We start from the raw sequence: 144,179 nt of genomic DNA on the forward strand, positions 1-144,179 counted from the left end.
TAGATTCAAAGATACAAGGAAAAAAAAAAAGGAAATTCCAAAAATGTATTTAAGGAATCAGTAAAATGGGCTTGAGCCCATAGCTCAAGGTAGACAGGGTGAGTTTCAACGGAGGTAACGGGTTCAAGCCTAGATTACCTATCAAAAAAAGGTATGTAAAACAAGCTGCTCATATTTTCTCCTGGTAAATTGGCTACAACCATCAATGACGTTCCCAAACCCGACAAGGACCACTACTTCCCAAGGATGCTAGAGATTTTCCATCAGAACCGCATGAGAAAGTCTAAGAAGTCTGATAAACAATCAAGATATTCAATATAACGAATAAAATTAGAACAAAGGGATCTGAATTAATATGTGTATATATATATATAGAACTTGGGTTTCTAGCACTCTCAAGCAAACTGACATAGTTTGTAAATGATAACTACCATGCTATTTAACTATAGTACAAAGTCCAAGCTGTTGTAATAGATGTCTTAAATCGAGTCTGTTACTGGGTCTATCGATGTAATCGACAGTCTGTTCGATGTCACATTCGAAGGCATCGAACAGTCCTCGATCCCATTGATGTTTTCTGGATTTTCTTCAGTTGGGTAAAGGACTAACCGGGCACTTTTTCGATGTCATCGATAAGTGTTTGATGCCATCGAGAATTTCTGAAAAATCATGTTTTGTATATGGACAGTTGAGGTGTTAGTTCGTTATGTATTTATTATATCCACAACGTTCATCAATATTTTGAGATCGTTTTGGAGCATTATCCAAAAAAAAAAAAAAATCATATCCAAAGATCAACTGGACCACACCACAAAGAGCAGCAGAAAATTGATTTTCACGATTGAAACTTTTGTAGGGCCCACCGTAACATTTATTTTCCATCCAATCTATTCATAAGGTTACGGAGACCTGGATGAAGAGGAAAAATAAATTTCGTAATGATCCAAAACTTCCGTGACCCCTAAAAGGGTTCCAACAGTATACGTTAAATTCCCCACTACCTTTTATAGTGTGGTCCACTTGATGGTTAGATCTATCTTATTTTTCGTCTCAAGCCTTAATATGAGCTCGCCAAATAGATGGACAATTTGGATATAACACAGAACTCATAATGGGACCCACAAAAACAATACAGGGAAGAAAAATGCTGCCCTAGTATGGAAGATTTTTTTTTTTTCTTTTCACAGGGAAAACTTTTTCTCCCTTACATTTTTCTCAAATACATAAATATGTATATATGTATATATAAGTATATAAAAATATTTTTCTATCTCTTAATTCATTTCTTTGCCTATTTATTTAACAAGCATATCTCCTAAACTAGAATGAGTTACTTAACCTATCATATATGATTTTAGGGTAGGAAAAGCTAATTTAGCCAACCAACATAGTAATTTTTCAAATGAGTTACTTAACGTATCATATATGATTTTAGGGTAGGAGAAGCTAATTTAGCCAACCAACATAGTAATTTTCCAAATGAGTTACTTAACGTACCATATATGATTTTGGAGTAGGAGAAGCTAATTTAGCCAACCAACATAGTAATTCTCCAAGATTCCATCGGGTCGATGGTTAAAAATCCACTTCACGGTCAATTCGCTTCACTTCACGGTCATTTCCACGCACTTCGCGGTCATTTCACTTCACTTCACCATCATTTCCATGCATTTGACGGTCATTCCTAGCGATTCCGTGTTGATTCACGGCCAATTCACTTCACTTCATGGCCATTTCCACGCACTTCGCGGTCAATTCACTTCACTTCACCGTCATTTCCATGCATTTCACGGTCATTCTCGGCGATTCCATGTTGATTCACGATCAATTCGACGAACTTCATGGTCAATTCACTTCACTTCACGGCCATTTCCACGCACTTCGCGGCCGATTCACTTAACAGAAAATATTAGCACGCATACAATGACCATGAAATGCATGGAAATGACCGTGAAGTGAAGGGAATTGACCGTGAAATGCATGGAAATGACCGTGAATCAACACGAAATCGCCGGAAATGACCACGAAATGCATGGAAATAACCGTGAAGTGAAGCGAATTGACTGTGAAATGCGTGGAAATGACCGTGAAGTGAAGGAAATTGACCGTGAAATGCGTGAAAATGACCGTGAATCAACACAGAATCGCCGGAAATGACCGTAAAATGCATGAAAATGACCATGAAGTGAAGCGAATTGACTGTGAAGTGAAGGGAATTGACCGTGAAATGCATGGAAATGACCGTGAAGTGAAGAGAATTAACCGTGAAGTGAAGGGAAATGACCGTGAAATGCATGGAAATGACCGTGAATCAACACGGAATCGTTGGGAATGGCCATGAAATGCATGGAAATGACTGTGAAGTGAAGCGAATTGATCGTGAAATGCGTGGAAATGACCGTGAAATGCATGAAAATGACCGTGAATCAACACGGAATCGCCAGGAATGACGATGAAATGCATGGAAATGACCATGAAGTGAAGCGAATTGACCATGAAATGCGTGGAAATGACTATGAATCAACACGGAATCACCGGGAATGACCGTGAAATGCATGGAAATGACCATGAAGTGAAGGGAATTGACCGTGAATCAACACGGAATCGCCAGGAATGACCGTGAAAGGCATGAAAATAACCGTGAAGTGAAGGGAATTGACCATGAAATGCATGGAAATGACCGTGAATCAATACGGAATCGCCGGGAATGACCGTGAAATGCATGGAAATGACCGTGGAGTGAAGCGAATTGACCGTGAAGTGAAGGGAATTGACCGTAAATTGCATGGAATTGACCATAAAGTGAAGCGAATTGACTGCGAAATGAATGGAATTGATCGTGAAGTGAAGCGAATTGGCCCTGAAAGTAAAGGGAATTGACCGTGAAATGAAATGAATGAAATTGACCACGAACTGATTTAAATTGGCTACGAAGTGAATGAAATGAATTTTCGACCATCGATCTAATGGAATCTTGGAAAATAAGTACGTTGGTTAGCTAAAGTAGTATCTCCTACCCCTAAATCCTATATGGTACGTCAAGTAACTCATTTTGGTTTAAGAGATATGTTTATTAAATGAATAAAGAACGAAATGAATAAAAAGAGAGAAATTTTTTTTTATATGCTTATATATACATATTTATATAAATATCTATTACAGAAAAATGTAGGAGAGAAAAAGTTCTTTTTGTAAATAAAAATAAAATAAAATAAAATAAAATAAAGTACAAAGGTGGAATGGCAAGATGATACGGCTATAGCTACGGTTATAATCCGTAGCTAAAGGTACCCCCCGCTATTCCATAAAAGCAGGGGCATTTTCGACCTGGGAAATGGAGCCGTACAGCTGGGGCTTATTCTTGGGAGGTAAAAAGCGAGTGGGTTTCAAAAGGTTGATGAACCGTATATGGGTCGTAAAATTGGAAATTTCTCTAGATCCATGACCGGACCCGTACAATTCCCAGCCTTTTCTGGAAACGGATTGGCTACTCCCCCTGACACCAGCCCCGTGGCTGGTGGTGGGTGCTCGGTGGGCCCCACAATGATGTATGTGTTTCATCCATTCCGTTCATCAATTTTCACAGGTCATTTTAGTGCTTGATACCAAAAATGAGAGATATATAAATCCCATGTGTATCACACCACATGATAACAATAGTGATTGGATATCCACCATTAAAATCCTCCTAAGGCCTACTGTACTGTTTATTTGACATCCAATTTGTTGATTAGGTCATACAGGCCAAGATAAAGGGAAAAAAATCAGCATGATCCAAAACTTTTATGGCCCCCAAAATGTTTTTAATGGTCGGAACTCATTAAAAACTGTTTCCTGCAATGTGGTCGACTTGAGATTGGTATATACCTCACTTTTGGTCTCATGTCGTAAAATGGTCTTTAAAAATAGATGAACGGCATAGATGAAACACTTACATCATATTGGGGCCCACATAGCACCGACCATCAGCCATTGGCTGGTGTCAGGGGAGTAGCCAATCCGTTTCCGCCTTTTCTCTTTCCAGTCTGGCTCCTTCGATATTACCAAAAACGCCCCTCGTTCCCCACATGTCCAACATCTTTTAAACCGCGAATTTCTTGCAACAGTTGTAATGAACCCAGTGCAACAAAAACATTTTGGGGCTACCATGATGTATGGATGAAATCAAATCCGTCCATCATTTTCTACAGATAACTTTTCAACTATATTCCAAAATGCATACTAATCCAATACTCAAAAAGGCCACACCATATGGAAAAGTTGAAATGAGAATCCTACCATAGAGAACTTCCTGGAGCCCACTATTATGTCTACATTCCATCCAATCCTTTCATAAGGTGGGTCCCACTGTGATGAAGGAAAAAATACAAATATCATCTTTATCCAAAAGTTCTGTGGGCCGCAAAAAGTTTTCTGTGGTAGACGCCCTCATCCGCACTTTTTCCTTTGGTATGGTGCGATTGAATTTTAGATCGGGAAACGGATTGGCTACTCCCCCTGACACCAGCTCCGTGGCTGGTGGTCGGTGCTCTGTGGGCCCCACCATAACGTATGTGTTTCATCCCTTCTGTTCATCCATTTTTACATATCATTTTATTTCTTGATACCAAAAATGAGGGGGATATAAATCTCAGGTGGACCACACCACATGAAAACAATAGCGATTGGATATCAACCATTAAAATACTCCTAAGGCCCACTATATTGTTTATTTGACATCCAATCTGTTGATTAGGTCATACAGGCCGAGATGAAGAGAAAAAACAAATATAAGCTTGATCCAAAACTTTTATGGCCCCAAAATTTTTTTAATGGTCAACCCTAATTCAACACTGTTTCCTGTCATGTGGTCCACTTGAGATTTGAATATATCTCATTTTTGGACTCACACCGTAAAATGATCTGTAAAAATAGATGGATGGCATGGATGAAACACGTACATGATGGTGGGGCCCACATAGTACCGACCACCAGCCATTGGCTGGTGTCAGGGGGAGTAGCCAATCCGTCCCCGATCTTTTGGGCTCAGGTTCTAACATGAGTGGCTGAAATGATGGTAGGGATTGGATTCCACACAAATATCAAGGTGGGGTCTACAGAGCTTTCTGTTCCACGGGCTCCCCACGAAATTAGGGCCACTTTCTCTCTCTGACGTAGACAAAAGGACAAAGTAGACACGAAAGCTAACTCGCTCATCGAGATAAAGAAATTCTGCTCTGCACGTGCAAGGTATCCGGTACGCTCATCAGGTAAGCCACACCATTTACGTACTCTAGGCTAAAAATGAGGCTGGCCCATTTCACCTTTTCGCTCACACTCGTACGTTAAATCTGGACCACTGATCAGTTTTCCATCATCCAATTCTTTCGTCCACGTGCAGCCCACCGGATGATTGAACGCGGATTAGTGAGTGAGACGCTGACCGTGGAGCCCAACAAGGTGTATATGTTGTATATCCATGCCGTCCATCTGTTTTTCCAGCTCATTTTCGGACATTCTTACAAAAATGAGGCACATCAAAATCTCAGGTCGACCACACATTAGGGAATGAATTCTCACCATTAAAAACTTCTGCTATTTGTGTTTTCCCTTTAATGGTGGGCGTTCAATCACCACTGTTTTCCTGTGGTGTGGTCCACCTGACATTTCGCTTTACCTCGTTTTCACAACCATGCCCTAAAATGAGCCGGCAAAACGGATGGACGGCATGGATATACAACACATACATCCAAATGGCCCCACGGTCAGGGCATCATCCACTAAGCTGTTACACTGCCTCACCCAATTCGCGGTCCAGATGATCCCATCAGCTGGGCCAATCTAATGAACGTCCTGGATTCCATTCACATGTGCTGATCTGTCATGCATTCCTACACGCGCGAGTACGCTTGAAAAAAAACAATCCAATCTTCCTACTTTCTGATAAGAGGATACGAAATAATGGACGTGTGCCCCGTTCTGTATAGAGCGTACACAGTGCATCGCTGTAATGCATGTGATGGCGTTGTGGCTCCATTATCTCTCATCCATCCCTATTCTCTCTCCATGATAGTTCACCACTGCCTTTTAAGTTATGTTGTCTGCATGTGGGGTATCTGAACCGTCCAAAATTGTTGGGCCCACCATAGGTAGTGCATATATAGTGGCCTGAACTTGGATTATATACTGACGGTCTCGTTTTATTTGTTGAGTTATTGACCATTTTGTTTTTGTTTTTTGGCCATCCATTTCGGAGCTAGTTATTGGATGCTTAGGATGGTCTGGATTTATGTGCAATCATGCCATGCGTACGGTTGATAAGACACCATGATTTTAAACAGTGAACGTGAACGGCCTCCGGTGTCTTGTCTCTTTAATAAGGGACATAAAGAGGAGGTGTGGTTTGCCGTACGGTAAGGAGCAATCACACCACAACAGCGAGCTGATTGGGTGGTGACCCACGCCACCAGCCATTGGGTGTTGTGGGGCCCACCACTGTATGTGTTTTCTATTTACAGCGTCCATCCATTTCCCAATTCATCTTTGGCCTCATGCCCTGCATATTTGAGTTGTAATTTTTTATGTAATGCAAAGTAAGTTATTTTTATCATTATTATTTTGATGTGTTTGTTTAAATAAATACGCACAGATGTAAAGAAAATATGCAAAAAAAAATTTGTAAGTATTATATTTTTATATTATAAAATTATATTTTTACTATTGTAATTTTTTATATTATAATATTTTTTAAGTGAAACAAATAATGTAACAAAATTATCATTATAATTAAATGTTAGTGATGTCGTTGTATATTTATAAAAATAATTATTACCTACTTATATTTATTTACTATAGTAATTAAAAAAACCAAACACTATGGTAAATATGTAATTTAACAATCAATTGAAAATAGGTAAAAAAAATTGTCATCATTAAAATTTTACATCATAGTGAAAATTTTCTATTCAAACATGTATAACGATGGTATAGCACATGTACAGTAGCATGATTTGATGGATAAATTATTTATTTTCAGGAGACAAGTACTAAAATTTATAATCATTGCGCTTTATAACAAATTAACCTTTTTGTAATCATTGTATTTTAATAACAAATTATTAATATAATTGGCAATCTAAATAGATAATCCTACTACTGGGGTTAGGGGTTAACGGGTACCTCGAAGCGTTGTATCCATAAGACATGACCAAATTTTTACTGCCTGACTCCAATTTTGCATAATCATTAGATATCAGGTTAATTATGGGCTGTCATTTTGGATCCAATTTAAATGTCATCTAGTTAGCCGAGTCCAGTTTCTTGGAGCTGGTTGAAATCAAGCAAGCATTCAAATATTTTCATTGGTCACATGGGGTGTTTGGCGTGATGACATTTATAAAAATAAGAGTTTATTGGCTTATTTTTAAAAACAATAACCTTTAAAATTATTTAGTAAAAAGTATAATTAAGGTGATTGTTTGTTTAAAAAGTAATAAATAAGTTCTAATTTTATAAATTAGAGAGGGTTACTTTTTGAAACGGAGCTTATTTAGCTTAAGTGGGCACACATTTTAAACTAACTTTTAGACAATTTTATCCTTAAACTTTTTAAATAATTCTAACCTTACTTTCTTTTCTTATCTTCAAGGTAGGCCCACATGATGAATGACCCATATTGAAGGTGGGCCCCACATGATGAATGGTACACTTCAAAGGTGGGCCCACATAATGCACGATCACAACAAAGATGGCCTGCATCAAAGTGTGGCCCCATATGATGGACGATATACATCAAACGGGCCCTACTTGATGGATGGTCCACAACAAAGGTGGGATCCACATGATGGATGGTGGGCATTGAACGTGGGACCACATGAATGAAGGTTGACATTAAAGGTGGCCCACATGATGAATGACCTATATTGAAGGTTAGGCCCCACATGATGGACGGTCCACAGTAAAGGTAGGACTTACATGATGGATGGTGGACATTAAAGGTGGTCCCACATGATGGACTATCTAGATCAAGTGAGCTTCACATGATAGATGGTCCACAACAAAGGTAGGACCCACATAATGGATGGTGCATATCAAAGGTAGGCTTCTCATGATGAACAACTCATATTGAATGTGGGGCCCACATTAAGGTGGGCTCAAGTAATAAACGGTTCACACCAATGGTCAGCCCCATATAATAGGCAACCCACATCAATGTGTGGCCCATCAAGACGAAAGATGCACATCAAGTGTGTCCCATTTGATGGGAAGTCCACATCAAAGGTGGGACCCACATGATGGATGACGGTCGTTGAAGGTAGGCTCACATGATGGTTGGTTGAAATCAACAGTGGGCCACATGATGAATGACCCATATTGAAGGTGGGGCCCACAAAATGAATGGTCCACATCAAGGTGGGCCCATGTAATGGACGGAGTGGGCTTCACATGATGGATGTCCCACATCAAAGTGTGGCATCTCATAATGGATGAAGTGGGCTTCACATGATGGATGACCACATCAAAGTGTGGCCCCTCATAATGAACGATCCACACAAGTGGGCCCCACTTAATGGACGGTCCACATCCAAGGTCTGGCATAATGGATGACCCATATCCAAAGTGGGCCACATGATAAATGATCATATAAAAGGTGCGACCCACACGATGAATGGTAGATATCAAAAGTAAGCTCCACATGATAGACAATTCACTTCGAAGGTAGAGCCCACACTATGGACACATCAAATGTGGACTCCACGTGATGGATGATGGGTAGTGGATATTAAAGGGGCCCACATTAAGGACAATTAGCATTGATAGTGGGCCCCACATGACGGATGACCTACATCAATGTGGGCCCCTAATGATGATTGGTCCACATTCAAGATGGGCCTTGTATGATGGATGACCCACTTTGAAGGTTTGGATCACACAATGGATGGTCCACATCAAAGGTGGGCTCTATATGATGGTTGATCCACATCTAATACAAGACATAACAGATAACTCAAATGCCTTAAAATATGAAGATTGTAGTTATCAATTCTTGTTACTTTAAGCATAACTCATCCATAATGAGATCCACCAAAACAATCATTTAAATTGCTCTTATAATAAAGTTATTGTAACCTTTAAAAATGATGTCAAATATCCTTTAAACATTCTTATTTGAAAGTTTTACCAAACTTGTTTATTTCAAATAAAAGAAATTTTCAAACTTGTACAAGGGATTTGACTAACCAAGCTTATCTAAAACAATAGCAGGAAAAAAGAAAAAAAAAAACATATTAGAATAGATTTCATTGAAAAAGCTATTATTTAATTAAAGTAGAGACGCCAAACAAGTCCTAAATATATTAAATATATTACTTAATCTAGCAATGGAACGGTGTGTTTGATAAGCATCCATGTAAGAGATCTCATTTATATCATTTGTCAGAGAGGCCCACGTGTGCAATCTAATCAATACATTGGGTGGTTCCAACCGAATAAATTCCTCAGGTGACCAGCTCGAACGCAAGGTCCAAAGACCCGATGGGCACCCAGGGGATACACAGACCCAATTAGACCCGGGTCTGAGTCCTAGAGAACACCCCACCGCGCAAGAACCTAAACTAATCCGGACGGGTACGGGTACTAAAGGACGAACCCGAACCCGACCCATTAGCAGCCCTACCTAATACATTCACCACCAAGTACTACGAATGGGTTGCACGACTCAGTAAATTGTGGCAAACGCACACTCTAGTCTGATCCCTCGAACAACCAACGCCGAACACAACTGGCATTTTGATACACATGCGCTGAGGAAAATAAGGTGAAGGAGGATAAACGAGTAAGGACAGAAGGAGTGTGGGATTTGGGTAGGATTCTATTCTGTTTTTTTCTTTCCCATTCAACCCTCTTTCTTTCAGGAAAAAAGAAAAAGAAAAAGAAAAAAGAAAAAAAGGCCAATTCAAGAAGGCAGCTGAAAAAAGCTCAAGACCCATTTCAAATCTCATAGTCTACAATGCAGAGGATGGAAGAACAAGGTCTATCTCCTCTGGAATGCAGTAGTGGCTGTGAATCAGGTTGGACCATGTACTTAGACCAGTCCTCTGAAAAACCCACTTCTCTTTTTGAAAAAGAAGCTGTTCTTTCATGGAAGAATGACAGATTTTTAGTTGGGGAAGAGGGAGAGGATGAGATGGATCCATCCATGGTTTCTGATGCTTCGTCTGGCCCACCACATTTCCTTCAAGATGATGATGATGAAGATCATGAGTTCTGTTTTGATGGGGATGGGTGCTTTTGTTCACCTGCATTGATTTGTAAGAGTGGCAAAAGGAGGAGGGCTGAAAGAAGAGTGGAGGAAGAAGACCCATCTTCCTTTCTTGATGACACAGCTAGCTCTCATGTGTTCAGCTTCTCCAATGTAAGTGGACCCCACAAGGCCGGGCCTTTTTTTCCATTTACTATCTCTTTTTTCATTGCTTTTGGGAGTCATTCTCTACTGGTTTTTATTGCATTTTTACAGAACTGTTTCAACATCAATACCAACCAGATATCATCAATGGAGGATGTTTTGGATTTCTCAATGGGATTCTCCACAACCCATTTCAATGTAGCTCTCTCTCTCTCTCTCTCTCTCTCTCTCTCTCTCTCTCTCACCTCCTTTTCTACTGATATGAAAATGATAGTTTTTTCATTCTTTTCTTTTTCAGGGAAAAACAGCATTGCAGAAGCATTGTGGTTTTTTGGAGACATCTCTGCCTTTGAAACCAACTTCAAAAGCACAACCAGTTGAGTCATCTCAGCCTTTGATTTGCTATATATATATATATATATATATATATATATATATATATATATATAAGGTTTTATTAAGTGAATTGATATCCACACCCACCAAAAAACACCTTCTTTAATTACAATGGTACAACTTTGTACTACTATATTCCCAAAAGTTGAAACTTAGGATGTAAAATATAAATCTGTGACTTCTATGTATATACTTATATATGTTTCCTTATTGTGATTTTTCTGGTTATAGGTTTTCAGGGAAGAAAGCAAGAACAAGATATGGTGATGCTGAGATGAAAGAAAGCATTTGTGAGAGAGTCTAGATCTCCAAGGGATCTTGGTTTCTCTTTCCTTTTTCTTTTTCTTTTTTTTCTTTTTTTTTTCCTTTTTTTGGGGGGCGGCGAAGTCAGGATTTGTACGTTTGTTTTTTCCACCATTTCTTAAATGATGGTGACTCATTCAATCCAGACCGTCCAAGTCATTGGTCCAACTGTGGGTAGAGTAATCTGAGAATCACACCCATCTACATCCTAACCATCCATCCTGAGGCATTAAATGGACAGTTAAAAAGACAAAATTCAATGGATGATGGCAGATGGTTAAGACTGTCAGATAAGTGTGATTTTCTGTCCATGCTCAATTAACCATGGGGCCCACGATTTGAACGATCTGGATTGGCATGCACATCCATGCTAAGCGTATAGTAATTGAATCACCACCATTTAAGAAATAGTGAGAAAAACACATAGTAGCCCTTCCTTTCCTCTCTCTCTTTCATGTCAATGGTGTGGAAGCAAATAGATAGGGTTTTGAAGAGTCCTCCTTGTACCAGCCTCTCCTAAATATTATTAGTACATACACATAAGCATGGTGTATGAACTACTTTCTACTTCACTCCTGCTCAAGTTATAGTTTCTATGATAATATAGCGAGATATTGGTGTAACAGCCTGTCCTCTACCATCATGATGGAAACATTGCCACAGAGAAATGGAAGGAAACCCAAATCATACATGATTCTTTTCCATGAGGGGTGCTGATTCACTGCATCTGGAGGCATGAAGGGTGCAGATACTCCATGCCATTCCAGCACACGTGGCATAACTAGATAAGATCTGAACCATTAATTGAGTATATCCAAGAGTTAATTTGTACGATCCTGATTTCTTCATCGGTTACATACAAATCAGATACTAAAGATAAAAGTAAGAAATGGGTCGAATTCAGGAGAAGAAGTTCATTTATTACATGGTTAGGATCGTCTGATCAAGGCAATGGTTTGGTTAGTAGCCAATCAAAAGGGAACTGACAGGATGCATGGTCAGGATCACCGTACAAATGAGCCACTTGTCCAGTACATGATAATAGTCGCATGAAAATTCCGTGCACTCTGATCCATTGACTATTTTTTACTTCGCCTGTCAATTTGACAGTTGCCATGTGTAAGCTAGGATCATTCCTTCAGCGTAGATTTCGGGTCTCTGACCAATCTGCAGTAGTGCCCATGATTTGGACGGTTTAGATTGATATTGATTTATGCCACATGTACAGTAGAAATACGCATGCACATATACTGTCATAATCTGCCAGAGCATATACTTTTATAGTTGGGTTTGCCAGATATACAAGATCATGGTAATTACCATACGTTGGAGCTCTTTTGGGGCCACTGTGACGCTTGAGTTCCATCTAACCCGTTCATTAGATGGGGCCTCTAATGTTAGATCAAATCCTAGCCGGACACATAACTTGAGTAGGCCAAGCCAAAGGGATCGATGCATGTGGTATATTTGGGAGTGTGACACCTACCGTAGAAACTTCCAGATGGAATGCTGGGCTCCATCGTATTGTTTGTATGCCATCCAACCGATTCATCAAGTGACAGTCACCAGGATGAAGTGAGAGACAGACGCAGATCATTCCAAATCCCAGGTGGGCCAATCCAAGTAAATATAGAGGTTTTGAGGCGTGATTGTACGTTGCTCCTCGTGATGTGCCCCACCTGAGTTTTGAATCAGAATGATTCTTGGGATGTACGTTGAAGATGGACGGATACAAAGGCATCACCGGTGGAGCCCACGCAACTTCAAGGCATGGTGAATGGTGATTACACAGGGGGAATTATTTGATACTCTGACTAAGGGTGGTGGTTGATAAGCATGCACTAAAAATTGGATAAGTGAGAAGTCAAATTGAACCGTTCAAATTGCGGACCCAATTTAAATAAATTATCCTTCCAACATAAGATCGTTTGAATAATCCTAATGTCTGATTACTGGTTGTTTGTTTGCTGAATAAGGACCGTTGGATTTTATTTTTCTTAATTTTTTTCAACCGTCAACTAAATTTCCAACAATCGGCTACTTAGATCGTAGAAACGGTATAATCCTTTTGGTTTACCGTCCATTTAAATTGGGGCCCACAAGATTTTGATGTGACCGAATATTAGTACTTTTTCCCCTTGAATAAGAGGTCAATACCCCCTCATTTTTCCTAAACAATGCACTTTAGTCGTGCAAAAGGTGGGCCACACCATGAAGATTACTTAGAGCTAAAATCAGGCTGTTCAACTCATCATGCAAGGACACTGCCGAAATCAACGACAGCTGATGGTCTGATTAACGTATAGGTGTGGCCCACTTAATGAGTGGACTGTCATGATTTTCATATACATCTACCCAGACCATCCAATGGAACACATTGTGGACAGCTTCAAAATTACGATGGTGAAACGATCCTAACCATCCAATTGGTGACTATCTAATGGACGGTTAAGATCAAAGTAGTGAGTGGTCAAAACTCCATTTGCAAATTTTTTTATTTTTATTTTTAAAGGCCACTTTCATTGGTAATTTGAACGGTCTGGATTGCCGTAGTACAACTATTCCATGTGCAGAACAGTCACTATTTCTTCTAAAATACAGCCGAACTGTCACATGAGTCTGGCCCTGTGGTCCATGTTGCCACACCCACGTCTGTATGGGGTATAAACGAGGTCTCAGGTCCAACCAGTTGGACCACAAGTTAGAATCCATGCGGTAAATATTTTCCAACCTTTCATATTTGTTGAAATCCAACCCGTCCAATACATTGTACCCATCACATGGATCACTTCACACAAAAATCAGCAACATCCACTCAACAGGTGGACCACACTTGTACTTGTAACTTATCAACAGCAAGACATTATTCTCTATCGTGCGGCCCATTTACTGAGTGAGTGGGGTTGATATTTGCATAAGGCGACCCTCATGGTGGGTCCAACCTATTGGAATGGTTGCATGTCGGACATATATGATGGATTGGAAGTTATCCACTGGATGGTCGGTAACTAATGGTACAACCGGTTGGATTTGAGATTTCTCGGTATAAACAGGCCTCTTAATGATACTGGATTTTGTCGTCAATGAACTTATACTTAATATTAGCTTAGGTTATTAATTATTAGTGGGAAATACGATTATTTGAAACTTGAAAGGTGTGGTGGACAGTCAGAACAAGTAGCAGAGGAGGGAATGCTACACTAGTGGAATATCTGATGGGATTTTAAGGCCTCAGATCCTGCCACAGATCCTTCTGGCCCACTACAACATGCCCCATTAATACTTTTTACGAGAGTTGTTTTGATACTCGGGTAGAGTGTCATGGCTGATACAGATGCATTTGTAAATTGTATGGGTAGCGTATATCAACTCAAATTAAACCGTCCCAATGGTGGGACCCAATGCAGATAGGCCACCATCCGAAATTCAAATTGATTCAACGGTACTAACCTCTGATTAACTAATTGGTATTCGCTTGTTCGATTCAGACCATTGACTAACTCTTGTTGTGATGGTCCATTAAATGTTGATAGATCAAATCAGTGATTTTTTATTCTTTATTTTTTTTAAGTTTTTGAGCCACCTTAATTGGGACCCACCACTATTTGGACCGTTTAATTTAAGTAACCAACATAACAAGTGCTTTGATTCCGAGTGCCTGTGTGATGTGTATCAAACAGTTTATACTTACAGATAACCCAGTGCTCTCAGAGCACTTAGAAGTTATAGTGCTCCTAGTTGCATCTTTTCACTTGATGATCCAAATAATCTATCTGAACCGTCCATTAAGTTTAAAACACAATTCCTAAGTTAGCTTGCGAAAATCAAACTGATCGGATGGTCCAATACATCTTTGATTTGGACTTATTTTCTTTAGCCATCCTTTTACCAAGCCATGGATGAGATGGTTATGATTTCCTCACGGAGGCTTTTCTTTAGAATCATATGCAATCTAGGATAGTCCCTAATAAATAGATGAATCAAATTCTTGCTTAGACCTATTTTTAAGTAAGTGATCCTGACCGTCTAGATTTAGGGCCGTTGATCAAATGGTTATTATATGTTACACTATGTGATGCTTTCATAGTAGCCCATGAAATGTGTGCTGGGACTAATGAACAGTCTAGATCAATGGATTGGACCACCTAAGTGTCCCAATGTGACTAGTAGCACAATAACTAATTGTGCTCTGAGAGTACTGGAGCATTTTTCTTTATATTTATTTATATATTTTTATTTTGTTCTTTTTGGCCATTTCAAGACTGTCTGCTTTGTGGTGCACATAGGGTTTGGTGTCCTCCCTATATATTTTTATTTATTGCTGGTCACTTGCTTGTCTATTGAATTGGGTCTTACAATGAAAAAGTAAGACAAAAGCATTTGGAATTTGGGATTTATATAACTATATTATATCCTTTTCTTGTTGTTGCTGGAAATGGATACAGAGGCCTCATGTGCACACATGTCTTTCTTGTACACGTGGCACATGTATATGATGATCCAAACCATTCATTATGTGGTCTCAACTTCTGATTGGGATTCTAACAAAAAATTGCCTTGATTAGCAAATCCAAGCCGTAGAACCCATTTGCAGATTTTTCTGTCTGTGAAACAGTTAGTATAGACAAATAAGTGTGATTTTGGTCAGTGGCCCATTTTCAATCAGACCCAACTGGACCTTCCTGACAGGTGGCATGTGCAAGCCCATGGGAGACAGTATCTTTTCCCATACACAAACAGTGATTGGAGAGAGAACCCTTGAATTCCTTGTAACAAGTTCTAAAAGGGGTTGGACTCTTTCTATTCTTTATCTTCTCCCATTCTTCTATGTACTCTTGACTTGGTTTTGTTCCCACATGCCATGAGGCCCATGACATCATAGTCTCCTCTTATATATGGGAAGGAGAGTTATTTTATTTAGATGGGATACTCTAATATTTCATACACATGCACTCTATAAATATATATTTTCCACATGTTTACTCCAATCCAATCCGTTCAAATCATTGGTCCTAATTGTATTCCCATATTCAGATTGATTGGACAATCCTCACCCAACAGAAATGGTCACTTTTTGTTGAATTTGGATTGTTGGTGTTTTTTCTTCTTCCAACCGTTTATGTAATGGCCTTCAATTGGGCAGTTGTGTTTAATGTAGGACCCATCTATACTGAGTTCTACTATTTGAATGGTTTGGATTGGTGAGCATATATGCCATATGTGCAGTGCCTATCTGCGTGTATATGTACGTCTGCCAGATACTTGATTTTTTCTTCAAAATTGGATTTTTTGGCCCTTCTTCCGTTCCTTCTTTTTGACTAATGTGGTATTTTTATTAAGAGTCTGTCGCTTGCATGTGCTAGAACTTGCATACACGCACGCGGACACATGCGTATGCACGTGCGCGTGCACGTCGTAGCTTTTAAGTGTGAATCTTTGAATGGTTTAAGATATTTCCATGGTATTTTTCAAAGGGGAGTATTTTTATACTCTGGAGCACTCGCTAGTCATACACGTGGGCAAATGTAACTTAAAGAAATAGGAAATCCTGGGACCCAATTCAGATAGGTCATGGTCCAAAAATCAGATTAATGATCTTAACCTCTGATTAATAGGAAATAGATTTGGACAATAAAAATTTTCATCTCGGTCGACCATCCGTTGCATGTCTAGCTGTGCTCAGTTAGGACATCAGCTCAGTCTAATTTTGATTGGGCCCCAATAACTAAGGTGGGGCCACAACTTGGGCAGTTCAATTCGGGGACGGATTGGCTACTCCCACTGACACCAGCCAATGGCTGGTGGTCGGTGCTCTGTGGGGCCCTCCATGATGTATGTGTTTCATCCATTCCGTCCATCTATTTTTATAGATAATTTTACAGTATGAGACCAAAAATGAGATATATCCCAATGTCAATTGGACCACATTAAAGGAAACAGTGTTGAATGAGTGCTGACCGTTAAAAACATTTTGGGGGCCATAAAAGTTTTGGATCAAGCTGATTTTTTGTTTTTTCCATTCATCTGGGCCTGTATGACCTAATCAACAGATTGGATGTCAAATAAACAGTACAGTGGACCTTAGGATGATTTTAATGGTGGATATCCAATATCTATTGTTTTCATGTGGTGTGGTCCACCTGAGATGTATATACCTCTCATTTTTGGGATAAAGCCCTAAAATGATCTTTAAAAATGAAAGAACAGAATAGATGAAACACATACATCATAGTGGGGCCCACAGCACACCGACCATCAGCCCCAGGGCTGGTGTCAGGGGGAGTAGCAAATCCGTTCTCGTTCAATTCAAGTTAGTTACGTGCCACGTGTAATTACAGTGCACAGTGCACAAGATTATTAGCCATTATCTTTTTTCTTCTATAATTGAAAGTATAGTCCATATATATATAGCACCCACACTCCGCACACCCAAGCACTCACACCCACTGGGTCATCATTGGCAATGAGTACGGTAACCCATGACCTTGTGTTGAAACTCTTGTTAGTTTACGACCATGTATGAATAAGGACCCATGGACCATGGATATCATGAGCCAATTTCAAGAGAGTCCGCAACAATGTTTGACGAGGCTGGATCGACTATAAAGCTTTGTATGTTAAGTGATGCATGGGGCTCACTGCTATGTATGCATGACATCCAATTCTTCCATCATGTGAACCCTCTTATGTTCTCCTAGAGGGTGTTTGCCGGACCAATTCCATGGGATTAGGTGGGATGGAATGGATTTTAAGGTAATGATGGTGGTGTCAATGTTTGTCCCTTGATCTCATGGGTTTGGGATAGCCCATGGGATATACAGCAGCCTGTTTGGACCGTCCCAAATGAATGGGTTTGCATCTACACTGCTTCTTGTGGTGTGCCCTACTCACTATTTTATATTTGCCTTAAAATAGATTTATTGCTAAATGTAGGCCCGTGAAAATGGACGGAATGGATATCTCATTGATATCTTGGTGGGCCCCACATAGAGGTGAAAAATCACATCCTGGGATTGGCAGAATCCATGTTAGCTAAAGGGCGGTGTTTACGAGACGAGGTACATCCCGCCATCCCAAATGGGGGATGGGATGAGATCTAGCAGGATAACCCTCCTAATCCCAAGATAGCCCACATCCAGCGCTCGGCCAAACACGTCCTTAGTCTCCTTAAAGATGAGGCCAATTCAAAACTCAGGTGACTCACATTGTTTTAAAAAATTAAGCCTAAAACATCTAAAATCATGTGATTTCCTACTTAGTTTTGGAATGATTGGGTCCTATCTTTTGAATGGATTGGATGGCATATAAAAAGCTCAGTACTACATGTACATGTAGACACCCCACCTCAAGTCAATAAGCTGATTGAGTTCGGCAAGGAGCATCCACACAAGCAAGGGAGGTGGCTTGCTGAAGAAAGAGTTCCAAATGTGGACTAGCAACAACGTGGTTACAACCGGTCACATGGCATTCCTCTTCGAGCTAGCATCTCTAGAGGATGTGGAGCCTCTCTTTTTCAGAATTTAAGTGTGTGGCTGATATGTATTTACTCGTATGTCCATTTCCTTAATCAAATTTACCATTTTACCACTTCATCTAACTTATGAGATATGTCATATGACAATCCTCAATTCTAGCCCTTCAATCACCTTTTACCCTTTGGACTTTGCAAAAACTACAATAATACTAAATTTGGAGACTATAAATAACCTCATCCCTTTCCCATTTCAAGCATCATAAATTATTTAGGAAGCATCCCAGAAGTCATCAAAGAATCATCAAGTAGTATAAGAAGGTATCATCAAAGAATCATCAAGTAGTATAGGAAGGTATCCAGTCCCATTTCAAATCAACCTCATCTCATAGGAATTTAGCCATTTAGTCATCACATCCCCCCCACCAAGAAGAGTGAGAGTGAGAGAAAGAGAGTCCAACCCTAGTTTAACCTAATCCATCTAGAACGTGAGTCTCCTAAGCAACTTAAGTTATAATCCGAGCCACTTGCCTTGGTGACATTATCATTCATCCAATCTAACCATTCAAGTTTTAATCAATTGCATCTAAGTTACATCATTAGCATTGTACAAAACTCATTCCTTTCTTAACCCCATACTCGTCAAATATATCATCACTGCATTACATTTCATTGTTTTCTCGTATCTAATTAGCAGGCGTATGCTTTGTGACCACTTAGCCGCCATTTTGACATAAGCATCAACATAACATCGAACATCCCACATATCACATTTCTACATACTTTGTACCTTATACTACATCGATTCGAACGTATGCTCTATGACTTGTCGATATAATCAGATATTGCCCATCAGAAATTTGAACTGATTAGTCATCATCATCATTGCATTGTATTTCAATCTTTTATGTATGAGAATCAATCATATTCCTCGAAAATTAGTCATATCTTATGAAGTAAAGATTGTACATTTATACGGGCAGAATGGGTGCCTAACACATTCTTTCTTTGTAATTATGGTCCCTTACTCAGAATCTTTAGAATGCAAACTCAAGAGTTATTTTAAGGTTAAGAATTTTCAGACTCTCAATCCTAAATATTTCTACAAGTTCTAACCGACTGTAAATTCGAAGTAATTGGTTAATTGCGACTCTAATCAAACGTAATATTCTTTTAATCCCAAAAAGTCCTTAAGAGAAACAACTCATGGAAAGCGAGTCGATCCCCCACCCGGAATCCACCGTCCATACTAACACAACATTTAGGAAGTTGTAATGGTGGTCCATCCCGATCCAACGTTCCTATGACGTTTCCTATGACGTAACTGAGTGTTGATTGGCCTAATTTTCATATCCGTACAATAACATTTTGGGAAGGCTGGATCACAGTGGGCCCCACACAAAGCATTATAAGTTGGGCTCAGGAAGCATCATGAAGTATTCAGGAAGCATCCCAGAAGTCATCAAGGAATCATCAAGTAGTGTAAGTAGGTATCCAATCTCATTTCAAATCCTCCTCATCCCTTAGGGATTTAGCCATTTAGTCATCACATCCCCCTCACCGAGAAGAGTGAGAGTGAGAGAAAGAGAATCCAACCCTAGTTTAACCTAGTCTATCTAGAACTTGAGTCTCCTAAGCGACTTAAGTCATAATCTGAGCCACTTGATCTTGCCTCGGCGACATTAGCATTCATCCGATCTAACCATTCAAGTTTCAATCAATTGCATTTAAGTTAGAGCATTACCATTGTACAACACTCATTCATTTCTTAACCCCATACTCCTCAAATACATCATCATTGTATTGCATTTCATTGTTTTCTCGTATCTAATTTGCAGTCTGTGCTTTGTGACTACTTAGCCGCCATTTTGACGCAAGCATTAACATAACATCGAACATCTCACACATCACATTTCTACATACTTTGCACCCTACACTTCATCAAATCAAACGTATGCTCTGTGACTTGCCGATATAATCGGATACTACCTATCAGAAATTCGAACTGATTAGCCATCATCATCATTGCATTGTATTTCAATCTTTTATATGTGAAAATCAATCATATTCCTCGAAAATTAGTCAGATCTTATGAAGTAAAGATCGTACATCTGTACGAGCGAAATGAGTGTCTAACACATTCTCTCTCTATAAGCATGGTCCCTTACTCAGAATCTTTAGAATACAAACTCAAGAGTCATTTTAAAGTTAAGAATTTTCAGACTCTCAATCCTAAGCATTTCTATAAGTTCTAACCGACTGTAAATTCGAAGTAAATGGTTAATTACGTCTCTAATCAAACATAATATTTTCTTAATCCCAAAAAGCCCTTAAGAGAAACAACTCATGGAAAGCGAGTCGATCCCCCACCCGGAATCCACCGTCCATACTAACACAACATTTAGGATGTTGTAATGGTGGTCCATCCTGATCCAACGGTTCCGACTGAGTGTTGATTGGCCTGATTTTCATATTCGTACAATAACATTCTGGGAGGGGTGCATCACAGTGGGCCCCACACAAAGCATTGTAGGTTGGGCTCAACCTACAAAGCTTTGTAGTGGAAATCCCAGTCTGTCATTATAGACGTGAACAGGAGCATCTCATTCGTACATCATTTTAGTGGGCCCCACAGTGCACAAAGGACATTGCTATAAGGCAATTGAATATTGACCATTGACCCTTTTTTTCTTTTTTTGAACTGTCGATTTCGGGTCCTTAAGAAGAGACGGTTAGAGTCAAAAGAAGTAGAAAAGCAGAGAAGAATAATGGCAAAGGGGCATGCGATGCTTGATAGGTAGGCCCACATAAATCGCAAACGTGGAGTACTAATTTCAAATGAAGCCGCCTAAATAGTGGAACCCACTCTAAAATAAGTCCAATCCCAAAATCAGATTGGTTGAGCAGACCTACCCTCTGATTCGTGGACATTTGTTTGCTGATCTAGAACCGTTGATATGTTTCTTTTCAAGCATTTTGAAGACCGTTGAATAAATGTCCTCCAATCTGATAGTTCAATAATCAAACATCTGTAATTTTTTGTTTCTAATACGCCTAAATTGGAACCCATAATTTGGACGGTTCAATTTAGTGGTACGCCATTTGTACAATTTCTCAGTGCCTGCGTATCATCCATCACACTACCAGAGTATCAAAGTTCTCCTCCATGAAGAATGATGCGGTGCTCTCAGAGATCTAAAGTTACGGTGCTCCTAATTACAGTTTAACATATACGACTGTGTCAAGAACATGATCTGAAGTGTCCAATCACAAGTTCGATAGGATACCATGCAAAAATCACACTGAAATGGATGATCAAAATTCATCCCTGAGTAGGACCTTATTTATTTTTTATAGCCGTCCAATGTCCAAGCCATGAATAGGATGGTTAAGCTTGGCTGATAAATATGGTTCATCAGGACTCCGAGCCTCAACAAATGAATACTTCAAAATTGATCGGATAAATTATCTTGACCATCCATTTGATAGGATATTGGATGGTTAAAATCATCCGATGAGTGTCATTTTTTATGGCCGTTATGAAATAGGGTAATTTTTTACTCTAAACTAGGCCTACCACCCATCGTTTTTTATTCGACTTGAACAAAATCTATTTTACCAAACTAGACCTCTATCCTACAGAGGAACCAATAAAGACAAAAATACCCTACTTTTTCCCGCTGAGGGAAGAGTCTACATTGCTAATTTTTTTTCCATGAAATTGACCATCCAAGTGTCCCGATGCAACCAGGAGTACCATATGACTTGCAATTGTCCTATAGCATCATTCTCAGAGTGATATGAAATCATGAATGCAGGAAAGGTGGTCTGATAGTCCGCGGCCTACAAAGCGAATTAGTACTACCTCTAGCTCGCCCATGGATAAGAACAATGGGAGAGGTAGATCCCACCGTGCTTTTATCACAGAGGAGAAAAGATGGTCATTACAAGGTATTCTAGCAACTCGATCTCTAAATAGATTAAAAAGTGGAATAGTCAAAGTCTTACGGTTGAGATCATCAGAAAGGAGATTCAATGGCCTATATCCATTACGGAGCTTGCTTCCTCAAGTGCCCGCATTCATCCACATGGCGCAACTGGCAGACCAAGAAATATGAATAGTCCACCGACTACCTGCTTTTGGAGTTCGTTTTGTCTTCAAGGATCCAGCCTGTCGCCTCCCCAAGGGCCCACATGCCGAGATGGTACAATGATTTCAACCGTCCATATTCTCGTTATCATCAAGCTACATTGATGAGCTTATAACCTTTCTTCTGAGTGAGAGCAATTGAAAGTTTCGTTTTTTCTAATTCATTTAGAGACTGTGACGGTCACAATCATCCACGGCTCAAGTTTCTTATGATGGCCCTTATTGCATACTGTCCATAAAATGGACGGTTCAAATCAACTGGGCACAGCATGTTGGTCCCAATGGGGGCAACACACTCCAGATCCTGAACACACGCACATGCCAGATCAGAGACCCTGGTTAGATGGGCCTACCACCGGTTTAAAATGAACGGTTAAAAATCGCACGTGCTCGTTTTTGTTTTTTTTTTTTTTCATGGTTAGCTTGTTAGTACACCGTCAGTTCACACATCACTGTTAGCCACCCCAGTAGGGAATCGATACCAAGACCTCAGTGTTGAAACGAGGTATCTTTCACTCAGTCTACTACTTGAGCTATGGATCTGGGTGTATATGGTCAAATTGATGGTGGGCCCAACCTGATGAGCGGCTCGGATGATGCACACTCTCACCTTGGCCCCACATGTACAAAGAGCAAACAGTAAGATGGTGAGAGTGCGAGTCACAAACCTCTTGTATTGTTCGATCAATGGGAAATGAGGAAATCCAATACATAGGTCAGCTTATCAAAGTGACACAAATATAGAAACAGTGGAGAGCGATCACATATTAATTACCATAGGCTGGAGTTGTGTGGGTCTAACCGCTCATATGTATATCTTAGCGACACTGCATCTGGTGCATCCCAATCATCCAGATCGAAAACTCAGGTGGGACACCACAGGGAGCAATGTACAGTCACACCCAAAACCTATATATTCAGTTCTTGCGGCCCACCTAAATTTTGGAATGCCCTGAGCTTCGGTGTCCCTACATCCTGATGGGCCGAACCTGACAACTAGTGCAGTCAACAGGCTGGCCTAGGGTTGGCTTCAGCCCTAATTTTGAACTGTTTGGGCCAGGCAATATCAAAATCTTGACTAGGCCTGGCCCAAGCCAGACCCATAGACAGACCTACTGACTGGAGCTGTACATGAGTCGAACCGGGTTGAGCTGTGCCGCACAGCTCGACTCAGCTCGGCCACTAGCCGACCCCAGCTCAAACTCAGCTCACCTCGGTCCTCGAGCCTAACTGGCCAGCTCGACTCGGTTCGGTCAGCAGCTCAGGCTAGTTCGAGCCTGTGCAGCATTTTCTCAAACATATGGAGTGCACCTTCAATTTCTCACAATATACAAAACAGCAGCAGCAGTTTACAGGTATTTCATCAAACACTCAGTAGGCAGCATCAAAATCAAGATACAAGGGTAGCTTTATCATATAATGTTTTTTTTTTTGTAGTGATTTATTTCATATCTATACCGTCCTCGCCACCAGCCGATCCCGCAGAGAATGTACGCACCCGAAACAACACTTCGTCGAGTCATTTCATCAAACACTTGGTGAGCAACATCAATATCGAAATAACCGAGTCACCGAACTGGTTCGATCCGAGTTTGATTCGAGCTTGGACAAGCTCGAACTTGGCTCAAAAAAAAAATCGAGCTCCAAAAATCAGCTCGACTTGGCTCAAACTCGGTTTTGAACCGAGTCGAATCAAACTTTTTCGAGTCGAGTCGAGTGAGTTAACCGAGCTAACTCGGTTCGTGTACAGCTCTATTACTGACCACTGGTTTGGATGACATACACATAACAAACTGGACCCCACATTCCATCTGGAAGTTTCTAAGGTAAGAATCCTTTCACCAATGTCCTCCATTGTTCCCTTTGGTACGGCCCACCGGGAGATATGGTTCAGGCTGGATTTGGGGATAGCCTATCATATGAGGAGCATCAAATGGATGGGTTGGATGGCACTCACACCATGGAAGACCCCACAGCTCCAACGTATGGTAAGTGATCATTCCCCTGAAACAGTTTCCTTACAAATCGAATCTGCGTATGAAGTCGTGCATCAATTGGCCAACAAAAGAAATCCAATACTATAAAAACTGTAAAAAAAAATGATGAGATACGTTACTGCAACTATCAATTAATATTTTACACAACATGCTTTCGGCCTCCAGTGACAAGACAAAAATAATGGGACCCATGGCCAGGGCTGGGACCCCCTCATTTGGACAACCAACCATCAATTTAGGTCCCATAGATATGTCTGTGGACCGGAGCATCGAAAGTCTTAACTACTTCCAACCATGGCTTCTCTATGACCAACAGAGAATTTTCGCATAGATGTCCCACAAATAGAACAGGATTGTCAAAAGAACTAAAATGGAAATTCTTATTACCATTGAGTTTGGGCTCTTGATCCAAATCCTTCCGCTTTCGCTTTGATATTGCCTTCTTGGGGAACCTGATGCGCTTCTTTGATTGTGAATCCAAACCATTGGGCAAGTCTTCATCTTTATCTACTGGCATCCCAAAGTTGATCAAGCACATTGCCCTACATGCACAAATCAAATCATGGACTGAACTAACATAACTCGAGCTACAGAGATATTAGGTTTTCGGACAAGTCAAGCTCATGGTTCAGCAAACCAGACCATTGATTTGATGGTCCCAACAGGATGGGGCCCTCCCCAAAAACCTCGGTAAAACCATCATACACAACTCACTTAAGACAAGGATGTCCTTGTCCAATTCACTTAGAACCATCATAAACGGCTCACTTAAGACATGGACCTCATTTGGGCAAGCCATGGTGCAAAAAATGACACCAACTGGATGATCCTAACCCTTTGAAATTACACACATACAAATAATATCATACTAAAATTTTAATATTTTAACCCACACAGGGTTTGGGCAAATGGCTAGCATTGTGGGTCTGCTCCCCGCAAACGCTAGTTCGATTCCCATCTACAAGATTACCCGATGCACGTGGTTTGCGGATGATTGCGTGCATCCGCAAGGACTAGTCTCACCTTAAAATGGGGCAGGGACAGCCCGACGTCATCAAATATATATATATATATATATATATATATAAAATATGTAATTTACTAATAAATGCAAGTTATATTTTAATAAAAATTAATAAACCAAGTAATTTGATATAGCAAAATAAGAGCCGTAATGGACCAAATAAATGTTGTTATAATAACATTATACAGTATGTTATTGACCATAACAGTGGTTATATTGCAGGCCTTATTGCAACCACTTGACATCAAAATGGGTGCCCTGGCCATTATTATGCCACCATAATGCCATTACAGCAACCATGCCTTGAGCCGACGATATGCGCCATATAGTTGGTTTTTCAGTTTGCACAAATCATCCATGGTTTGTTGATCTAGACCATTGGTCTGTCAGCACCCACTGTGGATGGACCATGCCAAAAAGATCTCCCCAATAGGTCAATTTTAAGTCCGGAACTTTTTGAAATTTTGTAACCAGCATATAGCCATTCAATATTAGAAATGCAGAAACAGTCTGCACTCAACTAAGAAAAGCCCAGGGTTTGTGGTTAGGATATTACAATCTGGGAGTTTTTTGGGAAAACAAACCATCACACAATGACGCCCAACAGACCAATGCTCAGGATCATGAAACCATGGAACTGTGCATACCTTCAACTTAAAGATCATATAATTCCTCAGCGACAAATCCCCACATCTTGCAGCACAGTTCACAAACTTCCAAAATAACTGAATGATAAACTCATTGAAGGAAAGCATGCAATACCTGGCACTATAGACAATAACAGAAGTCGAACTTTGAGATGGTGGAAAGGAGAGACCGATAACCTCCCCAGGGAATTCCTGAAATCTTCTAGGCAAAACAAAGGTGTGTTGCCTTGACCATTCACCTAATTCTTTGGCCTCCACATCAAACACATAGACCTGGTTTGAAGATGTTGTGATGACAAGCACATTGCTATTTCTGGGAGGAAAACCCCCGGCCGTAACTGAAGCCCCATCCAATCTAGATATAAACCAGTGCTGCCTGCAAATCAGAAACCTTAACCATGTTAAAAAAATGTGTAAACTATCCAGTAATGCTTAATAACAGAAAGATGAAATGCGACTCAATGTGTGTGTGTGTGTGTGTGGGTGGGTGGGTGGGGGGTTAAAAAAAAGAAAAAGGAAAAAAGCAAGACAATATATAAAGGTGTGTTTGGATGTGCCCCAACACAAAGCAGAATGGATGGATCAACTGTTGGGCTAAACATTTGAAGCAAGGCATGTGATTTTTCCTTCTTTTCCACCGCAAGCCATTATCCACTTGTGTTTCAGATCCTGCCTGAAACAGATTCATTTGGTGGAAAGTATCCCACTTGCCTCGCCTTTTCTAGGGCCTCGTCCAAACATCTCCTAAATATGAAGAAATTACACATAAAAGCAACAAACTTGTGCAAGAATAGATCTCTATGTACAGATCTCTGTAGCAAGAAAGAGAGAAATCGAATGGCTAAACGTAATTATGTTCTTTGATATAATCACATACCATGAAAATCAGTAATTATAACATTGGTATAACTTAGGGCCTGATAATGTGCTTCTAGCAAAGGAAAAAATGATTCATCATAAACATCTCTGGAATTTTTTGCTGATAATTCCTTATACAAAAGTGATTCCCAATAAAAATGTTTGGTGGGTAGTGACTTACACAAGTGATTAGTGGTACAATATCACAGCTATCCAAAATGTTCATTGTACAGACCGATCCAAATCTCAGGGTTAACATAATGGGGAATAACGTAAAATCATGCCTACCATCTCTAAGTTCACATGCTGTGGCCCACACGAGTTTTGGATCAGGTTGATTTCTGGAGTTTCACGCCTCACACTTCTTACAAGTTGTGTTATGTGCAAGGTATTCAAATAACGGTAACAGCCAGCCTTATGGCCATTATGGACAGGCTGTAACGGCCCATTTACAGGCCGCTTTTCAGAATGGGTGTTACGACCCCACATCGCGTAACCGTTATGCAACAGTCATAACGTAACCATTTTTTAATACCATGGTTGTACGGCTATCCATCGTGGACCGAAATCCTCTATTAAATCTGTTGTAGACAGTAAGGGAAAACACCATGGGGCCCACCGTATTTTATGCATGGCATACTACTGAATTTAATTAAACTGGTCAAATTATGCATTCCATTTTAGATGTATCGTGAACCAAAAATTACATTTATTTGATTATTGGTTACTGGATTGGCAGACATTTATTGGATGGTTTAAAGTGAAAAATATCCCGCAGTCCTATTTCAACAAACAAGTGTCTGTGAATTAGATGCTGGGATTGATTAAACAATCTGATTTTGGGATTGTTATCTAGTGACAATGTGTTCCCCAATTTTGCCAATTTACTTTTGAGTTCATGTAAGCCACATGTACCATTTCAGAGTGGCGGTGTATCAAGCGTCATATGCTACCAGAGTATCAAATAAACCTGAAGTTTTGGCCAATCAAATTCAAGAAATCCAAATAACAATACACATGCATTATTTTTGTGTGGGAATTGAACACGTGTCAAAGACCAAGAGAACAACAGGTGCCAGAGATTCGCTCCATTCATGAGGCAAGAGTACAACATGAACATGCTATGGAACAAAAATAATGTTGATCTGCTGATCAGCCAGATTAAGACTTGTATAACAAAAATGGGCCGCTAGAAGAAGAAGAAGAAAAAAAAAAAAGGTCCAACAATCTAGATTCAACGCACACATGTAGCTCACTTGATGAGTGTCCTACATGTTGAATGGCACGGATATCTGACATGCTTGCTATACACACAGATCCGACACACATCTGCCCCTTTTAAATGATGTCTACCCATTAGCGCAACAATGCTCCTGGAAACATGGGTTGGGGTTGGGGTTGGGTTTGTCTTTTTATAGCACTGTTGCACCTCCTTGTTAGTGGTTTTCCTGCTCCCCCTCTTTCTTAATAAAAGAAATATTTATCAACCATAAATAAATAAATAAATATCCCCAAGTCATTTCCATAAATAGCACTCTTTCCATAATTGATTTTTAATAAGTGATTAATTAGTTACCCTAACCAAACACATTTAACTCATGTAAAATCGATTTTGGTAACTAGAGGCACCCAAAAAATGTTCAGGAAAAAAACACATAGGGCCTTTGATGCAGGGAGATGTGATGACCTAACCATAGATGCATGTATAATCGGGTTGAGGAGATTCAAATGATAAAATTAATCAACTAACTATTATCAATCACGTCTATTAAGCAAATCTCAACACAGATGAAATCGTTTTGTCCAGATCATGCCCATTAGCATAAAATCACGTAAACATTTTTTTAAAAAAAAGGGGTGGACATAGTGATATGAGGTTATTCCTGATCTAGCATAAGTCGGTCCACAGTTAAGTTTAGATCTGATTCTCCGAACTAGTCATCCCTCTTTTCCATTCAAACCAAAAGGGAATATCCAGAAAGGAACGAAAGAGATGAAGAAGAGATGGGTTCAAGATGAAAGAGAGTACGAATTCTAGCGCATCAAAGAAAAGAAGATGGTTGATTCTTACATTTTCCTGCACCTCGAAAATATAGAAAAAATGAAAATCTGAAACCATGGTGAAATCCTTAACACCTAAGAGTCAATCCTAAAACCCTAATCTCTTTGGTAAAAGAGGAAAAAAAAAACATACGAATTCTCATTCATTCATTAAATAAATTTGGGTTTCTCACAGTGTATACATAAGCCACGAAAAAATAAAAAGTGCATTAAAGCCCCTGAAAACAAGAAAAAGAATTAAAAAAAAACACAGAAAGTAAATTAACGGTCCTGAAAACAAGAAAAAGAACAAAAAAGACGCCTGAAATTAAAACACCCACGCAACAAGGTGTGAAATCCGCCCCATGGGCCTGCGGTCAGGCTGCAGTCATGTCACTCCTGCACTCATAACGCGTTAGAAAATGGGTCCGATGGACCCGGCGTCCATCCACATCAACTCCTCCGCTCTGGCACTTTGTCGGCGACACCTCCTCCTCTGGTATACTCTAAAAGGTGTACCACTGATGTCCGCATCACCCTTAGGGTATATTCCGACAAAATCAAAATCTTGCAAGAAGTCTCCCTTCTACCAAATATAACAAGGAGAAACTTTTGGTTCAATGCTAAGAAGTTACCTGATGTAAGACAACTAACCACTTGCTTTAAAAGCTCGAATTGATAAAACATGGCGAATCAAACTCTTTATCTCATAGCGCAGGCCCCACATCCCATGGGTTAGGACCTCGGCCGAACCCCCCTCGTGGGCCCCATTTCACATGGGTTCCACTTCACATGAGCCACACGCCTCATACAAGTGAGGCCCACCTCATACAAGCCACCTGCCTCACACGGGCTGCCCACCCCAAGTGTGCCCCTGCGTCCCACGGGCCACCCCACTCAAGCCCGGTGTGAAAATACAAATACATTAATCACCCCAGGTGAGGAGTCTCGAACACGAGACATCCCGCTCTGAAACCAATTTGATGCAGGACAATTAACCACTTGCTCTAAAAGCTCAAACTGATGGAGCATGGCGAATCAATCCATTTATCTCATAGCCCAACCCAACATCCCATGGGTTAAGACCTCGGCCGAACCCCGTAGTGGGCCCCACATCACATGGGTACCGCTTCACACAAGCCGTGCACCCCGAGTGTGCCCCTGCATCCGACAGGCCACCCCGCTCAAGACCGGTATGAAAATGCCACTGCATTATTACCACCTTGCCATATTTAGCAGAAATGAGATTTCATCCCAACCATTCATTGCCAACACGTCATGACAAGTAGTCTCATAATCTGAAAATACATTATGGAACCTACTGTAACTTAATATAATTTATACACAATAGCATATTGTCTGCATTAATTCAATGACAGTTAACAAAACATAGGGGCAGTCAAAATGACAATTTATGAAAATAACTATGACTCAGCTCACATAAAGATTTGTTGGGATTGTAGATGAACATAGAGAAAGGCTCAGTTTGGTCGCTACTTACAAATGAGTTCCATCTCATTTTAGTTTACAGTAATTATGCATTGGAGAATTTTTTAAGGATTAAAAATAATCTTGATAACATAAGTTAGATAAACTATGAACCAAACGGGGCTTAAAGTGTTACCAAGGACCAAATCAAGGTTGGCAAACACGGGACTTGGACTTGACGCAGTCCACCCGTAAAATTTGATTCGGGTGAGTAAACACAGTGACTCGAGTGAGTCATGTTTTGCAATTGTTTTGTAAAATTGTGTGCCATTGTTCCACTAAAAAGAGTAGTAAGTAAAGTTCCCATTTTGGGGAGTTGGCTGCTCCAATGATAATTCACCACCAATTTAAAATGGTGGGGGGACTCTTCCACCAACATATGGCAAAATTGTATGACAGACAAAAAGATCCAAATTAATGACCTATTTGTAGATGGAGCACAATCCAAACATCGCATAGAACAGATGACAACAACCATCTGATTTTTTTTTCCCTTGCAATTTGGACCACTCACTGTTTTACATATAACCATCCACTTGATACTCATCAATAGGATGGTTAAGAATGTTTGATTACTATGATTTTCAGGATGTGCTCTATCCAAAATGCACCCTACTATTTTGATGGTCTGGATGGCCTACATGAGTGCCATGTGTGATGCAAGTCACCACCATTTTCAAAATCGTAGTAAACTGTCATAGCAGTCTATCCATCGGAGAAGGGATTTGAACCAGGAAGAGTGCAATGTTGATATGATGCAGGTACTGAGAATTTGTATACATGGCACACATTAAATTAAATTAAACTGTCCAACATGTGGACCCAACATAGATAGTTTATCGACTGATGATCAGATTGAGTGATTGCTCATAACCTTTTGATTGATGACATGTTTTCTTGAATTCAGACCATCAAATCTTCATTGAAGCTATTCCACCAATCAGCAAATTAGGAATTTAAATCAGCGTAAATTCTTGTATCCAGTCCATCTAAATTGGACCCCAGAATTTGAACGGTTAAGTTTGGGCTTCTTATGTGCCAGGCATACAATTTCAGTTTGTATATCTACTATCATACCCTACTAGATTATCAACATTTCTCTCTTTTCTAGGGTTGAATGTGAACCATAGAAGCAGCAAAATGGCAATCTGTAGCATCACAGCCGACCTCAACAGAAGAAGCGAGGAGAAGAAGATGGAAGGAAGGAGAAGGAAGTAAGAAGAAGATGGGTACATGATTCACCCAAGTTAATGGACTCGTCCAAGCCACAAGAAATTTGGGCATACCACATCCCCCCAAATTCGGAAGTTACCCCTTAGTAGGTTTCCATATAGCATGGGTTAGAAGGAAGGAGGAGAAGGAAGAAGATGGGTACATGATTCACCCGAGTTAATGAACTCATCCAGGCCACAAGAAATTTGGGTCATTGAGTTGACCCCCCCTCCCCCCCCCCCCCAAGGATTCCATACTAAGGCTCAATCCAAAGTCATAGTGACTACCAATTTCGCCATATTCCCCTTATGAGGCTGAAATCTCATTGTGACCCCCCCAGTCTGCCTCATTCACACAGATGAGTCCCAAGTTGACTCACCGAGTTGCCATCCTTGGACCAAATTGTCCAAGATCAATGGATACTTTTGAAATTGTTTCTATATAATTCATCACCATTTTTTTTCCGAATGATATATAATCCATTATCATTACTAGAAGAATAAAAGGAATGCGCCTCTTTTGTGGACCAAATAGTAAATAACTGGATATTAGAGTAAGAAATTTTTATTATTATTATTTTTTTAAAAGGTAATGTCAATAAAGAACAATGAAGCAGAGCTGAATTTCATACCATAATCCATTACCATTACTAGAAGCATAAAAGGTATGCACCTCTTTTGTGGACCAAATGTTAAATAACTGGATATTAGAATTAGAAATAATTTTATATATATATATATATATATATATATATATATATATATATATATATATAAAGGTAACATCAGTAAAGGACAAAGAAGCAGCGCTGAATTTCATACCTCCGTATTTCCAGATTGAAAATATAGATGTCTCCAAAGCAGTTTATAGCTGCTAACCACTGCCCATCTGAACTAGTAAACATTCTTGTTATGGGAGGCTCGCTAGGTGGTGAATCCATGTCATCATCCTTCCGGCAAGGTATGAAAGTGTGCAAAAGTTCTGCAGTTTCCACATCTACAACCTGTTACACCAGAGAAGTTAAAAAAATAGAAAATGCACATGAGCCCTCCAACTACACAGGTAGAGAAAATTTCTCAGGTCAATCAAAATGGATTAGAATCCAGTTTGCTTCTAGTGCCATCTAGTTACGGTGTCATCCCTTCAATACCATTGACTGGTCCACTATGTTGAATAATCTGGAGTGCCCAACTAGCGGACCACTTGGTTAATCCAGAGACTGAACATCACACTCAGTTGAAGTTCATAACCATTTGATCCATCATCAACTTGTGCATGGTCATGGAAAGTTTAGAACAAAGGCCCATGAATTAGTGCACAAAATTCATTGAAATGGTTAGATATAAAATAATATCATCCCCTTCATATGATCCCACTATGTATATCTAAATACATATAGATACATTGACTTTCTATATCAGATATTCACTTATCTATTTTAAAACAAAAACAACTATACGATATACATGCATTTATCCATATATCATGTATCTGCCTGCATAACAATAACAGCTTTTTTATTTGTGCTCGAAGGAAGCCACATGCCGTACCACACCCTATTCCACTAAAAGATATCTGTATTATAATCCAAGTCCAAGTGTTAAAGAAAAATGATGAGATTTGATCCCATCGGATCAAAACAGTTCATCCTCCGGAACCATATCACATCCCAGATCTGATGAAAAAAGGATGAATTGAGACAGAGAATGGATCAAATCCTTAACCCATTTATGGAACCAATTCTGATCCTAATATCCTAAAATTCTGATATTATATATTAAGACAACTCCATAAGTTGCAGAATTGTGTTTCCTGGAATGTTTTACCAATCTGTCAACAACAAAAAAAAAAAAAGGAACGTTTTACCATTTTCTTTCCATTTGATTTGAATCTGTCTCAAATTTGAATTTTGAGTAGAAAATTCTCTTTATTACGCTATTCATACAGCCAAAAAAGCCGACCCATTCAAATTTTATAATCGGCCTATCTATGAGGTTGGTTGGTCAAGATTGATAGCCTGACCCATTCAAATTCTCTTTATCTCTCTTTTCTTGTCCCAAATCAGTGATAACCCGCCTCGATAAACTGAGAAGAGATTTCTTGTGGCAAGGGGGTGCCCTTTCCATGAAGTTTCCTCTTCTGAATTGGAAAGAAGTGTGTGCCCCCACTCTGAGGATGGGGCTAGCATTAGACATCAGGACCTGGTCAATGAGGCCTTCCTTGGTAAATGGATTTGGAGGTTTGCCCTTGAAATTTATACCCTTTAGAGATCCGTCATTGCAGCTAAATATGGGATTAACTATGGAGGCTGGAAACCTAAGTCCTCTTCTTTGTATAGAGCATCTTTCCTTTGGAGAGGGATTGCAAAGCTTGCCCCGAAAGTCTTCTCTGAGCTTTCGTTTGCTTTGGACAAAGGAAATCGTATAAGATTTTGGGAAGATCCTTGGTGTAGCCCTACCCCCCTTAATTCCTTATTCCTTTCCTTAGCTCGTTTAAGCTTTGTTAAAGATATTTCAGTGGAGGTTTTCTTCTCTGGGGATGCTAGAACTGATGTTTGGGCTCCCCCCTCTGTAGGAATCTCTCTGATGAAGAACTTTCAGAATTTACTTCTCTCCTCTCTTGGTTGCAGGGTCTTTCCCCTTCTCATGCCGAGGACTCCCTATCCTGAAATCTCTCGAGATCTGGCAGTTTCTTAGTGAAATCCTTTTGTCTCCAGCTCGCTTCTCTCAAACCAGCAGGAGCGGACAGTCACACAGGGATGGTTTGGTCCTACGGTGCGACCCCCCCCCCCCCCCCCCCCCCCTCCTCAAGGTGGCAGCCTTTGCCTGGCTTCTTGGCAAGAACCATATCCTCACTGTAGACAATTTGAAGAAGAGGGGTATGATCTTGCCAAACATGTGTAGCCTCTGCCTCCAGGATGAAGAATCTGTCAATCATCTTTTCATCCATTGCTGCTTTTCTGCGAAGATTTAGCTGGCACCACGTGCTGTAAAAGGCTGGGATGTCTTGGGTGATGCCGAAAGATATTGAAGGCCTCTTTCGATCCTAGGACGTTGCTGACGGTGGTCTTCTGGGCAGGAAGAAATGGTGTATCCTTTTCTTCGCTTCTCTGTGGTCAATCTGGCTTGAAAGGAATGGTCGTTGCTTCCGGAACCTTGGCGTCTCTTCCTCCGGAGTTTTCAGCAAGGGTCTTATGCCTCTTCAGGGATTGTGCTTCTTAAGTCTTAGGTTTCTTTTGGGGTAGCCAGCTTTGGGGTAAACAGTTGTGGAGTTGGGGCTTGTAATTTAGCTTCTCTGTTGTTCCTTTTCTCTTCTCTTGCCCTTTCGTTCTCTCATTTTCCTAGCTGTTTCTTTTGTTCCTTTGTTTCCCTTTCCCTGTTCTGTTTTATCCTGATTTAATAAACTTTCAAAACTAAGATCGTTAGCACAATTACCAATAATAAGTGAAAGGGGTGGTCCAACACCAGCCTAATCAAAATAAACCAAAAGACAAGTAACAAGGGCACTGGATTTTTAAGGTTCCATGCCATGTCAAATAGTTAATAGAAAGGGATGTCCAACACTCTTGACAATTATTTTTTTTCTTTGGGGATTTTGTATGCATCTGTTGGTGAGCCAGCCCTAATTAATTGGGATAAGGTTTAGATGATGATCTGTTCATGAATCAAGCCCCTAGAAGTAACCGTTTCTGACCTCATATCCGCATCCAGCATGGACTTGTTGGTGTCCAGCTTATGTAGATCTAAAATGCTAGTGATGATCCCAAGTCGAGCATGTTGTACAAATCTGGGGCCTAAGCACAAACACACAGTAAAACTCAAACCAGGCCTGCGGAACTCCAGTCATGCATAGAAAATTTTCAAACTTGCCTGGATGGGTGCATATTGGAGTTTCAGCTGGCGAATCCAACAAAGGTACTGAAAATCAGTTTTGGAGTGGGACTAGCCAGAGACCAAAGCATACAACTTGCAAATTGCCTGATTTTTTAGCCAAAACCAATTACTCACACAATGACTTGTCCCTGTAAAACTTCACCCATGGTGTGGGTTGGGGTGGGGATGTTTTAGTGACTTCTAATTCATTGAACCCAGCAACACTCGCACAAAAAACCTAAGCAAATGCAAAATAGATTGAGAAGCTTACATATATCTTTCTGTCATGGCCAGCTATCATCAAGCAAGAGGAATCAGAACTGAAAACCATAGCATGGGCAAATGGTAGCCTCCGAGGGAGTTCCCTTTTGGTGACAGCCCAACTGCTCTTTCCAGCTTCACATCTCAACTCAAACAGACTGGGTTTGACATGATCTGAGTAAGCAAACAACACCCCAGTACTAGAAATGGTGCTGCAAATGATCTTTCGAGATGCCTTACTCTTAACTCTAGCAAGCAATCTTGTTGTTGCTGTCCTCTTAGAATCTATATCAAGAGCAGCATCATACTGTAAACGAACTGGAAAGACATCTAACGAGCTGGAGCACTGAACTAGAATCAAAGAAGACCCATCTACGGCTGTATTACACACCAACTGTGTAGGTGGTCTCTGAGGTGCAGGGCAGATATCATGTGGAGCAAATTTGGTGAATTCTTTGGCAGAATAAGCAAAGAGCTTCGTGTCATCACCAGCTGAAATAAGCATGGGCACTCCCAGATGGGCCCACTTATGATAACTGAAATCGATGGGTTTCTGGCGTTGACGTGGTCTTGACTTTGTATTAGGTAATGGGTCTGTCAAAAAGAGAATAAAATTGAGAAACACAAATTATTTTAAGACAACTCTGCAAATGATTAAGGCCAATTAACATGGAGGTCCTGAATTGTAAAATCACAGTTCGTCCAGACAAACCTTCTCTGCTGATAGGTACTGCCACTGTCAAGGCCCTGACATCATGGGTGTGAGCTCTTACATAGCCAACGTAGACCCATGTTTTTGTTATTTCTGCAGAAGACATGTCCACGCCAGATTCAAGCGCATCATTAGAGAGCTTATAGAGGACAATCTGCAAACAAGAACAAGATGCCAAAATGAGTGATTGCAAATATGTAATGTGATCATCAGATTACAAGTACCTACTATTCGCCAAAAAAAAAAAAAAACGGCAGCCCATAACAGCATGTTGAATGGTTTAAGCTAATTTTGCATCAAGTGGAATGATGATTGACTGAAAAGGCCATTGTTCTTAATTTGACTGTCAGCTGCACTCTAATCTGCCTGCAGCCATTTCGAGCCAGTTAGGCAGTCTTTCTCCATTGTGTGAGCTACAACATGGGACGTCTACACTTTCTAAACAAATGCCAGATTGAAAAGGCAAGTTGGTGCTGTTTAAGTACCACCGGGTGTGCATTTGAACACTTTCCTGACTAGGCCTTAGAGGTGCAACTTTAAATTGTTGAAAAAAATATTAGAACTTTTTTTTTTCTGAAAGGCAACACAGATTATTCAAAGAACAAAGGATCACAAGAGGGACTTCGATTGGTTGATAGTGGGTGATCCTTTCATACTCCATCACAAGGTACTCTAACAGCCCAATCATTAGTGCCGTTACGAATTAAAGATCTACTCGCTCCTAAACCGACAATAAGCCTTTTAATCTCCCAAAAGCAAGAATCAAATATCTGCAGCTCCCATTGATGTCCCTGATATCCAGGCATGGACTCTGCATGTGTTTCCTTCAATGATAATTTTTCCATAGGGACCCGGATTGACTGAAGACTTCAATAATTTCACAACTCTTTTCTGTCTCTCCTGTCATTGAATGACAAGAGATACAGGTGCAGGAGCGGGAAGCATCTGTTTCAAGAAGGTTGGCAATTATAAACAGCTAGGGAGCGGGCAGGAGCTCAACGCGCAATTTGAAGCAGAAGCGCCACCTGGTTAGGAGGATCATGCAACTACTCATTCATTCAGCCAGAAGACTATTTACCCATATAATTTTTTGTCCATAGATTTCGTCTGAACTGATTTTTCCTGTCTGCACTGTAATCGCTTGCCCCATTTAGACTTGGTCTGGGCACACCTGACCTGACAAAGTTCAGTAGTCTCTTCCTATCTTTTCAGAGTCGTGGAAAGTAGTTAGTACCAGAAACTCTGACTTCACAAAAAGTAAGCTTTCATAGTTGGAAAATGACTAAGGAGAAAAAATAGAACTACGACTGCCCCCAAAAACTGAAAAAAAAAATCCAAATGTTAAATTTGCTTTCACGTAAAAGGTATGCATAAAAAAGTGTCCACTCAATTTTTTACATAATACATGCTCCTCATTCTGCCAAGGGGCAGAAAGATTACTTTATACAGAAAATATCCATTGTCATTGTCCAATCCATCAAAGGTCTTACATCAAATATTTTGTATGTAGATTTAATGGTGTATGCTCTTCCCTTGACAATATAGATAATTCTTGGTGATTAAAAAAAAGCTAATAAATAAACTGGTTTGATTTGCTAACAGTCCTAACATACAAATTCATCTTCATGTGCTACGACACTCTAAATCATGCTGAATGCATCAATTGATTAGGCTAAGGTGTTTCAAGGCAGTTTCGGGTCTTAAAAGTTAATCTTGGTAAAAGTTTCATGATGAGTGTAGAGGCAAGTGGGGGAAGTGATTAAGAGACCGGCAGAGTGGATGAGGTGCAAAGTGATTAATCTCCTACCCTCTTATTTAGGCCTTCCTTTGGGAGGCAATCCAAAAACAGCAGCTTTCTAGGATCCAGTCATATAGAGGACCCAAAAGAAGTTAACTTGCTGGAAAAGGAAATGCCTATCCCTTAGGGGTATGGTTATGCCTGCAAACTGGTACAGTTAAACCTTCCACTCTACTTTCTCTCTTCAGTATGCCGTCTAAGGTGAGGAAGAAAGTAAAGTAGCTGTGGAGAAGAAAATGGACATTGCTTATTAGCTGTTGGGGGAGATATGGGGAGGAGCCAAACGCTTTGTAATCAAATACTATCAAAAGCAGATATGGCTTGTGAGAGGGGCTTCATTCCAGTGGTGGTCCCAAGAGGGAAGGACCAGAGGTGTGAAAAGCAATTACTTTCACTAGACCAAGATGGGGAACGCAATAATGTTGCTGGCAGGATTGCGGACATTATGTTCAAAGGTACAGCATTCAGTTGGTATGGGCAACAAAGTTTTTTTTTTTTTTTTAAAAAAAGAAGAATGGGCAACAAAGTTCATTTTTGGGAGGACCAATGGGTGAGGGTCCTCTAATGATGTAATTCCCTTCGTTATTCTTAAGCTCCCGTTTGAAAGGGGCCTGGAGAGAGAGATTCCTATGAGTTCATTAGGGGTCCAAGTGGTGTGGAATATTTCATTAGCTCGGAATCTCAAGGATAGTAATATGTTGCTTCAACGAATTGTTAAGTTTCCGACAATTGGAACCATGCATCCAATGATTTTTTTATTTTTTATTTTGGTTCAAAGCCCATTTCCCAGTATTTCGTTAGGGGAGATGGGAGTCCCCTCATGGACCAGAGTTTGGGGGAACTCAACTGCTGTCGTGGAAGCTTTTTGCTTGGTTGGACATGGCTAACAAAATTCTTACAATGGATAATTTTAATAAGAGCATTTCTACCTTGCTGCATCTTATGCTGGGAGGACGCAAAATCAATCAACCATTTTTTCTTTTTTTGACAATGCTTGTCAATGTGGTGTGGAATCTCTTCTTTCAACTTTTTGGCCTTCATTGGTAGAGCTAGGCATCGAGTCGAGTTGGACCGAGTTAGAGCTGACCCGACTCGATCCGGCTTTGAAATAGGCCTAACCTGAACTCGACTCGGTACCGAGTCCAGCATGTCTGAACCGATTCGAGTCTAGGTCTAGCCTAAACTAATCCGGACCGGGTCCGACCCGGTCAAAAGTACCGAGTCAGTTTGAGTTGGCACTGATTCGGATCGAGCGATAAGGGAAGGAGGAAGAGGAGAAGAGAGATAGATAGGAAGGTGATGGTGGTGGGGGTGGCTGCTGGGTTTGGAAAAGGAGGGAGGGAGGGAGTGGAGGGGAGAGAGAGGAGGAGGGTGGTGATGGTTGTAGGTGGTTGTTGGGCTTGGAAGAGGAGGAGGATGAAGGAGGGAAAGAGAGAGAGTTTGGGATCGGCTCTAGGCTAGGGTCGGGTGTGGCATATAGGATTAAAGATACTTAAAAACTAGGGTTTATACACACACACACACACACACACCCCCGAATTAGAGTCGAGTTGGTTTCGAATCGAGTCGAGTTTGACCGAATCGGGTTTCGGGTTGAGTTGGGTCGAGTTACTGAGTAACTCGAACTCGACTCGGTTTGAGTTCAGATAGGGCGAATCCTACTCGGTTCAGCCGGACTTACCCATTTGGTTCAGTTCAAGTCGGGTCTAAACGAGTTGGACGAGTCGAGTCAGGTGAGTCGAGTCAATCCGTGCCCAGCTCTATTCATTGGGTGACTCTCAGGATGATGATGGGTCTCATTAAAGGGGGGTGGGCCATTTTCGACTAAAGGGAATATCCTTTTGGAAAAGGCCGCCATCCATCATCATGTGGGAAATTTGGAAAGAATGAAATGGGAGAATTTTCGAGGGCAAAATCACTACCATGGACTTGATAAAGAGAAGTATGCCGCATCTATGGTCGATTGGGCAATGTGAGGCCTGATTTTCATGGGAAGTGGATTGTGTCCTACCCTTGCCCCTCTCTAGCCATGAACAGGTTGATCCGTGTTTATCCACGCTGCCCATCCCTTTTCTCATATCATTTTAAGGAATGAGCCCAAAAATGAGGCAGATCCAATGCTCAAGTGGACCACACCACAGATGACTCTTACATTTAATGCAACATGCATTTAATGCAACCTAAGCTTACTATTTGGTGCAGTCCACTTGAGCGTTGGATCTGCCTCAATTTTGGACTCATACCTTAAAATGGTCTGAGAGAAGGGGTGGACGGCGTGGATATACATATACATCATGGTGGGCCCCCACACAGATCTTCCCGTTCATGGCTAGAGATGGGCGGGGCTAGGACGCAATCCACCTCCATTTTCACAGGGTGTCAGGGCACAAAATTACTAATGATTGGTCAAGATTTTTTGGGTAGTATTCTAGGAGTGTTGCTCCTCTATGTAGCATTTTTTTATTTTGTTGGGTTGTGGGGCTCATGTATCTTTGATCTTGTTTTGGGGCAAATTTTGGTGCTTCTCACTCCTTAGGTGATGAGTGTCACTCACTCCACAAGAGTCATTCTTCATGCCCTTATTTCTCTTTAATAAATTTGTGGTTATCTTTCAAGAAAAAAAGTTCCATCGTAAATGACTAATCACAATTATTTCAATTGACTAGGGAAGCACCACAACATTAGCTAGTATCGACCCTTTTTTTTTTGCCCAAAAAACTAAAAATTATAAAGAAAATAGAAAAAGTGTAAAGCATCATAATCTATCGCTTTTTAATGTGTGGTGCTTCCAGTGATTGGAAGAGGGCTTTTTGCTTCTGACAATTTCGTCTTCGACTTCCAGTGATTGGAAGAGGCCGTGAGGCCCAGAATCTGTAGATCTAGAAGCCAAATCTTGTTTCTTTCGAACATGAGTGTCTCCGTCCAGCGATGAGCGCTTCAGATCGGCATGAGGGATACGAAAATGACTGGGCAGAGATAACAGATTGACGCGGTAAAGGCTAAGAAGAGGGAGCAATTACGGCGAAAAACCCCACTGAAGAAGGAGAGATAGAAGGGGATGGGGTAGAAGCAAAGGATCTCAGCTGGGTACAGGTGAGCAACAGAAAAAAGCGCCCATCAGCACTCCCCCAGAAGAAGAAGGATGTTGCTAGCTTCCCCACCCTTTACGTAAAGGGGTTCCCAGAAAGGTGGCGACCCATTAACTTCGAGGGTTTCTTCGGAAGAGCTGGCGAAGTGATGGACGTTGTGATTCCCAAGATCAAAAACATAGGAGATATACGCGGGTTCGCCTTCATAAGAATGGGATCCATGAAAGAACTACATAGGGCGATTGATACTCTAGATGGCCAAAGCTTTGGTGGAAACAAAATACGAGTCCAGAAAGCGAGATATGGCCCGGAGCTCAACCGTAGACAAGTACAGCAGGGGACTCTTCCGTCCCAAGACCTGCAGCGGGGAATGCAGCATCGTCAGCTTCATACCAAAGCTGTCTATAGCAAGGTGGTGAGTGCCATCTCCTTTAAGGAGGCCCTCCAAAACTCTATGCAAACCAACGACTGTAACAAGGAGAGGGTCGGCCGAGCTAAAGACAATATCAATACAGAAGAAGATCCTAAGGGGATAAACAAGGGAGAGTGGAAGAAGGGGAGATTATCCATATCAGCCAAGACTTGTCAGACAAATACAGGACGGGGCTGAAGGACACAGTAGTGGTGATATCCAAAGCCCATTCCTCCATTTCAAAGGTCATAACCTGGCTGTGGGAAGTCGGAGGGCTTTCAGAAGGATCCTACGACATCAAACCGATAGGATTCTATGAACTATGGGTCACACTGCCACCGGGATTTAATTCTGATTCTCTCCTGATGGCCGCTGCCCTTCATGCGGAAGACTCAGTGCAGGGTATCATGAGGTGGGATCAGTTCTTAGCATTTAGTTTCGAAGAGGTGTGGTTTTTGGTGTAGTCGGTCCCCCTAGAGCTTTGGAACAAAGATGTTTTCCTGCAAATAGCGTCCTGCTTAGGTGATCTGATAGAGATAGATCCCAAAACTAGATCGGGAGAAGAGATGGGTGTCATTAGATTTCGCATCAGAAGGAAGAAAGGTCTGTCGGTGCCTTCCTCCATCAAGATGGTCGCCAACGAGAGAACTCTGCTGCTGTCGGTTCAACAAGAATCTCCCAACTCCCCCATAGCCAATGGGGGGACATTTGGAGCAGAAAAGAAAGTATACCTAGCCAACCTCATGAAAGAATGGAGGTTAGATGGGAAGGAGTACACTCACGCAACTCCGTCGGAGCACCGAAAGGTCGCGAGACACCCTTCTCGATGGCTGGCAGACCATCCCCGCCCTATGGTCTCGATCTTGCTGTCTTGCCAGAGTATGTATCCTACTCGCGGCAGCACGATATGGTAGCTACCAGGCTTTTTGCTGACAAGTGTACTCAACCGTCAGCTCGTCAGATTAGAGACGTTGTAGACCAGCAGGCTATGATCGACCCGCAATCGCATAATAGGGAGACACGCGTCCGAACTGCCGGCTACCTCCTTCTCGAACCCGATCGGCCATGAAACGTGCCACCTTGAGATGGATCCGTGAAGTCGGGATGGAGACACGTGTCCCACATCAGGCGAAGCCTTGCATAGTAAAGCCAAGGACCCTCTTCTTCTGCGGCCAGTGATATGCAGCGACGCGCATGATATGTTTTCTTCAGATTGTAGTCATCTCGCACGCAGCAAGATCGTGGTGGGCTCCAGGCCCGATCCTTCTCCCGTCCCTGCTTTCCTTACCGCAAAGGGAGGTAGGCTTAACCTCTACATTCCCCCGCTAGTAAGAGATGGTTTCCCTACCACCAGTCAAGCTTCAGCAGCCCCCTCAGATCAGGCCGATGGCAACTCTGCATTGTCTTCCCCAGCCTCAGAGAGATCCGAAGATATGAAAGACATCAACTCAGCGAGCACCACTCCCCGTATTTCCTCTCTACCGGACTCGGATCAGGCCTTACCTCTTCTCTTCCAGGAAGGCCACGGTGAAGAGATTATCGACACGGAACCTTTGCAGATGCGGGTAGGTGAATCCACGATGGCCATGGCAGAAGACAGGACCGCCCCCCACGTCTCGCCAAGTGAGAGGATCAAGATCGCTAATGAGATTCAGAAGAAGAGATGGCTCCGAGATGCGTTGGGCCGCATAGGAAGGATCATCGGGCTCTCTTTTGGTGATAACCTGGAGGAATTTGTTGCCCTTTTTCACTGTATAGAGGTGCGGGGCCACCCTATTTCTCCTTCCAATTCCCCAAGATTAAATCGCCTCAAGAATAACTCTAATAGAGAGTTACGGGCCCTCAGGATGGATTCAAGCTCTAGCTTTGGTCTTAATCTCGGTACGGTCATCACAGGTCGTAGGGGTAAGTCGGTTTCATAGATGTCAATGCTCTCTTGGAACGTTCGAGGGGTGGGGTCTACGTGTAAACGTAGCATGATCAAAGACATCTGTTTCAGAAGCAAAGCCAACATAGTCTGCTTGCAGGAAACCAAGGTTCCCAACTTCAGTGACGCTCTCATGCAATCTCTTTGGAAGGGGAAGGATGTCACGTGGGTGGCCCCGAATGCATCTGGCAGTTCGGGTGGGATTGTTTTGGCTTGGAATGCAGCAGTTTGGGATCTTCAGCTTAGCTGGGTGGGCGTCTTTTCTATTTCTGTCCTTCTTAAAGATATTTCTACTAATATCTCCTATCTTTTTACTTCTGTGTATGGGCCTAACTTAGCAACTAAAAGAGATGAGTTCTGGAACGAGCTCAATCAAGCCAGGATGCTTTTCAGTAGGCCGCGGTGCATCGAAAGGGACTTCAATGTCATTCGTTATGCGGAGGAGAAATCGAGTGGGGGTATAGTTACGCCGGCTATGAGAAAATTCTCGGAGTGGATTAATGCAGGCTTTGATCGACCTCCCTCTCAGTGGTGCCAGATATACTTGGTCGAATGAAAGGGCGACCCCTATCCGTGCTAGGCTAGACAGATTTCTAGTCTCCTCTGATTGGCTAGAAGCGTTCCCCATGATCTGTCAGTCTTTACTGCCTAGGCCTACGTCCGATCACAGTCCTATCCTCCTTAGCGTGAAGGAGGATAACTGGGGCCCGAAGCCTTTCAAGTTTGACATTTCTTAGCTTAAGCTGGAGGGTTTTCATCAAATGATTTCGGAATGGTGGAAGGATATCTCAGTTGAAGGTTACGCCGGTTTCAGTCTGTTTAAGAAACTAAAGATCCTGAAGAGAAAGATTAAAGACTGGAAGAAAGATATCCTAAGAAAAAGACAATCAGATACCTCTGCTATTTTGGAAGAGATATTGGCAGCAGATTTAGCAGCTAAAAATGCTCCGATGACAGCTGAAGACTGGATTCAGAGATCCAACCTTATTCATAGCTACTCCTCCAGAACTCTTGAAGATGAAATCTCCTGGAAGCAGAAATCGCGGTCCTCTTGGGTCGCGGAAGGTGACAAAAATACGAAGTACTTCCATTACATAGCAAATGTTTGAGCAAGAATTAATAAGATCAGAGTGTTAAAAGTTGATGGGGTGAAGAATCGAAAATCAGAAGCTCATTTCTGAAGAAGCAGTCGAATATTTCAGAAATCTCCTCTCCAAAGACGATTGGGTCAAGCGAAAGCTCGACAATCTTCAGTTCAGTCAAATTCCTGTCGAGGAAGCCAGCGGGCTAGAATCTCCGATCTCAGTTGCAGAAGTTAAGGAGGCTAATAAAGCCTCAGGGCCAGACGGTTTTCCTATGCTCTTTTTTCAATCCTTTTGGGAATTCCTTCAGGGGGACATTATGGCCTTCATCCAGGAATTTCAAGACAGAAGCTGTCTATCCAAAGAAATGGGAGCTACCTTCATCGCTCTGATCCCAAAGATCCCGGGTGTTGTGGCTTTGAAGGACTTCAGGCCGATCAGTTTAATAGGCGGTCCGTATAAGATCCTGGCAAAAATTCTCGCGTCTCGTCTAAGAAGGGTGATGGGGCATATCATTTCAGAAAATCAAAGTGCATTCCTGCCAGGCAGACAGATTATTGATAGTGCTTTGATCTTGTCAGAGTGTCTTCATTCTATCAACAAAGCGAAATCCAAGAGTATCCTTTGCAAGCTAGACATCGAGAAGGCATATGACCACGTCGATTGGGATTTCTTGCTCTATATGCTCCAGCGCATGGGCTTCGGAGAGAAATGGTGCGGGTGGATCAAAGCATGTGTGGGTTCCGCCTTTTCCTCAGTTCTTATCAACGGGTCCCCCAAAGGTTTTTTGGTCAATTCGAGAGGTCTTCGCTAGGGAGATCCCCTATCTCCTTTTCTTTTCTTAGTAGTGGGAGAAGCTGTCCAAGATGCTGCTGAAAGGAATTGAGGGTGATATCATCGATGGTTGTCATATAAGCGGGATGGCACCAATATCCCACATGCAATACGCGGACGATACTCTGTTATTCTGCGAAGCTAACCAGGAGAAGGTCAGCAACGCTTGGACCATAATCCACTGTTTTGAGGCGGTTTCAGGCCTCAAAATCAACCTGGCCAAGTCCACGATCTTTGGCGTTCATTTGAGTGAGGAGGAGCTTTAGGATTTTGCAGCCATCTTCAACTGTGCAACGGCTTCCCTTCCGACAACGTTTGTAGGTCTCCCTCTGACCGTGGGTAAGCCCCCTAAATTCATGTGGGACAAAGTTATAGACAGATTTGAGAAGCACCTTGCTTCTTGGAAATGCATGTAACTCTCCATAAGGGGCCGTCTCACTTTGATCAAAGCAATATTATCCAGCTTGCCTCTTTATCATATGTCATTATTTAAATGCCCGCAAAACATCATAGACAGGCTCGAAAGAATTAAACGGGACTTTTTGTGGTTTGGCAAGGGAAACAAGAAGAACTTCCATCTGGTGGATTGGAGCATCGCATGCTCTCATACTAGAGATGGAGGGGCAGGCGTCAGAAATTTGAAGTTAATGAACCGGGCTCTTTTAAGAAAATGGACATGGAGACTTGCGACAGAGCATGACTCCCTGTGGAATGGCTGGTTAAATGCAAATACGGTAAGGCAGTTGGAGGGTGGTGGACTAGAAAGTCCTCCGCGTATAGAGCCTCAGCGATCTGGAAGGGCATCCTTGATATGAAGCAGGAAGTGGTGAAAGGGATTTGGTTCTCAGTTGGAAACAGAGCAAAATTCTCGTTTTGGCATCATGTTTGGATTGGAAGTATTCCCCTTAAAGATTCTTTCCCGTCCATCTTCAGGTTGGCTCCTGATTAGAACATATCAGTGGCAGACTCCATCGTCGTCTCCGGCTCCAATGCAGCGTGGAACATTTGTTGCTACAGAAACCTTCACGACTGCGAGATAGAACAGCTAGCGAGCCTCCTCTCCCTTCTTGGTTACCCTGCTATAAATCAGCAGGCCCAGGACAGTCCTCTCTGGTCTCTTGACAAGAAAGGTTTGTTCACGGTAAAGTCTCTGTACAATATTTTATACAGAAACTCAGTCACTCCATCAGGTCCTAGGTTGGATTATCCTTGGAAGATCAAAATCCCACCCAAGTTTGTGGTTTTTAGCTGGCTGCTTAGCGTCAGAAAGGTGTTGACAGTTGACAATCCGAGGAAAAGAGGTATGTGCATTCCCAACATATGTCTATGTTGTATGGAAGATGCAGAATCTGTCGATCACCTTTTCATTCATTGCCCGCTGACCCAACAGACTTGGCCTGTTGTTCTATCCTGGTTTAAATCTACATAGGTCCATCCTTTCTCTTCGGATGCTCTGCTCTATGCTTGGCAAGGAACAGATTTTGGCAAACAAGTTAACGTCATTTGGTGAATGGTCCTAGTTGCCGTATGGTGGACGATTTGGGAAGAAAGGAATGGGAGGTGCTTCAAAGGGGAATCTCATGAGGTGGGGGCACCTGATCAAAAGGATCCACTTTCTTGTAGTCGAATGAGCCACCGTAGTTCTGCCTAGTAGCTTTTGTAATACTATGTTCTTCTCGGGTATTTCGGTGGCCTGTTCGCTTGCTTAGCGGGCTGCGCCCCTTTTTTTGTATTCCCTTCGTTTTTATATAATAAATTGTCATCTTTCAAAACAAAACAAAAACAAAAAACAAAAAAAAAAAAAAAAATGTGTGGTGCTTCCCCAGTCAATTGAACTCTCGCCGATACTCTCTGGGACTGCCCCCTTGTTGATTTGACTTGTTGAAATAATTATGATTAATCATTTACAATGGAACTTTTTTTTGAAAGATAACCACGAATTTATTAAAGAGAAATAAGGACATGAAGAATGGCTCTCGTGGAGTGAGTGACACTCTCATCACCTCATTTTTGGGCTCATACCTCAAAATGAACTGAGAAAAGGGGTGGACGACGTGGATAAACAAATACATCACAGTGGGCCCCCACACAGATTCGCCCGTTCGTGGCTAGAGACGGGCGGGGGACGGGAGTACATGATGAGAGTGTCACTCACTGCACGAGAGCCATTCTTCACGCCCTTATTTATCTTTTATAAATTTGTGGTTATCTTTCAAAAAAAAAAGGTTCCATTGTAAATGACTAATCACAATTATTTCAACAAGTCAAATCAACAAGGGGGCAGCCCCAAAGAGTATGGGTGAGAGTTCAATTGACTGGGGAAGCACCACAGCATTCACCAGTATCGACCTCTTCTTCTTGTTTTGCCTAAAAAACTAAAAATTATAAAGAAAATAGAAAAAAAATGTAAAACATTATAATCTATAGCTTTTTAATGCTTTTAACATGTATTCAGTGGTGTATCAGACTATTCTTTGATAAGAATGTTGTTTGTTGGCTTGACCTACCAAAAGTCAACCAAACATGCCCTAAGGGATTGTTTGTTACATGGGATTAGGTGGTACGGAATTTCATTTGGTCTCATATAAATTTCATCCAGTGTTTGGAAACGACAAGAAGGATTGGATTAATCCAGGTATCATATCATCCACTCCCAATAATAGATACTGAAGGATTTCAGGTGAATTTCGAAATCCAGCCCCACATTAATGCATGTGTTTTATCCACACCATCTACCATACATGCCCTTTATGCCAACATTCGAGTTGCATATGCATACAAGTGACCGACATCAGTTGTGAATCTGGTCTGTTGATTACAATTCCATGGTCCACCAAACGCGGGTTTCACTTAATACAGTGTTTTCCAAAAGGATGAATTTGATCCCAAAAGTTGGATTGGACAGTCAAAATACCATGGTATTTCCCAACATGCAATCATTGTGCAATAATGATGTCAATTCCATCTAATGCAATTCCATACCATTTAATCCCGCAAAACAAACAGGCCCTTAGCCAATTTTCATAACCATGCTTCTACTAGGAGCAACCAGACAGGCCATTTTTGCTTCCCTTGCAAAATTATGCAAGTAGAATCAATTTAAATTCTCTGATCTGTTCTTGCATAATTCTGCCACTAAGCACAACAAGCTTCTTCTTTTTTTTCCATTATTGAACAAGGTGACAGAAATTTCATTAAACTAAGAGAGGAATAGAGTTCCCTGAGCAAAAAAAGGGGCAGAACATCCCTTCCCTAGCAAGATCACACACAACCATGTTGGGGACCCTAGCTGCGTGGGTAAATGATATGTTCAGCCCAGCAGCCAGAGACCTCACTACTTGAACAATATAAGAAAAGACAGAAGGGAACCAGGCCTCCCCTAAGACTCGATGCAAAAGATCACAGCTGCAAAATTCAATCTTGATTTGAGCTTGCAGGTACTGAACATTGACTATCCTCAACAACTCCCTAAGGCCTAGCACCTGAGCATGGTCACGGAAGTTGTGTCACTGAGCCCCGAGAAAGCAAGGATCATATTCCAATCCTCATCAACTAACTTCCCACCTATACCCCCCTTGGCATTAGGGCCACTGAAATGCCATAGGCAAGAGGTAGCAGTCCCACGAGAAATCACGTCTTTGCCTTGAATAACGTTATTCCAGTTGTTATATACATCTTCCATGGCAGTCCCCAAAAAGCTTTATGTTGAGGGACCATAATCACATAAGAGTCGAGGATAAGCACATAGATACGAGGATTATATCAGCTAAATTCAACAATGAGCTACTCACCATGGAAGATTCTCCCATTGCATTCAGGCTAAATTTTCCAACACAGTGATAGTGGCAGGATTTTCTACAGAATCTTTCTCCCAGCCTTGAAAGGATAACTGCCTCACCTATCAAGCATTTCCAGCATTGCCCTTCGCATGGACCAGCAAATTGCAAATGCATTGAAAAACCCATACAATAGAGAGAAAGAGAGCGTACAGATGATGCACAAGCAGATGATCTGCCTCTTTCTTACACATAACGCATCTGTTGGGGATCTGCACCTCTCTACTTGAGCTGATCGACTATAAGGATTTTCCTTTTAGCAGCTAGCCACAAAAAAGATGACACCTAGGTGCGAGCAGGCATGCGCCAAATGCAAGAAGGAAAATGGATATAGGGGGCCCTATGGATTACCTGGAAGAATGACTAGACAAATGAACTTTCCTGATTGAATCCACCTCCAAATTTTGGAATGGAAATTGGTTAGATGAATGATTTCCTCACCCTTGAGATTCCTCCTGAAAGCAAGGTTCCGAAACAATGCTACCACCCATTGTCCTCCCCCCCCAACAAAAAAAAAAAAAACAACTAAATCCAATCAAAACCACACCCCATTTCTTATTTATATCCCCCATCTTGCAAATAAGTGAGAGGCTAACCAGAACTCGGAAGGTCCACGAGTTCATTTTGGCTAACAAACCTCGTGAAACCATGCCTCCTGGCAGCTCTTCTAGAACCACCTTGTTTCTCTTCAGAGAACCTAACAGTGTTGAAGTCGCCTCCCTATGCACCAGGGGTTGTTCCATCTCTATCCAACCGCCCTTAGCTCGTCCTAGAACTCGTGCTTACGACCTCTATCCTTTGGGCCATAGATGGCCGAGATGGTCCAGGCACAGTGATTGGAATTGTCCCTCAAATTCATGGTCACTTAGAATTTGCCTGTGTTAACACCAATGAGGATAAAATGATCATGTGGTCTCAAACCGTTAGAATACCCTCTACCGAGATTGTCGCTGGAAGTGCCTCCCAACTAGCATTACCATGACCCTACATATCACAAACGAGAGTAACATCAACCATCTCTTTCTTGGACTCTTGAATCAAGATCATATTAGCCCTATGAACTCTAACCATGTTTCTAACAATTACAAGTCTTTTGGCCGAAATAAGCCCCTAACATAACAAGAAATAATCTTCATTGACGCTTGTTTTTGGTCTCCACTCTTGTTGACCTCCTGGCTTTATTGATGCTAAAACTGCTTCCAACTCCTCCTGCGCTTGCTTCTTCCCTATATTGCATGAGCCCTTTCTTCTTGTCAAACCCTCCTTTCCATCGGTTTGAAATAGATAGCCCAATCTTCTCTTGAGTCTCGTCCCTTCATAAGATACCCCGATCTGATCAGCCACCTCCACAGCTTTGTAAGCCTAAAATGTACACGGAGACACATTCCCCTCTTCCCCCAATGAGCCTGAACAGTATCCTTTCCATTCAATTGAATCCTCTCGTTTGAAGATCAGCTTCCTTCAGCTGACTTTTTGGCTTTACTCCACAGCACGGATCTTATGGGCGTGTAGTTCCGCCCAGTGTTCGAGTTGTCGGTATCGCTACAAGTTTCGCTGGCTAGAGATAAAGATATAATATCGTTATCGCCGATAATATCGCCGATAACCAGAAATGCGGGGAAAAAGAGGGAAACATGGGGAAAACGATGGAATTTTTCAGTGAAACTTCAAGACATGCCTAAATCCACATATTTACATATTTAGAAATAAAAAATTGCGAAAAGAATACATTACATAATAAGTTTTCATTTAATGGGACCCAAAAAGCATGCAATGCCATAAAAAATCACTTCAATAGCAACCAAAATGAGTTTATATATTACAAATGCAACTGGCATATAGTAATTAAGACACGTAAAAGTAAAAGAACTCAAAGATGCCAAATCAAGGATGGATTGGATTATCCAATCAGTGTGGTTTTTGCATGATAGAGATGTACATGTGGCAAAATCTAACATAATCTAAACCGTGTTTTCGCTTCATCAAGATCTGTGTGACCTGATCAAGAGGTTGGATGGAAAAAAAAAAAAAAAAAAAACAAAGACATTACAATGGCCTAATGAAGTTTTTAATAGTGGCCATTTAATCACCACTGTTTCCCTTAGTATGGTTCACCTAAGATGCAGATCTGTCTCATTTTGGACTCATGCCTCAAAATTATCTATCAAAATAAATGGACAACATTGATAAAATATTTATCATTATGATGGCCCCACAAAACATGGACCCATCAATCCACGGATCCAAACAAGTCACACGTGCGCACCATATAAATCAGTACGCTTATCGTACTGAGTCAACTGTGTGGGGCCCATAAGTTTTGGAGCAAGCTAATATTTATGTTTTCCCTTCATCCAGGTCTATTAGACCTTATGAAGAAATTGGATGGAAAATAAACATCATGATGGGCCCCAGGAAAGCTTCAATGGTGGATATCATTCCCACCACAACTTCCTGTGGTGTGGACCACTTGAGCCTCATATCTGGCTACATTTTGGGCTCATTCCCTAGAATAACATATCAAAATGGATGGATGGTGTAGATAAAACAAACATACCATGGTGGGCCTTACAGAGCCCTGACAGGACCATCCATCTCTAGGCTCCTAATTTGCGCCAACACCGATTTTCCCAGAAGCAAAGTTATCGTGAGAACTTTTTGAGAACTCATCATATGTGATGTGAGTCCAAAAATTGAACGGTCTAAGTGGTGCAACACTCCATGAAACCTTTATGGTTCAACTTTTGCTTTCATCTAAGACTTCAGTGGGCCATTATAAAAGAAAACATTTTTCTCCCTTGATTTGCATCTTTCTTTGCTATGGCCCACCAGAGTTTTAGATCAAGGTAAAATTTGGTCCCTGGGAGTTTCATGGGATGTCGCATCACATGAACTGTTCAGATTGGAGGCCCATTACATGTGTGAAAAGATGCCTACGTGCCTCGTGTAGCCATGCTCGATAAAAAAGGACGTGGATTAGCTGTGACAGGTTGAGTAGCGAGACTCGCTACTGAAGTGACGTCACCAAGTTATGTGGGTCCTATCATGATGTATGTGTTGTATCCACACCGTCCATCCATTTGGAGAGAACACTTTAGGGCATGATCCAAAGAATTAGGCAGATCCAAAACTATAATGGAACCCACCACCAAAAACAGTGGAGTGAGTTACACCCACCGTTGAAACCTTCCTAAGGTCCACCGTGATGTTTATTAGAGATCCAATCTGTTCATAAGTCAACACAAACATTAAATAAGGTAAAACACAAATATCAGCTTCATTGAAAACTTTTGTGGCCATTAGAAATTTTTAATGGTGAGCGTCACTCTCCACTTTTTTCTGTGGTGGGGTCCACTCGAGCTTTGGATCTGAATCATTCTTTGGCTCATGGCCTAAAATGGTCTCTCAAAATGGATGGACGGTGTGGATACAAAACATACATCATGGTGGGACCCACAGAACTTGGTGACGTCACTTCAGTAGCGAGTCTGGCTACTCAACCCGTTAGTAGCGCATCCGCGCCCGATAAAAAGGGCTTCGAACCCATTGTTTATCCAAGAGACCCTAAAACCCTTGAATTCTTCCCCAAATCTCCGGATTTCTCTGGATTTTCTTTTTTTCGCATTTCCGTTTTCAAGTACCAATCTAATAGAAGAAGAAAAAAAGGGAATCGAGATTTTCTTTACAGTAACCTACGAATGGCGAGCTTCGATTCAAATGGCCCACTAAATGCAGCTTCCAATCGGGGCAATCTATTCTACAGGTGCGGAAATCCACCCTATTGAAAGTTTCCCTCTCTTTTTTTTTCTGATTTTTTGGAATATTTCTTCCGACGTGTTTCATATCGTTGGACTGCAACGATATTGCGAACACTGCTGACAACTGGACCTTTCGCAAAAAATCGATAAAATTGCCGAAAAATCGGCGATATTAGGAAGAGAAACGAAAAAAGGGAGTTTCAGTGTCGCAACTCTAGCGATACCGAAATTATCGGCGATAATTCGATAATATCGCCGATAATTTAAACACTGGTTGCGCCAAAGGGGGAACCTGGATCATGACTTCATGGGGGATTGGACTACTATGACAATCTTAGTATCCCCAACATTACCCAAAGCTATATCACCTAAGGATGCATCTAATCACTTCAACAGTTATTGTGCCATGGAGACAAGAATGTTCTCATGGTTCTTAATATCGACATCGGCGGTCGTACGGGCCCGGCCAAAAACCGATACAATAGGGCGTCACATTTCGGCATCAGCCCCATATCGACCCGTATCAAACCATATCAGACAGATATTTTTAGCCCCAAAAAATTATTAGGAAAATTACAAAAATATGAGATATCCATGAATCTATCATTTTTTATGTTTCGAAGATGTATTCAATAGTGTACCAGACCATTCTTTAGCAAAAGTGTTGTATGTCGAGGTTACCTACTATAAGTTGTGATGTTGATATATGTCATAAATTTATGTGATATATTATTAATATGATTATCTATCAACTATTGGACTATCAAATTCAAATGATTCAAAATAAAGACATCCAACTAATCGCGCGAACTCACAAAACAACTAACATTCAATTTAAAAATAAATAAATACAATAATAAAATCCAACTTTAATATAAAAAAAATTAAAAACAACAAAAAAGTACAAGAAATGGTTAAAAAACAAAAAGAGATGAAAATGAATGTATTCATCTACCAGGTCATCCATATATCCATTTCCTCAAATTGATTTTTGAAAAAAAAAAAAGTACAAAAAACTATGAAATTGGCAACAATAAATAAATAAAACAAAATTACAGCTCATTTTTTAGGAGTAACGGAATTTTATTAAAGGCCCGTTGGCAGAAACCAGTGGGGAAAGAACATAAATCTATGTTTAAACAAAAATCATTTTTCATTTCCCCAATTTGACTTTTGAAAAAAAAAAATTTGAAAATAGCCAAAAACGGCCGAAAATATGTTAAAAATAAAATTACAACATAAAATGTAAAGAGATGTTCAAAGAACTTAGATCTATGTTTAAACATCAGAAATATATCATTCCCTCAAAGACATTTTGGAAAAAGAAAAAGAAAGATTTTTTTAAAATGCCTAAAAAGACCAAAATTTGCCCTAAAATACAAAAATAAGTTAAAATCCAGCAGCAATGGTAGATCTATGTTAACATAAAAATAAATAAATAAATAAATAAAACCATAGATTTACCTAGATCATGGTGTACCAAATAGTCACGTAATGGCTGCACATAATGATAACCGTGTTAAGTGTTACTCATTACAGGGCCAAACGGTTGTAACAGCCTTTATGGAAAATTAGCTTGTAATGGCTCTGAAACGACTCGTAACGAGGCCGAAATAGATTTTTGTTCAAAAATAAAAAAGACGGTAACACCGTTACACCCATAGCATAACAATAACGATTGTGGTCGTAACAACCACCGTTATTGTCATGGAAGATCCTTACTTATTTTAAAAAAATAAAAATTTTGGAAGTGCCCAAAAATTGGCTTGAAAATATTAATAAAAATGTTGTATTTTTTTAAAGGTTGAGAATTTATTGAAGGGAGCCAAGGGCAACCCGGAAAAACAAAAAAACAAAAAACAAAAAAAAAAAACCAAACAAACAAACACAAAAAAGCCAAAAGGAACCTTCAAAGCAGCCAAAACAAACCAAAAACAAGAAAATCAAAAAAACAAAAAAACAAAAGAAAATCAAAACGAAAAAACTAAGCCACCATACAACTCAAGGTAGGCAAAAACCCGTAGCACTAGGGACTGTCAGCCCATTACAAGCCGAAAATGGAATGGAGAGCGCTACAATCCACCAAGCTAGAACTCAATCGAAAGCATCCTGATGCAGGGGCATGAGATGGCCTGACCATAGATGCATGTATAATCAGGTTGAAGATATTCAAATAATAAAATTAATCAACTAACTGTTATCAATCACGTCAATTAAACAAATCTCAACACAGAGATAAAATCATTCTGTCAGGATCATGCCCCTTAGCATAAAATCACGTAAACGGTAAAAATGGAGAACCTAAGGATATAAGGATATCCCTGATCTAACATAAGTCAATCTATAGTCAAGTTTGGATCCGATTTTCCTAACTAGCCATCTCTCTTTTCCGTTCAAACAAAAAATGAATATCCAATAAAGAACGAAAGAGATGAAGAAGAGATGGGTTCAAAATGAAAAAGAGTACGAATTCTAGGGCATCAAAGAAAAGAAGACGGTTGATTCTTACCTTTTCATGCACCTTGAAGATCTAGAAAGAATGAAAATTTAAAACCGAGTTGGAATCCTCAACTCCCAAGGGTCAATCCTAAAACCCTAATCTCTTTGCTAAAAGAGGAAAAAAAAAAAAATACAAATTCTCATTTATTCACTAAATAAAATAGGGTTTCTCACAGTGTATGTATAAGCCATGAAAAAACAAAGAGTGCACTAAAGCCCCTAAAAACAAGGAAAAGAACAAAAAGACGAAAAGAAAAAAAAAAAAACAGAAAGTACACTAAAGCCCCTGAAAACAAGGAATAGAACAAAAGAATGTCTAAAACTAAAACACACGCGCAACAAGGTGTGAAATCCGCCCCATGGGCCTGCAGCCGGGATGCGATCATGGCGCTCATGCACTCGTAGCGCGTTAGAAAATGGGTCTGATGGACCTGGCGTCCATCCACATCAACTCCTTCGATCCGGTACTCAGTCAGCGACGCCTCCTCCTCTGGTACACTCTAAAGGGTGCACCATTGATGTCTGCATCACATCCCGCAAAGCAGCAATCAGCACCCTAAAGGAAGAGGACGATTGATTATGAAAACAAAGATGATTTGATTTTGATCTCTCCAGATGGCCCAAAGTGTCACCAAACCGACAAGACGCCAAAGGAGCTCGAGCGAGTCACCACTATTCATGATGTGCCAAGCAAAAAACAGACCAAAGATCTCGTTAGGCATGACCCAAGAGATCCCAAACTTGGCCAAAATGGAAGACCAAAAATCTGAGGCAAAGGAATAATGGGGGAAGAGGTAAAATCTGAGGCAAGGGAATAATGGGGGAAGAGGTGATTGATGGTCTCAGCTTCACTCCAAAAAAGGAGGCAAATATTGGGAAGGACCATGCCCCTCTTTTGCAGATTGTCAATCATTATAATTCTCCCTCTCGCTAGGAGCCAAGCAAAAGCAACAATTTTTGGCAGGCCTCTGTAAGACCAATCGAACAAAGGAAAGGGTGTAGTTTAAGAGAATGAGAGAGTAAGTCACGCAGCTATGAAATTTGTAGATCTGTAGTACTAAAAAATTCTTCATGCATCATTACAATAATTAGTTTTAAAAAGTTTTTATAATTTATAATATTTATAATAATAAAAAAAAAAAAAAAAAACTCCATAATTTTCAAAAAATACCGACATAAATCCCAAAAAAAAAATGCAAAAATCCCCAAATCAAATACAAATCAATCATGATTTTGATCGATTTGGGATTAAGGCTCTAATTTGACAAGATTATAGCAGGAATTTTTTATTTTATAAAAAAAAAAAAACAGTTTTTTCGCTTTTCTTATTTTCCTAAAATCAAGCACTCGGCCTTCAATCATTTGATTTGATGCAAACTAACCTATTTTGATCTTCAAAACAACTGCAGTCAGAAATGGGCTTAACAATCCTTGACATAAAGAAATTCAAAAGGAGAAGCAAGAAAGGGGGAAATGTGAAAAATGGGAAACGGCTGGGTCTTTTTTTAAGCTCGTATTAGTCTGACTGAAGTATTGTTGCCGATACAGGCCATATAGGACCAATATGGTATCTTGTTTTTTTTAAAGATGGGCTCATATAAACCAGTATTGCATATTGTACCATGCTTATATGGAGACGATACAGCCGTATCGGCCGATACTTTACCGATATTCAAATCAATGAGTGCTCTATGCCCTCCAGGCAAGTTCGACCTCCATGACCCAGTAATAAGCTTTAGCCCTCACACAATAATCCCCCAAACAGGCTTAGAATCAACTGGAAAACCCTCCTAATGGGAGGATTTATCTCGACAGTAGATGGACTTTTGAGAAAAAATGAACCACCTACTTAACAGCCTCCATCTAGCTCGTTGAACATCAAGGTGTCCCATATCGGTATCGGTTGGCGTAACGGTGCCCTCCAAAACCGATACGGATATGGGGCATAATGGCGATACGGAGGCGTAACGGCCCGTAACGGCGCAATTTTTTTTTTTTTGCCAAAAAAATATGAAAAAATATTGATTAAATCCGGAATATTCTAAGCATTCCAAATATGCATTCATTTATAAATTGGAACATGTTTATGGTGGTGTAATGGTCCACTCTTTGGTGAGAAGTTGCATCGGACTGTCTGATTAATTTTTTAACTAGGTAACTTGAATTTGACTACAAAATTCATATATTTAATTTTTTTAAATATGTAATTTATATACTTAACAACTTGATATCATTTCTTCCAATAGTTCTTTTTAAAAAAAATGAAATTAAATTCAGGTAGATGGCATTACCAATTTAGGGCTGACTTGGAGGACCAATCTATTCTCCAAATCAGCCTCAAATTCATGTCATTTATTGTCATTATCCCACTTATAAATTGGTGGACATTTATTGGATAGTGAATCATAAAAATAAAATAAAATCAAAAGGCCCTATTTTAAAAAATAAAAGCTTACAAATTAACAATTAAAACTATTCAAATAATTTGATTTTGGCATTGTGAGTTAGCAATTGCAGTCCATAATTTAATTGTCAAATTTTACGTTAATATATGTCTCGTGTACAATTTTTTAAGGCTTAAATTAGGAGGGACTCAAATGTAAAGTGCAGCACACGTGTCAAAGTTTTTTGGGCCCCACCTGTGATGAATGTGTTATATCCACAACTTCCATTCATTTTGCCAAATAAATTTAGGGCATGAGCCCAAAAATGAGGCACATCCAAAGCTCAGGTGGATTGCACCATAAAAAACAACAATAATTAAATGTTCACCGTTAAAAATTTATTGGGGGCTAAAAAAGTTTTAGATCAAGCTGACATGTGTGTTTTCCCTTCATCCACGTCAATGTGACCCAATTAATAGGTTAGATTGAAAATAAACATTACAGCGGACTTTAAGAAAATTTTAATGGTGAGCATTCTATAACCACTTTTTCCTACGGTGTGGTCTACCTAAGATTTGGATATTACTAATTTTTTGAAACCTGATCTAAAATGACGTGGCAAAATGGATGGACGATATGGATAAAAAATATACATCATAGTGGGGCCCACTCGGGTCTGATCAGATTGGATGGAGAATAAACGTTACCGTGCGCCCTACGAATAACCGTGAAAATCATTATCTCTGTTGCTATTTTTGGTGTGGTCCAGATAATCTTTGGATATAATTCATTTTTTGAGTGGTGCTCTAAAATGATCTCTGAAAATAGATGAACGGTGTAGATGTAATAAATACATCACTGTGGAGCCCATATAACTTTGATCTCCTTTGAACCGTTCGTACAACTCGGAGCTCGAGGAGTGTCAGCGCTCGTCTTTGCGTGACATGTACCTAAGCAGCTAGCTGCTGCAAATTAAAAAAAAAAATGGGGAGGGAAACGAAAAGAAAAAAAGAGGGAAACAAGAGAAAAGAAAAAAAGAGGGAAAGGGGGAAAGAAGAGATTGAGAGAGAGAGAGAGTGAGAGAGAGAGAGAGAGGAAGAAGAAGAAGAAGAACAGGAAGAAGCAGCCGCAGCCGCAGCTGCTCGAGAAGAAGAAGAAGAAGAAGAAGAAGAAAGAGAAGAAGAAGAAAAGAAAGGAAAAAAATGTACGTTTTTTTTTTTTAAAAAAGGGCAGCCGGATCCGTAACGGCCGTTATGGCCCGTAACGCCCCATAACGGCCGTTACAGTTTGAACGGCCGTTTCGACCCCGTATCGCGTAACGGGTCCCACCGTTACCGTTACGTATCGGCCGTTACGGCCGATACATAACCGATTTGGGATACCCTGTTGAACGTACACACTAGCATTTGACAGATTGTCTTCTGCACAAGCTGTTCTGTAACGGTGGCCGTAACGGCCACCACCATTACCTTCACGATACGGGTTGTAACGGCCGCTACGGTCTCTTTTTTTATTGAAAAAAAAATCCTGAAAAACCTGTATTTGCCATGTAATGTTGATTAAAAAGTATGGAAAACATGTATCTACCCCATAACAGACAATTACGGGGCTGTTATGGCCTTTATAGGGGACGTAACGTGCCGTTAACAGCAATTACGGGTCATTTTTTTCCATAACAGCTGTTATGGCTTTTTCTTTTTTTTTTTAAGATTACTGAATATATTAAAGGAAGAAAATGGGGGGAAAGAACAAGAGGAAACATAGACAGGGGCGAATGAGGGTTGCCGAACAGGCAAAACTAGCCATTACACCCCAAGAAAGAGAAAATCTACTTGATTAAAGCTTATAACATAGACCATCCATTCAATCAGCAGACGTGCTTGGCTTTACTAGCGATAGCCGCGGCGGGATGAGAGACATCCCTAAAGCACCTGTTGTTTCTTTCTTCCCAGACCGACCACCAGATCGCTATGATCGCCATGCGCCAGATCCTCGTCCTCTTCTTACCCAAACTGACCCCATGCTAGGCTTTGATAAGGAGGGTGACCAAGCAAGGGAAACACGACTTCAAATTGAAGCACTTGAGAAAATCTGTCCAAATTTCAGAAATGAACGGGCAGGAGAGTAAGAGGTGATCGATGTTTTCTTCGTTCTTCATACAACACAGGCAGATGTTGACGATATTCATGCCCCTTTTTCTCAAATTGTCCACCGTGAGGATTCTTTTGGACCCCACTAGCCAGGCGAAGGCAGCATACTTGGGCGGGATGGAGTATTTCCAAAACTTGAACGGAGGTTGTGCCTGAAAGGATACCGAGCCTTGGTCCAATTGATAATAAAAGGATTTGACAGAGAAAGTGCAAGATTTATCCGCCTTCCAAATTAACTTGTCCAGGCTCAAGGAATCTGGCTTGCTCAAATTAATGCGCTGAAGAAGCAAGCTCATATATCTCCCAGTCTTGAAGGTTCCTCCTGCAATCGATGATCCAGTCGATCTTGTTGTCCTGAATTGAGTAGCAGTCAGCTACAAAGGAGTTGGGGTTGGAGGAAAAGCGATGAATATTCGGGAAATCAACTTTTAAGGGGGCTTCGCCCACCTAAATGTCTTCCCAAAATTGAATTTTGACCCCGTTTCCAAGGCTGAAGCCGATGCCTGGGAGGACTGCCTTCTTAACGGAAATAATCCCCTTCCAAAGGGGAGAGGCCCTATATCAAGAAGAGTCGTTTGACCACCAACCTCCGATCGATCTTCCGTATTTTCCTTTGATGAGCATGTTCCACAAGCTGTCATCCTACAAACCGAGCCTCCAAATCCACTTACCAAGGAGGGCCATGTTCATCCTCTTCGGATCTTTAATGCCTACACCACCACAATCTGTCCGCTGGCATACTTGAGACCATTTAACCAGATGGAATTTGTTGGAGTCTTCCTTTCCGTTCCAAAGAAAATTACGCCTGAGTTCATCAAGCCTAGATAGAACCACTGCTGGGCATTTTAGGAGAGACATGAAATATGTCGGAAGATTGGAGAGGGCTACCTTGATGAGAGTGATGCGGCCTCCCAACGACAGGTATCTGCGCTTCCATCTAGCCAGATATTTTTCGAATTTGTTGATGACCTTATACCAGATGGATATAGGAGGCGAACCCAGACATAACGGAAGCCCAACGAAAGAGGCTGGCAGGGAAACGGGGGAACACCCAAACGAGAGAGCGAAAGAACTGACCTCTTCGTCCTTTAGATTAACACCAAACATTCTGGATTTGGACAAAATAATTTTTAGACCTGAGACTGCCTCAAAACATCTGATCATGGTGCGAATATTAGCAACTTTAACCGGATCCGCGTCGCTGAAGATGAGAGTGTCATCTGCGAATTGAATATGGGAGACTGGGGTTGCCAGGCCTCTCATTTTGATGCCACTAAAACTGCCAGCTGATTGACCTGCCTGGATCATGCTAGAGAGAGCTTCTCCAACGATAAGAAATAGAAATGGAGACAGAGGGTCTCCCTGTCGGATGCCTCTGAAACTCTTGAAGTAACCTTTAGGGGTGCCGTTAAGGAGGATAGAGAAATGGGCCGACCCTAAACACTCACCAATCCATCTATACCATTTGTCAGGGAATCCCAAACGCTTCATCATGTATTAGAGGAATTTCCAGCCGACATGGTCGTATGCCTTTTCGATATTGAGCTTGTAGCAAATAGATTTACAGTCATTTTTAAAAGTGGAATGCAGACATTTGTTCGCTATCAGCGCAAAGTCTATGATCTATCTGCCCAGAATGAAAGCATGTTGATAGCTGTTATGGCTGTTACGACCCCGTAACACGTAATGGTTGCCACCGTTACCTTTACGTAACGGCCTTTACGGCCCCGTAACGGCCTTTACGACACACCATGCTGCATGACTACCGATCAACACCTATTGGCTTTAAATCCCTCCAAATCCTCTACCAAGCTGTCTTTAAGATCTTCTTGGCAATGTGGCAAAAAGTAGCTACATCTATCCTCAGTAGCAGTGTTCCCTTTTGGATGATACTTGTCTTGCAACATGCTTGACCTGCCTACAATAATAGTCAACAGAAAGTTGGCCCGAGCATTAGCTTCCCGACAACAGCTTCAGCAATCAGTTCGAACTCATTTTTGAAATTCACAAAATCTTGCCTCTGCTTTGAGCTTGACTAAAATATCCCCTGCTGATGTGTGTTTGCAAACCTATCGTTCATCCTTTGCACCACTAACTTGACCCTGAGACTAAGAGATCCTCTTTTTGGCAAGATGTAAACCCGTCTACGTCATCATTTTCCTCTCCTCTCTACGCACATGGTTGGTGCCAATGTTTGAGAGAATAGGGAAAGCCTTCTCATCTATCTTCAAAATACAGGATTCAGATTCATCTTCCAGTTGGAATAGACCTTGACTCTGGCATAGTCCACCCTCTCCGCCCATACTGCCACCAACACCGTTTTCATTGGGGTTTTTTGTTGGTGGCATTGCTTCAAAATCAACAAAAACAATATCTCCTACTACGTTTCCACGGTTCTACCCCTGAAAGGCTCCCTGCCAACAGCAAGAATAGCACCCTTATAGCTCCCTGGCACCTGCACACCTGCTCGATGTCAGATTCCCTAAGAAGATGCTTTAAGCTTTTTGGAATCAATGATTACTACCTCCATAATGGCGCAAAAAAATTTTTTTTTTTGCCAAAAAAATATAAAAAAATATGGATTAAATCCGGAATATTCTAAGCATTCCAAATATGCATTTATTTATAAATTGGAACATGTTTATGGTGGTGTAACGGTCCACTCTTTAGTGAGAAGTTGTATCGGACTGTCTGATGAATTTATGAACCAGATAACCTGAATTTGACTACAAAATTCATATATTTAATTTTCTAACTATCTACTATCAATGATAGATATATTAGAATGAATGTAATATGAAAATATCTTACATTTAGGTGTTTGCAATTATTTTTGAGGGCCAAAATTCATGCGTAAATAGAAAAAAAATATAAAATGGCACCCCAAATATGTAAAATGCACATTAACATGTTCTACTATGATTAACACATCATATGGCATCATTAAAACAGCAAAAGAATCATTAAAAAATGATTTTTCGAATTTTCAAAAAAAGGGCCGAAATAAATGCGTAAATAGAAAAAAATATAAAAATATATAAAATGGCACCCCAAATCTGTAAAATGCATATTAACATGTTCTACTATGATTAACACATCATATGGCATCATTAAAACAGCAAAAGAATCATTAAAAAATGATTTTTCGAATTTTCAAAAAAAGGGCCAAAATAAATGCGTAAATAGAAAAAAATATAAAAAATATATAAAATGGAACCCCAAATCTGTAAAATACACATTAACATGTTCTACTACGATTAACACATCATATGACATCATTAAAACAGCAAAAGAATCATTTAAAAATGGTTTTTCGAATTTTCAAAAAAAGGGCCAAAATAAATGCGTAAATAAAAAAAAATATTAAAAAAATATAAAATGGCACCCCAAATCTGTAAAATGCACATTAACATGTTCTACTATGATTAATACATCAAATGGCATGATTAAAACAGCAAAACAACCATTAAAAACTGATTTTTCGAATTTTAAAAAAAGGGGCCAAAATTCATGCGTAAATAGAAAAAAATATTAAAAAATTATTAAATGGCACCCCAAATCTGTAAAATGCACATTAACATGTTCTACTATGATTAACACATCATATGACATGATTAAAACAGCAAAATATATTAAAAAAAGTATAAATACCTATTTTTGACGAATTTCTGAAAAATGGCCCACCGAGCTTTGATTCAAAAAAATCTATAATATAATGTGTTTTTCTATCAAATACCTAGCTAAGGTTGGTCGAAATTAGTAGTAGAAGGAGTTAGAAACAGTTTGGAAGTAAGAGGTTTCAAAAAAACAGCAAAAACTGAGCTAAAAAACAAAAGTTACCGTTTCGGGCCCGTAACGGCCTGTTACGCCCGTAACGGGCCGTTACGCCCGTATCGGTCCCGTATCGGCCGATACGGGTACAAAAAATCGTATCGGCCGATACGGCCCCGAAACGGGTAACGGTTCGCACCGTTACCGTTACGTATCGGCCGATACGGCCGATACGTAACCGATTTGGCATACCCTGCCTGGCACCTGCACACCTGCTCGATGTCAAATTCCCTAAGAAGATGCTTTAAGCTTTTTGGAATCAATGATTACTACCTCCATGACTTTAAAGCCTCCCAGTTGGTCCTCGAGCGGGAGAGGCTAGATTGGGGTTTCCAAGTGGCTGTGCATATTGTGAGCCAAATCAACCCGAATATTCCTCACCCAAATTCACTCCATTGAGGTAAAAAGGAGCTATTGATTTTGGTGTCGGAATCTTTTGGTATAAAAGCATCCAACACCTTAACATATTCTTGAAATTTCAAGAGAACATCTCCCTCCATTTTGAAAGGAACATTACACAGAAAAGGGTTTTTAACCCTCTCTTTCATCCCTACTTCATTCTTTTTTCCTGTGGACTTCCAGAGTACATCTCTCTGCGGCATTCCTTCTAAACTCACGCAACCAGCTGGTTTGATTTAGTATTTTACAGCAATTTTAAGCTTGGAAAATCACTCAGCTATCTAAACTCAGTTTCTATGCATCAAAACTATGCCCTACTTCAATCGGTGTTCCACATCAAACTACCAACAGCCCAATTAATCCAACCCTTTCCCATCACCTTATCCAACCCTCAGTCAACTCAATAGCACCTTAAACCTAAATTCAACAGCCATTCCAACCAGTCTATTCATCTGCACTCAACCAGTAACTCCCATCTTAAATCTTCATCAATCCCCTATCTAGGTTACTCCCTATATAGATTTGATGTCAACAAACACTATGGATTCATGATGGAATCTATTTAGAACATGTATGGTACACAGAAGGATGCTTGAGATGACATCAATGAAAAAGATAGTAATAAAAGTTTCATCTCCAAGAAGGTGATACTGAAATAGTCAAAATTGGGCTATTTCCAGTGAAGAATATCGAAACCCACTGTTTCCTTTTTGACATGTTCCTTTGGAGAAATGAACCGGGATAGTGTGGGGGATGGTCATTCCCATGGAAGTACCATAAAATCCCTTGTAGAGGTATCATGATGCCGAGAGTGGTAATCTCACAATCATAACATGCCCAAAGGCAGGAAAGAAATAGGTTTGTTAACCAATCCTACAGGCAACTCTGTACATGCACACATACATGCAGGCACCCATGCCAACAACGTTGGGCCATCAAAGCAAGCTGCTCACCAGGTGGCCCATCCGTGCAAAAGTCCTGGCCCAGAAAAGAGGGTGGTACACTTGTCATATAAGCCCCACGTGTACAAAAAAGTGGACGGCAATAGAAAAGGTGACAACAGTCCATATTCATCAAAGACATGGGGACTACTGATGAGTGACCGTCGTGACTTTCTGGCCAGATCATCTAGTCAGTGGGCCCACCTGATGAATTGCACATGTTTGCACTAGCACCTGAGGATTCACCTCTGAAACTCGAAAGAGGGTCCTACCCTACGCCCGACAACAAGAATTGCCTGAGCCAATTAGTTGTTGCCGACCGTGCTTCACTCCACCTCGCTTCCTTCCCCAGATGATTTTGCCTACTCATTGACCAGTGACTTCGGCATCGAGACACTGACTCCCAGATCAGCTAACCACTCTTTGTAAGGCAGAGCAACTTTCTGATCCCCAATGACAATATCGTCACCAGTGGGATTGGGGGCTATGAGTTGAACTGAACTAGACCTGTAATCAAAACTGTGGACATGGGTTAACTCCTATCCTGTAGGGACTATCCCACATTGAATCGACAACAAGTATCTTTCCTTTCAAAGATTGCTGCTTGAAACGAAGTCTGACTCTTCCAGATACGCAACGCCCCCTTCTGGAGGCCTTACGACGGCTACTTTTATTGAAGAATTCGGCGTAATGACTGCTTTCAATGGCAATCCTTGATTGATTTCGGAAGGGGTGCGAAAGAGTTCAACACTACGCTCATTTCGTAGATCTACGATTTCAGGGTAAAGGATTTTTGCTTAGCTGCTTAGCGAATCCCATTGCTTTTATGAAACTTTTCACATTATCTTTGTTTTTCTCGATGCTTTGAATAGCTATCCGGATAGCAGAAGTGCAATCATTTGCGAAAGCTCTTTCTTCGCGCTCTTTTGAATCTAAGTTCTATTCGTCCTCGGGCACTCTTCCAACTTCAAGACAACAGTCCATATTCATCAAAGACATGGGGACTACTGATGAGTGACTGTCGTGACTTTCTGGCCAGATCATCTAGTCAGTGGGCCCACCTGATGAATTGCACATGTTTGCACTAGCACCTGCATGTGGGTGTGCATGTGGAATAAGAAAAACCACTTTCCTAAAGGCATATAAGATGTTATTGACATTGGTAACAAACATCACTTTAAACCTAATCTGTAGTCAAACTATTGAGTGTAGATTTGTATGCTAATGTGACACCAGCCAAACAGTCAACTATTTTATTTGTGTGCACTAATTATTGTATCAAATGAAGCTTAATAACAAATGAGGTGACTTGTACTCCAAAACTAACCAAATCCAAATACCTGTCCATCAGAACCAGCTGAAAACACCCTATTATTGCTAGGAACTGTTGCCAAAGAATTGACATCACCCTTGTGGTAAGAATGCGCCTGGAGAAGCGTTCCATGGTGACTGTCCCAGAACTGAACGCTGCCAGTGCTATCTCCACTAACCAGCGTCCCACACCTGAAAAAGTTAGAAATTAAAGATTCAACAAGTGCTATGGAAAGTTATAACAAGGATAACCCTAAATAAATCCATCATTATCATCATCATCTAAGCCTTATCCCAACTATCTGGGGTCGGCTACATGAATCTTGTTCTGCCATCAGCTATATTATACAGGGAACGCCCTAGCATAAGCTCGAAATGTCATATTGTCAAGATTCATTTAGAGAGAGAGAGAGAGAGAGAGAGAGAGAGCAGATCCACGTGCCAATTATTATAGTAAGAATGCAATTCCTTTATTACCTTAGAACAAGTAACGACCAAACACAAACTTCTGGCCCACTACCCAAGCCTCCAAGCCCAACTGTGATCCTGTAAACCTCATGAGCCAATTGAGCATCCCAGCATCTTATAAATCTGCAGAAGTCCAAATGGCAAAGATAAGGCCATGAAGTTAGTGAAACTACTTCACACATGAATACAACAATCAAATCTAATGCACAATGGGTCGCATGTCATACAATGATGTGTAGCTTCTCTCCAATGTTAACATGACTATGCATGGTATGACCCAGACACAACCAATTTGATTCTTTGGTTATGAACTATCTACAGCATGGCCAGCAATGTGGAATATTTGGATTAGCGTGTATGACTGTACTTGTGTATGGATCTACATACTCATCCAGATAGTATCAAACGGTCCAAAAAAATATATGATATGATTATATCTCACCGCTGACTCTCGGCAACGATCTACTATAACTCAGTCCATCCGAATCAGAAACAGCATATATACGTATACATCCATCATCACAACCAAGCGCCATACGCCGACTCTCGCCATGATGTGCTAAAGCATTAAGTTCAACTCCATCATCGCCATCGTCATCGTCATCATCATCGTCATCATCAACACCATCATTATCATCATCAGCTTTATCATTCGCAAACCCATTACTGACGACCTTTGAATCGTCAAAAGGCTCAATCGCCATCTGCCAGATAGACACCCCAATCGAATCCAATACCACCTGCAAAAATAAAAACAAAACAAAATTGCAAACACTGCTACTGCGAAAAGTGCAAAATCAAAAGAAATAAAATGCAGATACCTTCTGCTTCAGCAAGAAAAGATCCCATTCCGAAACTGACCCGTCGATGCTGGAAGAAAACAAACGGCCAGTCGGAGCCGTGGATTTCGAGTTCGGGCGGCACCAGACGAGAGAAGATACTCTGGAGTCGGGGTTTCCTTGGATAGTCTGCGGGACATGAATTCGCATAGTAACGCCTCAATGGAAAAAAATAACAGAAAATGAGAAATATACAGAATTTATTTATTTTTTTAATTACCAGCTGGCAGTGCCAGCCGACGGAGCCGGGAGAGACGAGCCAGATCTCCAGCGAGCCGTCTTCTCGTGCCGCGGCGACCTGGGAGGCGTCGATGCTGGTGGCGAGGGCTACGACCGGAGAGGGTTTCCATTCCACAGTGGCGTTTCTGTAAATTTGGAGGGTTTCCATGGGCGAAGTGTTATTTTGGCGGGGAGAGAGGGAGAGAGGGAGAGGTGGGGTTTTAGGGCGCCGACGGTTGGGAGGGTTTGGGTTTTAGGGCGAATGAGAAAGAGAGAGCGGTGACGATGGAGAGTTGAAAATGAGGCGGGAATCGAGATGGACGTCGTGGCATCGATTCGCTAAGGCTCCAGCTTCTTTAACACTGAGGCCCACTTGCTGAGACGGTCCACTGATTAGTTGTGTCAATGGGCCGGTTTCTGTATTTTATCCACTTCGTCCATTCATTTTATCATGTAATTTTACGGCTTCATCGAGGATAGCTCCTTGCTGGCCTTAATCAAGCAGGGAGCGAGTTCGAAAAGCACCCTTGCTGCATGGCTGACGGTTTGCGATGACGGAGCGTTGTAGAGCCTCACGAACTCTCTTTCGCCCCCGTGAGTTAAGGCCCAGGGAACCATCCCCGATACCACCTGCTGCAGGACAGACGGCCCTTCCTGGTTCGTCTCCTCCCCTCTGGAGGATGCGGTCCTCGTCTCACCTTCCCCTCTGGAAGACGCGGCCCTGGTCTCTTCCTCCTGTCTCGGAACATCCGTCTCAACGTGTACCGAGTCGGGTGCCGCCTGAGGTTCCGAGGCAGCGACCGCCGTCTCTTCCGCCCTTTCTTCCGGGTCGGGAATTACGACGACGGAAGGGGCAGAAGAACTCGCTGGCTCTTTCTCCTTCCGCACCACCCTTTGCCTCTTCGGCGGCCGAGGCTCCGACAGAAGAACTGACCGCGGAGGAGCCTTCAACTTCGTGACTGCCCTAAGGGGAGGACGAGCTCCAGTCATTTCTGAGGGAGCCGGTTCGTGAACAATCCTGAGATTGGGACGGGCTTCGGGCAGATCTGTTAAAAAAAAAAAATCTAAGTAATGGCGAAGTAAATCATGGAAAATTCGAAAAATTCAGAAGATACATTTTCAATTGCCTGTAACTTCCGAATCTAGACCTGCAAGATGAAGGCGTTTCGGCTGTAGAAGCACCTTCCAAGACCTATCTGCCGGATCCAACGTCCTCAACTCTTTAATCCGAACCGAGGCACTGGAGCCGAGCTTCGGCCGCTTCTTCGGAATATCTGCCAGACACAAGCCCGTCAGACTCAGAATATTACAAAAAATGAAAAAGGGCGAGAGAGAGAAGACCCAAGTCACCTGCTCTCTGGAATGTCCGAGGAACACGAGCCTCGCAAGACCCGGACTCATCCATCTCCCAGCGACCACATGCCCAAAACCAACGCTCTCTCCAATGTTTGTTGGAAGTGGGAGGGTCAGTGATCAGGGAACCGCCTCCGCCTCGCCAAGCAGCGAAGACGTAGAAGCCAGGGTAGTTCGGATTCACTCGCACTTGGTACAGGTGGAGAAATTCGTCGACTGTAAGCGGTGGCTGTTCCATCTCGGCCCACAACACCGCACACCCGAATAAGTTCCTCCACCCATTCGGGACTATCTGCCCCGGGGCAATCTGAATGCGAGACAAAACTCCCCGGACGATGGCCTGAAGGGGCAGACGCAAGCCGCATTGCATTGACACTTGGTAAATCGCGACCGCCCCAGCAGGAGGGTGATCCGGCAAGTCATGCGGACGGGGGAGATAGGTGATGACCGACTCGGGGATGTGATACCCGATTCGGATTCTGTCTAAGTCCGCCTCAGTTAAAACTGAGGGAACCGGACCGCTTAAATCTTCCCCCGATCCTTCTCCTTCAGACTCGGCGTGCGCCGATTCATCGACAGGAACTGGATCAGAGGTTCCCTCGGCAATCAACATTTCATCTTCTTCCTCCTCATCTTCCTCCATGCCCCTTGGAAAGTTAGGCCTTCCCGGGCGGGTTAATAAAGACGACCCACCACGAGAAGGAACAACGGAAGCAGGGCGCTCCGCCGGAGCTTCAGTGACTCTCTCAGATAGAAAAGCAGCGTTGGCATCCACTGCTATCTCCGTCAGTAAGGAAGGCGATTCCGCAACATTCCAGAAACGTTGCGCTTCGCCTTCGTCTCCGGAAGCTCCCCCCTAGGGACTTCGAGAACCCTTATCCGCCATTATTACCTAATAAAGAGGAAGGAGAAACTCACCGGAGGGAGAAAGGAAAACGGAAATGGCGGAAGGAAGCGCTGACGGTTAAGAGAGAGGAAAGGAATAAGATGAAAGACTGAGAAGGCTCCAAAGGGAATGAAAAGTAGGAATGGCAATAGAAGTTCAAAATGTGGGACCCCCACCAATTTATAAGATTGCCATACGGCGGAAGTAATTAATGGGGAAATGATTCGACGCCTGCATCGATTCCCCCACTCGACACGTGGCACTCGTCGACTGACGACAATAATGCCATTGCTACGTGTCCAACCCTCATTGGCGGGATGAACGATTTGACGGCTGACGGCGCATGCGATGTCAGGAACCGAACCGCCTCCCGTCAAAGGCGACACGGAACGCATTAAATGACTACCTACTGTCTCGGACTAGGTTGTGAACCGACTCAAAACTCGCTACTCCTAAGTGTCATATGAAACACACGGAGTAGGGGGGGCTTACTGTTGGGGACAAAAACTACAAGTCCGCAGACTCGGACTTAATGCCTCAGGTCACCAAAGGATGTGTCAAATCCGATGCATGATTCGCTAAACCGAGACAAAGGTTGAGTCGGTTCGGACGACTCATCAATGCCTCGGGTCACCAAAGGATGTGTCAAATCCGAGGCATGATTCGCTAAACCGAGACAAAGGTTGAGTCGGTTCGGACGACTCATCAATGCCTCGGGTCACCAAAGGATGTGTCAAATCCGAGGCCTGATTCGCTAAACCGAGACAAAGGTTGAGTCGGTTCGGACGACTCATCAGCATTCCGGGCATGCGTCGGGTGGGCCACCTTACCAGATCGACCATCGCAAGATCAAGCCTCATCCCGGATATCTTGGGATAAGATCTCCGACCCCGAAGCTCACGGGATCGGATGAAGGCTCGAGATGGGCACGATCCTATCTCCGTGATACCAGGAGAAGATCCCGCGCACAATATCAGGAAGAGAATCCTCGTGCGATTAAATGCCCCAGCCAGCTATAAAAGAGGGACCCCTGTCACCTTGAGAGGTACGAAAAGAATTCTCTCTAAAAACTCCTCAATACACTTAGACCCAGAATCCAGGCCTGACTTTGGCATCGGAGGGTCCCCTGCTCAAGCCAGGGTCTCCTTTGTCCTCTCTCTGTGCAGGTATACGAAGGTCTGAGAGAACGAACCGGATATTTTCATCAACATCCAAAGTTCTAAGTACGCCACATTATAAGAAAGAGCGTGAATTGAATGTCTATCAATTGAAAAAATCTCCATGGCCACAAACTTTAGGATCAAGCTGATATTTATTTTTTTCCATCATCCAAGTCTATGTGATTTCATGGACAGGTTACAAATAAACATCACTGTGAGCCGCATGAAGGTTTAAAAAGTGAAAATCATTATTCTCATTGTTTCCTGTAATGAGGTCCACTTGATGTGCTATATCCACACACAGTCTATCAAAGTTTTCATATCATTCTAGCGCATGAACCTAAAAATGAAGCTCATTCAAGTTACAATTTGAACACACCACTAAAAACAGTGGGGATTGAATGAACCACTGTTAAAATGTTCTTAGGTCAACTGTAGAGTTTATTTGCCATCTAACATATTCACAGGATAACCGAAGACACAAATATCAGCTTGATGAGAGCATTCCGTGGCCATAATAAATTTTCCAGTGGTCATTCAATTCCTACCTTTTCCTATGGTGTGGTCCACTTGAGCTATGGATCTGCCTTCTTTTTGGGCTCATATACTACAATGATCTATAAAATGGACGGAGAGAGTGGAGTTGAGAAATACATCATGGTGGGGCCACGTAAATTTCACACATGAATATTCCATTGCTTGACTGGAGCGTTGACATATAGAACTTCCTTGGGCCCACCATGATCTAGACATTCAATCCATTCCTACGTAGTCATTTACCAATTTTCTCTTGGCATGGCACAACTAAATTATGTATGAGTATGTGGATAGGATATTGCTAGCCCTGCGGACCGTTTCCCTTTGTGTGGCCCACCTAAATCATAGATGGCCATAAAATTTGGGCCTTGTGAATAAATTTTGGTGTAATATCTCATGGTTAGAGTGGATTTTATAGTGGATTTTATATAATCATGATGGTGGTCCTTATGGAAATAAAGGGTAGTTCTCTATTGCATATGTTTTCTTTAATGTGGCCCACTTAAATCATAGGTTAGCATAATATTTTTGTTACTGGTTTAAAGTGAGATTTCACATCAAATGATCGCGAGTAGATCTTACATATACATCACGATGGCCCCATAAAAATCAAAGGCTGGTCTTGGGTGTGTTTTTTTTTTAGAAAAGCTTTTAACATTGTGAGAGGGATGCCCACCATAACATGGTAGGTAAAATCAACTCCAATCATTAGATGTGTGATTTTACATTATAGCTATGGTAAAGTGGGCCACACCAAAGAAAAAAGTTGGGAGAGAGATGCCAACCCTAGATATTTACAATGGCCATAATGATGATTATATAAAAACCACTTCAGCCATTAAATATTGCACCAAAACATAGGCCCGGTGCCCAAACATTAAGCCCATCAATTATTTAGGTAGGTCACATGAAGGGAAATAGTTTGGAAGATGAGTATTGTCCAATACATGTTTACTAATCGTGTGGTCCACCTGAAACACAAATGGGATTGATTTTTGGACCCTAGGCCTGACATGGGGTGACACACCTGGCCTTCGGGGTGGATTTCACATGAACCCATGGTGCGGCCACCCACAGCTGCCAATCCCAAGCGATGCAATTTTATGTTAAAATATTTAGTGCTTCTTCTCACATTTTTACGTCTTGCTCAACTAAGGTTCCATGTCTCTAGGTCACTTTCTCACATCTAACTCACTCCTTGTCTCTCTCCTTACGCGCCAACCGACTATACCCAGACCGTCCTTGCAATGGTTTGGTCTTTCTCTCAACTGCAAGGCCCTACAAATGAATGGATCCAAGATCACAAGCAAAACATGTTGGAGGTAGTGTGGGCCCACCAAAACATGTCTTTATTCCAGCTCAGGCTCAGGCCGGATTCAGCTTAGCCTTTCGTAAACAATGCGGGCTGGGCTCAGACTAAACTATTTTAGCCCATCATCAGCCCGAGCTAGGTTTGAGCTGAGGTTGAACAAAGTGGTTTGGGCTTGGACATAACTTGGCCCACCCCTAACCTGGACCGTTGACATCACAATCCGCACTTTGAGACATGGATTGTGTATCAGCTTTATCATTCGCAAACCCATTACTGACGACCTTTGAATCGTCAAAAGGCTCAATCGCCATCTGCCAGATAGACACCCCAATCGAATCCAATACCAACTGCAAAAAAAAAAAAAAAAACAAAATTGCAAAAACTGCTACTGCGAAAAGTGCAAAATCAAAAGAAATAAAATGCAGATACCTTCTGCTTCAGCAAGAAAAGATCCCATTCCGAAACTGACCCGTCGATGCTGGAAGAAAACAACCGGCCAGTCGGAGCCGTGGATTTCGAGTTCGGGCGGCACCAGACGAGAGAAGATACTCTGGAGTCGGGGTTTCCTTGGATAGTCTGCGGGACATGAATTCGCATAGTAACGCCTCAATGGAAAAAAATAACAGAAAATGAGAAATATACAGAATTTATTTATTTTTTTAATTACCAGCTGGCAGTGCCAGCCGACGGAGCCGGGAGAGACGAGCCAGATCTCCAGCGAGCCGTCTTCTCGTGCCGCGGCGACCTGGGAGGCGTCGATGCTGGTGGCGAGGGCTACGACCGGAGAGGGTTTCCATTCCACAGTGGCGTTTCTGTAAATTTGGAGGGTTTCCATGGGCGAAGTGTTATTTTGGCGGGGAGAGAGGGAGAGAGGGAGAGGTGGGGTTTTAGGGCGCCGACGGTTGGGAGGGTTCGGGTTTTAGGGCGAATGAGAAAGATAGAGAACGGTGACGATGAAGAGTTGAAAATGAGGCGGGAATCGAGATGGAGGTCGTGGCATCGATTCGCTACGGCTCCAGCTTCTTTAACAGAGGCCCACTTGCTGAGATGGTCCGATGATTAGTTGTGTCAATGGGCCAGTTTCTGTATTTATCCCCTTCGTCCATCCATTTTATCTTGTAATTTTAGGGCTTGATCGAGAAAATGAAGAATATCCAAAGCTCTAAGTAGGCCACGTTATAAGAAAGAGCGTGAATTGAATGTCTATCAATTGAAAAAATCTCCATAGCCACAAAGTTTAGGATCAAGCTGATATTTGTTTTTTACCATCATCATGTCCGTGTGATTTCATGAAGAGGTTGGATACCAAATAAACATCACTGTAGGCCCGCAGGAAGGTTTAAACAGTGAAAATCATTATTCCCATTGATTCCTGTAATGGGGTCCACTTGATGTGCTAGATCCACACCATCTATCAAAGTTTTCATATCATTCTAGTGCAGAACCACTGTTAAAATGTTCTTAGGTCAACTGTAGAGTTTATTTGCCATCTAACATGTTTCATAAGGCAACGGAAGACACAAATATCAGCTTGATGAGAGCATCCCGTGGACATAATAAATTTCCCAGTGGTCATTCAATTTCTACTTTTTCTAGTGGTGTAGTCTACTTAAGATATAGATCTGCCTACATTTTGAGCTCATATCCTATACTTATCTATAAAATGGACGGATGGCATGGAGTTGTGAAATACATCATGGTGGGGCCACGTAAATTTCACACAAGAATATTCCATTGCTTGACTGAAGCGTTGACATATGGAACTTCCTTGGGCCCATCATGATCTAGACATTCAATCCATTTATCCGTAGAGTCATTTACCAATTTTCTCTTGGCATGGCACACCTAAATTATGTATGAGTATGTGGATAGGATATTGCTAGCCCTGTGGACCGTTTCCCTTAGTGTGGCCCACCTAAATCATAGATGGCCATAATTTTTGGGCCTTACAAATAAATTTTGGTGTGATATCTCATGGTTAGAGTGGATTTTATATAATCATGATAGTGGCCCTTATGGAAATAAAGGGTAGGTCTCTAGTGCATATGTTTTCTTTAATGTGGCCCACTTAAATCATAGGTTAGCATAATATTTTTGTTACTAGTTTCAAGTGAGATTTCACGTCAAATGATCGCGAGTAGATCTTACATATACATCACGATGGCCCCATAAAAATCAAAGGCTGGTCTTGGGTGTGTTTTTTTTTAGTAAAGCTTTTAACATTGTGAGAGGGATGCCCACCATAACATGGTAGGTAAAATCAACTCCAATCATTAGATGTGTGATTTTACATTATAGCTATGGTAAAATAATCAGAATAACTCATGATCCAGGTGGGCCACACCAAAGAAAAAAGTTGGGAGAGAGATGTCAACCCTCGATATTTACAATGCCCACAATGATGATTATATAAAAACCACTTCAGCCATTAAATATTGCACCAAAACATAGGCCCGATGCCCAAACATTAAGCCCATCAATTATTTAGGTAGGTCACATAGAGGGAAATAGTTTGGAAGATGAGTATTGTCCAATACATGTTTACTAATCGTATGGTCCACCTAAAATACAAATGGGATTGATTTTTGGACCCTAGGCCTGACATGGGGTGACACACCTGGCCTTCGGGGTGGATTTCACATAAACCCATGGTGGGGCCACCCACAGCTGCCAATCCCAAGCGATGCAATTTTATGTTAAAATATTTAGTGTTTCTTCTCACATTTTTACCTCTTACTCAACTAAGGCTCCGATGTCTCTAGGTCACTTTCCCACATCTGACTCATTCCTTGTCTCTCTCCTTGCGCACCAACCGACTATACCCGGACCGTCCTTGCAATGGTTTGGTCTCTCTCTCAACTGCAAGGCCCTCCAAATGAATGGATCCAAGATCACAAGCAAAACATATTGGAGGCAGTGTGGCCCACCAAAACATGTCTTTATTTTATACACTTCTTTGGGCTCCAGGTCAGGCTCAGGCCGGATTCAGCTTAGCCTTTCGTAAACAATTCGGGCTGGGCTCAGACTGAACTATTTTAGCCCATCACCAGCCCACGCTAGGTTTGAGCTTAGGTTGAACAAAGTGGTTTGGGCTTGGACATAACTTGGCCCAACCCTAACCAGGACCGTTGACATCACAATCCGCACTTCGAGACATGGATTGTGTAGTAACTCACCACGATATAGCGTAGTGAGTAAAGTCTGTGGGCTCATGGTAATGTATGAGGCATACATCCATTTTCCTAGCATATGTTGGAACATGAAGCCAATTTTGAAGCATGTCCAAAGCTCGAGTGGACCACACCACAAGAGTAGTGGGAATCAAATGCCTATCATTAAAAACTTCATGCTATATTTGTGTTTTCACTTCATCCGTGTTTATGTAACCTCATGAACAAGTATATTACAAATAAACATCAGTGTGGGATCTAAGAAGGTTTCAATGGGGGACATCATTATCCACACATGTTTTCTTTGGTGTGGTCCACTCGAGCTTTGGATGTGTTTCAATATTAGGTTCATGCCCTAAAATGAGCTGGAAAAATAGATGGACACCGTGGATAATGACACATACGTCACGGTGGACTCCATAGAGTTTTATATAGTGTAGTGAATTACTACAAAAACATTTTTTACACACACTAACACACTCACACCACATGGGCACTTGATCCATGGTCTCAATGTTGAAAGTCCTGTGAGACTACCAATCACCTTAACCTTTGATTTTCAAGGTTCAGATGCAAGCCATTAAAACTTCTTTTTATTGTTCCAAGTTCATATGAGAAAGTGGTGGTCACAATCATCCCATGGGCGTAAGTTTCTTTCTTGTAGTGTCTCTTATATTCAGCAAATGAATGGACGAGATTGGGCATTGATGGGCATGACTCTTCTTTTTTTTACACACCCACACACACCACATGAGTACTCAAACTCATGACCTCTGGGTTGTTGGATTGGGTGGGTTGGTTGGGTGAGTTGACTAGATTATTGGACTGGATAGGCTGATCGGGTGAGTTGACTCAGCAAGTTGACTGAGTGAGTTGACTCATCAAGTTGACTCAAGGTTATAGGGTTTTAGGTTCCCAGGGTTTTAAGATTAGGTTGACTTAGTTGAATTTAGGGTTTGGGATTAGGATTCTTAGGGCTTAGGCTTATAGGGTTAGGGTTTATGATTGTAGTTTTAGTTGACCATCTACTGGTTCAAACTTAATCAACTTATCAACTTAGGGTGTGGTGTCTACATTGAGGAAGACAGAGTGACTCTTGAGAAAAATCACACAAGCTTGAATCAAACAGACATGTTTATAAAGGTGGTTCGTACAGAGAAGTTTAAGTTATGGGCAACTTTTCTGGGCTTTGTGAAGACTTGACAAAGGCAGAGTATGTATGAGAAGCGATAGTGATGGTAAGGTTATGATGTAGGCAATTAGAAATAGAGCTTGGAGTTGTGATTAATGATAATTGAAGACATGGTCGAGATTATTATCAAATGTCTTAAATTTATTTGTAATTAGGTCTATTGATGACATTGATAGACCACTCGTCCCCATTGAGAAATTTTTTTTTTCCTTTGCTTGTTGGATAATTTTTTAGTATAAATCGATTTGATTGAGGGCAGCTTTGATCTTATTAATAGGTCATCAATGACGCTTGATATGATTGAAGGTCCCATCAACTGACTTGCGTAGTTTTGCGAGATTGAGGTTCTATTTCCTAGTTCATTTTTTATCATTTTTAATGGGTTGTAATTGGGGATTATGGTATTGAAAACATGCTAAAGGCTTTTGGTGGCAAGGCGAGTTCAAAGGTAGGGTTTTTGTGGTATTCAATATGTATTCTCGAATTGGTAAGCTCTTACATATCCTGTAACATTGATTATCATAGTGAATTCGTTATTGCCTTGTGCTGTGTTTTTTCTCATGAGGATTTTTCCTCATAAAACCTTGTGTTCTCTATGTGCTTGGTTTGTTTGATCTCTTATTATTTGATCATAACTCGGGGTTGCTTCTGTGTATCCCCCAACAGGATGGTCCATATTAAAGGTGGGCTCCACATGATGGGCAATGGATATTGAAGTTGGGCCCCACATGATGAACAATAACATTGATGGTGGACCTCAATTGATGAATGGTGCACATTAAAGGTCGGGCCATAATGATGAATGACCCACATCCAAAGTAGGCCCCATATGATGGACAACCCACATCAAAGTTGGGGCCCACACAATGAATGGTCTGCATTGAAGGTTGGCCCCACATGATGGATGTTGAATGTGGGGGTGACTGAACAAACTTGAAGAATAATTACTTATGATATTGAAAGCTAAACACACATTTTTTACTTTTTAGTTGATAAGTATGTTGGTATTACTAAACATATTTATTGACTGAATAAGTATAAACCAATATAAGGTATTTATGCATAAATAGCTTCTTATTCAAAGTAACTTCGAACCTAAATGCCCCTAAACATACTTATTTGCAAAATAAATAGAAACCAATATAAGCTATTTGAAGCATAACTAGCTCATGTCAAATAACTTACAATCCAAACACCTGTGAGGCCCATTGGGATGGTAAATTACTTTAGATAAATTACCTATGCCGCAAAGCACTCTACATAAGTTATTTATGCCTTGAATAACTTACTTGATTTTTACTTAGTTAATAGATAAGCATATTTGGTAATTATGTCATTGAAATACTAGTCAGATAATGCAAATTTTGGGGATTACCCTGATGTATGTCCATCTGTTTTGCCGGCTCATTTTAAGGTACTTGTACAAAAATGAACCAAATACATAAAACAGTGGTGATTCATCGCCCACCATTAAAACTATAAAGCTGATACAAAGCTTTTGTGCCCTCGAGAAGTTTTTAATTGTGGGTGTTTAATCACCATATTTCCTGTGGTGTGGTCCACCTGTGAATTAGATATGCTTCGTTTTTGGGTTCATGCTCTAAATTGAACCGGAATAATGGATGGACGGCATGGATACATAGTACTTATATCAAGCTTGATCCAGTTTCACCGGTAACCGGGCATATTGGTATCCCCGACCAAACCTAATCTGCTCTCCTCACGCTGGACCGGATTGAAGGTGAAGCCAAGGCCACCTACCTAGGGCTCACCGTGATGTTTCTTAGCAATCCACTCCGTTCATTCATTTTACCCGATCATCTTAAAAGGTGGGCCCAAAATCGAGGGGGATTTAAAACTTCAGTGAGCCACGTGGTATGAAACACTAGGAAGGGCAATGCCTACCATTAAAACCTTGGCTACACCCAATCGTGCAGATAGGGCCCACCATGAAGCATGTTGAGAATCCACCCGATCCATCCATTATTCAAGCTCATGTTAATGGGCGGGCCCAAAAATGAGCCGGATCCAAAGCTTAAATGGGCCACATTGAAGGAAACAATGGAGATCGAACATCCACCATTGAAATCTTTCAAGGCCTACCGTGCTGATTACATGCCATCCAAACCGGTCATAAGGTCATTCCCACACTCTAGGATCATATGAAGAAATTGGTGGACGGTGTATATTTCAAAAAATCAGTGTGGCCCCAGTGACTATTTCAACAGTGGAGGTTCAATGCCACTGTTTCAAAAAGTGTGGCGCACTTGCGTGTTGGACATGGTATATTTTTCAAAAAACCTTTCCTTTTTAAAAAAAAAATTATTTGATTTGGATCTTGAATACCGTTTTCTTTATACCTTTCCAAAACAAATAGAAATCCCTCCACCACGGTGATATATTCCAAAAAATTCAGCTCCCCCATTCTAATGGTGGGGTTTAACAACACCGTTTCAAGCTGTGTGTTCCACTTGAGTACTTGAGTTTTGGATCTTCATTATAATTAGGCCCACCAATGAGCTGGAAAAATTGGTGGATAGAGTTAACTTTTCATAAACATCACTGTGGGCCACACGACAACTAGTGCGGTTTCAACAGAGGACATTCAATACCACTTCGTGTGGCCCACAAAAGTGTTGTATCTACCTTATATTTAAGTCCACCCCTTAAAATGAGCCAAATAAAATGATTGACAAGGTGGATTTCCAGAAAACATCACAGGTGAGTTCCCAGCATGGCACAAATAGAAAGCCCATACATTTATCGCGTGGAGGATTCATCAATGGTGGAGCTCATTTGCATGGGCCCCATTTGGTTTGCTGATAGAGGCCACTAATCCGATGGGCTCAGCATTCTTCATGAACGAAAGCCTACATTTGCATCGACTTGTGGCTGAGGCCACTCCATTTTATCCCTTGGATCTTTCTATCATCGGAGCAGTTCCCCTTTTTACTGACAGGCTTCGCACCCCTGCATCACTGCTACTATTTGGGGCCCACCTCTTTCCTAGCATTGGGTGGCTCGTGTGTCGGATGTCCAGGCCTTTCATCAGTTATGTAAAACCATGAACATGCCCCAGGATGGGTCAGGCAAATCACACCCATATGAGGATGGCCCAGATCGCTGGCATGCAAGATGTTAATCACCATGGCCCATCCAGCCCTTGGTCTAAAGAGGAATTACATGATACATGGTTCAGTAATCCAGGCCATTGACCTTTCGAACCCCAACAAGGATGGCCTACTCCCAGAATACCCCTCGATATGTCAATCTCAACCCTTCAGTCCAAATCCTAGATATAGGTGGCCAGGAAGTAAATCTAACAGCCCACATTCAACAGGAAAAAACAGAAATCCTAACATAGAGGTACTTCAAATCTGGGAATTTTGGGGGCATGCTCCATCGCCTGACCAATGGTTCGATCACCAAGCAATGGATCCCACAGGCCATATCATGGTCAGATTTTCAGGCTGGCCCAATAACAGATGGGACACACGCCTACTCTCAGGGCCAGCGCAGTCTCAATCAGGCCAGTATATATTTGTGATGGATTGAACTTGAACCCTATTTTTAGGGCCTGTTTGATTTTCATTGTTTCACCGGGAAAAGGTAAATACCCTGTAAATTGGTGATTATTACCGTTTCGCCTATTTGAATATTCGCGGAGATTTCACTTCTTGGAAACCGGTTCAAAAGTAGTAGTGGCCATTTTAGGACACCATCTAGATGTATATGATATATTTGTTTCGTCCATCCATTTTATCACAACATTTTAAGATATGAGAAGAAAAATGAGTTAGATCCAACACTCAACTGGCTAATACCGAAAGAAACAATGGTCCCAAGAAGTTTTTAACGGTATGTATTTAATTCACATTTTTCTATGGTGTGGTCCCTTGAGAATTGGATGTGCCTCATTTTTTGGCTTATACCATAAATTTATCTGAAATAATGGATGAAAGGTGTGGATATATGATATGCATCGTGGTGGGACCCACAAATGTTTTACAATATTTGCCACATTTACCTCCGAAAAGTAGGCCGTCAAATAAGTTACGGGGAAGTGTGCGGCAACTACGGAGGGAAATAATTATTACCATTTACCCGGTTTTTCCCATTTCCTTGAAAAACAAACAGGCCCCTTAAGGATCACGGTTAAATTTCCAGCCTGACCACCAAAAAGATCAGGTTCAATCTAGCCCTGGCCCAGCCCACTCATGGCAGCATTAGTCTATGATGATTTGAGTTTATTGCATGGGTAATGACAATCACTTACATTACAACATTGCAAACTCACTGTAATACAAATACAACAAAAGCCCAACGAAGAAGAACGACACCCCTCCGAACTCTTGAGTTGTAGGGCCCTTTTTAAAATACAGTTTGTATGATATTCACAGGTCACTTACTCAAGTAGGCGCTTGTGCTTGCACCATGCAATTGCGATGACGTACAGAAATATACTCCCCGTGGCCCCGCCGCCAACGGTCCACAGGAACTCAGGCATGCCAGACTTTTCCTTGTCAAACAGATCAACATTGATGTTCATGCCGAATAGACCAGCCACAACGACAAAGGCACTCACCACAAGGGTCGCGGTAGTCAACATCACTCCCATCTGAAGGAGATGGTTCTGTTTGTCATCCAGCATGATGTTGATGTAATCCTCTGTGTCGTCCACATACTCCCTCAGCTTCAAGGACCACCAAGAAAGCAAAATCTATGAGTGAGAGCTAGGATAGAAGGAAATCTAGACTGTAATGAAACTAGAGCAGTGATGCTTTTGCCAATCTGGGGTATTGCATTTCTTGGCTATGCTATCTGAGATGCTGTTGTCCATCCTTAAATAAATAGTCAAAAGCTTATCACTAAGGCCATTGCTAATACAAGAAAGGAATTGACACTTTCACCCGCGGCCGTTGATTCGCTTCCACCTATTTTCCATTTTAGGCATTGAAATGGTACACATTTTCTATTTAGGAACTGAATGGTACATTCAGATCATTTAAATTCCTAAAATAGAAAATGGGCACAAGCAAATCGACAGGGATGGGTATAAATAATGGTGGACACACAAATGACAGGTTTTACCATAGAGTCAGGAGAGCTGCTAATGGGACATGATTTGTGCAAATGAATTTACATGGGGGCACATGGCAAACCCATACGAGATCTGGAACACTCATCTGGCAGGTCATTCCATACATGAGCTGTGGCAAAAGAGTCACACTGGTTGGACAATCCTAACCGCTCAATTGAGATAGGGCCCAAATCTGGGCAGCGGTCAGTTCTTTCCTTGAGCACTTATGATGCTCCAGCAGGCCTGGACAGTTTTGGCCATGGCCCAGATATTGAGAGTACAGCAATTAGCATTCCTCAAGATAAAATTCCTAGTTGGCAAATACTTACATTAATGAGTCCCATCAATCGTGTGTATATAGAGCTTCTTTAGTTCAAATGACAAAAAAATCAATGCAGTACCAACATGTGGGACAAAATGCATAACCAGAAAAACATATGAAACTAGCAGTCTTCAGATGAAGAAAAAAAAAACTGATTGCCCACGGAACATTTGCACCATTTCTTACTTCGAGTGAGATTTTCACTGCTTCCAAATAATAAAAGAGAGTCATGGATATGGTGCCTGTGTGATTAGAAAATACTTGCAGGTAGACAGTTGTAGAAAGTGAGGCTGCTAATCCCACGTGAGTAGATCCCAGCCCCTTCTGCACAATGCAACATATGCCAACATGGCACACTAACACCAAGCATTTATGCTCTCTGGCCCAAGAATAAGGTTGATGCACTCTTCAGGTGGGCCATATTATGCAAAACAAATGGAGGGGCCCATATTCCAAGTTCTTTTTTTTAGCCATCCAAAAGTTTCATACACTGGCTAACCCCTTATTAGCAGAGCAGCTATTTTTGGGCCAGGGTAGGAGCCTACCTAATGAAGACCTAACATGTAAAGAACTCGTGTCATCTTGGCACATGTAGTGATCTGTAGAGCAGCTTAGATCAACGCATATGTGAAACAAGCAAGCCTCATCAGAACCAAGGAACGAGCTTAAGAAAAATAAGGCACTAAAGCTGTAAGGTCGAGGGGTGCACCGTGGATAGCTTATTCAATGTACCATCTATCTGCACAAAGTAAGCCTCCAAAAGCATTTCAAGCTCCTCCACATCAAGCTGTTTGCTGCCACTGTGCGTGCTACTAGTATGGGTTCGCCCATCTCCACTGAGCATGTTGGATGACGCCAACAAGTGCTCCTGGTTATCAATATTTTGAAGATCACCTTCATAATTGTTGGGTACATCATTCACTTCTGAAGAGATTTCAGCAGGAATCCTGAAAATCATGCAGAAAAATTTGTCTGAAAGGTACTTGAAAAGTGCATAGAAATTGTAATCAATCTACTTAGCCAAGAAGCAATGACAGTTTTCAAAGGGACATCAGCATCCACTACACAACAACAGCCAACGGAGATGGGAGTTCTTGTTACCCACGTTCAGTTTGCAGAAAGCACCTTGCTTTTAGTAAGAACCGCACTAGTGTACCTCAGGCTAGGTATGTACCGGGGTTACTTCTGCAAACTGAGAACCACGTGGGTGGAACTTTCATGAGATCTACCCAGTCACCATCACGTACATTGCCTCTTGTTAATCATTGAACCCAAAAATAACGATAATCCAAAGTTCAGGTATGCACAACATAGGAAACAGTTGGGATGGAACATGGTATTAAAAAATAGATATGTAACAGCCGTTACATAACAGTAATGGTGGGAGCTTTTTCGTGATACAGGGCTGTAATGCATGTTCTGCTAAAAAAAGAGAGCCCTTAATGGCCCAGTAATGGCCGCAATGGTCCATTAAGGGGCCAATATAATTTCTTCCTTCAATTTTTTTTACTGTTACAGGGCTGCAAGGGCCATTACAGTCCATATCATAATGGCCATAAGGCTGACCGTTACAGCAACTCTTACCATTATTGAAAACCTTGGGATGGAATGCTCACCATACTCCCATGGTGTTTGTACGCCATCCAATCCATTCATTGGATGTGCCTCCCCAGGATGTAATAATTAGCAAAAAATCACAGTATTCCAAAACTCAGGATGGGCATACCACATCAAAATAGAGGTTTTAGTTATAATTTTTGTGGGGTGCTCCACATGAGTGTTGCATAAGATGATTTTTAGATCAAGGCCAAACAAGGGGTGGGGTGCATTTCAAGCATGTTAAGTCATTTCTCCTGTGTTAGAGAAAGCAAACTCAGCAGGTACTTGGCATGAGGTACACAAGCATTTTCCTCTTCGTAATGGTGCCGTTTGTGGAGCTCGAAACCTCTGACATATTCTACTTTTGTTTCGAGGTGGTCTCAAGTTCAAGAGTTAACCTCTCCAACTGTACTTTGACAGTTCAGGATTTAAACCCCCCATTTATCAACTTCATAGCCAGGGTCAGCGGGTGTTGCGAGGCAGGTTTACCCTAAAGCACCAAAGCATCCCCCTCTTCGTAGGCAGGCTAACCCTTGCCTATGGAATGGGGTGATTGATAGGTTTAACAGAAAGCAGGCTACTTGGAATGGTAGGCTGCTCTTCCTGGACAACAGAATCACCCTCATCAAAGTGATGCTTGCTATATTTTGCCCATGAAAACCTTGTGTATTTTGGAATGTTAGTCTGCCTATCTTTGTTTTGTCTTTATTAAGATGCCTAGTCAAAGTGGTGGCGGCTTTGGAATCTATTCAAAAGTGGTGTCCATGGAAACCTCGTGAAGAAGCTTGCAAACTTCACCTGGGTGCTTGGACCAAGGTATACAAGCTGATTCGGTGTGGCTGGGCTTGGCTTCTGCAAAAATAGAACTTGCAACTTAGGCCTTTTGGGGAAATGGTGGTGGAGATTGGCGATAGGCCAAATCTCCTTGTTTTGAAACATTTTTGGAGCTAATTACAGTGTGCCAGTCAATGGCTGTGACATCAAAGAGGGTTCCACATACTGCTGGATCTTCAATTTGGAGAGCAATATCAATGACCCAGTTCTACTCTATTGATCATCATAATCATCTAGGAATTTCCCAATTAATTGGGGTCAGCTATATGAATCCTGTTCCGCACTTCCACTCTATCAAGAGCCATATCTTCAGTTAGACCATAGGTCATCAAGTCTTTTCTTACTACATCCACGTCCCTTTGGGCCTTTTCCTTACCCTTTTAGAGACTTCAACTCGAGTCAATAATGAGGCCAAGGTCTGCTCTTGGGAAGATAACTGGTATTCCAAGGTCCCCTTATGAGAGATATATGGAGATATATACTCGACTGCTGACAATAAGGGAGCATCTGTGGACAAAATATTTCCACTGCAGGGGTGGTAAGGTGGTTGGTCTCCTTCCGCCGGAATCTGAAAGATGTCGAGATCAACAGCCTCTAGCACTTACTGACCTGGAAAGAAAGTGTATATGTATCCCTCAAAACTCCACGGAAAGAAGAATCTGGCACCTTTAACCCTTTTTTTTTTTGGGTCAGCTCACTGTCCCATTATCTGACTGGATATGACAAAGAGCAGTTCACGCTGTTTTCTGGCATCTGGTCTTCCACTACTCTTACGAAGGTTACACATTTGTCGGGACAGCCTGCCAGGATAAAATTCTTACTATTGACCTCCTAAAACAACAGATGGATGCTGCTTCCGAATTGTTATGCCAATGAAGGAAAAATAAACTACTTGCTTATCCATTTGTGGGCTGCACTGATTATTGTGGAATGGTTTGGGTTTTCCCTGGCTTAACTGAAGGCTGGCCATCATCCAGTGCAATCTAAAGTCTTGATGTAGGCCCACGGCCCATCTAGGCCCATTGTAGGACCTGCTAATAGTGAAGGCCCATAGCCCACCGTAGGCCTAACATGTGCTGATTATTTACAGATTTGGAGATTATAATTTACTCTCTTCTTTCTTTCTTTTTTTTCTTTTTTTTTTTGTGGGGGGGGGGGTGTAATTTATATGATTGAAGATATGGGCTAGATTTAGAGATTGGAAAACAATAATTCTAGGTGGTCTAATCTAATTGAGTCTTGTTGACAGTCATCTTTAGCTTTCTTCTTTCTTTTGTTTTTGTTGTTATCATGTCTGGGGCTGATGGCCTAGGATTGAAATGGTGATGAGAGTGTCATTCTCAGCTCAGCTTGTTTGTTTGGCTTGCTTTAATGAAATTTGTCATCATTCAAAAAAAAAAAAAGAAGAAGAAGAAGAAAGAAAGAAAGAAAAAGAAAAAAGAAAAAGAAAAGAGTACCTGTCATCATCCATATCAGAGCGAAGAATGCCATCATCCATGCCATCTCTGTCATTTAGAGAAGAAAGAGATGATGACCCATCGAGGGGTTGCTGCAACAGCTTCTCTGTTAAATACATCTCAGCCATATCATCATCATCATCTAGAAGGTGCTCAAGCTCATCCCGGACCTGCAAATTATAGTTGTCAATCATTTATGACAGACAACCTGAAAGCATGAAAAGGAAATAAAAAGATGGTAGATCCTCTATTGGAAGGAAACAGGAAATATTCACCCATCCATTCCCAAGTTCTTTTCAACTCACTAAAAATTTCTCAAGTCAAAGCCACATTCTCAAGTCAAAGCCACATGCCCAAATCAATTTTCTGCATTTTCCAACAAGCTCGTCGAAAGACTATATCCAACATTTACAAATCTATCATTTCAGTACGCAGCTCATGTTTCAAAACGCATCCACACACCATGAAAGCAGTTTGCGCCATTTAAATTAGCAAAACTCAATTTGGAGCCAGAACAGCTGCTTCGAGACTTCTACTCACCTTTAGTAGAAGAAATGACAACCAGATTCACAAATTTACATGATAAATGCAATTGGCTGAGAGATCAGCCCCGGAGACAGAAAAGAAAATTTGAAAGAAAAAAATCCAAATCAGCACATCACTGTTTCTGGTGTCCTAATTTTTTTTAAAAAGTTTCGGTTTTGGGATGGTGAATAGCCAAACAAGCATACATCTCTATATCAAGGGTGCGTTTGGTTGTACCAAATATCATGAGATATCCATGTGCTATCATACTACTATTAAAGCCAAAAGATAGAAAAAGAACACAAACCTTTTGAACACGTCCAGTTATAGCAACCAGCCGGCTTTTTATCTGACGGACACGCTCCAAATTCAGAGTGCTAATCTTTGTAGTCAGCTTATCTAGTGCTGGGTGTGCTTCTTGCTCCAATGTTCTGGCCTGACTCAAGATTATTTATTTATTTTTTAAATAAATAAATAAATAAATAAAACAAGTAGTACAATATTACTACAACCAAAAGTCCTCCACAATATGCAAATACCATCAACTTCCTACCAGATGAAAAACAGCATTTTAAGCTGTTTAAAAAGGCAGTTAAAATAAGCATACATTAAGATAACTGTAAAGCTTCTAAGATGAAAAAAAGGTTTATCCCCAATATAACATATTGATAAAAAGAATATATCAAAGCAACACACAAGAAGCCTTCCTGGTGAAATAGTGGTACAAAGATAAAGTTCAAGTTCCCTGATTGATTGATTAAAACATCATGATGCTAAGCCTAACACATGCATCAATAAAGCAGTGATGAAGTCTATGAACTTCCTACTAATATTTGTTTTATCCATAAACTGTAATTGGGTAAGAAGATCAGGATAGTGAGACTAGGAGAAATGATCTTTCTTTTTTTTTTTTGAAGGTTATAAGTGAATTGAGTTGACTCATATTCTATTGGCTCACAATAAAACATTTAATCCTAAAACATGAAGCACGGACCATGAGTTGAGGCATATTCAATTTATGTATAGAAAAAGAAGCAGAAGTGCAAAACTGTTGTAGCTGGATGCAATTGAAATCTATCTACTGCTAGGTTTAATAGGAAAAAAAAAAACCCTTGGTTTCTGTTTAATAGGAAAAAAAAACCCTTGGTTTCTGTTCAATTATCAAAGTTAAATAAGGTTCAACCCATAACAGAACTTTGAACTCCACAAAACTCTAATTCTAGTCTAAATAGAAAAAGCCAATACAACTAGAATTCCCCAATCCTAGAGACTCCTATGATATAAACCCTTAAACAAAATCAATTAAGTAACTGAGGTGAATCATAATTGACTCTTGAAATAAATAAATAAAATACTAAATAAGATTAGACCATATTAAACAATTAAATCCAAGTCCTACTTTGATAGACCCAATGAAACCATCAACCATGTTCCTAACCTTGTTGCTTAAATTAAACCCATAAAAATAATGTCCAAACAAGCTCATTTTTGTCACTGGAACCTAATTCTAATTGAGTAAATGTCAGAGGATTGGTGTTGTGAGAATATTATTAACTCTGAACCCAAAGTTTTTAACTGTTAAATTGTGACTGCATCATTGTATTTCTATATGTACATGAGTTCCTTTCATTAAGTATGAGGATGAAATAGATGAGGTAGGAAGCTTGCTAGGATTTTACTAAATTTCACGGAACAACTTGAAAACTAGACTGCCACCCATTCAGAATATTAAGATGCCCAAAGGGCCACCAGTTAGAAATATCAGAAGTTCTTCAGACCAACATGGGGCCTGGTCCTGTGAGCATATTTCAGGAATGAATTAAACAATTTATGTGAATATTGGTTCGAATCTATTGTATGGAAACTGCAAACAGTAGCTAGCGGCTGAGGCATGTCACAAATTCACTTAACTTCTGCTTATGCATCATTGATGGTAGGTTTGAAGCCACTGCAGTGTCTTAGAAAGATGCCTGCTATGGTTCATTTCAATGGAAAAAACTTGCCCAATAATTCCCCTGATACTTTTTTTTTCCTTCCCATGATACAGACAAAAACTATTTCCATCTTGATTCTTGATTGTAAATGCCACTCAAGTTTTTTCAGATATGATCAGGACTTGTAGACCCCTTTGCACAACTGGGAAAGATGTAAAGAATCATTTATGTCATCTTATTACTCGTGACGTGAGCCTCACCAACCAGGATGGATGCGGATTGCATAGTGACACTGCCAGTAGTGACTCACTACTAGATGGTGCTCTGTGGGCCCCACCATGATGTATGTATTTTATCCCTGCCGTCCATCCATTTTTCCAGTTCATTTTAGGGCATGAGCCCAAAAAATGAGGCAGATTCAAATCTCAGGTGGACCACACCACAGGAAACAGTGGTGATTGAATGCCTACCATTAAAACTTCTTGGGGCCCACAAAAGTTTTGGATCAAGCTGACATTAGTGGTCCCTTCATCCAAGTCTGTGTGACCTAACCAATAGGTTGGAACTGTTGGATGGCAAATAAACATTACAGTGGGCCCTAGGAAGTTTTTAATGGTGGGTGTTCAATCACCACTGTTTTCCTCTGGCGTGGTCCACCTGAGATTTGGATCTACCTCATTTGTGGAATCATGCCCTAAAATAATAATTCAAAATGGATGGATGGCGTGGATAAAACACACATTATTTTGTGGCCCACAGAGCACCGTCCAGTAGCGAGGTCACTACTGACAGTGTTAGTATGCAATCTGTATCCAACCAGGATATACAAATGACCAAAGTTGGGGGCAATAAAAAGGAAAAAAATAAAAGAAAAGCAGAAGCTTTCACAATTCGGACACATAAATGATCCAGAAATGACAAAACAGATGACAAAGAATCAATTTTTTATCTTCCCCTGCTAACAAAGAATCAATTTTGTCCCCCCCCCCCCCCCCCCCCAAAAAAAAAAAAAAGAAAGAAAGAAAAAAATAGAATAAAAGAAGCATAGTGTAACAACATTTAACAAAGTCATGCAAGCTGAACATCATACTAGGGTGTGTGTCTTTTGCACCCCATAATAAGGGGTGCAAACGCTGCATGAAAAGTTTAGACGATGTCATCCCTTACGTGTCATCAATGCACACCCAAGCCTTCTCCAATGAAACTAATTTCGTTACATCTAGAATTACTAATCATGAAATTTCTTTACACCCCATTTCAGGGACCAATTGATAGGAAATAATACACCCCTATTGATAGCAATAATATAGAAAACCAAATCCTTCCTATTGGTAGGGATTTTACCTCATTGTCTAAGCAACTGCAAGCAGCTTCAAGGCATGCTTCCAATGCGATAAACTCAAATGGAAGAACCCTTGGTCCATTCTCGAAACCAGGTTTACCATCGGCCTTGTTCTTCTCATCTGTCTCTTGGTACCTTGGAAAATCTCCGGAATAATTGAGATTATCAGAACGGCGAGGACTGACCATACTAGACCGTGGCTCCTCTGAATCATATGCGTTCGCCCAGTCTGCATCCCCACCACTGATCATACCTTCCTAAACAATAAATACAGCAACAGAAAGGAAACAATCAAACAAAAGATCATTTGTACAACAAATGAATAATAGATAATTCATGTATCCATGCTGCAACCCTCTCCTTCTTAAAAAATAAAAATAAATTTGAATGGTACTGCAATCCCCTAAAAAAAAGTGCAAGAAGAGAGTGCAATTAAGAGAAGAAATGAAAACCATCAAATTAAAGAAAGTCTAATCCTTTTTTTTTTTAAAACCCAAGGGTTATCCAATCCCTTTTGAATAAAATGAACAGATAGGTTCCCCTCTCTTTTTCCCAAGGTTTGGAATCCAATTCCTCCTGAATAGCATGAGCGTACAGGTTACTGCTTAACCTCAAAATGAGGGGATTTTGAGTAAAGCTTCCATAGCACTGAACAGGCTCTGCAAATCGAAATTCGAATAAGGCCGACCTGACAAGTCCCACCCAACCAGTTCAAAACCCCTGGGTGAGCCCATCTTAGCCCCAGCCTGTCAGCCACCATAATTTTGAGCATTGCATTGCTCAGCTGGCATGAGTCCATTTGCATTTCCACCGTACAAGTGGAGCCATAGTTCAAGGATCCTAACCATCTAAATGTCGGCCCCAACACCATAGGCAGACAACGGTCAAACAGTCACATTGACGGGATGATTAATTTAATTTAATGGATTATCCCTGTTAAGTGCAGGCCATTGTTAATTTTTGTTTTTTAGTATATGTTTGCAGTCTACTGACTATCCAGGTTCGATGGAACCATGGTCCAACAATCCCAACCAAGGTTTCAAGTATCACTCGAAACTGGTACATGTAGCCCGATAGGTACCAGTATTGCCCATGAACGATACAGGTATATTGGCTCCTTGTTGGCCCGAAACAGCCTGACACAAGGCGATACATAATGGTAGTGGTGGCAAATGATATGTTACATAACATACATACTTCAACCTTGATCCCAACCATCATAGTGGGTCTCACCTTGAATAATTGACAGTCACACCGATGAATAGTCCTAAACATCCTATACCAGTAGATTTCTGCCTGGTAATTGTGGGCCCTTGCCTTCTTTGTTTTAACCATGGGGATAGTTGTCGCCGGAATTTGGCGAATAGATATGATTAGTCATCTAGGTGCGCCCACCGATGGACCTGCAAAGAAATAGGAAGATGTACAAACGGGGGTGCCGATGATGGCTGTGGACCCTCTGATGCCTCAGTTAGGGTGGTAGACTTGGATCAAGGGCTTGAATTTGGGTTTTTAGCTTACCCCTCTCATTTAGGGTAGTTGTATTTATAGGGTCCTTGGGCAGTTTCAAAATCATCGTATCTCCATGGGATACGTTGGATACGTCAGGAGGTCCCTATTTGGATGGAAAACTACTCCCGAAAATGTCGTCGAGCCTACCTTAGTCGGCATGATCTTCGACCGGGAAGGATCAACCCGAATCCTTCTTTTCTGTGTTCGGGGAGAGATTCCCTCCTGATTTCTCGTTATGCTCTTGGCGGTGGTCGACCCAGTTAACTCGGGATGTTGAGGAGCTTAGGGCTTGAGCTACTTGCCTTGTGGGTCTTTTGCCTGTGTTTGTAAATGTTCCTGGTGGGATGACTCTTCCCCTACTGAGCTGTCTTTGGACAGCTCAGCTCGGGGGCTCATCTCTTCATCGGGAGAGCTGCTTGTTCTATCTTTGAGCTCTGTGCTTTAATAGCTCGAGCCAGAAACCAATCCTGGTCCTCTAGTCACCTCGGCTTCGAGGCTCTTTGATGGGGACATCCCGCGCACGCCGTCCACACGTGCATGCACACCACCCCTCCATACTCGTACACCAGACTCGTACACCAGAAGGAGGGCCCCACCGTTGATCCGGATCGATAATGATGTCCAGGGAGGGCCTCCTAGCTAGAAGACGAAGTTTTGATTCAAAAGAGTGTGCCCGTTAGTCAAAAAAAGCCCATCATGGGATCTCATGATCGTGGCCCATTAGTCGGATTGATTTCATATTTTCGATTTTGCTTATTGTTATTATTTAAAATATCATGAACGCTTTAGATTTCTTTGTTTGGTTTTTATTTTAGTTTACTTCATCGGCAAGTACTAGGTTGCGAACATGGCGCGAGTTTTTGGATATAGGGTTTTCCCATAAATAGGCACCCCTTGTAGTTCTTTTGATTCATTAAAGATTAATAAAAATTCTGCGTTTTCCTACTCTCTGAGTTGTAAAGCCTAATTGGGTGCGAAGCCTTTCCTTCATCAAAGGGTTAACTACCGTGGTGCGAAGCCATATCTATCCCAATTCGCCCCCATTCATCGTTTATCTCTATTACCCATCTTCTAACATCCCTTCTCTCATCTCACCCCATCATCTACACTTCGAATCAATCATCTATTGTAGCAATTCTCCTCCCCGCAGCAGAATTTTAGAATCTGGCCCTACAGAAGGGCTGAAACTTCGGCGGAGCACCACGCACAAACCGTACATCGGATCGAGATGAGATTTGAGGGTTTTGGAATCCATCCTTGGCCGACTAGGGCCAAGGTGGCCTTTTTCTAAATAGTGGGCCCCACACACGTGCCGCCGGGATCACACGCATGTGCGTCTGGGCCATTGTTGTTGTCCACGCGTGCGGTACTTCTCTGGTTCGTCTCTCTCCTCTCTTTCACTCCGCTTCCACCCAAAATCCCTAAACCTAACCCTAAATTACTCAAATCTCCAATTTTATGCCCCTTTTCTTACCCTAGGGTTCCCTGAATTGAAATTTATGAATCCCTTGTGTTAGGAACTGATTACTATGCATGTGTGGATGATTATTTCTTATCTTTGAGTATCGTTTGGTTCATAATTTTTATTGATCCAGCCCTATCATGTGTAGGCCTGGACTCGCATAGATTCCCCTTAATTTAATGTTTAGACTTTCATGTAGGATATGGAATTTGTGTAATTGTTTCTGAACTAACGTGATCTTAAGCCTAAAATCTCGCATATCATATTTAATTTTCATGTCCTGCATCAAATTTGGTATGAAAGCTTAGGGTTCTTATAGGGGAATACATTACTTGTTTAGGGTTAGTTTGTTTGAGTCCTTCATGTATCTAATCCATCACATGTAGCTTTTAGGAGTCCATAGTCCCTTATTTTGTCAACTATATTGCTGGATTTTAGTAACACTGCATAGTTCCCTCATATAGAGTCTCGTAGAATCATTTAGTCCTATTTAGTTATATATAGTCGTCCTAGAAAGTCTTTAGGTGGAGTTAGCAAGTGTACGCCCACACGTACGGGTTATAGTTTTGGCTAGCACTCTACACTAAACATGGAACAATTGCTAGAGTCACTAAACAAACTGTCCCTACAGATTGAGTCTTGAGGTAAGCGCTTGGAACAGGACATAGATCAACGCCTTGACCAAATAGAGGCCTCCCTCAGGACAAACCCCACCATTAGGAAAGATGGTCAATCTCAGGCAGGTGGCCAGGAGGATAAACCAAAAAATGGAGGTGGCCAAGGAATTAGTCATAGGCGTGCACCTGTACCCCCGCCCCATGAGGGACATCAAGACCATTATTTTGAGGGGTACAACATGTGCGGCCTCGTAGCTAGAGAGAGTGCACCAGAGGCTAGTGTAGAGTTACCTATTGAGGTCATTCCAGTAGTGGATGAGTTCTGTGATATCGTTCCTGATGATCTACCGGATGAATCTCCCCCTAAGAGGGATATAGAGTATACCAGAACATGAGACACCGTAATACCTATAGCCGAGTTTGCGTTTAATAGTTCTGTCGATAGGTCTACAGGTCTCAGTCCTTATGAAGTAGTTACTGGTTATAAACCTGGGAAACCTATTGATCTTATCCCTCTGTCATTGTCCCATAAGTTGTCAGAGCCTGCAAAGTCTTTTGCGCATCACATTCATTCATGGCATCAAGAAATCAGGCAGAAAATCATGACTACTAATGAACATTATTCACTTTCTGCAGATCAACATAAATGTTTCAAGGAATTCAACATAAGGGACTCAGTGATGATCCGCATCAGGCCAGAGCGGTACCCTCAGGGAGCCGTTCGAAAATTATACGCGTATGGCGCCGAACCATTCAAAATTATAAAATGAACCGGTCTCAATGCATATGTGGCAAATCTTCCACCCTCCATGGGAATTAGTTCTACATTCAATGTGAGAGGATCTAGTTGCATTTCAAGGGGCCATTGATGCATTGTCCAGCCTTTTGCCTAACCATCCTATACCCTAGATCTTTCCCTTGATCCATGACCCCCTCCAGACTCATTTTCCCAGCCTCTACGTCCCATTCCTACCCGTCCCGACCCATTTTCCCAGCCTCTACCTCCGATACCTAACCGTCCCGACCCATTTTCTCAGCCTTTACCTCCCATACCTACTCGTCCTGACTATTCTTTCTAGCCTATACCTACCATACCTAAACTTCACACACCCAGAGAAGAAATAGAGGATATCCTGAACCATCAAATAGTTTTAACGTCAGATGGCGGATTTCAAAAGTTCTTAGTCAAGTTGAAGTCACGTCCAGCTTCAACCAATACGTGGCTCACTGAGGAGGAGCTTAAGAGACTTGATCCTTACATCTTGGAGCGGTTCAGGAGTTTTATTTTGCCAGTGGCGAAATCTTCGGAGTCGGGGAGAATTGATGGAGACATCCCGCGCACGCCGCCCACACGTGCACACACACCACCCCTCAACGCTCGTACACCAGAAGGAGGGCCCCACCGTCGATCTGGATAGATAACGACGTCCAGGGAGGGCCTCCTAGCCAGAAGATGAAGTTTTGAATCAAAAGAGTGGGCCCGTTAATCAAGAAAATCTTATCATGGGATCTCATGATCGTGGCCCACTAGTCGGATTGATTTCATATTTTAGCTTTTACTTATTGTTATTATTTAGAATATCATGAACGCTTTAGATTTCTTTGTTTGGTTTTTATTTTAGTTTACTTCATCGCCAAGTAATAGGTTACACACATGGCGCGAGTTTTGGGGTATAGGGTTTTCCTATAAATAGGCACCTCTTGTAGCTCTTTTGATTCATTAAATATTAATAAAAATTCTGCGTTTTCTTACATTCTGAGTTGTGAAGCCTAATTGGGTGCGAAGCCTTCCCTTCATCGAATGATTAACTACGGTGGTGTGAAGCCACATCTATCCCGATTCGCCCTCATCCATCCCCATCTCTACTACCCATCTTCTACCATCCCTTCTTCTCATCTCACCCCATCATCTACACTTCGAATCAATCATCTATTTCAGCAATTCTCCTCCCCGCAGCAGAATTTTAGAATCTGGCCCTACAGGAGGGCTGAAACTTCGGCGGAGCACCACACATAAACCTACATCGGATTGAGCTGAGATTTGGGAGTTTTGGAATCCATCCCTGGCCGACCAGGGCCAAGGTGGCCTTTTTCTGAATAGTGGGCCCCACACACGTGCCGCCGGGATCACACGCACGTGCGTCTGGGCCATTGTTGTTGTCCACGCGTGCGGTACTTCTCTGGTTCGTCTCTCTCCTCTCTTTCACTCCGCTTCCACCCAAAATCCCTAAACCTAACCCTAAATTACTCAAATCTCCAATTTTATGCCCATTTTCTTACCCTAGGGTTCCCCGAATTGGAATTTTTGAATCCCTTAGGTTAAGGACTGATTACTATGCATGTGTGGATGATTATTTCTTATCTTTGAGTATCGTTTGATTCATAATTTTTATTGATCTAGCCCTATCATGTGTAGGCCTAGACCCGCTTAGATTCCCTTTAATTGAATGTTTGGACTTTCATGTGGGATACGGAATTTGTATAATTGTTTCTGAACTAACGTGATCTTAAGCCTGAAACTCGCATATCATATTTAATTTTCATGTCCTGCATCACTCTTCCCTCGTGGTTGGTCGTTCTTCCTGCATGATGGACCAATTTGGTTTTGTGCACAACAAGGATTAATATGATACTCAGGTAGTATATGACACTTGCTAAACAGGCACTCAAAAATTGTAAAAGTGGCATACATTAGCTTAATTTAAATCGACTAAATTGTGGAACCCACTGTTGCTAAGCCCCAAAATCAGCTTGGCGAAAAAATCTTAACATCCTATTTTTAAGCACTTGTTTGTTGAAATAAGACCAATCAATGTTGTCAAATGGCATAAGCAATACTATGCAACCCAAGGGGGCTGTGCGCAATGTTGTCAAATCGCATACGCGATTGCATGAGATCGTTTTTTTTTTTGAAGACACAGGGTGTCCCCACCTCTTTTTTGAAGTGAGACTAATCCCTACGGATACACGCAATCACCAACAACCACGTGTATCAGGTAAAGCCAAGGAGGGGAAACGAACCCTCACCTATAAGGAGCAAACCTATGGTGAAGACCATTCGCCCAAACCTTGTTGGGTAAAAGTGACATACATTAGCTTAATTTAAATCAACTAAATTGTGGAATCCACTGTCGCTAAGCCCCAAAATCAGTTTGGTGAAAAAATCTTAACCTCCTATTTTTGAACACTTGTTTGTTGAAATAGGACCAATCAATGTTGTCAAATGGCATAAGCAATCCTATGCAACACAAGGGTTTTGTGCGCAATGTTGTCAAATCGCATACGCGATTGCATGAGATCATTTTTTTTTAAAAATTTATTTATTTAAAAATTTATAATTTTAAAAAGGAAAAATTGAAAAAAAAATCCAAAAAATCAGAAATTCAGAGAAAATTTGCCTAATTAGTAAGAGTGATTCGATAACTTATTTTACTTATTTCATTGTAATATGAGTGTTTTATTAAGTTATATAGTAAGTTACTTATGTTATATTTATATAAATTTTAACAAAACAATTTACAAGCTACATTAAGAGAGAATTAATTATTAAAAACTCCAAACATAAAGAGAAAGATGAGAGAGAGAGAGAGAGAGAGAGGAATAAAAAAGAGATTTTAAGCTTTATTGTAGAGAATAGTAAAAATGGAGGGGATCTGAGTGCCTATTTATAGGCAAAAGTGACTAAAATTTTTAAAAAATAAAATAAAGTCACGTTGGGCAATATGCGATTGCATATGCAGTATGCAATCGAATACTCGCATATGCAATCGCATATTTCATCGCATAATAAAGTATGCCATGGCATACTTGCTATGATCGCATATGCCGTCATAGCATATGCAATCTCTCGCATACTCGCATATGCTATCGCATATTCATCGCATAATAAAGTATGCCATGGCATACTTGCTAGGATCGCATATGCCATCATGGCATATGCAATCTCTTCACATATATGCACATATGTGATCACATTTGACAACATTACTCATGCGCATATGCAATCATATAATTGCATATGCAGTCACACAACCCCTCGAACTCTTTTTTTTTTTTGGAAAAAAAAAAATCTGAAAAATAAAGGGAAAATGGAAATTTTATATTAAAAATTTATGAAAAAATACTATAAGAGCAGGGAATTGTTTTTATTATTTTATTACCAATTTCATCAAAATTTTGTTATATTTATTACATCTATTAGACTATGAGACTAACAAATCAACTAATAAGTACTCGAATGAATACATATGCTAAAACATGTATTAGAGTATTAGAGTGAGAGAGAACAAGAGAGTTAAGAGAAATCGAGAGAATATATTTTAAAGAAGAGAGTGGGAGAGAGTAAGCAAGTAAGCAAGAGTTAAGAGATTGTATATTTGTATCAGAGTGAGAGCGAAAGAGTAAGAGTAACAGAGCAATAGAATAAGAAAACAGAGGGAGTGGGAGTGCTCATTTACAGGCAAAAAGGGAGATAAATGGAAGAAAAAAATGCGATGGCATAATCGCATAATCATGGCTTATGTAGTCACATGCGACCATATAAAGCCCAACGGTCCAAAAACCGCATATGCCACTATGAAACATGCAGTCTGTCCTCCCAAAATGACATATGCACACGCGTATGACAACATCGAGACCAATGGTCATTTTGCATTTTTAACCATCCAATAAATGTCGATCAATCCAATAGTTAAATAATGAAACACGCATAATTGTTTGTTCATGATATGTCTAAACTAATTGGTATAAGGCTTAGATGATAATGATATGTCTAAACTGGGAACCATAAATTGGGCTATTTAATTTGGCTTAATTGCATGATTCACATGTAATTTCCAACTAAATTTGAAGTGCTTATGAATCATCCATCAGACTCTTCAAAAGTATCAAAGTATTTCTCTTTAACCATCTATACGCAAGGCACTGATTGGACAGTTAGGATTGTCCAATCACTGTGATTTCTGGACTACTGCCAATCCATTGTTGTCCAGCACCTGAGTGCACCCATCACTGGAAAATTTTATTTTTGTTTCAACCATCTGTTTGCAGGACACAGCTCTGGCAGTTAGGATTGACCGGTCGCTGCGTGACTAGACACTCTTAACCATCCAATTTTAGGCTCTTCTTTCGCAATTTTCCAATCAACAGATGGAACGGCTAGGATCATCTGACCAAACTGATTCTCAGGAACTAAACACAATTCAAGGTGCAGCCTACTGAAAGGATGGTCCAAATTGATAATCAGACCTTTCCTTGTTACAGACAATCACAACCGTCCACTTATTCTTTTCACCAAACATTGTTTGGATGGATGGATCCTCCAATCCATCTAAATTTTATGCTGTGACCACATAAAGTGCCCTGTGGAACGATCGGACGGTCCAGATTGCCTACTTGTAAAAACTAACCACAAACCCTAACATCAAAGATTTATTTTTTTTTGAATTTGTTTATTCTTTAATTTTTTTAAATCTCCCCATCATTAAAATAAGAAAAACGTAGAATTTTAAAAGTTAAAAAAGAAAACCTGATTTTTGGTAGTGGCGTGGTGGAGACGCACGAGGCGCCGCTGCAGCTCGTCGACGAACGGAGTAACCGTCGGCTCCTTGGAATTCAGCAGCAGAACCTCCTGAGCTGTGATGATTGCCTTGATATGCTCGAGGTTGATGACGATGGCCTTCTCTCGGCCGAGGACGGTGGAAGGGTACGAGAGCAAGGGATCTAGGATTCTAAGGTCGCGTGCCGGAAGACCCGTCCGGCGCATGATAGCGTGCTTCCCTACTTCAACGACCTGCGTCTGGCCCGTCACGTCGAGGAGGAGCCATTGTCGGACCCCGAAGCCTTTCTTCCTGAGAGTGAGTCCAGGGCCGATCCGAACCGGGTCCATGGCCTCGTCCTCGACCGGGGTCACGCCGGGCCTGGAAAGCGGTCGAGGAGCTTTTGCTCGCATCGCTCGCTCTCCTTCCATTCCATAACTTACCGACAGACGTAGATGGGACAGAGATTGGGAATTTTCGGGCATTGCATTACATACGCGGATTCGTCTCGTGCTAGGAACGGGCAGGGGTTTTTAGTGGCTACCATGATGTATAGGTTTTATCCACACCGTCTATCCATTTCCCCGTATCATTTTAAAGTGAATTATTAAAAATGAGACAGATCCAGCCCTCAAGTGGACCACACCACAGGAAGAAGTGGTGATAATAATGCTCACCGTTGAAACTTTCTGAAGACCCACCATGATATTTATTTTCCATCCAAGCTATTCATAAACTCACATAGACCTGGATGAAGGGAAACAACAAATATCAGCTCGATCCAAAACTTCCGTGGACCCAAAGAAGTTTTCAACGGCAAGAGTTTAATCCCCATTGTGTGGTCCACGATGTCTTATATTCTCCTAAGTTGTGAACATATACTTTAAAATGAAACAGCGAAACAAACAGACGGTGTGGATAAAATCCATACATCACGGTGGCCACTTAAACTACCTGTCCGTTCTTAGCTGGGAACGGCGGGGTTAGGACGCAATCCGCGTTCGTTCATGCATCACATGTTCTTCGATGCCTATTGTCAGAAGCGGATTGCCTGTTGAACCCTGCCAATGCCTCGTGAGCCCGAAGATGAATTATAACCAAATCTACCACACCTTGTGATTTGAACGTTGAGCATTAAAATTTTCTTAAGCCCACCTTATGGGGTGTTTGGCGCATGGTATTGGGAAGGATTAGGTGGGGATGGGATTAAAAAAAAGAAGTAATTATTACTTATGGCAGGGATGGTCCCTGTTGTTCCTATCGGATAAGCTTAACTCCATGCTCTGTTTGTAATAAGGTGGTACATTGAGTGGATATACATACCATCATTTGAAACTACTGAGAATAACACACACACACACACACATATATATATATATATATATATATATATATATATATATATATATATTATATCCAAACTGCTCATCTGTTTTATGACCTCATTTTATGGCATGGGCTTAAAAATGAGGTCGATCCAAAACTTATATGGCCCCAAAGAACTTTTCAACGGTAGGTATTCAATTCCCGCTACTTTCTATGGTGGGGTCCACTTGAGCTTTAGATCTACCTGATTTATTGGCCATGCTCTAAAATGATCTTGAAAAATGGGTGGATGGTGTGGATATAGCCCACACATCATGGTGGGACCTACACAACTTGCTAACATTGAGTAGAATTGGCATGGTCCGAATGCGTTTCCATCTAATCTAATTCCTAAGCTTTTCCATTCTTCCCAAACATTGAGTGGAATTGCCACGGACCAAATGCAATTCCATCCTATCTAATACCATGCGAAAAGCACCCCCTTAATGTTTATTTGCCATCCAACTGGTTGGTAAGGTGACACTGACTTAAGCAAAAGGAAATTGGATAACAAACACACACACACACACACACACACACACACACACACACACACACATATATATATATATATATAGTCTTCAGGAACTTTTCATGGGTAGACCATTCAAACCTTATTATTTCCAACCGTGTGGTTTAGGTGAGATTTGTATCTACTTTATTTATCATGATGCCCTAAAATTAGGTGGTAAAATGGATTTAAGCATGAATATAAAAAGCATACACATTACTGTGAGCCCCACAGTTTTAGAAGCCGCTTGTTGTTATTCGGAAGCGGATTGCCCAGTATTCCATGGGGGCAATACATATGTCAGGTAATAAATCTACTGTGTCCATCTGTTTCAAAATGGCACAATAGGACATGATTCTAAAAATTAGGTAGATCCAAAACTTATGTGGATCACACCACACGAAACAATGGGGTTTTAATGCCTATGGGTGACAAAAGTTTTGTATCGGGACAATATTTGTTACTAAAGTTTATTTGAGTCATAATAACTCATCTGGACTTGAGTTTTTAATTTGCTTGATTTTTAGGGAGTGTTTGGATCATAAGTTAAGCTACTTATGCCTCAAGTAGTTTACTGATGTAAAGCAGGTCACGGACACTTTCATGTCCAAGATGAACCAGAGAAGGCATAATCGGAGGAGGAAGTCATCAAGACCGTCAGAACCTTAAAACAAGTATATCTCCCAAATCAGAATGAGTTATTCGATGTACCATATATGATTTTGGGGTAGGACAAGTTATTTTATTTCCGTTTTTACCATTTTCAATAAGTTTTGGTTTGATTGTAACTTTTTATCAGTTGGGCTTTAGGTTGTGTCTAACATGAAAAGTGTTTATAAAAATTAGGAGAATAACGTGGTTAAGCCACATAGGACACTTATAGTAAGTTACGAATTTTAGAGAGTTTTAGTTTTACTTTAATTTCGAAACTTCTTACAAGGCTTGGTATCCCTATTTAAAGGGTTGTAGACTCGTTTATTTCAATCAATCAATTTATGAATTTTCATGAATATCATTTATATTTTCTTGCTTTTTCGTCGTGGATTTAAGAAGTCTCTGTGAGGAGTCCAGAGAAGCTTCGAGGATCCGAAGTAGTTATCATCAAGGAAGATGGTGATCGACTTCATCACGTTCATCCCTCCATCACTTATTTTGGTTTCTACTTGTTAAGTTGAAGTGCTTAATTTTAATTTTAAAAAAAATTACTTATAATTGATCTTAAACCAAACTTATCTCAAATAAGTTACTTATCTACAATCGTAAGTAGAAAAAGTAACTTACCTAATGGTATCCAATAGGGGCCTTAGAATCATGTCCTATTGTAGTCTTTTAAAACATATGGATGGAGTGAATTTTATGAACATCTTTGTAGGCTTCACACAACTTCGGTTACAATTGTATCTTTGTACCTGTGGTCATAGGCAATTTGCTTCCGAATAGAGACATGGGAGTTACATGATACTCAGAAATGGATGATTGTTGAGAATTCCTTTTATGGTGGTTAAATTAAAAAATCACATGTTTTTTTTTTAAAAAAAAAATTCAAAACCAAATTGTTCTTCCTCTAAATTTCTTTTTAAATTTGTGATGTATTGGTGATGAGTGATTTCTTATTAGTAATAAACTAATTAATTAGTTTGTTTAATTGTACAAGTATTACCCTGCAGTCATATCATGCTTTGGTGATGCAATTGCCAAGCAAATTCGATGAGGTCAAGTTAAAACATAAAACTCGAGAAAATAATATTGATGCAAATGAAATGTTATAGTTATTGTCAGGATTTCAAATCATCATAGAATTTGAAGGAAGAACAGTAGTTATTTAAAAAAGGTTGTTGCCTTTGGTCTTCTAAAGAAAATTGGTTGATGAAATTTGTTAAGTTGACATAAGCAATGATGCTTGAAGAACTCTAATCATAAGTTACCTACAATCACCACGGGAAAAAAGTCGGGCAAAACATTAAGAGGACGCTTGTAAATTATATATAAATCGATGATGAACTATATCTAAAAGAGACCGATGGAGTATTGTTGCGATGTGTGAGCAAAAAAAAAAAAAAATCTATGTTGGCTATGGGTGAAGTGCATGAAGGAATTTGTGGAGCACAGTAGGTCAGAAGGAAATGAAGCGTACACTTCGATGTTGTGAGTATTTCTGAACAAGCATGTAAGCCGATTATAACCAATATGCTAAAAGGTATGAAGCATGTAAAAAACATGTGTTGATATAACATGTGTTTGCAACCGAATTACATCCTATTGTCAAACATTGGCCATTCCGAGGATGGACTATGGATTTGATAAGAAAAATTTATCCTCATTTGTCTAAAGGACATAACTTGATTATTGTGGCTACTGATTACTTTACCAAGTGAGTAAAAGCAAAACCTATGTCGGGAATCGATCATCAAGAGATTATTGAGTTCATCGAAACTCATATAATTCATTGATTTGAGATTCGTAAGTCGATGATTATGGACTGAGGGGCAACTTTTTCATCCAAGAAAGTCAAAGTGACAGATGATCGATATTGAATTGAACCGTTGCATTCACCGCCTTACTATGCTCAGGCTAATGGTCGGGCTGAAGCTAGTAATAAAGTTATTTAAAATATTTTACATAAGATGATCAATGAAAATCTAAAAGAATGACATATTAATCTATCTGAAGTTCTTTGGGCTTATCGCAACTCGTTTCGAACATGCATAGGGATGAGTCTATTTAGACTTGCATATTGATATGATATTGTTTTACCTTTGGAGGTGATTATGAAATCATTACAGGTAGCCCATCAAGTTAACTTGACGTCGGCCGAGTTAAAAAAAGTTATGCTGGTTGAGCTCGAGGAAATACGGCTAAAGGACTTAAATTTCATTATGTTAAAAAAGGCTAGGGTTGCTCGAGCATACAATAAGAAAGTGAAAAAAGAAGGCTTTTGGAGAATGTGATATAGTTTGGAAAGTAATAGTCTCTTCAAACTAAGGATGCTGAGTTTCATAAATGGTTGCCTACATGGGAAAAACTATTTACAGTGATAAAGGTTTTCCATGGAGGAGCTTATATCCTTTGTGATATTAATAAAAAGATAGCTAAAAAAATGGATAAACAATTGATTATTGAAAGTATATTATCCTTGCCCGTAGGAGATATGGGAAGATTAGGCCAAGAGATAATTAGAATAGTTACAAATAATGTGCAAAGATCGAAATCAGTCGAAAGACAGGAGTAAGCAAAATATATATATATATATATATATATATATATATATATAACACTATAAGGCCAAGAATAATAACAAAATGCGGTCAGGGCCGATTACATATTTTTATATAGAGAAAATAAAAAAGAAGCAAAGAGAAAAAGAAGGGCAAGGCCAGAATGCAATTCAGGCATAAGCAACCTTTATCTTATCAAATTCCTTAACAGCATAATCCCTGATGAGTTCAACCATTTTCCTTTGAGCCTTTTAGGGCTATCCACTTTCCAGAACACGGTCGAGGAAGCATAGAATTTGACCGATGCACCAATCGATGACATCATCTTTGTGCTCTACCTCTCTCTTTCGTTCACCGCTCTTGTGCAACTGAGCTTGATAAAGGTCAATATGAGAGTTGATGAAATTAAGAAGAGTCTCGATATAATTTGAGCACCTTCCAGGGTAGATGCTTTCAGTCTCCTAGAGGTCATCATCAACCTATTTGCACTGAACTTGTATAGTTTTCAACATCATTTTGTTTAAATGATATTGTCAAGTCCAGTGCAAGCGATTATACCAATCCCAATTGTATTGATCGGAGAGTATGTTCATTTTTCTGTGAATGACAGTGCTCTCATTTGCATGAACATCAAAAGTTTCCAAATCCTTTTCGGCAACGAAGTATGCATCACCGAATTGCTGGAGTTTGGTTAAAGTATCTAGGAGTTTGTTCAAAGGAATATCATCGTGTGCAGTCATTTGGATGTCATAAACGAAAGGATAAATGTCATACTGAAGGTTGGAGTGAGCAAAAGCGTTGATATCAAGGGATATGATTTTCATCAAGAAGATTTGAGGCCCATCAATAAGAGACATAGGTATAACAACTATTGATATGAGAAAGCAGGAGCTTTTGAAGATTGGAAGTAAGGAAGCTTGAGTGTGTAGGAGGAAAGTACTGATAACTCCTTTGTATAGGCACTCGGATAATCATGCTTGAAGATAAGGCATCATGATGTCGAAACACCCTATTAATGGCATGAAACGTTCATTAGGAAGAGGGAACAAACAGACACATAACTTCTCATGTATGTGTCATGTCATCAATACAATTATGTCATATATGCAGAAGAAAAAGAGAGAAGAAAAGTCAAAGTATTGGAGATAATGTAAGAACAAAATGGAAGAAAATATTCTAAATGATTGTATTAAAGATAAGAGGAAGTACAGATCAACATCAGATAAACACAAAGAATTAAAATTCAAAGTGAGAAAAGAGGTAATCTCTTCTTGAAGCTTCGATCGTCTAGTGTCTTACTGATGAATAATAGTTTTGGTCTTAACTTCTGAGCATATTATTTGATTAATCAATGGAATGTGCTCTTCCATATAGTTGCCTAATTTATTGATTTCAACCTTTTGACCATATCTACGCTCGGTCAAAAGTTTTTCTTATTCTTTTAGTGCTTTCAGTTTGTCCTCCATTATCGAGATTTGAGCCTTCAGATCGATTAGAGTCGCGTCTGACTCCTTCAAGTTACTATATACAATATAAAGCTGTTCTTTAGCAATTGTGATCTCGGTCATTCAAGGGAGATGATTGAATGCGTAGATTAAAGTTTATTGACCACATCAATTGTGTCTTGATGCTCGTGAATTAGACTCAAAAATTCAGTGCAGGCATTTTGGTTAATAGAGACTCATCGAACTAAGTGAGAGTTTGGTACCGATGAATGAAAAGGTTGAGTCTCTCGATTAATCCCAATGAAATGATGTCAGCAGCACCAAAGTGAATGAGGACTCATAATTCTTCTTGAAGCTATTGAATTTCTGTTGAAGATGCAGGGGATTTGGCTACTAGAATATCATGAGGAAAAGCCTGATCGAAAGACAATAAAATCTCTTCCCCGAAAAGGAGGTCCTAAGAAGAAGAAGAAGAAGATGGGGCACGAGAAGTATCGACCGATGCGGCTAGAGAAGTGGAGACGTCAACTGCAAGAATCTCTATAGGTACAACTTGATCAGGAGAGACTTTAGTTGATCGAGATATTTCCTCTTCTAATACTTTTACTTCGTCCAAAGGAACCATCCTGTGTTCATCGACCGGAGTAGGGTCTACTTGATCGGTCGGTTTTGGGGACGAAACATGCTGAATGAAAAATACAAGAATTGCGGAAGAAGAGGTTGTCAGTGCTACCGATTCCACAACTCCCTAATCTTGATTGGGTGCGAGCAACAAGGTTATAGAGTGTAAAAGGAAACCAAAGGATTCCACATGTTGATATATTATTACTTCTTATTGAGTTTGTCCTTTTGGCTGATTTTTCAGTCGGCAAACGTTGCTCATAGCCTCTTTCGAATCGAAAACTTTAAGTCTTTCTGTAAGAGGTTGAGCAGCATGAACTGAAGTATCTGGGATGAAATGTCTCGGCTTGAGGAGGTGGCATAGAGACAAGCTTTTCAGAGCTCGAGAGTTCTCTGGTTACTATGAAAAGAAGGGAGAAAGTAAAAAAAAAACAAAAATGATGGATTGCAAAATAATTAAAAAGAAAAGAATATGAACAACATCCACTTAAATTTGATTGAACAATGGCGCTAGTAAATCAGTTGACCGCTGGTGAAATTTTGGTGGGATCGACGACCAAAGTTAGAGCTCGGTTGGAACGTGGAAAAGAGGGAAGATTAAGATGATATGGCTTGAGGAATCCATCAAAAGGAAGATTATGATAATTTAATCTTTCATTTTTTCTTGGCCACTTATTAAAAACTCTATTGAAGTGAGCATCTTTGTATCTCTTATACACTTTTTTCATATCCTAAGAATATTGTGAAGGAGGAATACTTGGCTAAAACTTGGTTTGTAATATTTTTTAAAGATGTAATAGCCTTGGTCGAAGAATAAATACTTGGAGCAGATCAACCAAAAGTTGTAAGAGATATAGGACGAGGAGCTAAAAGAGGCCCGAGCTTAGAAATTTTCAAAATGGTTGGAGGAGTTTACGTATAGGGATTCAAGTAGTTGCCAAAACCACTTTAAATGAACGTGCAATTGTGGTCTTTTGACGCTTCAGTTCATGTTGAGTTGGCTCGACAGTTCTTATTAACACGAAAGAAGAAGGTTCGACCATCTTTATTAGTGTTAGGGATGGGACGGTCGATGTGACCGAACTCATTTTCTTTGATCGTGTCTTTCTCTAGACATGAGATGTGGTCGATTTAGGTGCTATCAAATTTTTGGTACCTTATTTAGTTGTCTTCTTCTTTTCAGCCATAGGTTTTTTCACTTTGGATAAAGGAGAAAGTTAGATGATGATCAATTCATGGGCCCACTAACCAAAGTCTCGTAATAGTTTTCCCAACAAGAGTGAAATGAATCTACCTGGTGAGAACAGTTGATAAATGGGGGGAGCATGAAAGAAGAGCTTATAGAATTAAACAATTTGTGGTGAGTTTAAAATGTGTTGATCAAATCCGCAATTGGTCGATGAATATGAGGTTGATTGCAAGTTGGGTGAATAAATGAAAAAGGAATGTCTTGGGCTAAACCAAATTGAAGAACAAGAAGATTAGGGCAATATTCTTCGATTCCAGCCTTGACAGTAACACATGTGTCTATTGTGCCGCCGTACGGAAGGTCTTTACAAATTAAATAATTTCCTAAGTAGCATCTCTGAGACTTTCCTTCTCGACATCGGTCGGCTTATAATCTTCTGTGAACCAGGTTAGGTCGAATCCTTTATTTTTAAATGGACAAAAAGAAAGGATGAACTTATCAAGGTTTAAAGAAAGGAAGAAACTCATATATTCGACAAAGGAATGGTTACTTTTAGGGCAGAGGATGTTACAGTGATTAAAAGAAGTGGATTTTATATCAGTTGGAACATATTTAACGAATTTTACTCCAAAATATTCATATAACCACATCTGGACAGGCTAGATAGGTCCGCCAGAGTGGTAAAAACCCTTCGTGGTTGCCTTGAACATACTACGATACAGATGGTTGAGCACAAAGGGGGCAATAGTAAGCTGATGCCCTTAAGCAAGTGCCACGGTCAAATGAATGTATTCCTTAGTAATCTGAAGAGTACTCATACCTAGTAGAAATTGACAAATTCACATTAAAAGAAAAATCTTGTGTTCTTCTTCATCAACTTTATCATGAGATTTGTGTTGAAGAGACATGAAAGTGGAATACGCCCTGTTGGTCTTGTCTAGAAGGGCAAATGAATGTTTATTCTTCAAAGTAAAGCCTGAATGAACAGGTTCACCAAAGGGCAAAAGATGGGTGAAGGCACATACATCTATGATCGTTGGACTCATGTGGCCACATTCAAAATGGAATGCATTGGTCAATCGACTCCAAAAAAGTTGAAATTGCTGAGAGGAGGCACGTATTAATTGGATATTCGTGCAAGAAAAGTTTGATACATGAATAGATTTTAACTTGCTTCCATATGTTGCCATGTTGTGCTTTAACACGAGTATACCATTCTGTCAAACCATTTGTCAACTTCGGCCATGATCTCAGAGATTTAAAAGCATTGGAAGGATTCAAGAAATGATCATATTGAATTAGAAGAAATTCATCAGGGCATTTTGGGAAACATTATTCAATTTCACGAAGCTGTTCATGAGGAATTGCAAGATAAAAGGCCGAACCGAGTGTCAATAAAGTCTTATTTGGTTCGATAGGAGTATTGAAAAGAAGGTTATTGATCACTCTTGAAGAAAGAACATCCAAATTTTTAATAAACGATTCCGGGTGGAAGACTGGAATGGAAGAGGAGGAAGATACTGTTGTTAAAAAGATGTCTTAAATATAGAAATCTTCAACTAGCCCTGGGAAAGTTCGGCTCGAAGTCCAGCAACAATGTATTTGGAATTCCCAACATCTTCGAACAGGCAAAGGACAGGCTTAACTAGTCGAAGGGTCCTTCGACCAGTCGAAGCTCTGTCTTGACTAGTCAAAGGTTACACAGATTGTGTGCGGACTGTGTAAATTTGAGATGATTTTCAGGGAGGTACAAAAGTGGGGTTTCCTAAACTATAAATAGGAGTCCCTAGGGCCTTTCTAAGGTATCCTAAGGCTTTCTAAAGGTATTCCAAGGATTACTAAAAAAGTTCTAGCGTTTGCAAAGGGTGTAGCAAGCGTGAGACTTGAGGTTGTTCGAATCGAATAAGTTTTTTCTCTTTGTAATTTTTGTTTTCATAGTGAAGATTTGTCGCTTTGTGCTATGATTTTTTCTCGAAAGGGTTTTCCACGTTAAATCTTTGTGTTCTCTTGTGTTTGCTTGGGGCTCTTGGATTGCTATCCTAGATCCATCTTTGTGTGATTCCGCAGAACAATCCCCAACAGATACAACCATGATAATCGAGAGAAAACTAGAAAGAGTTTCGACACGAGAGATAAGAAGCAAATGGTAAAGAAAGGTAAACAATGACTTAGATTTGTGTTTATATATCAGTCACGATACATGCACATTAATGAAAGTGTAAGAATGATTCCTCGTATGATACGATTCTATGCAACGTGTCACATGGACAACCTAGAAGGAAGAGGCAAATAATATCTTTTGGTTTAGCCTCAGTTAGTTAGAATCAATGGAGAGATGATGTGTGGACCAACAGTCGATTACATTAATTGCATTAAGCAACAACACAATATTACTATTACATTTTTTCCTAAAGGCAAAGCGACATGATAGGCAATGTTGTACCATATTTCTAACCATTTTAGGAAAAAACTAATAAGAAGGCGACACATGGTATTTCACGAGAGATAGGAGATGGATAAAAAGATCTTCAAGATACTTAAAGCACCATTTACGAAATCATAACTAGCATAAATCCAATGCCATGCGCTATTGGATGGTTGATGAAATAGTGTGGCCGAGTTATTCAAAATTTAACGAACGGAGGGAAAAACGTAGTCGAGTAGTCCGGGATACGGGAGGCGACCGAAAGACAAAACGTATCCAATAAAAGAGGAACAATCATAAAAAAGAAACGTAACAAGAGAAGGATCTAGAGAGAGGCCCTTCGACTATTGTAACTACAAGAGTAATAAAATAGGTATTTGAAAGAATAAACTATGTAACAAGAATCTATAAATATCCAAAAGATTAGTAGGAATAGAGGTTTCACACCAATCAAACCAAATCTATCAATTTACCTTATCTTAACTCATCTTAAGGAGTAGCAATGATCTACTGGCGATAATTCTTAGCTATAGTTTTTAGTTATAATCCAAATCTACGCTCATATACCGGATTTGTCCTTTATCTAATATCATGCGCTAATTGTGAGTTTTTCATTTTGTTTGATTACACTGATATTTTGAAAAGCCATTTCTTGTGGAAGACAATACTCAATTAACTTATGGAGCAAGAATCTCACCTTCCAATTATCGCCTGATCATTACAAAATTTCTTCAAATTTTTAAGTAAGCTACCGATCTTCTCAGAATCTGGTCATATACATTTATTTCGACGCTTTGGGTCGAAAGTTGATCGGTTTAAATCGAGTCGCTTTATCAATTCTGCCATACCCACACACACTAGTCATGACGGAAAACAAACTGAGTGCTAACACTTTATAGTAGAACCCGCCACCCAAAAAAAAAAAAAAAAAAGTCTAGTCAAGGCAAATAGCCAACACAAGTGTGGCCCACTTGGTAAGTCAATATGGCTGATTTTTTCAAAAGGAGATCCTTAAGGTGGGGCCAATCTATTAGAGCAATTTGGATGTAAGTTATCCAATGGGAGTATACTAACTATAGTTCAATCGGTTACAATTGAAAGTTACAGTCCACCAAGTCGGTAACTTTGAAGCTTTCAAGTGTGTGAAACCGCACCCGTATAATAGGTTGCCCCATCATGAAAATCACCTTGTATAAAAATAAGCTGTATCAACTCATCTAGCGATCCATTATTTTCCATGGTGTGGTCCACCTGATGTGTAGATAAGGCGGATTGTTGGTAATAAGAGATCCTTATATAAGGGTATTTATAAATGGTTGGATGTCACATGCAGTTATTAGGTTAGAAGTTACCCATTGGGTGTACTGTACCTTATGCTCCACTCAATGAGTGGCTTTTCTATATGTATAAGGATGATGATTATGGTGGAGCCAACCTATTGAAATGTAAGGATATCACATGCACTTTAATAATGTGAAAGTTATCATATGATGAATTGTAGCTTGTGGTCCACACCTAAGAACTCCTTTGGAATGTATAACTTTTTCTGAACCCAATGCATCGAAACAAGAAGCTAACCCTCATTTTTTAAGATGCTAATCTTTATATATGCACGTGAAATCCACTCTGACCCTTGGATCTATAATCCCATATTAGGCCAGGGCAAAATAATTCAAGTTTACTCCTGATTTAAGTGGGCCACACCAATGTAAAAAAGCTGGGAGAAATATTCACCCTTGATTTTATTTTTTTTTCAGGGCCCACCGTGATGAGCATGTAAAATCCACTCCAACCATTAGATGCTGCACCAAAGACTAAGCCTGAGGCCCAAACATCAGGCCCATATTGGGCCATATCGAGGAAAATTGTTTGGAGGGTATTATTTTCTTGTACGCTCTTTCTAATCTTGTGGTCCACCCGAACCAAGGATGGAGCTGATTTGCGGTCCCTGGGTCTAACATTGGTGACCCAGATGATGGTCGAGGCAAATTTCAATTAATTCTACAGTGGGGCCTACCTGGGCTACCGACCTTTTTCAAAGTTAGGGTGGAATAACTCCTCCCCCGTAACATTAATTGTGGGAAGTACCGGTGTAAAGGGATGCCCTCCATCCATTTTTGACGGGCCTATAGTGATGCATACGTGAGATCCACACTAACCATTAGATGTGTAATCCCATGCTGGCCCAAAAGCATAGTGATGCATACGTGAGATCCACACTAACCATTAGATGTGTAATCCTCCCATGCTGGCCCAAAAGCATAGTGATGCATACGTGAGATCCACACTAACCATTAGATGTGTAATCCCATGCTGGCCCAAAAGCTAGAAAATCAGGACGACATTTGATTCGAGTGGCTATACCAATGAAAATAGCTGAGAGAGATGTCCACCCTTGATTTTTATAGGGCTCATCATAATAAGCATATGAAATCTACTCCATCTACCAAAAGCTAGGCTTAAGGCCCAAAATGCAGGCTCATATGTGATTCAAGTGGGCCATACAAAGGGAAACAACTTGGAGGGTGAGCTTTCTTTCTGCACTACTTTTAATCTTGTGAACTACCTGAACCACGGATGAGGCTGAGGCTGGGTCTAACATGGGTGACTTACCTTATAGTTGGTGTGGATTGCACATTAACACTATAGTGGGCCCACCCAAGTTGGCTACTCCTCTTACTGTTTAAAATAACTTCTACGCAGCATTTATTATCATTAATTAGTCCTTAAATCAAGGAGTTTTTTGTTTTTTTTTTTTTTTTGTGTTAGCTTGTTAGTACACACCCATGTCAGTACACACGCTTCATGTTAGCCACCCCTACTAGGGATCGATACCATGACATTAAGTGTTGAAAGAAGGTATCTCCCCTCAGTCTGCCAGTTGAGCTATGGATCTGGGAGTTAAATCAAGCAGCTGGTTGGACATACAATTAGTCGCGTGATATATATATATATATATATATATATATATATATATATATATATATATATATATATATAGAGTCATGCTCCCCTGCGCACCTACGCACGTGCGCACCTTTGCACACGTGCCATGGGTGTCTAATCTGAACGGTCCATGTGATGCGGAATCCCATGAAATCCCATGTGACAAATTTTCACCCCGATCTAAAATTCTGGTAGGCCATAGAAAAGAGAAATGCAAATCAAGGGAGTAAACTGTTTTAATTTTTCATGGCTTATCAAAGTGTTAGATCAAAGTAAAACTTGGGTCCAGCGGGTTTCACGAGGTTCTGCTTCACATGAACGGTTCAGATTTTGGATCCACATCACGGATGATGGGTTCTCAAAAAAGTTCGTATGTAGTACGTATGAACTGGTTCGCAGGTGAGCGTTTTCCTATATATATATATATATATAACTCTCAAGTCCAACTGGTTGGACCACAAGTTGCAGGTCCACTCAGCTGATAACTTACAACCAGTTAAGAGCATTTGACATCAAACCCCTTGAATAGGTTGGGCCAACCATGAGGATTTCCTAGTTAAAAAATCAGGCCCATCTGCTCATTGGGTAGACCACAACATGGAAAACAATTTCCAGCCATTGATAAATAGTAAATTACAAGTGCTTGCCATTTGGCTGGTTCTTTGCCGAAGGTGATTCTTATGATGGGGGCCAAATGGTTTTTGCTGAAGGCGATTCTTATGATAGGGCCAACCTATTAGACGGGTTGGATGTTGCACACACATCACAAGTCGAAAGTTATTTGATGGATGAACTATAAGTTCTAATCCAACTAATTGGACTTGAGAGCTATTATATATATGGGATTTTGACCGTATTAGCCTAGTGTTATTGTGAAATGCTCCAAAATTTTGTTCTCTCAAATATATTCTTTAGTTGGCCTTCGTATTACTTTTTTGAAAATTAATGGATGAAAATACCCTTGCTTTGGAACTTTGTCTCTTACGGAGGTTTTTTATTTTTATTTTTAAAATAAAAATAAAAATTTAAAAACATGTCTTCAAGGGAACCACTACCACCACCACCCTATTCAATTGCATTTTTCAGTGTACATTCACTGCCATCAACTTCTCTGGCGTATGGGCACCGCCAATCACTTCTAAGGCCCTACAAAAGTGTTATTTTTATTAAGACGACCACCTTTCTTAAATATAGAAGCCACTAATACATGAAAGATATTTTAATTGAATTTTTTATTTTATTTTTTATAGGATAGTATTTTTTTAGAGATGAAAACCACTTTTGATTGTGGATAGAGATGGACGGTTGTGATTGTTGTTGTCGTGGGGAGAAGTGATTGTTAGAAAGGATTTAATGTTAGATGATGATGGTTATAATTGTCATGTGGAAGACAATGAATGAGATAAAATTTGAATTTTGTAATGTATTATTTTGGTTGAAATGGTTGTCATGTTTTAAGGGTCTGGGTTATCTATGTCAAGGGTCTGGATTTAAGTTGTCATGTGTTAAGAGTCTAGGTTGATATGTGTTAAGAATCTAAGTTATCATATGTTAAGGGTTTGAATCATGGTTGTCATGTGTTAAGGGTTTATGTTATTATATGTTAAGGGCTTGGGTCATGGTTGTCATGTATCAAAGGTATATGGTTTTTTTTTTTTTTTTTTTAAATAAGTAACTGAAGCTTCATTAGGAAAAGAGGAGAGACTACAAAGGGAAAGAAACAAAAGGAAAATAGAACAAAGCAATACAAAAGAAAGAAGGGCAGCGCTGTTGAGATAGCAAACGGCCCCTAACAGCCTAGAAAAGTAAAATAAAAAAATCTTAAGTCCTTTACATTAGAGGCCCATTCAATCACTAGCTTTTTAGCCCTAGATCCGACGATCAAAACCGACGAGGATTCATCATTAAAACAGCGATCGTTCCTTTCCTCCCAAACGGCCCACCAGATTGCAATAATGGTCATGCGCCATATGATAGACTTGGCCTTCCCAAGTTTGAGCCCATTCCAAGAAGAGAGCAAGGAAGCGGCTGATCAAGGGTCACACCAGAACACCGAAAACCTCTGACAAAAGTTGGCCCGAATCTAAGACATAAAAGAGCAGTGAGTCAGCAGATGGTTGATGGACTCAGCTTCTCGCATACAACACAGACAAATGTTAACTATCTACATGCCTCGCTTGATTAGGTTATCAACCATAAGAATTCTATTGCTACCTGCAAGCCAAGCGAAGCAGATAAACTTAGAAGGGATCAGTTATTTCCAGATGAACGGAGATGCCTCTTGCACATGATGAAGCACGGGGCGCGAAACAAAATAGTCCACTTGAGCTTTGGATCTGCCTCAGTTTTTGTTTTTATTTTTTTATTTTTTGTTCATGCCCTAAAATAATCTGACAAAATGAATGGACAGCGTGGATAAACACATACATCATGGTGAGGCCCACACTTTAGGTTTGGAAAACACACCACAGAGGTTGAGTTTGGCCAGCTTTCGAGTCTAAATTTCCCCTTCTTGCCAAACAGCAAAAACATCTCATTATTATGATTTTTATCACCGTTTACCAATAATTACACCCAACCAAAAAGGCAATACATCTAAAAATAACCATTTTTATTTTAATTTTTTTACTTTCATTTGATAGTTAAATATGGGGTAAAACCCTCCCACCTCAATATTGAAACAGACCATCTACCATAATTTAGAAATTACTTCCAAGTAGCAGTTAAATGGGTATTTACGGGAGAAATAAAACCACTTGGTAATTACTTGAGCCTCTTTAATAGGTTAGGTTGGTGCACAATCTCAATTTCAAATTGCTAGGGGTAAACTAATTTAACAGGGGTGACAAAAATGAAAGGAGATTTGGCTTTTAGTAAGTAGCATAGATAAGAATGGCTTTCCCAGAACACAAGCACTACAGATAGAATCTCTTTTACAGGAAATCCATTTCTTAGAACAGAATCACAACTCCTACTAAGATTCCAGGGAGCCAAACGCCCCCTAAATTGAATGGGTCAAATTTAGAATACATTCTCACTCAGAAATCCAGGAAAAAGCATCACAGCCCTCTAATTTTGGTCATTTGAAAAGAGGAATTACCTAATGTGGATCATGGTTGATAGAAGAATGATAGCTCAAAACCGTGTTTGGATGATGGGGCTACCATTGGTAGAGGTGGATGGTTTGGATGATGGGGCTACCATCAAATCATTATCAAATAAGTGGACATTTAGCCAGCGAGACCCAAACACACACACCACAGAGGCAAACACTGGTTGGTAATATGTGTTTTCCCCTTTCTGAAAGACAAATGGATATTTATTAAGAAAAGAAAACGAATAAGAAAAAAGACAAGCAGAAAGAGAAACTGACAAGTGACCCTCTGGTTACTCCCTCTTTCGCAGGAAAATCGACAACCTCACTTGCACACCTCAAAACATTTGGAAAGACGACTCTCCCTCGAGGAACAAGATCTTTACTCTTGGAGAAAAATGCAAATTTCCAATGGCCTGGATCTGCTGATGGAGCATATTCGTCGGTGTTGGGCAACTCAACTTCAATCATCACAACCCCCAAGGAGTGAGAGAATATGCAACTCTTCCCACCCCCACCACTAGAAGTGAGGGAACTGAAGAATTTGGAAGAGTAACTACCACTTAGGGGGTGTTTGGATTGCAAGTTTCTTAAGATAAGCTAATTACGCCACAAATAGCTTATCTTAGTTTCTACTTATTAAGAATATAAGTATGTTTGGTAAACAACATACTTTTAACTAAAAAAGTATCTTATAATTAATCATAAACCAAACTTATCTGAAATAAATCACTTATCTACTGTTGTAAGTAGAAAAAGTAACTTATTTGGTGGTATCCAAATGGGCCCTTAGCATTGTTCCGTATTTGCCAATTGCTCTCCAAACAGTCACCGTTCCTTTTAGGAGCGAATGTCGAGATCAACCCACATCTAACACCACAAATTCAATGGCATCAACATTCCTCCATAAAGCATGTAACTACTCTCCAGACCTCCACCACCATTTGCTAAAAAGCATCTAACTTCTCTAAGTTTATGCACCCATGTATCGCTTCCTTGGCTTTTACCTTTTGGACATCCCACCAATTCATTGAGCAGAGAAATTACTAGCCACGTTAACCTTCTCACAAAAATCCTTTTGAACGCACTGTACTTTCGTAGTACAACTCGCTGAAATCTCAAAGAAGAGGAAGTGCACCAAAAGATTCACAAAGCAGACTTTTCTTCCTCTTTTTTTCTTTTTTGGTAAACATTCAAGTAGAAAGGCACCAGCTTTTCTCCATCCTTCCAATAATGGATCTCAAAAATAAGTTACCATTGTGTTTTCCTCCTAAAAGCAACCTGAAAGAGTCAAATGGGTGGAGCAGAACATCTCAAGACAGTGCTACCCCCACAATGGTGTTTTTACCTACATTCACCTTTTCTTCCAAATACAAATGCTGCTTTAAAACAATAAAGAACACGGTTACTATTCCTTTGTTTGGCTCAAAGCTGCATCAAACAAGCATAATAGGAGGAAGAAAATGCGATTCTGTCACCCACTGTCAATCCTTTTGAGCATGTTAGAGTAAGATTAGTACTTTTATCTTTAGAGTATCTCCTAGATTAGATTACATAGCTAGTTGTGTCCTAAGATTTGATAAGATACATTCTCTCTAGCATATATATGGATCATTATCAATGAATACTATACACTCAAAGTTTTCTCAATGTAGCCCTAAATCTAAAATGCTATCAGAGCCTTAATCTGGGCTGTTGATCCACCACCATTTTTTTCCTGACCTGCACGATTTCTTTATTCATCTCCATCACCGATTGCAGATCATTCTATCCGCAGTCAAAATCACAGCTCAGAACCTAGGTGCACCTGCCAGAATTGCAGCCTCTCCATCAGCTACACCACATCTCAGATCGGAAATGTCGAATTTGGGCTCATGCTTTCCTACAACCCACTGTATCAGCATCAACATCTGGAGGCCTGTCTCCCATCTGGATCTAAAGCCATCAGCTTCATCTCTGTTTTGTGCAAGAAAAACCATTTTGACCGTGGCACAATCATCTTCTCTGGGGCTGGCTGTAAAACCCATCTACTACCATTCTTCCCGCATTTGCATCTTCCCGCCTGTCCATCGCCAGATCTGTCATTTCCCCTTGCAGCATCCATCTCCAGCAACTGCTCCTTCCATGAACCTCGCATCACCCACCGTCTCCTCTGTCAGCGACAACCCATCTGATATGTTTTCAGCCATCTGATTCCTTCGATAATTTGACCATTCTTCAGCCATCTGATTCCTTCAATAATTTGACCATTCCCACAACTGGGGATCAAGCTATGGAGATGGCCATCAGATCCAACATCATCATCTCTAATCCTGCACCTATCTCCTGTGTCATTTATCAATCATCCCCAATCTGTGCCTACAGTCATCTCATAACTCTGACTAATGATCTAATCTTCGCTGGCCTCCATTCCAGCCCATCTCAGCACCACCACACGACCTCAAATCTGGAGCACACCCACCATCTCTTCCATCTCCGCACCACCATGTTGCACTGCTGCCTGCCAGGCAACGTTTGCTGTTCTGCTTCTGCTTCAATTAGTGATCCATTGGTGCCCAACTAGCAACCTATTGCTGTTGTCCCTGCGCCCATCAGAATCCAACCACCCATCACTGCAACTAAGATCCACTATCTCAGCTCCTTGCTTCATTCTGAATGCATCCAACCCTGCCAGATCTAATCTGTCCCTGCAACCACAGCCTATCTCTGCTGCAACTCTTGGGCCAATCAGCACAAACACCCATATCTTTGCCTGAAACCCAATCCTGAATTATCCAACTTCAGCCGCCCAAATTCCCCATTGTTGCATCCCGATTGGGCATCCATTAAACCAGAAATGGTCTCCTCATCTCCTCACTGGATCTGCTGTCAACTGCCGCTGCATCTTGAGCTCCATCCCTACAATCTATCCTCATCACCAAGATCTCCGGACTCGTGCCTACATGTACAACTGTGCATAACTTATTGCTGATTCTCTGGATGGACAGACTCTCTCTTCATAAAAGTAAAAAAGGAGGAACCCTTCTTTATATCTTAGTGCTTTGTGAGTTTAGCTAATTTGGGCACACCTTACCCATCCAAACCACAATCAAGCCCCACAACTATGTACTTGTGATCTTAAATCTCGGTTGTCGTTTTCATCATCATTGCTACCTGAGATCTGTCAATGCCACTTACGGCATACAATTCTACTGACATCATCATCATTTCTACCATTATCATAACTATTTAACATAATGCTCAATCCAACTTGATATGGAGGACTTCTGCAAACAGTTGAGCATTTCTTTTCCCTTCATCACTTTTTCTTATTAGATCATTGTTCTCCATTAAGAGTATAGTTCACTCACATATTGTACACTATTGTACTTGCCTTCACAAGCCATTGTGAGTATAGTATACTTACCTGACGTGCAGTGTTGCATGTGTGTATTTGAAATGATTTTCATGTAAATGTTGTTTGGTAGCTTGATGGTTGTCGAGTTCGAATGGCCTACTACTGGAAGAGAATTCAACAGATGACAAAAGCTTAATCTACCGACGAGCAGCATTTGAGGGTCTCCTCTATCTAAACAGGTTGTGTGTGGGGGAGTGATAGTACATGCTGATTATCGTCTTCTTTTTCTTATATGTTCCAAGCTAAGCATGATTGATATCCATGCTCCACCTTAAGGGGGGAGTGCTACAGTATAAGATACATATGTACCTCCAAACATATACAATTGCATATACTATAGATAGCTACATGGATGGATTCATGTATATCTGTTAAGGTCTCCCACAGATCTCCTATAAATATCTACAGAGTTCCCATGCCTTCTACATATTCCTGCCATTTTCAATAAAATAAAAAGATCACAGTTTCTACAATGTTCTCTTGTGGAATAACAGAGAAGCATAGATCTAAAGCCCGCCATGCATATGAGGAAGCTTACAATCTCGGCTACTAAGGAACCGTAACATGTTCCAAGAAATCAACATACATAACAACAATTAGTTGGTCATGCATTTTCAAAGAGAACGAATATTCACACCCACCCTTTTCATATGGATGCATTTTCCATCTCTAATATTACTAGGAGCAAAAAAGGGTGCAATCAATCAAATAGGATGGGTATAAATATCACTTCCTTTTCAAAAGTCAAAACATTCAAAAATCATTACGGTATGGCATCATAGTCATGGTGTGCCGTAACCACCATTTACGAGGCCATAAAGATCGTTACGTAAAGGTAATAATGGCAACAGTTACATGTTGCAGCGTCATAAAGGTGTAACGGCTATTATGGAAAAATGACCCGTAAAACTATTACGCCCCCTGTAAAGGCTGTAATAGCTCCATTACAGTCCACGACACGGTGGATACAGGTTTTTCAGTTTTTTTTTTTTTTTTTTTTTTTTTTTAAATTTAAAAAAAAAAAAAAAAACCATAAAAGCTGTTATGAAATGGGCCATTACAACCCATATTGTACAAGTAATGGCGGTGGCTGTTACGGCCACCGTTACCATTACGGAATACCTTGACCACAGTAACTTCACATTCCTTTCCAATATGATAAATATTCGAATACCAAAAAAGAAAAAGAAAAAAAGCATTGTTTACGAGCAAAGCAAATTGAGTCTCAGACTGGTTGATCCGCCTAGGAAGACATCATCTACATGCCAACAGAACATTCTAATATTTGCTAAGTCTACCCATCCAGCCATAGCATCCCTGCATTTGACATTCAAAATACAATATTTCCAAGATTTATTGAGTAATTATTAAGTACATCTACCGCATTTCACAAATCACAATTCAAAAATCAAGAATTGGAAATGCTTCTGTAACAAAGCGGGTTCAAATACAGAATTTCTTCCCATAAACAGAACACACAAGTTACATATTATTAGCCATACAACTTCCACAACCAAACAGATAGGTGGGGCAGATGTACACATGAATGTGGGAGATACCAGGCCTTCTGTGTTGAATTTCAAAATCCTTCTAGAATATGAACACAACGCTGTCGTGGACTCTAGACTTCTGGTTCTGTGCGACGCATTCAGAAATCCACATCAGGTTCCTGATCTCCTGCTCCCTCAATCTCATGTATGCAAAGAAGACCGCGTAATGGAACTGAATTTCAAAGAAAACCTCCATCAGACAGTGACACAACCACGAACAATATAACATAAAGGATGGATCTAAGACAAATTTCGCAATTTGGGAAAAATTCATCAGGAAAATCAGGGAAGAAAAAAAAAATCAAGTCATTGTCATGTGTTTTTGCATTTTATTTTCTTCTACTAGTGAATACTCGCAAATAATGCAGCAAGGGTACAACAGCTTTAGAAACAGTGGTGTGTTGATATGTGGACACAGACATGTGCCTAACTAAAACTCTTAGACATGAGTCAGTGTCTTAAACTTTTTTATAAATTACATTAAATCATCAGAACACACCATTCAATTTAATTATTTGCATTTGAATTCATATATTGACATGCCAGTGAATTAGGTTTCTAGAAGTCTGTGTGAATGTAGCCAACACCCCATGTCTATGCCCGACAACCCACATCTCTCTCCCAGATCAGACTTTAGAAGTTCTTGTGACTGTGGCCAACACCCCGTATCTATGTCCAACATTGGTGTCCAAGTTACCGTGCTCACAATAATCTAAGCATTATTCATGAATAATTCGTGAATCGCAAATAACTCGAGAATTATAAGTGAAAATGTCTTTTTCTAAAAGTAGCATGAAAATTTCACAAAATTTAGAGAACTTTGTAAATGAGGCATGGACCAAATCGAGTCAATAGTTTGATGCCTACACTCCCAGGTACAGGCAAACATTGACAGAAGTTTAGAGACCATTTAGGATCAATGAATGGGGCTGCAACTTGGGTCAGGCACAACCTGAATGGCCTAACCCAAATTTAACTTGGGTTTGGTTCAGTTGGATTTTCATAACCCAATTTAAATGGCCAGGTTTGGGTTGCATCACAGCCAACCTGAACATGCATACTCAGCCCCATCCAACTTTTTTTTGAAAGATGAAGCACTATTATTAAGGCCAAGGGCCAAAATGAGAAGAAAACAACAACAAGAAAACCAAAACAAAACAGCACTAACCTTAGCGAGCCCACTCCCTAATATACAAAGCAACCCTACTACACACCCCAAGTGGGGAACCCCTAAGATTATGAAAACACCAATTATTCCTCTCCAGCCAGATCGACCAAAGCACAACCAACACCACAATCCTCCTTCTGGAAGTTCCCATCAGAACTGAACACCCCCCAATTATGATGTCAGGCTCGAAGCAGCATATCTACCGGAGGAGGCATCATACATTAGCAGATTGGAGAATGCCCAACCAGACCACCCTAGAGAAAGAAACAATGGATAAAAAAGTGATGCACAGACTTCTCAGCATTTAGGCAAAGGGGACAGGCATTCAAAATGATGAGAGCTCTTTTTTGGAGGTTGTCATGGTCAGGATTCAATTCCTGCCAGCGAGCCACACGAAAGCCGCAACTTTATGAGGCACAATGTAGAACCAGAGCCTAGCCGTGATGGAGATCATCATATCAATGGACTGGAACAAGGAGAAATGGCCCTGGTTTGTGTGGACAAGGTACATCATTTGATGAGGTCGGCTAGGTTTGCATTAGACTGAAATCAGAAATTAGGATTGGACTGAGTCATGTTTAGGTTGGGGAATAGGAAAATGGTCGAGCTCGGGTAGATGAGGTCATGCTGAAAATCACCTCAGGTTGGGCTCAGGTTAACATATACACTCTTTTTTGTGTCTGGTTTGGGTTGACCCCAACCCAGCCAATCTGACCCGAGTTGCATACCTACCAAATTAGAAGAAGAAGAAAACTTCTGTCTTCTTAAAATGAGAGCTTGACAATGAATGAAGGGTACCATCTTAAATTAAAAGTCATATATAATTATTATACTCGAAAGATCATAGCAAGCATTCAATAATTGCCATGAAATGCAATGAAGCACTATGCTTGGTTACTATCTCAGGTTGCTACTTCCAATCACAATGTTGATAGATTTAGCGACTTCATGTCAGACATCTATACCTGCTGTTCGAATGCCAAGCAGAGCCTTTTCACCTCTTCTTCATAGAACGCTTTGTCTAGCATCTGGCTCTCTCCATAAGATATTTTTGCAAAAATAGATTGATATGGGGGATATTTCTCCATGACAGAACGAACCTACAATAGCCATCAGAAAGAGCTATTATGCCATGCACAACAACATACACAATCTGTAAAGTGGTTAAAAGATCAACATCAAGCTGAAAAGGCTAATCCAAGAAAAAGAAACAAAACAAAATAGGAAAACCATAACCTACTAAGCCTATGATAGATTCAAAATATGTGTGAGAAGAAGAGAATATATCCACAATAGAGCTTCCTGTACCGATGATTAGGCTGTCAAAACTGTGGTCACAGGTTAAACCCCATCTTTCTTACCATCATCATGTATATCATAATGCTTTCTTCTTCTGCTTTTCTTTTCTTTTCTTTTCTTTCTTCTTCTTCTTTTTTTTTTTTTTTTCAAATGGCTGCATAAGATAATGCATATCCCTGATTTGTCTCGACTTGCAAGGTACAATCCAGTGTTTCAAATAGTGCTTGCATCGTACGTTATGTAGCGTAGAGTAGCTAAATAGTGTAAATCCAGCATACACTGCAGGTGTCGTAGCATGTAGCGTACGCTACATTGTATTTTTTATTTTTATTTTTGAAGAGTGATGAGAACAATTTTTTTAAAATTTTTTTTAGTTTTGTTTGCTAAAAATAGTGTAGAACTCGTATTATAATAAATAAATAAATAAAAGCCTCAAAATGTAATGTCAAAACCAAACTTTTCTTTGTTTACTTTCACTTAAAATGGTGACATTATTTTGTTGAAGTTGCTAGAATGCTATGGACATTTGCAGAAAGCACCGGCAATCAATCCAGGGGGAAAGGTAAAGCTTCCCAAACCTATCATTCAATCAGGAACAAGAGAGCATGGTGAAAATTTTTCAATAGGCTTAGATTCACTGAAAATACATCCTGATATTAAATTGAGTTGGATCACAAATATAGCCACCATTCTCATCTAGCAAAATGATGGGAAAGCCAATGGACTTTGGCAATATTGGTGAAAGTATCCTAGACTATCAGCTTCCAGCAAAATAATGTCCTAATTAACCTTGTTTTGCCTTAGCGTGAAGTTCTACAATTTAAAAGGTACAGGCGTAAATACTGATTTCAAAAAAGTTGTGGATGCATCCAAAAGTGTAACTTGAACTTCTCTGCCTTTAAATCAAATTAACAACAGATTGACAACGAACAGAATGTGCATAAATGCAATAGCGAGTACAAGACCTCTCTGTTCTAGCTTGATACAAGACCACAACAGTTTGCAGATGATTTCAGCAAAGATTGAAATTCCTCTAGAATAAACAGATATCATGGAACCATGATAAGATCTCAACAGCCTCTCAAAATTTCATGCAATTTCTACAGAAAATTACCTGATCAATGTCCTCACAAACAGCAAGTTCCTCATGACCATATGGATACCTGTGAAGCATAAACACACCATCTATCAGCTAATGCAGGACACCTAGTTGAGTAATTTCAAGACAAAATGCTGGAGAAAGGTCACTTGAAAAGCTTACAGTAAACCAAAACTCGAATAAAGCTTTCGGCGGTCATCTCGTGTAAGCTCAGTCCCAATACTGCATGAAATAAACAAGACAAAAGCTAACTTGATAATGTATCTAGAAGGAATCTTACGCCACACAAGTTTGGCAGCAGAGCTAGGCAGCGCTGCAAATTCACTGAGCAGTGCTAGAATGCCAGAACAATATTAAAAACCAACTGAAGGAGCCATAGTTCCCACAGAAACTCACCTGTTTATTGTAATATTGACAGCCCTTCTATCAGCTTCAAAGGCTAGAAGATCAGACATAATTTCTGCAGTAGCTCCACCTAGTTTCTATACAACAACATTATTTTAGTTCCAGGAAAAAAAAAAAAAAAGCAACATAAATGTGGACATGTGAAGAGAGAGCAACATAAATGTGGAAATGTGAAGAGAGAGAGAGAGAGAGAGAGCTCCCGGGTAAACATCAGTACCATACCTTACAAAACTGATAGAAGTCCTCAAGGTATGCCTTGTAAAGTGTATTCCTCATTATTTCAATATTCATATCATCCAAGTCCTACAGAAAGCGGAAATCAGGAATAATCAGGAAAACATTCAAACTATAAGAAACTATTCCTAATTCCAGAACAAAAGTATCATAGTGAAACCTCAATAACAAATAAAAGAGGTGCAGCTGTGCATATCATTCATTTCTCCCCAAAGGGCACTTCTACTGATTCTTTCAGTTTAATTTGAACTCCATCGTTTTGCGTTAAAAGCCAAGAGATCCCGAAACTTATCATCGGAGAAAGAAGAGTTGTTGTTTAAGAAAGATAAGAATGTTATTTTTGGCTTATCCCTTTTTTGTAACTCAAAAGCACTTGTACAGGGAGCCATCTTCAGACATAACTTTAGAGTGAAGGGAGGACAGCCTAACCCAGTACCTCAGATGTAATGCATTCAGAGAAATATGGAGCCAACGGCGTGTCAACAAGCACCAATCTGTAAAGCTCGCGCATGTTCTGAGCGACTGCTAAGGTAGCAATGCTGAAGAAGAAAAGGCAGAAGCTAAACACATTTGGGAACAGAAGCATCAAATGCAAGCCGGAGCCAAAGAAAGTCTACCTGTCAAACATTCCCAAAGGATGGCATTTCTCTAACAGTTCTTGAACATCTCTCTCATGCAAGGTACCAGTAACAATAAGAACGACATTGTCAATCATGTGACCATACCTGAAAAAAGAACAGACAGTTTGGGGTTTGTCTACTACAGGCATAATCGAAGTTCAGATGTGACCACTTCATACATATAGAGTCTTCTAACTTTGGATTACCAAGATTAAGCAGAAAAAGGTCAACACATGGAATATTGTCAAGATAAGCCAAAAGTGATACATACGTGATGTACTCTAGGAAGGTTGACAAGGGCTCAGTGGCTTGGCACAACATGTGTTTATACTCGTCAACAAGTTTAAGCGTGCATTTCTCCACAATTGTAGTTGTATGCAACGGTGAAGGCTCTGCATGCGGTTAGAACTTCATCGTCAGCCAATTAGATAAATAACCAAAGTATAAATGCGGTAAACACAAGAAAGAAGTTTAATAACATCCATCGACATGGATGCCTGTCTTGCCAGATGGAGTTCGTTGCTTTCAAGATTGAATTTCAGATACAACTTAATCAATAAGCAAGAGACTAGTGCAGTATTCAGACGAGCGACTTAGCACATAGATTGAATACTTGATCAATTATTCTATTTAGAAGGCAGTACAAGTAATTTTCCTTTCACAACATTAGTAAGGCACTTGGCTTTCAAGATTTCTAACGTTGGGCTCTATTGTAGGTGAGGTTTTGCAGATTCATCAAGACACCAGGAATTGGGATGATATTAGATCGGCCGGATTGCTCATTAGAGTCAACAAATCAAGGGTTATTCCGAAGTTGGTGAAAGATCTCATGGGGAAAAGTTCTACAGAAATCGGCATCGTTTGTTTGGCAGAAGAAAACAACAGTGATCCCATTACAGTTCCTAATCAATCCCTACATAGTTCTACTGGTGGGGACGAAAGCGTTCCGATTCAGGAGTCCCACAAACCACAATTACTACGGACCCTAACATGCATCGAGCAGGAGCAAGCATGGGACCCTCCATTCGTTGAACACATGGCAGCGAATCCCAAAGGTCTGACACCCGATCTCCCCAGCCCCTATCGAAATGATGAGATACACGATATCCCCTATGCAAACATGAGATTATCCTCAATTTCTCGTGAGATCTCGGAAACACTCCTCATCAATCTCGGGCGGATCACCTGTATCTCCCCGTGTCCCGTCCTATGCAGTCTTGCATGACTCGAGGAATACCTGAATCCCAGCAACCCATGCGACGATCTATCTCGATCCTTCCTTGGGCGCTGTTCCCAGTAACAGTAATACGTGGCCAGATCCGATCACTCTATTTGAAAGGGTGATGATCGAAGAGTCTTCAAACCTTCATCATTCATACAACAAAAGTCTACTGGCGGAAGATCCTTTTCAAAAAAAAATCATGGCTTATGACACATGTAATCATAGGCCTCTCTCCTTTTTGAGCCAAGGCATAAATGCTAGTATGGGTTCAAACATCGTACAAGAAATACTCCTTTACCCCACAGCAAGGCAAGAAACCCAAACCCCCTTCAAAGTAAAGGAAGTGGCCTCTCTCTTAGCAACCAAAGAAGCTATAGAGGCAGCCTTTAAATCTCCTCGCTCAGTGGATTCTAACTCAGACTTTGTGGAAGATAAGATAGAAGTCCCTTCCCGGTAACAGTGACACATGGCCAGATCCAATCACTCTACTTGAAAGGGCAACGATCGAAGAGTCTTCAAACCTTCATCATTCATACGACAAAAGTCTGCTGACAGAAGATCTCTTTCAAAAAGAAATCATGGCTTATGACAAGTGTAATCGTAGGCCTCTCTCCTTTTTGAGCCAGGGCAGAAATGCTACAATGGGTTCGGGCATCGTACAAGAAATCCTCCTTTCCCCCACAGCAAGGCAAGCAACCCAAACCCCCTTCAAAGTAAAGGAAATGGCCTCTCTCTTAGCAACAAAAGATGCTCTGGATGCAGCCTTCAAATCTCCTCACTCAATGGATTCTAACTCATACTTTGTGGAAGATGAGATAGAAGTCCCTACTGAACTTTCACCCCCCTCAAAATTTGGACTCTGGTGCAATATGGTCGAACTGAGCTCCCCCACTCTGGTGAAATGATAACCTCCTCCCTTGCTCTCTACGCTATTGAGGTCTTTTCTTCTCCCCCTTCCTCTCTTATTTCCAATTAATTTGTCAGTTCCGATTTGCTTTTCCAGGAAAATCGTGCGGACTAGTCCGATCAGCAGATATACCTGCTAGCCATTGTTCCTATCCAAGGAGACCTACCCTTTCATGGAAGGGAGAAACTAGTCACGATCTCAACGAATTTTGAGGAAACTTTGGAGATTTCTCCCCTCAGAACAACTTTTTGGACCCAATACTTGTATGTTGAACCAGGGGAATTTTCCTTCTCCCATGTGACGCAAGACAATTAACCACTTGCTCTAAAAGCTCGAACTGTTAGAACATGGCGAATCGATCCCTTTATCTCATAGCCTAGGCCTCACATCTCATGGGTTAGGACCTCGACCGAAACCCCCCTTGTGAACCCCAAATCACATAGGTACCGCCTCACACGGGCCGCCCGCCTCGAGTGTACCCCTACATCCCACAGGCAACCCCACTCGAGCCCAGTATGAAAATGCCCATGCATTACAATGATTCCGGGGGAACTTATGGAGGGTTTGGCTGAGGCCATTAAAAAGAAATAGTGGGTTAGGGAGGCTGTTAGTCATGTCGAAAGACTACTTGGAGTAGTCTTTGGCAATCGAGAGGAAGATTACATGGACTTGATCAAATTGGTAGCAGAAAGAGAAGTGAGAGTGACAGTTGATGGCACTGCTCATCTCGCCCGTCTGAAATCTCTGCAAGTGAATAGGGAACTCCTAAATCTAGGGGTGGCCTCTCCGGGGTCAGCAGAAGCCATCCTTAGAGAAAATAGAAAAGGCGAGAGGCTATTAAAGTGATCCAATGAAGATCTTGTCGTGGAACTTAAGGGGGTTGGGTTGCCCCCAAAAATGATCCCAAGTGAAGGAAATGTGTAAACAATCGAAGGCTAAGCTTATTGTTTTGCAGGAGACCAAATCGCAGTAAGTCGACAGAGGAATAGTTAATTCCTTATGGCGCAAAAGAGGTAAGGAATGGCTAAACCTCGACTCTATAGGATCAATTGGAGGTATTTTGGTTTCCTTCCATTCGTAAGAAGATTTGTGGATAGGCCAGTTTTCCATCAATATCATCTTCCGCAAATCTAGCTCGCGCTTCCGCTGGATTTTTTCTAGCATTTATGGCCCTTCTAGATAATCCCCCCGAGCTTTGTTCTGGGAGGAACTCTCCTCTATTTTAGACAAATGGAACCTTCCTTGGCTAAAAAAGGAGAGAGGCCAATGGTGCGAGGATTTCTTCCCATATGAGGATTGATTGGCTTAGTAAACATGAACTGTTGGATCTCCCATTGGGGGGGTGTTTAATTTCACCTGGACTAGTGGTCGTAACCCTCCTGTTATGTCCCACTTAGATAGGTTTTTGTTCTCAACTTCTTGGATCCAACAGTTCACCTTTACTCATCAGAGGGGTCTTCTCGGACCTATCTCTAACCATTGTCCGATTTTATTGGAGAGACGAATTAAACTGGGTTCCTAAACCTTTCGGGTTCGAGATGGCATGGCTGGAGGCAAAAGGATTTAAGGAATTGGTAGGCAAATGGTGGAAGTTGTTTGATGTCGGCGGGCGCCCTGGCTTCGTTCTATTCAAGAAATTCCAAATGCTCAAGGCTAAACTTAGAGTTTGGCATCGTGAAATCTTTGGCCTAAGAGAAGCAGAAATGGTTTCTCTGCTTAAATCGATTCAAGAGCTGGATATCAAAGAAGCGGCCCTTCTAATGGAAGATGAGTATAATACTAGAATTAATTTATCCATCGATTACTGCGCGCGGCTTAAGCAGGAAGAGATAAAATGGTGCCAGCGCTCTAGGGTATTATGGTTAAAGGAGGAAGACCATAATACTAGTTTTTTTCACAATTATGTGAATGCCCAAATGCAGAAAAATTCTATCTCTTCCCTTTTTGTCAATGATACTTTGGTATCTGATAAAAAGACCATATTTGATTCTATTGTTGAATATTATTCTAAGTTATTTTCAACTGAGGATGTGAATCGTCCCAAAGTTGATAATTTGAATTTCAAGATCATTTCAGAGGAAGAAACCACGCAGATCGATAAACCTATCAATATTGAAGAAATAAAAAATGCGGTTCTGGGTCTTGGTGGAGATTTTCCAAATCTTTTGGGACTTGATCAAAATCGATCTCCAAGCTTTTATGATGCAATTTTCTACCCACAACCATTTATCGACGAAAATGGGTAGTACTTCCTTGCGCTCATTCTTTAAATCGAAGGAGTACAAAATGTTAAAGACTTTTGCCCCCATTAGTTTGATTAGTGCTCCCTATAAGATCATATCTAAAATCCTTGCTGAAAGACTCAGAACTGTTATTTCTAAAGTTGTATCCTCTTTCCAATTTGCTTTTGTAGAAAATAGACAGATTATGGATTGTGTGTTGATAGTGTTTGGATTCTTGCAGCATGGATAACAAGTCGGGAATTATTTGTAAATTAGACCTTGACAAAGCCTCTGATAATGTTGATTGGTCTTTCCTTGATTACCTCCTCAAAAGAATGGGATTTGGATCCAATTGGAGAGCTTGGATTAGAGTTTGCACTTGTTCTCCCAAATACTTTGTCCTAATCAACGGGTCCCCTTTCGGATACTTCAAAGCTTCTAGAGGCCTCCGACAGGGCGACCCTCTCTCCCTTTTCCTCTTTGCCATAGTTTTAAAAGCTCTTTGTAGCATGCTTAGTAGGGGTCGAGAGATGAGCCTGTATAGGGGCTTTTCCATTAGAAACTTCCTCTATGTTATTTCTCATCTTCAGTTTGCCGACAATACTTTGCAAGGCAGATGAAACCATGATTACTTTCTTGAGCATGACCATTTGTTGGTTCCAAGTTGTTTCTGGCTTGAAGGTAAACCTCTCCAAATTTGAGCTTTTTGGTATTAACCGTAACCCGGAGGTTTTGTCAAGGTCTTGCTAACCTGTTTGGATGTAAAGCAGGTCACCTCCCTGCTATTTACTTGGGGCTTCCTCCTTGTGTTGGAAAACCTCCCATAGCTTTTTGGGAGAAAATTGTTGAAAGGATGGAAAGAAAGTTGTCAACGTGGAAATGTAATGTCCTTTCCCTGGGGGGAAGACTCAACTTGATAAAGGCCTCTCTCCAACCTCCCCATATACTATCTGTCTTTATTTCACTGACCTAAATCCATCCTTGGGAGAGTTGATTACCTGCGTCGGAACTTTTTGTGGCAAGGAAACAATCACTCTAGAAAATTTCATCTCCTCAATAGGAAGGAAGTTTGTACCCCATATGATGGAGGAGCGGATATTAGAAAATTAGAGTTGGTTAATAAGGCTCTCCTAGGGAAATGTATTTGGCGGTTTGGAACAGAATTAGAAAGTCTATGGTGTCGAATTGTGGCTGCCAAGTATGGTACCTATCCTCAAGAATGGAGAACCAAGGACTCCTCCCTTTACAAAGCCTCCTTCATTTGGAAAAATATAGCTAAGTTGGGACCCATTGTGTTTGATAGGATATCTTTTATTTTGGGGAATGACCGAAGAATCAAATTCTAGCTTGACGATTGGTGTGGCTCTCCCACTCTAGCAGAAGGATTTCCTTCTGTGTTTTTGATTGCCACAAATCCTTATACCTCTATTGAGAATTGTTTTTTTTTTTTTTTTTCCTAATGAAGATGGTGGAATGTGGCTCCCCCAACTTAGAAGAAATCTTTTAGACAACAAATTAGAAGAGTTTATTGCTCTTTTATCCCGTTTGTAGGAGATCTCTCCCAAGCCTCAGGCGGAAAATGCCTTATACTAGACTTTGTCTTCCTCTGGGATCTTCTTCGTCAAATCATTCTACCGATTCCTAGCTTCTCCTCAAGAACAGATTTGTTGCAGCCATACGGGAGTTATCTAGAAGTATGTTGTCCCGCCTAAAGTTTTAACCTTCGGATGGCTTCTAAGAAGGAATCGAGTCCCAACAGTCAACAATCTGTAGAAAAAAGGAATGATCCTTCCTAATGTGTGCCTTCTATGCCTTAAAAACGAGGAAAGTGTGACCATCTTTTCATCCACTACCCTTTTTCTACTGATGTTTGGTGAGAAGTACTCAGACTCGCCGGAATTTCCCAGGTTATGCCTGGCTCAGTCGATTCTCTCTTCCCTATGTAGCACGAAGACTCGAGAGGGGTTGTTGGAAAAAGGAAATGGAGATCCCTTCTTCTCGTGGTTGTTGCTCTCTGTGGGCGGAACGTAATAACTATTGCTTCAGGAATAGAAGTGTTTCTTCGGCGGGAATCTTCTCCAAAGTCCTTGTTCTCTTTAGGGATTGGGCTCCCTAGAGCTTTTCGGGGTCCCTGCGCCAGACGTGGGTCTGGTTCTCTGTATTTTATTTTTCTTCCTTCTAGCTTCTACCTAGGTTTCTCTGTTTTTTCTTTGATTCTTTTTCTCTTTTTCTGTGTATAGTTCTTGGGTTTTTTTTTTTTTTTGGGTCTTTCCCTCTCCCTTGTAGTCCCTTTTTCCCTTTTAATAAATTCTCATCTTTCAAAAAAAAAACTTGGCTTTTAGCTTGATCAAGTAGGTGTTGTGTGGTTGGAAAACCATCACAGTGGCAGTTTCTATAGCATGCAAGTGCCTTCGGGCATTTATAATGTTATTTAAATTGGTGAGTGGAAGTTTCTCCACCAAACTGATTCGTTGATACACCCGTATCATGCCTTAGTCTTTGCTCAATCGCTTTCTTCCTAAGTTTTATGGTATGTCTCATAAGTTTAATCACACAATAGTTAGTGCAACTCTAAATGACCCCTTTATTCTTATCAATAGGTACAACAGTTCATTTGTCTGACATTTTCTTTGATCTTACAATCTTGTTGAACAACTTTGTCAACCAAAATAACCCAATCCCATACACTTCCAAGCTTCTATTGGTATACCCTCTAATATGAGGGCCTTTCCTGTTTTCATCTTTCTAAAAGCTTCTTTTTTTTTTTTTTTTTTTTTGAGAGAGAGAGAGAGAGAGAGAGAGAGAGAGAGAGAGATACGCAATTTCATTAAAGGAGCGAAAAGAAAACTACAGGAGAAAAACAAGAACAGAAAAAAAAAAAAGGGAAAAACTAAAAAAAGGCTACGCTGAGCTGGCGAAACCATTACACAACAAGGAAAATAAAGTCCGCTTCCCTTAAGGAGGTGTCATATGTGGCCCATTCGAACACCAAGTTGAGAGCTTTGAAGGCCACTTTGTCCACGGAGGAGGAAGAGCTACGGAAACATCTATCATTTCTTTCCAGCCACACTAACCACCACATGGCAAGAGTGTGGCCATTCTCCAAATTTGAGTTTTTGGCTTCCCTAAACTGACACCATGCCAGGCTTAAAGCAGCAAATCTACTGATCCAGGGATGCACCAATGGATGTTGAATCTTCTGGTGAAATCTGTCCAAATGGAATTTAAAAAAAAGGGCGGTGGAGAAGGAGATGGTCGACTAATTCCGCTTCCTTCATGCAGTAGAGATAGATGTTGGGCAGCACCATCCCTCTTTTCCTCAGGTTGTCTATGGTCAGAATTCTCTTGTTGGCAACCAGCCAAGCAAACACTCAAATTTATTTATTTTTATTATTATTATTTTTATTATTTTGGGGGGGGGGGGACTGAATAGGACCAAACGTGGTGAGGGGGGGCAGTGAGCGGAGTCTGTAGGGGGGCGAGGGCATTGTAGAAGGATTTAACTGTGAATCTTGAGGACTTGTCCGATTTCGAGATAATTTTATCCTCGGTGCTGGGGTTAGGATTGGCCCTGTAGACGCATTCTAGCAAATTGGCACAATCGGGGATCTCCCAATCTTCGAGATGTCTCCCACAGCAGATGTCCCAAGCCAGCTTCCCATCTATGAAGGAGAAGCAGTCAACCACCACGATGTCTATGTTGGGGGCCAATCTGAAAATAGAGGGGAACATGTCTTTGAGGGAGCTGTCACCTACCCAAATATCCTTCCAGAATCTTATCCCATTGCCCTTTCCAAGCTCAAAAACGACCTCTCTGAGAACCTCTTTTTGATGGCGAATGATGTTCTTCCAAATAATCGAAGCCTTGTACTTAGACAATGGATTCGTCCACCAGCCCCCATGCAATCTACCATATTTGCACTTGATTATTGAACTCCACAGACTACCGTCTTCCGATCCTAACCTCCAAATCCATTTCCCGAGCATGGCCCTGTTCATGCGACTGAGCTCTTTGATGCCTGCTCCACCCTCTTGATAATGCTTGTATACTTTCTTCCAATTCATGAGATGAAATCTCTTGGAATTCTCTTTGTCGTGCTATAGGAAATCACGTCTCAGCTTGTCAATGGCTGATAGAACTGAGGTAGGGCATTTGAATAGAGACATGAAATAAACCGGCAGATTTGACAGGGCGGATTTGATAAGAGTCAGGCGACCACCGAGCGATAGAAAGCGGCATTGCCACTTGGCCAGACATTTTTCGAATCTGAGGATTACCTTATTCCAGGCCGATTTAGGAGGCGCACCTAGCCCTAGCGGTAGCCCCACATATGTTGTCGGGAAGTAGTCTGCGCAGCACCCGAACCAGGCAGCAAAGGCCTAGATTTCTTCAGCGGCCAGGTTCACCCCGAATATCTTGGACTTAGCCATGTTAATTCTCAGGCCCGAGACCACCTCGAAGCAACGGATGGTCGTGCGGAGGTTGTCCATTTTGCTAGGAGCGGCCTCAGAGAAGATGAGGATGTCATCCGCAAACTAAACATGCGAGATCTGATCGAGCTTTCCTTCAACGCTGATGCCAGAGAGGATACCTTCTGCCTGCCCTTTGTGAAGCATCCTAGACAGCGCCTCGGCAACAATGAGAAAAAGAAACGGGGAGAGAGGATCCCCTTGCCTGATACCCCTATGACTCTTGAAAAATCCTTTCGGCGAGCCATTGATAAGGATAGAGAAGAAGGGAGATCGAACGCACTCATCGATACATCTACACCACCTGTCGCCGAAGCCCATCTGCTTTAGCATGTACAGAAGGAACTCCCAATCGACCTGATCATACGTTTTCTCGATATCCAAACTGCAAAATATGCTTTTCGAGCCAGATCGAGAAGAGTAGTGGAGGCACTCATTGCCTATCAGAGCACAATCAGTGATCTATTTGCCCGGGACGAGTGCGCATTGATTTGGAGAGATCACTGATCCGATCGCTTTCTTTAGGCAGGACGCGAGAACCTTCGCCAGGATTTTGTAAGGGCATCCAATCAGACTGATAGGGCGGAAATCGCTGAAGGAAGCAGCACCCGCTACCTTGGGAATAAGAGCAATGAACGAGGACCCAATATCTTTGGACAACCTGCTTCTCTCATAGAATTCAACCAAGAATTTCAAAACGTCTATTTTAATGGTCTCCTAGAAATGTTGAAAAAAGCGAATTGGGAAGCCACCGGGACCGGGCGCCTTGTCCCCTTGGAGCGAGTTGATAGCAGCTTTGACTTCTTCTTCGGAGAACGGCAATTCCAGAGAACTCGCCTCAGAAGGGGATAACATGCTCACTTGAAGGTTGTTGAGACGAAGTCTGGCCCACAATCCCCCATTTAACAGAGCACTGAAATATGAAACAGCCACTGATTCGATCACAGTTGGTCTTCCGTGCGGAATCCACCGATGATGATACTGGTAATTTTGTTAGCGTTGGCGTGGAAACAAGCTAAGCTATGGAGAAATTTCGAGTTTTTGTCGCCTTCTTTGATCCATTTCGCACGAGACTTCTGCCTCCAGGAAATTTCATTTTCACGAACTCTAGCTGATAGGCTCTAAATGAGTTGAATTCTTCTAGCAAGGCATTCCCGAGACATCGGGATCTCTTCGGCATTTAAATTGATCTCCTGAATTTTAGATAGAATTGCTTCAGCTTCACCTTCTCTGGCGTTCCATACAGCAGTCTTCCACTGCCTTAGATTAATTTGAGAGCCCTGAGTTTTGAGCTGAGCGAATGGCTAGCAAATCCTTTATCCTGGAAGCCTTTCCGCCAGTCGGAAACCGTGGAGTGAAAGCCCGAGATTTCAAGCCAGGAGATATCAAACTTGAACAGTTGGGGCCCCAGTTGAGTTCCTCTCCAGAGAGGAGAATTGGCCAATGGTCGGAAGTAGTTCGCGAGAGAACGCTCTAAGAGGAATGAGGGAAAAGATCCATCCACTCGGGTGTGAGTAAGAACCGATCCAGTCTTGATCGAGAAGGATTGAGCTGACCACTGGTCCAAGTAAACCTAGCCCCGAGCAAGGGAAGGTCCATCAAATTGTTGTCGTCGATCCACCCAGAAAAAGCTTTCTTCGCTAGGGACACTCTAGATCCAGGGGATTTTTTGTCTGCAAATCTAATCGTGTTGAAATCTCCAGCAAAGCAACAGGGGCCTAAGAATCCCTGTCTTGCAGCCGACAGCTTGTCCCAAAAATTACTTCTATCCGCTTCTGCCGTGAGTCCATAAACGGAACAGACGAGGATGGAGGATCCTGAAGAAGTCTTTCAGGACCACAGATAATGAATATCTCCCTGACCAGCTTTGCTGGAAATCCCACCGTGCTGTACTCCAAGCAATCAGGATGCCCCCAAATGAACCAACTGCATCTAAAGAGACCCATTTTGCATTCTTCTCCTTCCAAATGGATCACATCAGACGATCGTCGAAAGACTGCACCTTAGTCTCCTGTAGGCAAATGATTTGAGGATTGCATCTCCCGCAGCAATCCTTTATGAGATGCCTCTTTTGCTTCAACCCGACGCCCCTAACATTCCATGAAAGGATCTTCAAGGGACCACTGACCTGCCCCGGGTAGCTTGACGCCCTGCTTCAAGAATCATCGAAGCTAAGGAACCCGAGAACAATTCAAGCCTCTGGAGTTCTCTGGAGCTGCATGATTTTGAACGCCGCTTTCTCGGGGGTCTGGAAGGCAAGATGGGTCTGCCCCGAGACTCCACGCAATGAAATAAAGCGATGAAATCCTCCGGGTAGTCGCCAAAAGATAAGCCTAACGACCTACCCACGCAACCCATCGCGTCCCTGATCCATTTCTTCTTGTGAATAGATTCAACTAGCTCAACCCTGCTTGCTTTGTCTAGCATCTTCGAGTCCGTTGCTTCTCCTAGGGCTCCTGAAGATCCGTCTCTAATCTGGAGGGGTTCTGCCACAATTACTTCCACCCCCAGGTTGTCTTGAAAAAGAGTAAGGAGGTTATGGTCCAATCATTCTGAATTGACAGAGGGGTGGGGCGATGATTGGGTTGGGGATAGGGACTGGGTTTCCAAGAAGGCTTCGCCTGCCGAGCTCCCTTCAGGATCAAAAGGAACCAGAAGGTTGTCCATCTGAGGAGGGGACTGGTGTTGGGTGTAGGTATAAATGGTCGGACGAGTGGGTAGAAAAGGTAAGCAACTCTGATGGAAAGGGTGTGGGACGATGTTCAGGTCAAGAGGATGAATGGGAGAGGTTTCAGGTTGAATACGAATCGACCATTGCTGAGCTGGGAGGTCAAGGCACGTATGGGTGTGGCACGAGCTCTCTCTGAACTTTGGTGCAGGGCCCTCCTTCGGATGGGAATGGAGATTCAACGCCTCTCCTGCCATTAGATTAGGGTCGGTTGATGGCCCAGTAGGATCGGTAGTAAGAGGGGCAGCGATAACGCCATCTGTTGCCTGAACGAACGACTGATCAGGTTCGAAAACCGGCTCGGGAGCGAGCCATGTGCTAACCTAGTCCGAGCGCCTTGAGAGCCCGACGTGTGGCTGACATGGATGGGCGGGAACCGAGGCGGCAGGCCACTTGGGAACGGAGAGGTGACGTGTCAACCTCTCCGCGTGCCAGCACTCATGGGGTGCAGCTCGAGAAGACACTGCAGCGAATGGAAAATCTCCACGTGGCCTACTCGTCGCCACTAGATACATAGAGCACTCGGGATTGGGGACGCCGTCTGCTGCATCTGGGACACGTGTTGAGAGGCCAATAGAAGACTCGAGATTCAAACCTCGACAGACGATGGATTGGGCACGAGTCACCCAGGGAAGGGATAACATGGCGTGCGGAGTAAGAGAGTCTGCCTAGGGGTGGGGGGATACGTTCCATGGTCCGCGGGAGTGCTGAGTCCGTGCACCATCTTCCAACGACGGATCTGGATTTGTCATTGCTGGAGTTTCACGCGATCGCCATAGCTCGCCCCATCTCGGAGCTCCGTTGTCAGGGGCTTCCATGTGTAAAGGCAGTGGGATGATGCTGCTGTCTGCAAGCACCAAAATCTAATGGGGGATCACCTTCGATTTTTGTTTTCTGATTTTTATCCTCAAAACGGGCATCTCTTCTCCGCTACTGGTCTTTGGGTCGATTTCTATAAAGAAGCCACTGAAATGAAGAACTCTTCCGACCAGAGCTCGAGAGGGATTCCCCATACTAGAACCCAAACTTCTTCCGTCCCGAACAGGGAGAACTCGTCCCAGCACAAAGCTAAGGAGATTGGTCCATCCTTGAAAACCGCCTCGGCAATGATCAGAATGTCGAGGTTCACTCCTTGTTTACCTTTAATCCATAGCTCGTTGGAACCTATGGGTTTGATAGATTACATATCGGGTTGGATTCTGCTGCACTCGTCGATCCAACGTTTGGCCTGGGGAATGGTTGTTCCTTCTTTGGTAATCAAAACGATAGAGTCTTTTAGCTCGTTCTTCGATTTGAGCAACGTTTCTTGGTCAATGGATATCGTGAATGACGCGTCCGGAGAGGTGGATGTTTTGGGTCCGACTGGTTGCTCTTTTTTGGGCCGTTCCTTCTTCTTTCTAACTCTGCTCTGCTTTGCCAGGACTTGTGGGAGGAGGGGAGCATCTCTGAATGAGCGGGCCTCTGACCACGTGGGAAGATCTGCATCTGTACCAGGGGGAAGAGGAGGTTTTCTGCTGCTTCTCCAGCTGGTACGTTGTCGTGGTTGATTTGGGATGGACGAAATATCGATCTGGGCCATATTTCGCCCTCTGAACCAACATCTTTTTGCCCCCAAAGCTTTCTCCATTTAGCATGGAGATCACTTCATAGATCTCTTCTTCGGAACTCATTCTAATCAGGGTGAAGCCTCTGAGTTGCCCGGTGGTTCAATCTCTTGGCATAACTACATCCATGACTAGCCCTGCTCGGCCAAAAACACAGGATATGTTGATCGGAAGACATCCCTCCGGATAGCCTCTTGCGTAGAGTGTGGGGTAGGATTCCAAGGATCTGGTAAATCTCTGAACACTGGCCTTTTCTTTACCCTTTTTTCCTACTACATCTGTCCATGAGGACTGGTCTTCTCAATCAGTTGCTTTTGAAGACGTTTCCGGTTGCATTTCCGATGGGTCACCGGTCATCGTCTTCATCGCTGTTCATCGCCGGTCAACATAGGGTTTGTTATTACAACAACGTTTGTAATTCTTCCTCTAAGGATCTCCATAGACAGATATCCTAGTCCTACATAAGTATCTATGGTCTCTAACATCATTTGAGTTTGTGGTTCCTCATATTCATATGCTCTCAGAGTGGTTATCATTTAACAAGTTCTAAAAATGGCTTCCCCACCTTTCATTGATCTAATTTTCCTTTACTAATACTCTTTTCTGAAAGCTTCTTTCACTACAGATATCCTAGTCCTACATAAGTATCTATGGTCTCTAACATCATTTGAGTTTGTGGTTCCTCATATTCATATGCTCTCAGAGTGGTTATCATTTAACAAGTTCTAAAAATGGCTTCTCCACCTTTCATTGATCTAATTTTCCTTTACTAATACTGCTTCGTTATCGCTCTTAAAGCATCTAACGGGATCTAGGCCTCTATCATTCCTTCCTCATTTTTACAAGTTTGAAGACATTTTTATCACCTTCTCTTGCCTACAAAGATTATCATAAGCGTTAAGTTTAGCCTCACTTACTACTTTCTTAGCAATCTTTTAGCCATTTCTATATTGTTCAAATTTTTTATCGTTTCTAGCCCCTCACCAAGCTTTAAAACATGAACATTTCTTGTGAATAAATTTTTGTACATCATTATTCCACGACCAAGTTTCTTTATATGTTTGGCCTTTTCCTCTAGATACTCCTAAAACATCTTTTGCCATTTTCCTAATGGACTCAACTATCTCATTCCACGTAACATTTACTCTTCCTTGAAATTCCATTTTCCTTCTTCCATCAATTTATTTCTAAATAACATTGTTTCATCTCCTTTTAAATTCCACCACCTAGTTTTTGGACAACTATTAATTTCACTCCCTTTCTTTCATCTCTTAATGTAAACATCCATAAATCATAATCATTAACCTATGTTGCAAAATTAGACTCAATTTGGGTATAACCATGTAATCCTTATATATTAAGGTTCCATTTTCCTAAGTAGAGAAAAATCTATTTGGCTTGTATATGATCCACTTTTGAAAGTTATTAAATGTTTATTTCTCTTTGGGATGAAGACCAAATGCCCCCTTTGTATAGTTTCTAGGACCAACCGCCTCTTCATATTACTTTTCTTCCAGCCCTCTCACCAAATCTACTAAGTAATCCCATGTACCCCCGGCTGTTAAGGTAAATAGCAAAGCAACGTTATTATTGTGATTTATTCCAACCACACCTGGTAACACTTCTTTTAGGCCGTGCGTAAAACATACAAACTCCATTGGGTCCACTATTTTGTATATGTGAAAGCCACTCCATCCATCACATAAGGACCCCTTGCATACACCATACATACAAAATATCAGCCCATAAAAAATCCAGATGGGCCAAATCAATGGAAACCATGTAAATTGTGCCTAAAACCTTTAAAGTTCACTGCGGTGTGGCCTGCCTGAGTTTTGGATCTACATGATTGAATTGGACTAGGAAAATACCTTATCTAGAAGGTTTGGTTAGAATCAGCATTGGAGCTAGGATTTACAGATGCCAAATGGATTGGCTTTTCAATAAGGAAATCATCTAGGGGTGTATCGGCGTATTGCTCAAAGAGATCTAACCCAAACCATCCAAATCGTATCGTCATCTAATACTTATCTTTTTTTTAAAAATAAAATAAAATTAGCCGAAAGGACGATCTCTGGAACTAGTACTAGTACGAAATAGGTGCAGATAGCAGATCGGAAAGAGAAATATGATTCCATGAAACCCTAGCAGGAGAAATGCAGAGACATGGATGGGAAGAACAGACCGTTCTGGAGGTAAGGGCCGTAGTCGGTGGCGGAGAGATGCATCTTGATGTCGTCAAGGGTCTCGCACTGGCAGAGATTGTTGTAGTCTGCTGCGGTTAGGAGCCCAGATCTGTGCCCTCTCACGATCGCCTCCAAGTATCCGCCATGGATGTTGAATGTCATAGCTTCGAATCCGTACATCTTCGCTCTCTCTCTCTCTCTCTCTCTCTCTCTCTCTCTCTCTCCCGGATTCGAAGAGCAGATCTGTTGGAGAATTCTCAAAGAAAGGACCCTTCCGAACAGGGCCTGCCTACCTGGTAAAATGCACGAGCATTTCACGTTAGATGCATTTCAAGGGAGGTCCAGAGACCAGTGAAGAGAGCGATTCGGTGACGCCGGGACTGTGGGGTCCACATTGATGTATTTGTTGTATATCCACGCCGTCCATCCGTTTTTCTATCTCATTTTAAGGTATCATCCCAAAAATGAAGCATATCCCATATCAAGTGGACCACACTACAAGAAACAGAGGTGGTTGAATGCCCACCATTAAAAACTTCTTGTGGGCCTGTTTTCCCTTCATTAAAACCTGTGTGACCTTATCAACAGGTTGGATGGAAAGTAAAAATTACGTTAAGCCCTGAGAAGTTTTCAATGGTGGGCGTTCAATCACCACTGTCTAATGTGGTGTGGTCCACCTGAGATTTGGATATGATTTATTTTTTGGTTCATGCTTAGAATGAGCTGGAAAAACGGATGGATAGCATGGATATACACCTATTCATCAAGTAGTGCACAATGAGGACATGCCATATACTAAAAATTATGGCCATTGAATTTGGACCGTTGGACATTTCCAATCACAGGTTTTTATCACATACATTTGACCAGCCTGATCAGTGGGCCGACGTTATTTTTGGTCCATGGCATGTAAGAAATGTACCTTGATGAATGACCCGCATCTCTAACACGTGCCGTCCGCCCCTAATCTCTAAAACGTCATGTAAACCATTTTGCTGGCAATTGATTAGATCGTTTGAATAATCCGATTAAATGGATACTCGAGGGATATGGTTAATCACTACAGAAGGCTACAAGACAGATAGTAGTATAAATCAATGGCCACACCATTTTCAAATGAATATTTCCTACTCTTTAATCCGATGTTCGTAAATGCTGGATGAAAGTGTCTTAAGGCCTAGGTGACAAGTGATCAAAGGGATCATCTGAATGGTGGTAAATGATTTACGTCTGGATAAAAGTTATAAATGATTTACAAGATGTTTGTTTGGCTTTAAGATTTATATTGTTTGGATAGCTTGTAAATGATTTATATTCTGTAATTGAATATTCATGCCTAAAATAATTTAGAGAAGTAATTCAACAAATAATATTCAAATTGTATATAAGAGTGGATGTTAAAGTGGATTATTGGGTTAAGCCCATCTCAATAAACTTTAGAGTTAAATAACTAAATATAACCAAAACATATCAAAATAATAAGATTAAAAATATGTTTTTTTATATATCCAAACACTTCAACTAAATAAACATTCAGCAAATAAATCTAATAACGAATGGTCCTCTCCGACAATTCAGCTCTAAGCTTAGGTTTAAATTCTAAGAAAAAGTTTGGATAAGCTCGATAGATTTACAAGATTATTGACAACTTATCACATCATATCATTGTCGATGGTCATTAGATTTTTTAACTCCTCCCACACTTGGACTAACAAATCCCTTTCACTTCTTTTGAATGCATGAATTGCGTTGCATAGGCGGTATAATTTATTCAATGCACTCTCTTGAGGAGTTAGCTTCGTCTTCTTCTAGCATATTGGAGCAGATGTTCTCT

At 41.0% G+C, this 144,179-nt stretch overlaps 5 protein-coding genes across 7 annotated transcripts; 1 reads left to right on the top strand and 4 right to left on the bottom strand.

The window, feature by feature from the left end:
• The first annotated feature begins 9,792 nt into the window (after positions 1-9,792).
• LOC131229044 (protein SOB FIVE-LIKE 5-like) lies at positions 9,793-11,147 on the top strand. The gene is made up of 4 exons (XM_058224905.1): positions 9,793-10,393; positions 10,496-10,582; positions 10,683-10,760; positions 11,012-11,147. Exons 1-4 carry the CDS (start codon positions 9,989-9,991, stop codon positions 11,045-11,047), a joined length of 606 nt encoding a protein of 201 aa, XP_058080888.1. The 5' UTR covers positions 9,793-9,988; the 3' UTR covers positions 11,048-11,147.
• Positions 11,148-24,758: 13,611 nt separating this feature from the next.
• On the bottom strand, positions 24,759-68,862 carry LOC131228540 (WD repeat-containing protein PCN-like). The gene is given in 10 exon segments (XM_058224265.1): positions 24,759-25,243; positions 26,488-26,748; positions 32,792-32,973; positions 36,114-36,697; positions 36,816-36,969; positions 67,096-67,258; positions 67,544-67,657; positions 67,922-68,274; positions 68,356-68,502; positions 68,594-68,862. Coding segments are annotated over 10 exon segments (2,433 nt in total). The 5' UTR covers positions 68,762-68,862; the 3' UTR covers positions 24,759-24,936.
• Positions 68,863-74,034: 5,172 nt separating this feature from the next.
• LOC131228888 (WD repeat-containing protein PCN-like) lies at positions 74,035-74,906 on the bottom strand. The gene is made up of 3 exons (XM_058224733.1): positions 74,508-74,906; positions 74,270-74,416; positions 74,035-74,187 (listed from the first exon to the last, which is right to left on the bottom strand). The coding sequence occupies exons 1-3, from the start codon at positions 74,673-74,675 to the stop codon at positions 74,035-74,037; spliced, it is 468 nt and encodes a 155-aa protein (XP_058080716.1). The 5' UTR covers positions 74,676-74,906.
• A 7,557-nt stretch (positions 74,907-82,463) lies between these two features.
• LOC131228604 (magnesium transporter MRS2-3) lies at positions 82,464-100,923 on the bottom strand. 3 transcript variants are annotated; one of them, XM_058224371.1, is made up of 6 exons: positions 100,414-100,923; positions 91,298-91,552; positions 88,327-88,455; positions 87,495-87,664; positions 84,314-84,551; positions 82,464-82,895 (listed from the first exon to the last, which is right to left on the bottom strand). In XM_058224371.1, exons 1-6 carry the CDS (start codon positions 100,906-100,908, stop codon positions 82,608-82,610), a joined length of 1,575 nt encoding a protein of 524 aa, XP_058080354.1. In that variant the 5' UTR covers positions 100,909-100,923; the 3' UTR covers positions 82,464-82,607. The 3 variants fall into 3 exon arrangements, with proteins under 3 accessions (XP_058080354.1, XP_058080358.1, XP_058080357.1); XM_058224375.1 differs by lacking the exon at positions 82,464-82,895 and adding an exon at positions 82,924-83,043; XM_058224374.1 differs by lacking the exon at positions 82,464-82,895 and adding an exon at positions 83,073-84,203.
• Positions 100,924-121,919: 20,996 nt separating this feature from the next.
• LOC131228498 (V-type proton ATPase subunit d2) lies at positions 121,920-142,638 on the bottom strand. Its single transcript, XM_058224180.1, has 10 exons — positions 142,345-142,638; positions 127,278-127,398; positions 127,004-127,111; positions 126,823-126,925; positions 126,375-126,455; positions 126,144-126,229; positions 125,910-125,969; positions 125,763-125,811; positions 124,315-124,449; positions 121,920-122,353 (listed from the first exon to the last, which is right to left on the bottom strand). Exons 1-10 carry the CDS (start codon positions 142,523-142,525, stop codon positions 122,222-122,224), a joined length of 1,056 nt encoding a protein of 351 aa, XP_058080163.1. The 5' UTR covers positions 142,526-142,638; the 3' UTR covers positions 121,920-122,221.
• Positions 142,639-144,179: the final 1,541 nt, after the last annotated feature.

The sequence above is a fragment of the Magnolia sinica genome, chromosome 16, assembly GCF_029962835.1.
Source record: "Magnolia sinica isolate HGM2019 chromosome 16, MsV1, whole genome shotgun sequence".
NCBI classification, from domain to species: domain Eukaryota; kingdom Viridiplantae; phylum Streptophyta; class Magnoliopsida; order Magnoliales; family Magnoliaceae; genus Magnolia; species Magnolia sinica.

Coding starts and splice junctions, on each gene's coding strand:
- LOC131229044 (XM_058224905.1), top strand. CDS start 9,989: ATGCAGAGGATGGAAGAACAAGGTCTATCTCCTCTGGAATGCAGTAGT. Junction 10,394..10,495: donor ATGTGTTCAGCTTCTCCAAT/GTAAGTGGACCC, acceptor GCATTTTTACAG/AACTGTTTCAACATCAATAC. Junction 10,583..10,682: donor TCTCCACAACCCATTTCAAT/GTAGCTCTCTCT, acceptor TTTCTTTTTCAG/GGAAAAACAGCATTGCAGAA.
- LOC131228888 (XM_058224733.1), bottom strand. CDS start 74,675: ATGGAAACCCTCCAAATTTACAGAAACGCCACTGTGGAATGGAAACCC. Junction 74,417..74,507: donor TCGGCTGGCACTGCCAGCTG/GTAATTAAAAAA, acceptor CATGTCCCGCAG/ACTATCCAAGGAAACCCCGA. Junction 74,188..74,269: donor TTTTCTTGCTGAAGCAGAAG/GTATCTGCATTT, acceptor TTTTTTTTGCAG/TTGGTATTGGATTCGATTGG.
- LOC131228604 (XM_058224371.1), bottom strand. CDS start 100,908: ATGCCCGAAAATTCCCAATCTCTGTCCCATCTACGTCTGTCGGTAAGT. Junction 84,552..87,494: donor TCTGATATGGATGATGACAG/GTACTCTTTTCT, acceptor CATGATTTTCAG/GATTCCTGCTGAAATCTCTT. Junction 82,896..84,313: donor CATTGAATAAGCTATCCACG/GTGCACCCCTCG, acceptor TGGTCCTTGAAG/CTGAGGGAGTATGTGGACGA.
- LOC131228498 (XM_058224180.1), bottom strand. CDS start 142,525: ATGTACGGATTCGAAGCTATGACATTCAACATCCATGGCGGATACTTG. Junction 127,399..142,344: donor CGGCCCTTACCTCCAGAACG/GTCTGTTCTTCC, acceptor AACCGCATGCAG/AGCCTTCACCGTTGCATACA. Junction 125,970..126,143: donor GTCAATATTACAATAAACAG/GTGAGTTTCTGT, acceptor TATTTCATGCAG/TATTGGGACTGAGCTTACAC.